Source organism: Zingiber officinale, chromosome 4A, assembly GCF_018446385.1.
Source record: "Zingiber officinale cultivar Zhangliang chromosome 4A, Zo_v1.1, whole genome shotgun sequence".
In the NCBI taxonomy this organism is placed as follows: domain Eukaryota; kingdom Viridiplantae; phylum Streptophyta; class Magnoliopsida; order Zingiberales; family Zingiberaceae; genus Zingiber; species Zingiber officinale.
In genome coordinates this window covers 140,251,405-140,382,557 of record NC_055992.1, presented here as the reverse complement: position 1 = coordinate 140,382,557, position 131,153 = coordinate 140,251,405, and the positions used below count along the sequence as shown (strand labels likewise).

The 131,153-nt window shown below is 38.3% G+C and overlaps 5 protein-coding genes across 10 annotated transcripts; 2 read left to right on the top strand and 3 right to left on the bottom strand.

Moving 5' to 3' along the window:
• The first annotated feature begins 20,193 nt into the window (after window positions 1–20,193).
• On the top strand, window positions 20,194–25,150 carry LOC121971491 (organelle RRM domain-containing protein 2, mitochondrial-like). 2 transcript variants are annotated; one of them, XM_042522789.1, is made up of 4 exons: window positions 20,194–20,523; window positions 24,295–24,348; window positions 24,444–24,550; window positions 24,632–25,150. In XM_042522789.1, the coding sequence occupies exons 1-4, from the start codon at window positions 20,283–20,285 to the stop codon at window positions 24,716–24,718; spliced, it is 489 nt and encodes a 162-aa protein (XP_042378723.1). In that variant the 5' UTR covers window positions 20,194–20,282; the 3' UTR covers window positions 24,719–25,150. The 2 variants fall into 2 exon arrangements, with proteins under 2 accessions (XP_042378723.1, XP_042378722.1); XM_042522788.1 differs by having other exon boundaries at window positions 20,196–20,523; window positions 24,295–24,363.
• An 842-nt stretch (window positions 25,151–25,992) lies between these two features.
• On the bottom strand, window positions 25,993–38,393 carry LOC121971489 (transcription factor LRL2-like). 3 transcript variants are annotated; one of them, XM_042522785.1, is made up of 7 exons: window positions 38,294–38,393; window positions 37,060–37,591; window positions 36,575–36,688; window positions 36,106–36,171; window positions 35,576–35,641; window positions 27,232–27,291; window positions 25,993–26,333 (listed from the first exon to the last, which is right to left on the bottom strand). In XM_042522785.1, the coding sequence occupies exons 2-7, from the start codon at window positions 37,579–37,581 to the stop codon at window positions 26,166–26,168; spliced, it is 996 nt and encodes a 331-aa protein (XP_042378719.1). In that variant the 5' UTR covers window positions 37,582–37,591; window positions 38,294–38,393; the 3' UTR covers window positions 25,993–26,165. The 3 variants fall into 3 exon arrangements, with proteins under 3 accessions (XP_042378719.1, XP_042378720.1, XP_042378721.1); XM_042522786.1 differs by having other exon boundaries at window positions 38,298–38,393; XM_042522787.1 differs by lacking the exon at window positions 35,576–35,641.
• Window positions 38,394–58,184: 19,791 nt separating this feature from the next.
• LOC121971488 (replication factor C subunit 2-like) lies at window positions 58,185–75,983 on the top strand. Its single transcript, XM_042522784.1, has 12 exons — window positions 58,185–58,344; window positions 58,442–58,520; window positions 58,617–58,696; window positions 59,666–59,788; window positions 70,860–70,926; window positions 71,027–71,100; window positions 71,180–71,300; window positions 71,388–71,450; window positions 71,677–71,736; window positions 73,632–73,757; window positions 73,827–73,910; window positions 75,650–75,983. Exons 1-12 carry the CDS (start codon window positions 58,301–58,303, stop codon window positions 75,749–75,751), a joined length of 1,023 nt encoding a protein of 340 aa, XP_042378718.1. The 5' UTR covers window positions 58,185–58,300; the 3' UTR covers window positions 75,752–75,983.
• Window positions 75,984–77,396: 1,413 nt separating this feature from the next.
• On the bottom strand, window positions 77,397–79,442 carry LOC121973729 (bidirectional sugar transporter SWEET12-like). Its single transcript, XM_042525105.1, has 5 exons — window positions 79,224–79,442; window positions 78,881–79,125; window positions 78,070–78,231; window positions 77,798–77,917; window positions 77,397–77,716 (listed from the first exon to the last, which is right to left on the bottom strand). The coding sequence occupies exons 1-5, from the start codon at window positions 79,426–79,428 to the stop codon at window positions 77,576–77,578; spliced, it is 873 nt and encodes a 290-aa protein (XP_042381039.1). The 5' UTR covers window positions 79,429–79,442; the 3' UTR covers window positions 77,397–77,575.
• A 23,872-nt stretch (window positions 79,443–103,314) lies between these two features.
• On the bottom strand, window positions 103,315–108,036 carry LOC121971487 (methylthioribose kinase-like). 3 transcript variants are annotated; one of them, XR_006109150.1, is made up of 7 exons: window positions 107,770–108,036; window positions 106,627–106,936; window positions 106,101–106,275; window positions 105,814–106,015; window positions 105,083–105,297; window positions 103,903–104,178; window positions 103,315–103,669 (listed from the first exon to the last, which is right to left on the bottom strand). XR_006109150.1 is itself a non-coding variant. In XM_042522783.1 (6 exons), the coding sequence occupies exons 1-6, from the start codon at window positions 107,959–107,961 to the stop codon at window positions 104,004–104,006; spliced, it is 1,269 nt and encodes a 422-aa protein (XP_042378717.1). In that variant the 5' UTR covers window positions 107,962–108,036; the 3' UTR covers window positions 103,796–104,003. The 3 variants fall into 3 exon arrangements, 1 of the variants encoding a protein (XP_042378717.1); XR_006109151.1 differs by having other exon boundaries at window positions 103,315–103,666; XM_042522783.1 differs by lacking the exon at window positions 103,315–103,669 and having other exon boundaries at window positions 103,796–104,178.
• Window positions 108,037–131,153: the final 23,117 nt, after the last annotated feature.

Genomic DNA, 131,153 nt, shown 5'->3' with positions numbered 1-131,153 from the left:
CAGTTGATCTTGTCCAAAAATCAGGAAGATGGTTAGCTGGGATGTGGTTGCTGCGTTGATTGGATGTAGACTTTGCTCCACTCTGCAACACAAGAAACGTCAGTGCCGAGCCAGGGAAGGGGTCCCCGGCATTGGCCATTCGATGCTCAAGTCAGTCACTGGAAAGAGAGAAGAAAACAGAGCAACAGCAAACACAAGCGTGAATAGTCAATAATACATACCTTTGCTGGTACATGGACCCCCTTTATATAGTACCCTAGTGGGTGACGTGCACGTTCCTCGAGACATGGACACGTTCCCCAATTTATCCTATGAAAGGACCTATCAGGAAAGTACCTCTAGCACCATATCTTAACAAGACATGCATATTCCTGACAAGACAGTAGAAGCTTCAACCGTATGATCCGCCTGTTGATCATACCTTGTGTTAGGGCACTATCTCCCAGAAGGATATTAAGAGATACATAAATGATCCCTCTGCTCAGCCAAACGGGATAGCCGCTTAGCTGGGAACTCCTCCGCTCGGACGGACTCGGTTACTCTTCCCCACAATGACTCGACTTGTTACCTTGTTTCCTCTTGATCGGACTAACGATTCGGTCATCCCAATGGTCCTTTGCTCTGTGATGAGCGTCTGATGATCTTGGCTACACGAGCGTTCTATTTAGACCAGTCTTCGCTGACAACTGCAACATAGCTCCGCTCGGCCAGTGCAGGAGAACTCCTCTTGAACACTGCAGGAGAGCTCCGCTCAGCCAATGCAGGAAAACTCCGCTCGACCACTATAGGAGAGCTCCGCTCGACCACTACAGGAGAACTCCGCTCGGCCTCCCCTTTGGCAAGCCTGTTGGTTCTCTGGCGCTGGCCTCCTTGACTTTGACCTCCACGTCGGCTGCTATCTCCGTCCTTTGACCCGCACTTAGTGGGCCCCCTTCATCACCTCATCACAATCCTTTCCCTCAAGTCTAGTCAAAAGAGGATGTAAATCCAACTGACTAGACAACTAGTGCTTCAGGTGACCTTCCGTCGCTCGGACACTCTCTGTGCTTTGGCTGTCGGTCGGGTCATATCTTCTAATTGTCGTTCGGCCATATTTTATTAGCTTGAGCCTAAGCGTCGTTCGACTATAATGAGCGTCGAAGTTTTTTTGCTAACTCGGAGATCTCATTCGCCAACCGGCCATTCCTTTCTCTGCGAAGCCAATCGGCACAGTTGACAACAACACTTAGTAAATTTTTCCATTTCTCTGCGCTTTCTCGGATGAGCGTCCTTTCATAGTGGTTGACGTCATCTAAATTTCTGGAAGACTGTGCAAATCTTTGATCATTATGGTCGAGCACGTGACCATGTCTTTTAATTAAGTCCCATTAATATCTTGCGATAGCTGACTGCCACATGTCCCCCTCACTGCCACCGCATGCTAGACATGACAGGCAGATATCGACTGATGATGTTACAGACATCTTTTCAAATTCTATGGCTAGATCTTATCCTAGTTTTGTGCAACCCTTGATTGGACGGCTCGAAGCAATTGGTCGTGAGGTTTATAAAACCTCATTTGCTCACTGTCTCCTTCACATTGCCTTGCGCTTTCATTTTCGTTTTCAAGCACGCTCTGTGATGCTTCTCCTCCTCATCTTCGTCGGCGACCTTTCTCAGTAAGGTTCTTCTTTCTTTCCTTCGTCGAATCTGTGCATCGTTTCTTCTCGATTTCTTTGTTTTCGATGGTCGATTCTCTGTAACCTCTTGTGTCCATCGCCAGGCTCTGGTATACTTCTACCGAGTTGAAATTCAACAGAGATGAGATAGATCAGATGAGGTCCACCTACCATTTCCCCTATGACTATCAGATAGTCATTCCCTCTGCCTATGTCCAGCCCCATGATCCTCTAGCTAGCTTCCTGCCCTTTTTTAAGGACCAGTTTTGTGCCGGTCTTCAATTTCCTATTCATCCTTTCTTTTCTGTCATCTGTAAATATTTCCACATCTCCCTACATCAATTAGTATCGAACTCCTTTATATTGTTGTGCGGGATGGTCATGGTGTTCCGTCTGCATGACATTCCCCTAACATCTCGGGTATTTTATTATTTTTATTATCTCAAATTGTCCAAGCCGAGGACCTTTCTATTTTAAGCCCGAGTTGGCTCCGTCTTTTTTTGATAAGATGTCTTCCTCCAATAAGCACTGGAGAGAGCACTATTTTTTCGTCCTCTTTTCTGTTCAGCCAAACTTCTTGACCAGCTGGCAGATGGAAGTGATGAAGCCTCTGTCGCTGAGCAGATACCGAAGTCGGTCGGACTATCTCTAGGCAGCCGCCAGTCTGGCCAATCAGAAGTATCACATCCACCAGTTACTATTGGAGAGTGTCCTTTACTTGTTCGGATTGAGCCCGATCCGAACGCGGTCGCCATCTAGCCTTGGTATGTTCTTTCTTCTCCTAATCTTTGAATCTGACTGATTTTTCTTCCTTCTTGCAGCCCAAATCATGCTGAGGGTGTGCCTAAGCAGTAAAAGCAGGCTTTCGGACGTCAAAATCAATACTGCGAGTGTGGCTGAGCTGAAAAGTCGTGGCTTATAGTGGATCACCCACTCCGACGATCCGCTCAACGAGGCTGGGGGGGCACACGCGCCGGCCAGCGAGGGTGGAGCAAGCCAGATGACAGGTAGCGATGTTGTGGCTGCTACAACAGACCTTCCTCCATAATGGCCTTCTATGTTGCCGATGGCGGTGCCCTAAGAGTCGGCCACATCAGGCGAGCCTCTAATATGATGCAAGAGGTATCACAGGGAAGCTTCCTCCTGATCAACCACTTTCGCCTTGCAGACCCCCGCACATACCGGCTCGCGCCTCTCCTCGAAGTCGGATGAAACTTTATCACCCGCCCTTCCCGAGCAGGCGAGCATCCCGATCCCTACATCCATATCATCCGACCAGACGCCTTCTTTAACCGAGCTACCGTCGGGGACTATTTGTGTGCCGCCCATCATGTTCATGGCACTACACTCCTCCCCCAGCCGCACAAGTATCCACCATTTGGCCATCTCCGGTGTCCAAGTCCACGGACAAAGCGACTTCTGAGCCCTCTGGTCCGAGCGGCCAAAGACACATAACAACTATCATCCACTTGCCTAGTGTTGAATCGCATCAATCGGATGACGCCGAGACTCTTTCCCCCGAGCACCAAATTCAAATCCAAGGGTCACTAGCACAGGTGTGGGTCAATGTTAGGGCCCACGCGGTGGTCATTTCCCTGGAGGAGCCTGCGGACAGCCACACCCGGATGACCACTAGGGTATGTATATTACTTCTAGATTTACTTGAAAGTTCCTGCTCAGTACTTACAATATTTCTGCCACCATAGTACTGGGTCGAGAGTCCGGCCATATGCCAAAGGCTAACTTTTTTGAAGCACGAAGTCCAGCAGATTCGCACCTCGAGCAGCGTCTCTGAGGCCTCCTGTGCTCAATTTGAATAACTTGTTAGGATCAAAATGTGCTAGAGGGGAGGGGGGTGAAGAGCTCGTCGTGCGCTCGTTGTCTTGCTTCTTGGTGATGATAGGTAGCGGAAAATACAAGAAATAAAAATACAACGCTTACGCAAAGGATTTACTTGGTATCCACCTCAAGAAGAGGTGACTAATTCAAGGATCCACACACGATACGCACTCTCCACTATGAAAACACTCCTTCTCGGTCGCAGCCGGAGGTGGAGAAACCTTGTACAAACTCACACAACAACAAGAAGAAAAGAAGAAGCAAAATACAAGTAAACCTTACAAGATTTTACACAGTAAACCCTAACTAGCTTCCCCTTCTTGTTTGGAACGCCTCTTAACCTTAGAAGTGCAAGAACACCTTGCTCCAAGAAGCTTCAAGATCTGGCAGTGAGCTCTATGGACAAATCATTGTGTATCTGAGAAGAATCGGGCGAAGGTCTCTGAAGAAAATGCTCGCAACGGCTTTATCCATCCCCAACGGTCGGATCCCAATCGATTGGGGAGACTTTGGATCGATCGGTCGATCGATCCAGAGCGCCTCTGTGCTCTCTGGAAATCGCCTGAATCGATTGCTCGATCGATTCAGGGTTCTCACGCGATTTCCTGCCTCTCAATTGATCACTCGATCAATTGGAGACTCCCAATCGATCGGGTGATCGATTGGGAGGTGTTCTGTGCAACGCTGATTCCTTCCCAATCGATTCACCGATCAATTAAGAGGAAGTAATTGTTGCGGGACTCACCCAATCGATCAACCGATCGATTGGCATGAGTCAATCGATCGGTTGATCAATTGGACTCACTCGTGACTTGCTAAATCACGTCCAAAGCCCCTAAAACCAACATCCGGTCAACCATGACCTGTTGGAACATTATGCCTAGCATCCGGTCATCCTCGACCTGCTAAGACTTCCTCATCAAGTGTCCGGTCAATCCCTTTGACCCACTTGGACTTTTCTCCTCGTGCAAGTATCCGATCAAACATTTGACCTACTTGGACTTCTCAATACCAGGTGTCCGATCAACCTTGACCCACCTGGATTTCCACGTGCCTGACTTCACTCACCAGGACTTCCCTTCTGCCTAGCTTCACTCACTAGGACTTCCCATCTGCCTAGCTTCACTCACCAGGACTTTCACCTAGCTTCACTCATTAGGATTTTCATACTGCCTAGCTTCACTCACTAGGTCTTTCACCTGGCTTCACTCACCAGGATTTTCCAGCTGTCTGGCTTCACTCACCAGAACTCCTCCTCTACCTAGCTTCACTCACTAGGTCTTTCACCTGGCTTCACTCACCAAGATTTTCCAACTGCATGGCTTCACTCACCAGGACTTCTCAGTCAAGTATCCAGTCAGTTTTGACCTACTTGACTCTTCTTCACATCTAACTGGTCAATCTTGACCAGAGGAGAATTGTACCAATAATCTTCCCAAATGAACGATTGCACCTACAATCTCCATGTATTGTCAAACATCGAACCCCAAACATCAAGACTCAAGCTTGAGCTTTCTCAAGCTTAGTCAACTAGGTCAACCTTGACCTAGGGAATATTGCACCAACACAACTGACCGCCAAGGCAACTCAGCTAAAGGTTGATCTGCAGAAGAGCTCTGAGCTGCTGCAAGCAGAGAGGAGCAAGAGTGTCGAGCATGCTTTGCAATTGGCGAAGCTCAACAAGCAGGCCAGCTCCTTTGAGTCAAAGATCAATTTCGTCAATGCCAGGAAACTCCCAACCATTAAGGACCTGGATATTAAGAACAAAGAAGCTCGGATCTTGACTTAGAATCTGAAGGAGGCTGAGGCAGCTCTGAGTGTCGAGCGGGAGAGCAGATTGGCTGAGTAAGCTGCGGTGTAGGTCCAGCTCGCTGCCAAGGATACAGAGCTGGCCTCGTTAAGGACTGAGTCAGAGGTATCCAGATCAGCCTTAAAGATTTATCAAGAGGGGGAGACCGGCCGGTTCGAGGTTTTCAAGCGTGATTATCTCTGCTCGAACCCCTTCAACGATTGGCTCATGAACCGAGTGCTCCTCTTCAATTTCGGCATTAATGGGACCCTCAACCAGCTAAAGGATGGCGGTTATCTCCCTACCATAGTGACCAACAAGATCATCAATCGGGAGAAACTGACCGAGTCGCTGCCAGACGACGTGCTGGATTATCTCGAGTGACCTTCCCTCTCTACTTCGCAGACCTCCTTTCGTACCCCCTCTAGATGTTGTGTAAAAATTTTCTAAGTATTAATGAATGATCGCCCGTCCGATGCATCTTTCTTCCATCAAATTTTGCAAGTATTAATGAATACATCGTCATTCCGCTCAAGTGGGGTTGTGTACCACTTAGCGTTTTACGAAAATTTTCTAAGTATAATTCCCCGTCATCCCGATCGTCGATGTAACTGGTCGCTGAGCTATTCGAGTGATCACCTCAACATGGTCGAACAACTATATTTTAGCAAAAGACTGCTACTTCTAGCCGCAGCTTAACTTCTTATTAGGTGTATTCTCGACTTGTATAGTTGTAGGCTCGGGTTTATAGCCGTTGCTCGACTGTTGATGTCGTAGACTCGAGTTTATAGCTACCACTCGATTGTTGTTGGCGTAGACTTGAGTTTATAGCCGCCACTCGACTGTTAACGTAAACAAGAGTTTATAGTCGTTGCTCGACTGTTGATGAAAACAAGGGTTTATAGTCGCCGCTTGACTATTGACGTAGACAAGGGTTTATAAATTATAATTGTCGTTCGACTATTGACGTAGACTAGGGTTTATAGTCACCGCTCGACTGTTGACGAAAATTAGGGTTTATAATCATCGCTCGACTTTTGACGTAAACTAGGGTTTATAGTCACCGCTAAACTGTTCACATAGACTAGGGTTTATAGTCGCCACTCGACTGTTGATATAAACTAGGGTTTATAGTCACCGCTTGACTTTTAACTTGCCTAATCGGTGCAAGAGTCTGGGACACTTGTGAATTTTATTCATTGTTCACTTGCATTTACAGGACATACATTAATATAATTTTTTCTAGATTTAATCATGCACCTCTCACCCAACCCTATAGGGTTGGAGATGGTTCACTCTCTAAGCCCGTTCAAGCCTTCTCCCGTCCTCGTCCTGCAGGTAGTAAGCTCCCGAGCATAGCTTTTGGATGACTTTATAAGGTCCTCCCCATGGGGCCTCTAGCTTGGTGACGTCGCCAACCAGCTTCACTCTTTTCCACACTAGGTCACCGACCTGGAATGACTTTGGGATCACCCTCCGGTTGTAGTTCTACTTCATACTCTGCCTGTACGCCATGAGCCAGACAACTTCTTTATCCCATGCTTCGTCTACCAGGTCGAGCTCCATGAATTTTCGCTCGACGTTTCCATCGTCGTAGAGCTGCACCCGATCCGATCAGACTCTACTCCGACTTCCACTAGAACCACTGCTTCACCTCCGTACACAAGACGGAACGATGTAACGTCGGTCGCCTCTCTTAATGTGGTGTGATGAGCCCACAAGACGCTAGGGAGTTCATCGACCCAGCTGCCTCTAGCGTAGTCGAGTCGAGCCTATAATTCTCTGAGGATTTTCTGGTTGGTGGCTTCCGCCTGGCTGTTGCTCTAAGGATAGGTCACTAAGGTGAAAGTCTGCGCAATGTCATAGCCTTCGCACCACTCTTTGAGTCTCCATTCGGCGAACTATCTTCCGTTATCCTAGACGATCTGGCGAGAGATGCTGAACCGACATAAGATATTCTGCCATATAAATTTGATGATCATGTGCTCGGTTATTTTGGCTAGCATTTCGACCTCCACCCACTTTGAAAAATAATCTACTTCAACGAGTAGAAATCTTCGTTGCCCGGTCACTATAGAAAACGGTCCAACGATGTCCATTCCCCATTGGTCAAACAGACAAGACACTGTGGATGTCTTCATCTCTTCGGTGGGTCGGTGCGGTATGCTATGATATTTTTGACATGATAAGCAGATGACTACTGTCTGAGTGGCGTCATCCTGCAATGTGAGCCAAAAATATCCCGTTAACAGGATCTTTCGGCCTAGTGATCTGTCACTCGAGTGACTTATGCAGGAGCCAAAATGCTCCTTTTTCCAACTGCACTTGCACATCCTAATAAGATATTTATTTATCTCATCAGAATTAAGTTGAGATACTGGGAGAAATCCATAACTATCTATTTATTCAATGGTTTCTTCACCTGAAGCATGGACTGTTGGAGGATATTTTCTGACTACAACATTCTTTAGAAAATTTTTCTTATTTCGCCTAAAAGGATTATCAACTGGTAAAAATTTACGGTGATTATCAAACCAAGATACCTTCCCGCTACAAGGTAATGAAAATGCATCGGACTCCGTCATGCAATGTGGGCATGCTAATTTACTAGTCGTACTTCATCCTAACAACATTGAGTATGCTGGAAAATCACTGATCGTCCATAATAAGGCAATATGCAATGTAAAATTAGTTTTACTTGCAACATCATAAGTCATCGACCCTACATTCCATAATTCATTCAGCTCGGCAATTAAAAGTTGCAAGAAAATATCTATCTTATCTTTGGGATTTGTTGGACCAGGAATAAACACGGTAAGGAACATAAATTTATCTTTCATGCACATCCATGGTGGTAAGTTGTACGGTGTTAATATAACTAGCCAAGATAAATATTGTTGTCCTGACTAACCAAATGGTTGAAATCCATCTGCAGAAAGTCTCAATCTCACATTACGTGGTTCCATTGCAAAGGAAGGAAATACAGTATCAAGATGTTTCCATGCAGGAGAATCACAAGGATGACACTTTATATCTCTTTCGTGCTCATGCTCATGCTCATGATGTCACATCATGAGACAAGTTGTAGCTGTAGATGAATACAAGCGTTGAAGTCTAGCAGTTAACAGAAAATAATACATCACTTTCTAAGCAATATTTTTCCTCTTCTTCCTTGGTATGCGAAGATGATGCTTAAAACGAGGGTGAGTACAGATTTTACATTCATTCAAATCGGTGCCTTCATTCCAAAATATCATACAGTTGTTTATATAACAATCAATCTTCTCTACAGGCAAACCTAAACCTCTGATCAATTTCTTTATTTCATAGAAGCTATCAGTCATTATGTTATCAGCAGGGAGCAACTCTGACATCAATTGACAGATGTCATCGTAACATCTTTCAGAAAAATGATGTTCTACTTTCATATTCAATAATCTTGCAGTAGCTGATAGTTGAGAATGACCGGAAGGAATGTCTTCCCACACTTCTCTTTCACTAGCCTTTAACATCTCATATAGTTATTGATATTCAGGTGTTGGTATTTCATCTATATTGGAATAATCAACTGCATTCATCGCATCATTAACCATTGATTGCATTATAATATCAATATTAGTTGATGCTTCATGAGCGGTAACAATTGTCCCAGATGACAAACCACCAAAAGGTCCAATTGGTTCATATAAATAAGATTCTTCGTAACAGTATCAATTGTAGAAATGTGGCACAAAACCATTTCTACATAGATGTATTTTTACGGTATCCTCATCACGAAAAGCTCTATTTCGACTTTTTTTTATGATTGCACGGACACCGTAATTCGACACCATTCATACATTCTGGATGACTTTTAGCAAATTCACAAACTGTTCAACTTCAGCAATAAAATCAGCTCTGAGAAATCTATTTTCTAATCGATTGTACATCCAAGCTTTGTTCATATACATTATTGCCTAATGAAAAATATAATTTGAAACATTATTAAACTTGTATCACTTGAAATAAGTTTAAATAAAGCATTTTGAGCTCAGTTTCATCTCATGATCTTCGTATCATATTACCAAAATTCTCCTCTACACTAAAGCAAATGAATGATAAACTTATAATATAAAGGTATTGCTTGCGGTATCATTACAAACTTAGAATATCATGTTTTTGCTTAAAGAATCATTATAAACTTAGACTTTTCTAATAAACATATATTGTTGCTTAAATGTTCATTAAATGAAATAACAATACATATAATAAACTAAGCAGGGGCCTGTGGACAGTCGCGAGTAGGGGCTTGCGGCCAGCCGCGAGCAGGGGCCTGCGACCAACCGCGAGCAGGGGTCTGCGGCCAACCGTGAGTAGGGGCCTGTGGCCAGCCGCGAGCAGTCGCCTGTAGCGGCTGGCTGCCGCGAGCATGCGCCTGGGGAGCAGGCGCCGGCGGAGCAGTCGCCTGGGGAGCAGGCACCGGCGGAGCAGTCGCCTAGGGAGCACGCCCTTGGGGAGCAGGCCCCTGCGGTGGTCGGCCGGCCGCTAGCAGGCCCCTGCAGTGGTCGGCCGACCGCTAGCAGGCCCCTTGCGGCGGTCGGCAGCCATCCGGGTGCAACATCCCTCAGGTCAAGGTTGACCTGGGTGACCAAGCTGAGTCTTGGTTTGAGTTTAGATGTTTGACAATAAGAAATTGATTGAAGAAGAGTCAAGTAGGTCAAGGTTGACCGGATACTTGACAGGGAAGTCCTGGTGAGTGAAGCCAGGCAGAAGGAAAACCCTAGTAAGTGAAGCTAGGTGAAAGTCCTAGTGAGTGAAGCTAGGTGAAAGTCCTGGTGAGTGAAACCAGGTGAAAATCCTAGTGAGTGAAGCTAGGTGAAGTCCTGGTGAGTGAAACCAGGTGAAAACCCTAGTGAGTGAAGCTAGGTGAAAGTCCTGGTGAGTGAAGCCAGGCAGAAGGAAAACCCTAGTGAGTGAAGCTAGGTGAAAGTCCTGGTGAGTAAAGCCAGGTGAAAGCCCTAGTGAGTGAAGCTAGGCAGATGGAAAACCCTAGTGAGTGAAGCTAGGTGAAAGTCCTGGTGAGTGAAGCCAGGCAAGGGAAAATCCAGATGGATCAAGGATGATCAGACATCTGGTGTTGGGAAGTCCAAGTAGGTCAAAGGATTGACTGGATACTTGGCACGAGGAAATACAGATAGGTCAAAGGGATTGACCAGACATCTGATGGAAGTCCAAGTAGGTCAAGGGAGTGACCAGATACTTGGCATGAATAGAAAAGTCTAAGTGGGTCAAAGGGATTAACCAGACACTTGGTGGGAAGTCCTAGCAGGTCAAAGGAGTGACCAGATGCTAGGCATGATGTACCAACAGGTCAAGGTTGACCGGATGTTGGTTTGAGAAGCTTGGAACTTGGTTTTGGGCAAAAACCAAGTGTTGGATCGATCAGTGGATCGATCCAGGAGCTGGATCGATCAGTGGATCGATCCAAGCTTCTCCTAAGCGAACAGAGAGCCTCTGGATCGATCCGTGGATCGATCCAGATGTTCCAATCGATTAGTGGATCGATTGGGACGCGGCTGCTTCGCGCGATAAGCGCTGGATCGATCCGTGGATCGATCCAGGCGTTTTTCCATAGCACAGAGGCGCTCTGGATCGATCCGTGGATCGATCCAAAGCCTCCCCGATCGATTGGGAATATTCGAATCGATCGGGATCCGACCGTTGCGTCGTATTTGAGCTGCAGGCGTGCGTTGGCTGCAGCATCTCTTCTCCGATTCACTCCAGATCTCTCGCCAGCTCCTCCACAGCACTAACAAAGCTCAGATCGCCAGTTCTTGAAGGATCTTGGAAGTTTTCCAAGTCAAGAGGCGGATCAAAGCCAAGAAGAGAAGCTAGGGTTAGGGTTTATACTCATTGTAAGCTTGTAAGCTTGTATTTCTTGTATCCTTTCCCTCTCTTCTTGTATTGAGTCTTGTAGGGCTTCTCCGCCCTTGGTAGTTACCATAAAGGAGAGTTTTATTTAGTGGAGGGTGTGTGTGTTGGTGTGGATCCTTGGATTAGTCACCTCTTGTGAGGTGGATACCAAGTAAACCAACCGTGTTAGCGTTGTGTGATTGTTTCTTTGTACTTCCGCTGCACATCTTTGAAGGAACAAGGAACGCCGAGCAACGAGCAAACGCGATGAGCTATTCCCCCCCCCCCCCCCCTCTAGCTACTTTTGGTCCTAACAAGTGGTATCGGAGCTAGGCTGCTCTTCACCGGAATCATCACCGGAAGGGTCAAGCGTAACAAGAAAAGCTAGAGGGTGAAGAAGTTGGAGCAAATTCTTCAAGTTCAAGACTTTATCAAGCTCAACTTCAAGATGCAATTCCAAGATGGACTTGGATTTGACACAAGGATGGCTCCACCATACACTTCTACGAGTTTCGATTCTTGGAAATCAAGAATCGAAAATTTTCTTATGATGGAGATAGAGCAATGGTTTGCTCTAATAGAAGGTTTCAAGACTCCAAGAAATTCAAAGGGTAAAGTTCTCAAGAGGAGCAAGTGGAACCAAGAGCAAGTCCAGAGGTGCGAGGCCAATGAAAAAGTGACCAAGCTTTTGGTCAATTTATTGCCAAGCACCATCCTTTGCAAAATTGGAGAATTTGAAGATGCAAAGGAATTATGGAGCAAATTGGCCAAGCTTCATGAAGAGATCCCCTCCACTGTACAAGAGCAAGAAGTATCCAGAGAGGGTGACTCTTTGGAGCAAGACCAAGAGGAGGGCTCCGAGGTTGAGAGATGCTCAACCTCCGAAGAAGAGGAAATCCAAGAAGCTTCATCCTCAAGGGAATGCAACGAAGGGAACAAGGAGGGAGCATACTCCTTGTTTCATATTCAAGATGATGAAGCCTTCACCTCTAGGATTGAGGGGGAGCAATCCTTGGTGACGCCGGATCAAGAAGAAGGAGAAGCTTCTATATCCGGGTCAAGAGATGAAGAGATTGAAGAAGCTTCTACCTCCACGAGTCAAGAAAAATCAAATGGAGGAGAATCAAGATCGGATCAAGAGGAAGCTTCTACCTCCGGATCCAAAGGAAAAGATGCCACCCCTACAAGCAAAGGTATAAATATTTCAATTAAAAATAAAAATCATATTATATGCTTTGAGTGTAGGGAACATGGGCACTACAAGAGCAAGTGCCCTAAATTGGCCAAGAAGAAGGGCCAAGTGGCACAAAAGGGCAAGGCGAAGCCCAAGGAGATCATCCCCAACACAAAGAAGAGCAAGGAGCATATTATATGCTTCTCTTGCAATCAAATGGGTCATTGTCGTTGTCAAGGCCTCAGGGTGAAGAAGATGGTCAAGGCTCAATGAGGCACTAGTCAGCCTCCAAGGTAAAGAAGAAGGTATCTTTTATTGAGCCTACCCCCTTACATTATGGTGAAAAGCATGATAGTTCTAACTTTTATCATTTTAATGCAATTTACCATAAGAATAGAAAGCATGAGGGCTTTAAGGAAAAACATGTGGCCCTACATGCCAAAACTACCCAACCTAAGGTTAGGAAGGTAGATAGACACTTGGGCGGGAACACTAAGGAAAATAGACACATGCCCAAGATCAAAAATGCTCATGGACCAAAACCTAAGGATTTAATGATAGAAAATCAAGTCTTGAGGTCAAGACTTGACAAACTAGAAAAGACCCTAAAAAGGATGGAGAATATCCTTAAAGGGCAAAATGAGCAATACCTAGGGCTAGGAGCACAAAGGTCATCCAATGGCTATAGAGGTTTGGGATACAAACCCAAAGCTAAAAAGGATGTGCCTAGTTATCATAGGGTTCCATATAGCTATGGAACAAACCCTAAGTCTAGAGGTCAAGTCAAAGATACAAGGGAAGTCATCCCTAAGAGTATTTTTGCAATAAATGTGACTAAGACTTCTAAGAAGTCTAAGAAAGTCACAAACAAGGTCACAAGGGAGGTTATCCCTAGAGTTGACCTAGAAAGTGTGACCATGGCTTCTAAGAAGCCCAACAAGGTCACTAGGAAGGTATCTAGGGAAGTTATCCCTAGTGAATACCTAGAGCATCCAAGGAGCACCAATAGGTGTTGGGTTCCTAGGAGCATTTTCTCTACCCCATAAATGGGTTAGAGAGTGTCAACTCTAAGTGAAAGGGTAGTTAACCCAATCATGAAGAAATTGACACTCAATGAGCATTTTCAAGGTTTTTGTTAACCTTTGAAAATGAAATTGAATTATTATTTACTCCTTGAAAGAGTAAAATGTGCCTAATGGTGAAAAATTAATTTTATCTTAAAATGGCATAAATTGGGAAAACCTAGAGCAATACCAAGTTGGGATTTTGGTATTCTCTTAGAAATTTAAGGCAATCTGGGCCTTGATCTATGTGATCACTCTTGAGGAAAAATGGAATATGCCAACATTTGAGGACATGTTTATTTTTAAGTGGCATAAACAAATCAAGAGAAATAAGAAATGTCAATTTAGGTTTTGGCATTTCTTTGAAGTAGTTAGGGCAATCTAGGTTTAATCGTTTTAAGTTAAAACAAATGGTATATTTTGAGTTTAGCTAAGTGATTAAGGATATTTAGATAGGTAATCTAGGTATATTTTATTTATGCTAAATCTTGCCATGATTGTTTGCCCATCATATGCCATGACATCATGTCTAGTTTTGCATTCATGTTTTATTATGAAAAATCTAAAAATATCATGTCATGACATTCATACATCATGTAGTTATAGAATATTTTTCTTTTGAAAATTATTTCATTTTGATGTATGTCATAGCATAATCATGCATTAAGTTTAATTCCTTGTAATTAAGGACGAATGACATTTAACAACAATTATTGACAAGTGACATCCTAGGTGGATGTCTAATATCTCTAGAATGCCTAGATAGATATGCATGATCCCTAGATTAGGGAAAAATCAAAATCCCACATCTCACAAGGACTATAAGGTGACTTGTCCGTGTTTTAGTGTACATTAGATACAAGTGAGATGTTAGGAAGATGAACAAAACTCAAGATGTTGATTTAGTGCATTCTTTTGAGTTTTAGGTTCATCAAAACACATAGTTATGTGTTTTCCCATCATTGGGAAAGCTAATGTACAAGTCATGTGCATTATGCCCAAGGAACATGATGGGATATTGGTTTTGAAAATGTTTTTAAAATGTTTTGGAAAACCTTGGTGAAGGCTATCTTTTGATAGTAATCACCATTGAATAGTTAGACACAAACTTGAAGAAAAACACTAAAGTTTTTGCAAGTTTTCAAGTTTGTGTCAATCTTTGAAAATATGATGTATTTTCATAGAAAGCTATTTTTCCATGATTAAGTATGCCCTAAATAATGTCTACACGAAATTTCATGATTTTGGATTTTGTAGAATTTTCTAGGGGTTTCGAAGTTGACTGAAATGGAATTTCAGCAACTATCGAGTTCCGATCGATCCATGGATCGATTGAAGTGCCTGAATCGATCCGTGGATCGATTCAGAAAACAAGTCCCGCGAGCAGAAGCTCGCTGGATCGATCAGCCGATCGATCCAGGTAGTCTGAATCGATCAGTGGATCGATTCAGAAAGGTTCAATCGATTGGAACCCAACTCCAATCGATCCAAGTTGCTGATTTTGGCTGGGAAGGCTTGATTTCAGCATCTTTGAACCTCTTTGAGTCTAGGTAACCATTCCAAACCCCTAAAATACATTTGTATACATACAAAGGGTGTTTTCATGTGAAAATAAGGATGGATTGGTTAAGGAAGGCTTCATTGAAGTTTAGGTTGAGGTTTGTTTCAAATTTTGAGTATTTTAACCTCAAAACTTCTAAATTTGGGTTTCCTAAAGGTTTAGGGATTCCAAGTCATTGTTGGTGCAATGACAGAAGTCACCACCATGTCTTTAGGGGGAAGGACTCTTTAAAGACATGAAAAATTACTTTTCATGAACCTAGGAAGGTGGTCAACCTTCCGTAAAGAAAATGCTCATGTATGAGCTTTTTGAACTTGAAATGGGGAGTGGATATCCTCATTATTTCAAGTGGAAACTCAAGTGGTTAGATAATGCTCAAGGTTGGGTATTTGTCTACATTGAGGGAGAAGTTAAGGATAAATGAAGGGTATGGGACCTTCATTATCGTGTTGATCACAACGAGTGATGTTGTGAACAATGATGAGTAACTCTTCAGGGGGAGAGTCGTCAACAAATGGATTTGTTGATGTGTACCCAAAATTGGGGCATGGGTTGATGTGTGCCCAAAGATGGGTTGATGTGTGCGAATAGGGGGAGAATGAAAGGACCTATGAATGGGTGTAAGTTAGGCTTTCATTACCTAGAGGGAGTGTGCCCTCGTAGGGGGAGAATGAAGAGCTTAATTTATATGTTCATTACCTAGTGGCATGAAGATTGAGGCTATAGGATTAGCCTAACTTACATGTGGTATTGTAAGTGCTATTGTGGTATTGTCAAACATCAAAAAAGGGGAGATTGTTGGTGCAACATCCCTCAGGTCAAGGTTGACCTGGGTGACCAAGCTGAGTCTTGGTTTGAGTTTAGATGTTTGACAATAAGAAATTGATTGAAGAAGAGTCAAGTAGGTCAAGGTTGACCGGATACTTGACAGGGAAAAGTCTGAGGCAGCAAGGAAAACCCTAGTGAGTGAAGCTGGGTGAAAGTCCCAGTGAGTGAAGCTAGGTGAAAGTCTGGTGAGTGAAACCAGGTGAAAATCCTAGTGAGTGAAGCTAGGTGAAAGTCCAGTGAGTGAAACCGGTGAAAACCCTAGTGAGTGAAGCTGGGTGAAAGTCCCGTGAGTGAAGCCGGTAAGGAAAACCCTAGTGAGTGAAGCTAGGTGAAAGTCCCGGTGAGTAAAGCCGGTGAAAGCCCTAGTGAGTGAAGCTAGGCGGATGGAAAACCCTAGTGAGTGAAGCTAGGTGAAAGTCCCGTGAGTGAAGCCGGGCAGGGAAAATCCAGATGGATCGAGGATGATCGGACATCCGGTGTTGGGAAGTCCAAGTAGGTCAAAGGATTGTTGGATACTTGGCACGAGGAAATCTGAGATAGGTCAAAGGATTGACCGGACATCGATGGAAGTCCAAGTAGGTCAAGGGAGTGACCAGATACTTGGCATGAATAGAAAAGTCTAAGTGGGTCAAAGGGATTGACCAGACACTTGGTGGGAAGTCCTAGCAGGTCAAAGGAGTGACCAGATGCTAGGCATGATGTACCAACAGGTCAAGGTTGACCGGATGTTGGTTTGAGAAGCTTGGAACTTGGTTTTGGGCAAAAACCAAGTGTTGGATCGATCAGTGGATCGATCCAGGAGCTGGATCGATCAGTGGATCGATCCAGGAGCTGGATCGATCAGTGGATCGATCCAGGCTTCTCCTAAGCGAACAGAGAGCCTCTGGATCAATCCGTGGATCGATCCAGATGTTCCAATCGATCAGTGGATCGATTGGGACGCGGCTGCTTCGCGCGATAAGCGCTGGATCGATCCGTGGATCGATCCAGGCATTTTTCCAGAGCACAGAGGCGCTCTGGATCGATCCGTGGATCGATCCAAAGCCTCCCCGATCGATTGGGAATATTCGAATCGATCGGGATCCGACCGTTGCGTCGTATTTGAGCTGCAGGCGTGCGTTGGCTGCAGCATCTCTTCTCCGATTCACTCCAGATCTCTCGCCAGCTCCTCCACAGCACTAACAAAGCTCAGATCGCCAGTTCTTGAAGGATCTTGGAAGTTTTCCAAGTCAAGAGGCGAATCAAAGCCAAGAAGAGAAGCTAGGGTTAGGGTTTATACTCATTGTAAGCTTGTAAGCTTGTATTTCTTGTATCCTTTCCCTCTCTTCTTGTATTGAGTCTTGTAGGGCTTCTCCGCCCTTGGTAATTACCATAAAGGAGAGTTTTATTTAGTGGAGGGTGTGCGTGTTGGTGTGGATCCTTGGATTAGTCACCTCTTGTGAGGTGGATACCAAGTAAACCAACCGTGTTAGCGTTGTGTGATTGTTTCTTTGTATTTCCGCTGCACATCTTTGAAGGAACAAGCAACGCCGAGCAACGAGCGAACGCGACGAGCTATTCACCCCCCCCCCCCCTCTAGCTACTTTTAGTCCTAACAGTATCACTTGAAATAAGTTTAAATAAAGCATTTTGAGCTCAGTTTCATCTCATGATCTTCGTATCATATTACCAAAATTCTCCTCTACACTAAAGCAAATGAATGATAAACTTATAATATAAAGGTATTGCTTGCGGTATCATTACAAACTTAGAATATCATGTTTTTGCTTAAAGAATCATTATAAACTTAGACTTTTCTAATAAACATATATTGTTGCTTAAATGTTCATTAAATGAAATAACAATACATATAATAAACTAAGCAGGGGCCTGTGGACAATCGCGAGTAGGGGCTTGCGGCCAGCCGCGAGCAGGGGCCTGCGACCAACCGCGAGCAGGGGTCTGCGGCCAACCGTGAGTAGGGGCCTGTGGCCAGCCGCGAGCAGTCGCCTGTAGCGGCTGGCTGCCGCGAGCATGCGCCTGGGGAGCAGGCGCCGCCGGAGCAGGCGTCGGCGGAGCAGTCGCCTGGGGAGCAGGCACCGGCGGAGCAGTCGCCTAGGGAGCACGCCCTTGGGGAGCAGGCCCCTGCGGTGGTCGGCCGGCCGCTAGCAGGCCCCTGCAGTGGTCGGCCGGCCGCTAGCAGGCCCCTTGCGGCGGTCGGCAGCCATCCGGCCGCCAGCAGGCCCTGCTGCGACCGGCGTGCGCATGAAACAAAAGAGAAGGAGGAGATGAGCATACTTGAGTCGTCGATTGTTGATCGCCGACAATGAGAGAGGAGGACACGAGGCTGCTAATCGCGGAGGACGCGGAGATCACCAGTTGCCGATCGCCGAGGATGCGGAGAGGATATCACGAGAAAGATTTGTTCGCAGGGAGAGGAAACTGAGATCGCTTGCCCTAATTTTAATCACATTTATCGACGGAATTTGAATTCTGTCGGTGAATTCCGTCGGTAAATATTGAATCAGCTCCTCCGTGAATCGTTATAAATGCTTCTTCGTGAACCCCACCCAGATTTGTAATGGAGTTTATAGTATAAAGTTTATGTTATAACCCTTATTATAAACCCATTCTCGTAATATAGACAAAATTTATAATTTTTTTTATAAATCATTCCTAAAATATTGAAACTAGTATATTTTTTTAAAAAAAAAATACAGAGAATTTATGCTATTTCTTGAGGTATGTGTGAGGACAGCAGACACAAAGGGCTCGATGCCTTATTTAATATTTTTAAATTTTTTATTTATATTTTTATTAAATATTTATTTATTTTTATCGAATTATTATTTTATATAATAAAATACTAATATAATTATAAATATTAAAATAAAATATTAATTAATATCATATAGAGTAAATGAACTTTTACATCAAGATAAGTGAAAAGTATAAATAAAAATAAGTAAATGGACAGCGAATTTATAAAAAAAAAATTGTCGGAAAAATTTATGATAATAGAAAGGAATTTTTAAAAGGAATTGGATTTTTAATTTTTGATATGATAAAAGATATAGTAGAACATACATATAATATATTACAAAATGTCAGAGTTTAATATTGTCCGTTATTTTTTATTTAATATGGACCGATATAAGTCACGCACGCAAGCACGCTGAGGTTAGATGTCTCCTCTAACTCCATTCCTTATTTTTCGCCCACTTAGTCATCGAAACCGACGTAGAGATTTCCAGATCTAATTTTATGTCTTCAAATAAAAATCCTAGATTTTCTCTTTCGGTCCATTTATCATCTCATTTTCCTTAAATCTGTGAGAGAAGTTGACCAGAGATGAATTTTACTTCCAGATCCAAAAACAAACAAGATGACATCTTTCTTCTAATCTATCTTTTGGTTCCTTATTTTCTTGTTCCTGGCTTTTCTTTGATCTGGCGATGGGTTTTATCTGGCTTTTCTTTGATCTGGCGATGGGTTTTATTTAGCTAGAAGCTATCCTCACAAGGATTTGTTCAAAGAGGTCCTGTCGATTTGTAAATGTCAACTCGGTTACCTCAACAGAGCTTCCTCTCAGCTATATATTACAGTCTTCCATTCTGCCTCTACGGCCCTCAAGATGGAATCAAGAACAATGGCGAGAATAATCTTTAGTAGGGTTGGGCTACCGCCAGGATAGCTAGCTCTGTCTATGACGACTTATGGAATCAAGATTCCAAAAGTGCTTGATTCCATAAGTTAGTAGTTGTCCGTGATTTATCTCCTTCGTATTAATCCTGGGATAGATTGACGGAGACGTCGGGAGCAAACGTATTCGTCTTTTACCACCAAGAATGATAACAAGAATAATCATAAGTAGGGATGGGCTACCGCCCAAGATAACCCTGTCTATGACGATATCATCATAAAATTTATAAGATGCAAGCATCAACAATACAAAATGTAAGGTCAAACCAATCTAAACACTTGTATAAAAAAAATAATTTAGAATTTTTATTTTATTTATTTTTTTTTTGTCACTTTGTTGGAATACAATTAAACTCTCTTGATGCTTCGAGTCTCCCATAACTTTATTCAATCTCACATAATATGATATTTGATTTGAATCATAACTCTATGTTATTTATTTGGATAAAAAAATTGATTTATATATTTCTATAATGATATAATATTATTCATTTTAAGTCTAATTCATCACGACTTTATTTTTATATTCTATTAAAAAATAAATCATCATGCCAATATTAAAACTCATAATATTTTTCATATTCTTTTAACCCGGGTTGATAGGATCTGCCCAATGATTACTAATCCGATTACTAATCTGGTGATCAATTTCTTAAGTCTAGCATGAGCTTCACCTTCATTTTTTTTTTTTTCACAAGTAAACGCCTGTAACTTCCAAAGTAAACAGCGTTCCTAATACATTTCTGGATTTTGTTAAATTTTGCATTTATTAACGACGACGGAGAAGAATTTCGCCATGTCTCTGCTCACACCATCCTCTTCCTCGCTTCTGCAATCGCGCATCTCTGGCAATCCTTCGCCGGCTCCCCAGCCAACGCGATTCCTGCGCCCTCGGCCGTTGCGCTCGCTGTCCACTTCGCTTCAGCCTCATGGAAACGGCCGCAATAAGCCCGCCCTACCAACTTGCGGATGCTCCGCCTCTGACTTAGCGATTTCCCAGGAAGCTCCATCGCCTTCGTCTAGGATCTTCATCAAAGGTCTGTTTCTCTCTGGATGTTGTCTCGAATATCACATGTTTCGTCGGCATAGCAACTGTGGATTCAAAAACAACCGCAAAGTCGCACTCATCATGTTCGACATATTGTCTCATAAGCAAAAAAAAAAAAAAAAAAAAAGGACAACAACTCAAACTATTTGGATTAGGAATTATGTATGCACACTCTGCAATTAGACGGGAACGCTATGATACACCAGGAATTACATAGAAAACCGTTCTACATGAAAGAATGAAAAATTAAGAGGCCAAAGAGAAGAGTCTATTATGTGAGAGAGAAATTATAACTTTCGACGAGGTTACTCATATTTGTAAACTAACCAAACTAAAATGATAGAGATAAAACAATGTCATGAATATTCTCTTCTAATGGAAATGCACCAAGGATATTAGATGGAGGAAAATAACACCATGCAAGAAAAATACTTCCTTTTTGTCCTCTCTTTTTCTTTCTTTCTTTTTTTTTTGTTTTCCTTTTTATCTCCTCTCCTCCCTCACTTCTTTTCTCTCCATATAATTATAGGGAAGGAGTTCCTTTCAATTTTTTAAGTTATGAATTTATGGTTTAATTAAATTTAATATATTCTTAGACCCATTTAAGTTGTGTTGGGCATAATAGTGTGGGATTACTAGAAAGGGTAAAAGAACATTACTATTTAGGATAAATTACCTTAAGGTACCAATAAATAATACAAGAGAAAAGATGTTTAAAAGAGATTCATGAATTTGATGAAGTGAATGAATTAGAGTTAAGAGTTTGAGAGGTAAAGGAAGACTAAAGAAATTTGTAATTAATGTGATCAAGTGATTTAGTTGATTTGAATATTATTAGTTATTTAGTTTTCTATAGAGTTCAATAAAGGAATAAAACTCATGTAATGAATGTTAAATAAGGTGGGGCTTATATAGTTGATGTCAATGCAATCAATCTCTAGGAAGTTTGACTTAAGGGGTGGGTACATACTTGAGTTGGGTTGATTTTGATCTGGTTGACAAAACCATATTAAGTTAGAAAAATTGATATTTTTTGTTAGACAAATTTGTTATTCTCATTTATGTCAAGTGTTCAGATGCAGGATTTTGATTGTAATTGCAGGTGCAGTTTTGACTAATTTGGCTGGTAAGAGATTTCGGAGAAGTGAACTTTTGACATATGGAAGTTCTGGAGAAGTGAGTTGATGAAAGTCCCATAGGAACTCTCAACAAATAAAAGTTCCAGAGATGTGAACTCGTGACAGGTGGAAGTCCAAAATGTTTAGGTTTTGGCAATGGAAGTTTTGGAGAAATGAACTTGTAGTAGATGAAGCCTTGGTGAAATGAACTCCTACAGATGGAAGTTCGAAATGTTTAGGTTTTGGCAATGGAAGTTTTGGAGAAATGAACTCCTAGTAGATGAAAGCCTTGGTGAAATGAACTCCTACAGATGGAAGTCTAAAATGTTTAGGTTTTAGCTATGGAAGTTTTGGAGAAAGGAACTCTTAGTAGATGAAAGCCTTGGTGAAAGGAACTCCTACAGATGGAAGTCCCATAGAAGTGAACTCTTGGTAGATGGAAGTCCTAGAGATATAAAGTGAAAGTTCAAGAGGTATTTGAAGTTTGAAGTCTTGTAGGTGTGAACTATTAATGGACCAAATTCTTGGAGGTGTGAACTCTTAGAAGATGGAATTGGCAAAGGAAATGGTAGTTCTAGTATCAAACATGACGAAGAAATTGCACTTGAATAGGTTTCTCTCAAGCAAATGGTAGTTTTGGTGGTGGTGCAATCAAGTGTTCATAGTATACAGGTGAAACACTAAAAGTGAAAGTCAAATAAATAGTAGTCATGACAATAGTGCAATGTCTAGCCTTGTGAGATTGACTAGGACAATCCCTACTGCCAAACACAAAACCATTCCACAATTCATTGTAATTTGTTTATATAATCACATGATGCAATTCTTATGGAGCCCTCATGGGAATATGTTGTCTGTAAAAAACTTAAAGTCATCTTGCACTGCAGAAATAAAAATTTGTTATTAAATTTATATAATATATGTAATAATAAAAGGATCATATACTTGAAACTTGCACAGATTAGGAAATGTAGTTGCCTTAAAACTTTTAAACAACCCTAAACTCCTATCAGTTCACTAGAGCCTCTAGAGTTGATAAATGACTTCTTTTTATAATTTAAAGTAGTTTAAGGCCATGTAAAGGACTTTTGTTCAAAAAACTGCTACATTGACCTAAACTAGTCTATATTCACAAACAAACAATCCTATGCATTAATTGGACCCTTTGAAGTCAATATATTTCATTTTAAAGTAGGTTAGGACCTTGTGGAAAAGTTTAACAATATTGCTATCTAGCTTGAAGCTATTCTAATTATAAACAAATACTCATATGTAGGAGTCAATATATGCCTTTATTTTTCATTTTAAAGCAGTTGAGGGTCATGTAACAATTTTGAAAAAACAAAACGATTATTGAGAAACACACTGTTATGTGTTCCTTGGACCATCTGAAGTAGATATCTGACTTTGTTTTTTTTCAATTTAGAGCAATTTAGCTACGTGTAGAAGATTTATTCAAAACTCTTACATAGTCCTAAACAGCTGTAAATTTACAAACAAGAGTTCGTATGTGTTTCTTGAACACTTTGGAGTCAATATATGCCATCCTTTTCCATTAACATTTTAGGTTCGTGTAGTAGCTATGCTTAAAATTGTTAAATGATCCTAAACTACTATAAATTCATCACTAGAGAAGTCTAGTGGCGACAGAGATGAAGCAATGCTTGCTGCTTTGTTGGAAATCAATGGGTTGCAATAATATTTGGGCATCTTTTCTTTGATTGGACAGGTCTTAAATCGGACGAGGATAGATTTAGGTTTATTTGAGCGAGTGGATGAGAATACACCGGTCTAAGAAGGTTGAAAGGGGTATTTTCGGTAGTTTACATAAATAGGGTGTCTTTTTATCATAAAATAAAAAAGAATGGTGATTCCTTTAAATGGGATGCCCTTTTGATGTTAAGCATAGACGAGTGAACTGCTATTATTTTAAGCTTGAACATTTTTTGGTAACGGTTGAACTTGATCATTTAAATGTGTTCTTTTATTCAAGTTGTTTGTGACAATTGGTGGTAGAATGAACCTAAATTCAGGCATTGTTAGGTGTTGGAATGGGCTACATGTGTGATGATGTAGCCACCATTAATATCACATTCTATCTATAAGGGATAATTTTGGATTATGTATTGGACCTTAAGTTTTAATAGAGATGTCAAACCTTAAGCCAGGCAAATTTTGACATTCCAATTTTATCTCACATGATAACTTGTTCATTAATAACACAACTCTATAAGCTTAAATGAGAAATTGCTACTATACTCAGGGGCTTACAGAGTTGATAGTATTTGCATGTGTTTTATACAAAATTATCAGTAGTTGTTACAACAACAGGTCGGCTTTATGGATCTCTGCACTATTGGGTTTGATCTCCTATTATATCTTCATCTATATTTAAATGAATTTTATTATATTTTATTTCTGTTAACCGAGTTTTCTTTGGTCTTCCTCTTCCTTAACTAATGTCGTATTTGTCAGTCTCATATCCGCCTAACTGGGGCATGAAAGTACTATGTTGATATTCTACCATAATATGGTTCCCTTGTAGGTTTCTTCCTCAATATTTTCCGGTCCTTCCTCTCACTCACATGACTGTTTACTTTGACAACTTGCCCATTATTTTGTCATTTTAAATGATAATGCAGGACTATCTCGTTCCACATCGGAGGGGTTTTTGGCAAAGACATTTTCATCCTTTGGTAAGATTAGCAAAGGTAAACCGGCATCAACTTTTGTTTGAAGTTTTAGAGGTACTAATTTGGAAAGCCATCTAACCATTACATTGCTTTTGCAGTAAAGATAATAACAAGCAAAACCTCAAAACAGTCTCTAGGACTTGCATATATTTGGTTTGCTCGCGAACAAGAGGCCCTAATGGCTGTGAACGAGATGGATGGGAAAGTAGTTATCTTTTTTAGAACTTGACTATGGTCTCTCAGAAATACTAATTTTTAAAACTAATTTTGAGCCCTTCTCCTCCAGTTTCTTGATGGCAGGTTCATTGCTGTTAAAATCGCAGATGTTGAATCGCCCTCTAAGCAAGTAAGACCTAGACCATACAGATTCTGATTTGTATTTGGAAATTGCTCCACATACACAAGAAGATTATCAGGAAAGATGTTATCTTTGAACTAAGACTACCCATTTCAGGTTGAGATTTTATATCGTTTTGGTTGAACTTACCTTAATGACATAGATCTCGCTTGCATACGATCTGTTCTTGTTAGCTACTGCCTCAATAGGCTCTTCAGTGTTTTTGTCATATGGATAAAATATGAAAGAAGTCTAAATTATAAGTTTTTTTTTTTTTTTGAGGATTTTGGTCTCTTGTAAACAAAAAGGATTATCGACTAGATTCATCCCTTTGAAGGGGAGTCCGGGCGTAATGGAAAATTGTCACCATGTGACATTGAGGTTATAGGTTCAAGTTGTAGAAATGATTTCTTGCAAACTGTAATGTAAGACTGCATACAATAGATCTAATGTGAACCAACTCTTCCTCAGGATCTTACATTGACAGGAGCTTCATATGTTTTTTTTGTGTTTACATAGTTTCATCTCTTTCCTAACAACTAAAATTTTGAACTTAGCATGTATCAAAGCTCAAGAAGTTGGGTCGGAATCTTATTTGTGTCAAAAGAGAGAGAGACAGAGATCAGGAGATCTCTATTTAGAATCTTTCATTTGCCAAAAGTATTAGCTTTAGTTCATATGTTAGATTTGGTCCATCAATTAAGTATATTAATCCTCAGATGAAGGAATATTAAGGATGCAATATATACAAATTGATCAGTTTTTTTTACAGCTCAATCCTTTGAGGTAGAGGATTAATCAAATTACTTAAAACAAAATCATGAGTTGGACTAAGTGTGCCGCTTGGAAGCTTACCTGGGTGGATGCCATGTGTGTCAGGTTTACTGATAAGTCTGCTGATGTGGAGATAAGCCATGTCGAATGAGCTCGATGAGTCGGAGGACATTACTAGGGGTATCAAAGCATTACATATAACAAATAAGAAGAAATGAAAAGTTATTATCTCCACCATTAGTATCCTACAATTGTTAACTTCTTCCAATATTTTCTACCAAAATTTAAGCATAACTTTAAAAAAGAGTTGTTTATGGATGAAACATTGTATTAATTTAATTTTTTTTAAATGCCTTAGATGAAAAAAGGCACCTTTCATTTTCATTTTTTTTTGTCAGTCGATCCTTCGCATCCATCTATTCAAATAGCCATCTTCCCACTTGCTTTAAGAAACAAGACCTAATGAAAAGCGTATATCGTCAAATGCTAGAAGAGATGTACCAACATTTCATGGTCACAGGCATAAAACATCGCTTAAACCTCTAAATTTAACACCCCTAATTATCAAACACTCCATGCATGTGTATAGTCTCCCTAACAATTTGGAAGTTACGCTTCCATTGTAGTTTAACTAGTACAAACTTTAGAGCCATCAAAATTTTGTATGCTCAAGAGTGTCATTGTAACTCGATGTTGTGTTCCCTGGCTTCTAATCCATCTGAGGAAGGGAGTTTGCCAGAACAGTGGGCAAGACAACTAGACCCTTGCTTCCGAGAAGATCTAGTGATGCCGGCATGTTCGACTCAATCAGATGCCCCATCATTTCTTCTAGTGGTTCACCAGATAAGTTCTCATGGAGCAAGTAGTGTCCGTAGCCCTGCAGAATAACCAAAAGCTTTTTCAGTTCTGGTATATTAAACCTTTCAGATGCAATACGAATGACAGTATGAACAAAGTTAAGATTCCACAACATCGTATTCCAGATATCGTGGATGCAATTCACAATGATGAAAGGGGAAAAGGATCTTCAAAGTAAACTATCATGTCATACAGTTATGAAAATATTAAGCATGTTAGAAAAATAAATGTTAATTTCTTTAACTGCAAGCAAATAGAAATAAGTTATTAGAAGTTATAAGTTATCCAAGAAAATAGCAAAGTAGATATGACAAACACTGATATGTTGCTATCAAAATAGACAGACAAAAGACCGCTGGTTGATTAGATGCATCTAGGCACTGTTTTCTCATTTAACCTTAATTTGTGATTTCTTTCCTGCCAACAATGTGTGAATAGAACAGTCCAAAAGAAGAAGAAAAATGTGCATAGTATAGATGCCAGAAGGCATCTTAGTAACTGCTAGACATGCATGCATAATTATGCATATGGATCGATGAATCAACATTAAACTAGCAGAGTAACAAGGGTTCATGGAACACTTTGAATAAGGCAAATAGCCCAATAAAACAGCAGCAAAACTCTATCCTTTTCAAAGATATTCTCATATTAGTTTTGCATCCCAAGAGATGATGTTAAAAAATTTCAAGTTAATTATAACTGAAGTTGTGTCATGGACAAAATGACTTTTGCACATGAATTTTTTTGATCTGTCAAGAAAAGCTTTGCAAATGAACCTATAATCTACCAGTACTTCCAAGAGGATAGAAGAAAACTTAGATTAATTGTGCTAAAAAATTTCTCAACTGTACAAGAGTGAAAAGGAGGATAAACAGTTGACATATTAATGGACTAACAACCCAGAAGTAATGTAGCACCTCAACATAAACAAAAGGGTACTTTTCAGCTTCCCCATTTAACTTGTTCTGGCTCAGCACCTGCCATATATCGACATAGAAAACATTCAAACTTGATGACCTCAGCGTTTACTTGAAAAGAATATAAACATTTCGATTCAGAATCCAAAAGAGCATGAACATGAACTCTAAAGCCTTGGTTTAGAAAAACAAAAAAATGCCTTTAGTATAAACAAGCATACATTTTATAAGAATCCGATTAATGTTTCATTAGTCCCTTAACTACCACTAAATGTACCCTCGACAATATTCATTTTAGGCCGTCATCGATTGACAGAGTTGGTACCGGGATGGGTGTTTGCTCCAATAGATCTTCAGGTCAATTTTCAACAGATATAAAATACCTCGTTGGATGGCTGACCTTCACCATGCAAAAGGCCGTTGCGTTAGGGAAAAATGCCCCCGTGATTTATTGCTTGCCGTGGGACCACTTGGGGTGAGCGATATCACCTTTACTCTAATACAATATTCATTTTAACCTTTTAGGTTTCACCAAGTAACTCAAAATATCGTAAAAAATCTGTCTAGGATGTTACTTGTTACGATGAGATTATAATGTCATTTAAATATATTTTAAAAAAACACCCATAACTTGCTCCTATCAAAATCATTATCGACTCTAGAAATCAAAAGCTGATTGTCTCCTCTCAATATCTCATGGTCATTCAATCAAGTGAACACTACGCCCCATCCTCTTCTTAAGATATAAAATCGATTGAGACCTCACAGCTTCGTCCATAACCTTTTCATCATTCAAAACAGCTATCCATATGTGTCAGATGCTGAAAAATTGGAGAGCAGCTCACAATTGTGCTCCAAATTCCACCGTCAGACAGAGTCAAGCCCTTTATCCTCTACGATCAAAGATTTCCTACTTCCTTTCTCTCTGGGCAAGACTACTGATGGAAACCGTAATCCTTAAACCAGAAGGTGGGATTCCAGATCTCTATCCTCTCCTTTCCTCTTAGGGTGTTGTAGATCTGATGCTTTGTTTGAAATTGGGCATCAATTGTAACTAGGGGATTAATGCCTACTAAGTGTACTGTTGCTGACATACTACATTGTATAAAAGCATCAAGCTCAAGAAAACTTTTCTTTCTCTATTTTTGGAATTCTACCCTACCTGTGAATACTGACTGAAATCCTGCATTTTATCAAGGTGCAAGATGATTTGTAGATTAGCTTGCAGTCAAATTGATAAGATTGAGCTTTTTTGGGTTTTTGATTTTATACAAATCAGCATGGGTTCATGACTTCACTTAGTGGGATAAAGGTTTTGGTTATTGTTATATTTTTGTTACAATTTCTTGTTTATCCTAGTGATTATTTGTATGATTCTTGGTTTTCTATTAGTATATTGTCTCCAAGTGGATCTTGATAAGTGGAAATTACACCCTAGAAGTGTGATAATTTAATCAATTGAAGATAATTGGAATACCTTTGTTTTATAAGATCTTGAAGTATTTTGGGCATTAGGCCTGCATAATATATTTTTTTCCCCTATGCTCAAAATGATCTAGTGTAGATCTTAGATAAACAAAATTGAATGAGTCAACTCAAGCTCTTGGTAATTTATTTTTCCATGGTCTTTCATTTACGTCCTTTATAAGACTGAGGGCAATTGAGAGTTGCAGAGGATTGCCCTATTACCTCTAGTAAATGGGTAATATTAGTTAACTTTCGGAGGTAATACATCAAACTCATCATAGGTCATAGAATAGTAGTGTTTTTGAACCACATTATATTCTTTTTTATTAGTGTTGTCATTTACCTATTATTATTTTCATTGCATATATATTTTGGCACAGTCAACTGATCACAAATGAGCACACTTGAACACACGGACACTTGAACACTAACGTTATTACTCTTTGATCAGATGCTTTAGCTAGAGGGGATGACAGATGTTTATCATTTCATTATTAGATCATGCTTGTCCACAAGATGTTAGTGCACAGAAATACAAATCATAACACGAACACAATCAAACAAGCATCAAACCAATTTATGTGGTTTGAAACTCCAATTCCTACTCTACAAACTTATGATATGTTGATGGATCATTCCTAGAATCACTGATATCCTTTCTCCTCTTAGAATACCTTACAGAAGAAACAGAGAAACCTCTTACAATATCATATTTTTATAATAATGCAAAGAAAGATACACGTACAAGAAATAATAAAATGATACAAGTACATAACCTTTTCATAAATGAAATCTTACCTTTGCTTGCCTTGGATTGTTCACAGTAGCCCTGGAATGCAACAGCATTCTCCCTACAATAAATCATAATTGTTGTGTAGAACACCTCCACAAAACCTCTTTTCTGAGGCTTCTGTTCATCCTAGAAGCCATTGATCAGACTAAATTGCTACCCATCAATCGATTAGAGCGTGAGATCCAGTCAAGTCTGAATATTGCAGCTTGACTTATCTTCGCAAAAACTCATTATTTGTTTCTTGTTTTGACATCAATCAACTACTTCATCAATTTCAGTTGGTTGATCAACAAAAAACATTCCTATTGCTCGCTTCTATTTGACTAGTGACCTCAACGGAGGCAATTCTTGTTGTTTGCTTCTGCTTTACCCTCAATCGGCTGACCAGTTGACTCCTCCACTCAATTGCTATCCAAATCAGTCGACTGCTCTAAACCACAAATCCTAAAGCATTTTTGTGGTTTTGGGTTCTTTAGTAGATCCCTTTAGTCGAATGCACCATTAGTTCACTATTGTAACCTTAAATCTGACCAAACCAAAACTTCATAACTTTGAGTTCATCAATCGATTGTTCCATTTCACCCATCAATTAACACTTGAATTCCAGCTGCACAAAGGCTAAATCCGTGTCCTGCCAAGAAACCTCATATCTCTAGAACTCCCTCGTCTACCTAGTACAAGTCACTTCATCCTTGCCTAATATTCAGTTGACCTTAACCTACTATGACTTATTTTGCCTAGAAACTCCCCGGTATCCAACCGACTTCGATCTATCAAAACTTCCACTTACCCAACCTCAAGTCACCCTTAACTCATCAGAACTTTCAATACCTAGAATTCACTCCTTGGGACTTCACCAGTCACCCTTGAGTTGTTAGAACATCACCACCACCAAGCATTCAATCCTCATCGACGTGAGTATACTTCACTCACTTACCTAACATTCAGTCCACCGCGACCATAACCTATTAGGACTTCCACAACTAAACATCCAATCACCTTTTGATCTACTCGGACTTCTCTATGCTAACTCATCGTTAGACTTCTCCAATGCCAAGTATTTAGTCTACCTGACCCACTTGGACTTTCTATCTACTAAATTTCTAACCAATCATAACCCATTTGACTTCTTATCAACCATGACTCATTTGGAGTTCTTCCAATGTCAAGTATCCGCAATCAATCTTGACCTACTTGGCACACCATCTCCAATCATCAAATGTCATTCAAACATATTGCTCGAACATTGAAACCCAACCCAAATGATTTATTCAACTATTTAGATCAACACTTCAAACAATGTATGGTATTTTCTTTTATCAATGTCAACCAAATGTGATTGGGAAATTTGGGATCTTGATCACTTTCTTTTTAAGGTATTTAATCTTGAATCTATATCAAATCAACACTATGTGCTTGAGTATTAAATCACACCAATATAACTAATGGGTAGAAATCTTAAATTTAAATCACACTAAGTCATAGTATCTAGATTTGTCAAATCTAGATTAAGGTTCAAATTATTGTGGGATTTACATTGAAGAATAAGAGCTTAATAAATTAAGGGTTTTTTCATTGTTTATGTTTCTTAATTTTCATGGTGCATAGGAGGGAAATTGACTCCTAATTGTGTAAGACGACAATACCACCAATAAGAATTTTACGCAATTTCTCTATTAAAATTAAGGAGAGGAGGAGCTCTTGTCGTCCAGGAACTATGAGTCACACTTTGGTAACATTATTCAAAAGAATATTTGAAACATCCTATGTGCCACCTAGTAGATGAGATTCAAATGCAATAATTAAAATTCTTCACACCAAGTAGCCAGGGCTCAACCTGCAATTGTTGTAGCATTAAGCAATTGACATGAAATCTCTAGTGTCCTCATAAGATTGTCATGATACTCCATTTTGTCTAAGAAAGTTAATGATAATTCCCAAGCACACTCACTTTCCATACATGATACATGTCATGTTTCAGATGTGCCAGAGCATTGCAATTTCATAAGAAATCTGAATGAATACATTATGAGGGTAAGATCATCATTGATAGGGCAATAATCATGTGGCTAAAGAATGATATCATATATAAATTCAAAAAAGAAAGGTTTATCGAGGCATGGAGGGGAACATACAATATGCTACATGAAGTCCATGATTACCCCTCGTACAAGGAACAAGATAAACACCAAGAAGATAAAAGCCCTTAAAATTTGTTACTGTGTTGAGGAAAAAATAATCAAATTTCCAAATAGCGACACCATATATTGTTAGTGCTCGAGTGGTTTGACCACCAGTTTGATGTTAGGTAATAGATTAAAATTCAACCTTGCGTGTTATCTAATGTATGTGTCTAAGCGTGCTTGGACTTAGGAATATACACAAGGTTACAAAATGACTCAGGGTTCATGGAAGCTCGGAAAAGGGTGGTATAGGTCACTTGAGAGACCGAAGGGCAAGAAATATCGAAGGCAAGTCCAACTAGAGCAGAAGACGCAAGCAAGCAAGAAGGATAGTACGAGAAGGGAGCTAATGAGTTCGGTGCATTCGAGAGACGAGATACTTAACAGAAGAGTATACTAGTAAAGCGAAAAGGAAGCACGAGTGAGCCAAAAGGCTAAAGCATCCGCAGGACGAAAAGTTGGATGGAAGATTACCTAGGTATATTATTGTGAGATGAGTTGAGTGAACCTATATTTGGGCGACAGGTAGAACTCAACTTAGGTGAACTCAATCTTAATAGGCTAGAGTCAAAGTTTTGGGCAACCTGAAGGATTATCCGATCGACTAGAACTTCAATCAACCTAGTCTATTTTTTGGTAACCATAATTGGAGTCGACCCAATCAACAACGTGATCTAGACCAGATCCAGATATCGATCGACCGAAATGGCATTCAGTCGACCAGAAGAATTATGTGGGACGTGATCTAGATGGGAACAAGTGATCAAAGATCTAGATTGACCGGATGATTAGTTGACTTGAAAGGGCATCCAGTCGACCAGATCGTGCCATGTCAATATGATCAGATAAGCGAGACTCCTTCATGGATGAAACTGACAGAAGAAGTCAGCCCCATGTGGTTAACTGGAAGGGCTTCTGATCAATCAAAACTTTAACATGTCAACAAGCTCGTGACAACAATGCACTTTGTGTAGGTCTATAAATGGGACCAGAAAGCTCAGGCGGAAACAACAAAACGAACAAAAAAGAAATCTCATTCTCATCGTACCTAAGCTCTAAATGTTTTTACTTATTGCCTTGTATTACTTGCTGTAACAATTGCTATTGTAAGAGGTTTCTCCACTTTCGACATTTTATTGAAGAGGGGAGAAAGATAGTGGACTTTGTGTGCATAAGACCATGGACGTTGCAAACCTGTCGGCTGTGAATGGCTGTGAACCACGTTAAATCATATCATGTGGTATGTGTTTAATGTTTATTTACATGTTTATTATGTGTGTTTGTCCTTACTAAAAGCACAACAAGAGAAAGAAAAGTTCTAACTTGTCAGTGCACTATTCACCCTTCCCCCTCTAATAATCCTATCTAAGGGTTGTCAACACCCTGTCATATATAAGCCTCCGACATAATAAAAAATAGTCAAATGAGAAATAAAAAATAATTATTTAAATAATTTGTTTTGCAAATCATAGTTTAATATCTTATGTTGCATCGGATAGGAAAGTTGAAAGATAATTGTAGTAAATTATTGAAGTATAATAGCATGTCGTACTCAGGGTTTCGGCACATATCAAAATGAATTTAGGTAACTTCTTTTTAACTTATTTCACCAAAATTCTAATTCAAATGATTATTTAATTGATATAGTCTTCTTTCTAAAAGTAAGTCATTTAATTGCTATGATCTTCTCTCTAAAAGTAAGCAAGTTATGTAGAAGAATATATGAGCATATTTTGGATAAATTCAACTTGACAGACATAATAAAAAAATAACAATGATCATTTTTAATTCAATTATCTAATTAATTTAGTCTTGAGTAAAAAATCTAAATGGAAAAGCTTTAAATCATTTAAATCCATATATATTCATTTTATCTGTATTAATATATGTCAAAGTGCATCAAGTGTTGAGAACAAAATTTTAATTCAAATGACCATTTCATTGCTAGTCTTATTTTTAAAAGTAAATAAACTTTCACTAAGTGAAAGGGTATCAAATGAGTAAAACTCATCTAAATTCATCTTGACATTTCAATGTGTATCAAAGTGTACCAAATGTTGGTAAAACACTATACCCCTTAAACTGGGGAAAAAACCTCCAGTACAGAATATTTGAGATTAGATTTGTTATGAAAGATCAGTTAATTTCACAAGCAAACTAAAGTTAATAAGAGTAACCTCATGTGGGCCTCAAATTTTTGTTATGGAAATAAATTAGGGTGAAGCAACATACCTAACTGTGTTTAAAGGAGATGTTAGTTATCTAAGCATATCTGAATTCTTACATATATCCTTTTCTTTACTTAAGATGAATAAAATAGTGTTTGAGAATGTCAAAGACTGTTTATGATGGTTGCAGTCTCGCACAAAGGTGAAACCTTTTGCTAACGTTTTAACCACATGAACGACAATAACATAAAGGTGGTTGTGGGGAGAAGATGAGTCTACTCTAAAGTTCTAACGACCTAGTGTAGGAATTAAGGAAAGTACAGTATAAGAGGATGAAAGTAGAAGGAAAGGATGATTAGAGATATGTGTATTATAGTTGTGAAAGGGAAAGACAATGCAACAATTGGTACACATGTGATATCATAAGAATAATGAACAAGAGCTCGCTAGGAACAATAGGGATTGTAGCTTGTGCAAGTGACAAAGAAAAGAGCAAGTGAGGGGAGACACTTGGAAATAGGAGGATTTTTTATGGCCTCTATATGATTGTGTTTACTAAGATAACAAGAGGAGTAATTTTTGTTAATTCAATGGAGGATGGTAAGGCGTGAAGCAGGTATCTTTTCTTTGAGAGAAGAACTGGAATGTTTTAATAAAAAAATTGACCACAAAGTTTGGATGGAATTAGTAGAATTGTAATGGTTTCTGTAAGCATGTACTTTGTCCTAGTAATTTTACATCAATATTATGGCATTGTTTTGACCTATGTTCCTCAGATTTGGGTATGAGCATCTAACACTAGTGCCAATCTGAGTGTCGTATGTGGAGATTTCTTAAAAATCTAGCAGAGTTCTGGTGTCTGACACCAGTGTGGTGAGGTAGTTGAAGAGTCCAAACATATAAAGGTATTTTAACTAGCAATTTTCTGAAATTTGCTGGTTTGGTGGAATTTCTGGACTGTTGTCTTTTCCCAGATTCTTCGTGATAGAAGGTGTTCATTTGAGAAACAGAATTCCTAAAACTATACTAATCACAATAAAAAGGTGTTCATTTGAAAATTTAAACTCTTGCAATTGATTTTGTTCATTCCTTTATTAGGATAAAAGGTGTTTATTCTAGCTAAGCTGGTCCAATTAAAATCCAGATCATTCTCCAGTTGGTGCTCGCTCTACCTTTTATTGACACTTCTTGTTCCAACTTCCAAGAACATGCCATGTGGCAGTCTCTCCTTCGACCAAATTTTGTTGAAGTTGTTGCATAAGTGTTGAGAATAAAGTCTTAGGCAGATTGAACTTTAAGCAATTATGGTTACATCATCATGCCTCAACCTATTTCAGTGGTTATCAGTAACTATGTTGAATTGCTAATGAGGAAAATTTCATAGTGTAGGTTTTAAGCACCAATTGAACTACCAGACTTCAAATATATTTTTCTGTGTTCAATTCTCATAAAATTCAAAGAGATGTATCCTACAACATCAAAAAGATGCAATATAAGTTTAAAGATAACAAAACTATAGGAATAAGCTCATCTCAAGAATGCATGAAATAAGTATATGCAAAAATACTACCTTGAAGTACATAATCATACAGCTGTTTATCAGAAACTTTAAAGATATGGCACATCATTAATGAACTAAAACAATGAAATCCACAAATCAGAAATTCTAAAATAGAAAAGCAAGTAATCCACTAACCAGAAATTTTAAACCAAAATAGAGAGAAAATACAAACCTTAAGCTGAAGCTTCAAAAACTTTATATAGTCAATCACGTCATCCAACACACTTTCATTCGTATCCTATATGAGGTAAAGGTAAGGCTTCCCTTGATTGTCGAAAGAAATGTATAAATCTATCTAAACTTCATAGTTCTTGAATGTCAATCTTTTTCTGTAAATTTCCATTAATTCTAAGTGTAAAAAGTATTTGTTGGACTGAGAAAAGTAAAATCCAAATAGGCAATCAGCAGGGAGCTGTAAAACTTTGTACATCAGAGAAACAAATACAAAATAAAGAGAAACAAAGTAAAATAAATATTTAAGCACCATGTAATATCAGACACACTGACGCACACAGGAAACAGAATATGTAAAAATATGAGATTACTAATACATCATAAAACACTTCCAAATGCTGGATATTAATCTTAAACAGTAAAGTCTGCTTGTACACATATGCACATCCAAGCATAAGGCTCCAACACAAATACATGCAAGCAGTATCAATGAAACACAAGTTGCACAATAATTCTAACTTATCTCACCTGGTCAGAGAAAGGCAGGCTATCTTGCAATGCTTTAATTCCTTCAGCAATCCTGGCTTTGCGGAGCTGTCAGTACCATATTTATAAGATTTTTCATCAAGAGAAGAGGTTAAGGGCTCATGAAGCCAAGTCAAGTTTCATAACATGTTGAAATCAATCCATCAATTCAAGCAATGAACCTACCAAGCAGGCAATCTGAATGGACAGCCAACCTGGAAACAATCGGATGATCTAATATCTTAGTTAAACTTAGCAAGATATTCCAGCATCATTTCATCAACTTCATTTTTGGAAAAAGGAAGTTCAGGAAGGTTGATGTATTTCAATTGCAAGTAAAAAGATGTTTGTGTGATTCAAATTTGCAGTTTCAGGTTGCCATGGTTCCATGACCTGTATTACTTAGCATAATTTGATGTACAAGTGCACGTCCAAAGGAATAAATTTCCTAATTTTGTGCAGAGAACAATACCCTGCTATTTGTAGCAGCTCTAGCTCTAGCTTCTGTTGAGTGAGCCTTTTCCTTAGAATGAGTCTCAATGGCATTCTCTCCTCCACCAGAGTCCTCTTCTGTTGAAGCCTTACTCTGTTGAAATCGCATATGTGATTACACAATTGTATAGACAGATAGTTGGTGTGCAATTTGTTTCACTCCTAAAACATGTTGACTCAACTAAAAGAAAATGAGACAACTATGTATGTTAGAGGGAAGCAATTACAATTTTATGTCTTATACACAGGCTTATGAGAGTAAGGATATCTTAGGCGAGGTGATAACAAACCCCAAATAGTTGAAATTCACTGTTTTGTGTTGCTTTTCTAACTTTGTTGCTGTGATAACATTTCTTCTATGGCAACTTGCATTAGATAGGAAAATTGGTACAAAGTGCTTCTTTGAACCCTTTTTATTTCAATACATCAAGCAAAACAAGGCTGTAAAGCAACAAAACATCTTACCAGAGGAACTATGGCACTCATGCTGGCCTCAGCATTTTGAACAAGAGACAATGTTTTATCAAAGTTACTTGCAGATTCACCATCCATATTGCTGATGATGGGAGAGGGCCAGTTGACTGCAGAAGAACTGATTCCACTGATGGATGAGTTTCCCAGTTGATTCAGAGGAGGATTTGTGGAGAATTTTGAATGACAAAGGGTGTTGCATGATCCAAAGCTATAGTATGTTTTAGCAGCATCCATTCTAGAAATGGGCAAAACATCACCTTTTGGAACATCCACAGGGGGAACCACATAAAGTGGTCTTGGGCTTGGAGCATAAAGTTGGTTAGCAAGATTTGAATATATCTGCATACAATGCACCTCTGAAGAGAGAAAAATCTGAGAAAAAGGACATGTTCCACTTCCTACAAATTGATCTGGTGCTGGTCTTGTTTGATTTGGCAAGTTGAACATGCTGCTGCTCCTGAAATCATTTAGTTTTGCTAATGACCAAAGTGCCTCATTGCTACCCTCCTCCATGATGCTATTTCTGCATAGTCGAGTAAAAGAAACAACATTATAATTCACTTAAACCTAAAATTTATATAATAAGAATGGGATTTCTTTTGGCTCTTCATTATATTAAAAGAACATTTGTAATCTTGACGTTGGGGAATAATTTGACAAAAAGTCGATTTCCATACTGGGTTAATAGGGAGTCAGCAGCAATGTTAAAATAAAATAAAATAAAAAAAGGGTTGTCCCATACAAGACCTTAACACATTGAGATTAAAATACAATATCCTGAATTTAACTATTATAAAGCAAGAACGCATAACAAGGGATACCAATTTCTAGTTAGATATGGAAAATAAAAAACTGTATTCACATTAATTATTTTGCTTAGCCTCCAACTTTTAAGCATGTTTTGATCGCCTGGAACAAAATACCATAAGAGACACTCCCCGTAACAAGTGCTGTACAAATGAATAAAAAAGTACACACAAAATCATGTTATCTAAATCGAGACCAGGGCATCAGAAAGGCACACAGAGAAACAACATCGATTAGAGAACTCCGCGGTTCGCCATCGGGCTTGCCTTCAATGACCGTAACAATGAGCGCAAACTCGATGAGTCAAACGATACTAAAACATTAGGATCAAAAAAAGGCAAACGTTGGAGGTAATAGTCGATCAAAAAGGAAGATAGATTTTCTATTAACATGGTAGGAAGAGAGATCGGAGGCGTACGAACGAGAGGGGGATGTTCGTTGCAGCGCCGATGGGAAGCTTTCTAGGGTTCTTGCTTGCTTCCTAGACACTCTTCTTTTGGACTAAGCTTGCAGCGTACGGAGCGTAGTGGCTAGCGCACCGTTTATATAGATAGCAGACGTAAATAGACGAGCATGGGAGGGAGGACTCGAGGACGTGGCTTATTTTTGACTTAATTACCCTCATTTTCTCTATTTTCTCTTAATTTATTTATGATAGCAGGGTTGTAATTATAAATTTTTTAATGAAAAAGGAAAAAAATCATGAGAGTAAAAAAGCGGTTTTGTTCAATTGACAGAAAACTCTATTGGACGAACGAAAATAAAAATTATGAAAAAAAAAAAAAGAAAAGAGTTCATGATGAATTTATTTTTATTTACGAATTCGTAAAAAAGATGAATTATTTTCCTTTTTTTATTTACTTAATGGATAAACTGATTTATGAATTCATCAGTTAATATGTTTTTTTTAATCATTTTTTAGTCTCCATCGGCAGAAAAGAATTTCCTCGTTCCCAACTCTATACATGTTTTATTTCCACGCGAGGCCACAATTATATTTTTTTCCATTTGTTATTTTTTATTTTGTTTTTACCTTTTTCTTATGGATTTTTTTCTATTCTTTTTCTTTCTCATTCCAGAAACAAAAGGTAAAAGATGCATTTAAGATGTTATAAATAAGTATTTTGTTGATTAATAAATATCTTAATTAGCTGGTGTAAAATTATGACAATACATATATTAATTTTACAAAAATAAATATAAATAAAGATATATAGTGCTAAATAATTTAAGAAAAGGTTTAGAGTCCGTAGGATAAAAATTTAATTGTTGTTATTATTATCATAATGAGATGAAAAAAATTAATTCAATTTATTTGTCACTCACGTTTACTATTTGTTGCTCGTCAACGTATTATTTAAGCATCATTATAATTACATGCCTAGACATCGTTGTTCAATTATTGACATCTATAGTTACACTTGTGATGTAAAAAGATGCAAATATTTATTTCAGACACTCCTTCGTTAAATAATAATAATAAAAAATTCTCAATTAGTCTTATTGACTATCCTTAAAATAATCAGTCCAATCCCACGAAAATTTTCATCGATCATCAAGATAAATCTAAAAGTACACGTGACTAGAAGTTCAGCATCCTTTGATTACGCCCCCCCCCCCCCCACCCCCCTCCCAATTTGAAAGAAAAATTCCAATTCGAATTTCGGGTATATGAGAGACAACCTGAATATCCTACTGTGATATTATGGCCCCAGGGATTTTCACTAACTGTCTTATGGTGACAAAAGGTGAATACGTTCACCCCCAGCTCCCTCGTCAACCCGTCCTGACGTCCCAGGACCAACACGGAGAAAGTACATCACGAGGACTTTCACTGACTGTCTTAAGATCTTATAGAAAAAAGATAAATTATGGGTATTGAATGGTATCCTATAACTTGTTCGTAGGGAAATAAATCCTTGAAAATTTGAACCTTACTCGATCCTGTGATATAAACCTACCATCTGAGTTAGGGATGTAAATGAATCAAACGGTTCGCGAGTTATTCGGAGCTCGATTCAATAAAAACCTCATTCGAGTTCGTTCATTTATCTTATCGAGCCGAGCTCGAACTCGACAGTTTTATCGAGTCGAGTTCGAGCTTAAGGATATTCGGCTCGTGAGCTTGCGAACATATTCGTTTGTAGGCTCACGAGCCAAAAAACGTTCCTTAAAACGAGTCTTAAAACAAGCCAAAAAATGAACTCTAAAACGAGTTAAAAAAACGAGTTCTAAAACGAACCTTAAAATGAGTCGAGCTCGAGCTCAAATATAACTTAAACCAGTTGAACTCGAGTCTAATACTATTCAACTCGATTCAACTCATTTACATCCTTAATCTGCGTGTTAACACAACTACACCTATGAGGGCACCTCGTTAACACCCGCTCGTAGCCTTATTGATGATAGTCATAAATGACCTTGCCTCGCTTGTTTGATGGATTACACATCACATGACTACTTGTAATGCTCATTGCATGCAAATTAGGGATCCCCTCTCTTTGCTGAGAGGAGCCAGCGACTCTCTTTCATCCCTATAATTTCGGATGGATGCGTTAGTTTAATCATGTCCTAAACATTAACTGATTGAGTTTAGTGCTAGAGGAGAGAGTGAAAAACACAATAAGAAAAAACAAAGGTTTTAAAGAAAGTTGAGCACAACAAATTAAGCAAATCAATTTGAAATGGAAAATGTAGATGTAATAATAAAAAGATGGCTCGGCTCTTATAACTGAGTTTCTAAATTTTTACCATGCGGTCTATCATCTGTAAGGAAGGTCAACCTTCAAAAGTCACAAACTTTCTCTTTTAACAAAACCTTTCCAAACGAAGAAACCTTTTTTAAAAAAAAACTTTTACAATATGATTAAAAAAAATGCATAGAAAAGTTTTGCAACAAAATATAGAGCTTAGAAGTATAGTTCTTAGCTCAAAATCAAATAATAAATAATTAATAAATACAAATTTACATCGGAGAAGTCCGATAATGAGAGTTTTATTATAGGATAATTGTCTCATACTACGGTGTAGTAGAAAAGTGTGGAATTTTTTAATTTCTAACTATGAAGTATTTGTAAGAATTTTTCTTCTAAATGGGATATGTAAATATGTGGACTTCTGAGTTATCCATCATGAGCACTTCTCGATTTATCTTTACGGCCAATAAAAATATTTTCATAGAATTAAATTGAACATTCTAGATTCGGTGTTATCTTATTCAATATTTTTTTTTTATTTCCATGCACCTCCTTTCATAGTTGTCCAAGTAATCATATATAAGCTTGAACCATAGTTTTGAATTGATTTCAATTAACTCCTTTAAGTTATCAGTCAACTAGAGATTAGATTATGTCATGGCTATGGTGTGCACAATAGTAAGGCATCTATATAATCTCTCAAGTACTCATGATTTAATTTCTAACTATGATATACTATAGGACATTTTTTTCCAGTGGAATTATCTATTTCTGAGCACTAGGAAACTCACTCGAACTCGAGATAATTTCTTGAGAACTTTGCATTAATTCTCGACCGACCAAACATCCTCATGAGTACTGTGACTTCATTCCCAAGCACTTGATGACCCATTTAGACTCAACTACTTTGATACTCGGCATTCAACAATCTAGCACTCAACGTCCCAACTCGATAACCCGCTCGGGCAGTTTAACATCTTGACTTAGCGCTTAATTCGCTCAGCCTCGGTAGTCGGGGTGACATCCTAACTCTAACATGGCTTCCCACTCGGACTCGGGAAGCAAATGTTGGGACCTTGACGTCCACTAGAGGGGGTGAATAGCGTCTCACCCAAATCGTCACTTCCTACAATTGTTAGTACGTAGCGGAAAACAAAATACAAACTAATAAGAAGAAAACTAAATCCTATAAATAATAAGGAAAGATAATAAACCAAAACAAACCGTAACACAAGGCGTTTACGTGGTTCGGAGATTAGGGCTCCTACTCTACGGCTGTCCGTAAGGTGGGTGATCCCAATCCGTCGGTGGATGACTCCCCGAAAACCTCCGGCTAGCTCAAACCTCCTTCTCGGTGGAGAAACCTCACCACAACCTTGATCCAAACACTCTTAGATCACAAGAAGAGCTTGAAGGCTTTAGAAGACTACTAATAGGAGTTAACCACCTCTATTTAGTCAATCATGCCCAAGCACCTCGAGCTCTATTAAATAGAGCTTGAGAGAAAAACACTTAGTTGTTTTCCCGCTACCAGTCGACTGGTGCATGCACCAATCGACTGGTCCTTTAAGTGAAGTCGACCGTTACCCAATGGTCGGCTACCAGTCGACTACTACAGTATACCAGTCGACTGCTACAGTGTCGCAACAGTACTGCTGCAGTGTCGCTGCAGTAATGCTACAGTGAATCCTAAACACATAGTATTTTTATCTAGGTACAATCACTCAGCACTCGTCCTCGCCTGACCAACCTAGACCTTGTTGGTTGCTACTCGGAATATCGTACCAGTTTCCCTGTACAAAAATGTTGTACAAGTCTTGAACATTTCCTAACAACCTATTGTGTTCTTTAGAATTAAATTTGGAATCGCAAATAGAACTTAACATTATTGATTCCAAATTCAATTTATCTGTTCTTAGAGGTTTAGACTTGGATCGCAAACGATGCTTAACATTATTAATCCAAATCCACCTATGTTACAAATTTGATTAAATATTTATTTCAGAGATTGGCTTCCAAGTTAAATATGGCGAGACATTAGGCCTTCTTGGGTATGAGATCATCCACCACTTCCTAGACAAAGTCTTTCAATGAAATTCAATATTTAATCTCCTTATAGTAACCCTAGGTCTAACCACTAAGAACAATCGAATCACAAGTTCAAAAAATAAAAGAAACACAAAATCAAAACATAAAATCGATTGCCTAGAATCTTTAGTCGCTTGTGTTTAGTATTTCAAAATTCATACAAAGAAAAACTAGTATGATGCGGAACAAGACAACTAGTTATACCTTTCTTTGTAAACAAAAAACCTCTTGATCTTCTATTATATTCCTCTCCTTCTCTTGGACGTCGTGTGAGCGACGATCTACCAAGAAGAAATCCACCTAAGCCGTCTTCTCTTTCTCCAAGCTTCGGCCACCAAAGGGATCTAGACAAGAGAGCCTCGTTTCTCTTCTTCTCCTCCTAGTAACCGGCCACCAAGACTCCTAGAAGAATAGATGTTGCTGGCCACAAAGTGGAAATCAAAGGAGAAGAGAGAAAGAGAGAGGGTCGGTCACCAAAAGAAAGAGAGAGGAATAATAGAATAGAGTTGTCTCATGAAGGCACCCTCCCCCTCTCTTTTGTAATCCTTGGTGAATCCAAAAAAGGAAAGTTTTATAACAAAAATAAAACTTCCTTTAATTACTCTATATTGGCCGGCCACCTCTTGTGAAACCAAATAAGGAAAGATTTTAAACAAAAATTAAAATCTCTCTTTTAAAATATCTCTTTTGTGGTTAGCTATAAGAGGAATGTTTTATAAATTAAAATCTCTCTCTTTTAAATCCTTTTATGGATATCTATAAAAGATAAGATTTAAAAATAAAACTCCTTTTATATCATAGTTACAAAAAAGGAAAATTTTGTCAAAAAATTAAAATCTTTCTTTCACATTATAGATAACTACAAATAAGGAAAGATATCTAATCTCTCTTTTAATCCTTTGTAGAAAATCTATAAAAGGAAAGATTTTAAAATTTAAAACTCTCTTTTAAAACCATGTGAATGAAAACATAAAAGGAAAGATTTTATCAAAATTTTATTTTTAATAAAATCCCTCTTCCCTTTCACACTTGGTCGGCCCCTTGCTTGGGCACCAAGCAAGGCTTGGCCGACCCCTTGCTTGGGCTCCAAGCAAAGATAGGGGTTGACCCCTAGCATGGGCTAAGAGACTAGGCTTTGGGTGGATATAAGGCTTCATATAATAGGCTATAATAGGGACCGAGAGGAGGAATTGGTTATGGTCTCTCGATGAACTTGACCTTCCCGTGTTCGCCCCGAACACTCAACTCAAGTTCATCAATAATAACTCATACCACTAAAGAGTTATCATTGAACTATCGCACCAATTCCAAATTACATTTTGGGTTCCTTCTTATCATGAGTATGTTAATCTCCCTGTGTTTAAGATATCGAATGTCCACTAATTAAATGAGTTACTAACAACTCACTTAATTAATATCTAGCTCCGAGAGTAGTACCACTCAATCTTATCGTCATGCCGGACTAAGTCCACCTGCAGGGTTTGCATAACAATCCTTATGAGCTCCTCAAGGGGACATCATCAACCTAAATTACTAGGACACAGTTTCATTCTATAATCAACAACACAACATATAAATAATATCATTTTCTAACTTTTCGGATCTATTGATTTATCGAACTAAATCACACCATTTGATAAATTAAAGAAATAAATATTAAGTATATGTGTTTGTTATTATATCATGATTAAGAGTACACACTTCCATAATAACAGATGTTTTATTCTTTTAAAGAGTCAGTATAAAAAAAACTACCTCAAATGGTCCTGCTCAATACACTCAGAGTGTACTAATGTAATTTTATAATTAAGATAAACTAATACCAAATTATACTATGACTATTCCAATGATTTATTCTTATTCATCTTAGTCGTGAGCTACTATTTATAATTTATAAGGAACTAATAACATGATCTTCTGTGTGTGACACCACACACCATGTTATCTACAATATAAATTAATTGAACAACTACACTTAGCATATAAATGTAGACATTTGACCAATATGATTCTTTATTTCAAAATAAATATTTACAAGAATCTAGACTTTTAGTATAAACTCTAACATACCTAGCCTTCTAGCCTTCTAGCCTCCTCCATCAGCCTCGCGTCCCTCAGATGTCTCCCCGTTCTTCAGGTCTTGCCTTCTGGAGCTTCCTTCGACCTTGTCCATATTGTCGGGTCTTCCTTTGCCAAGAGGCTCATCACCTCTGGGACTTCATCTATTGCCAAGTCACACTCGGACTTACGTTGCTAAGACTACATGCTTAGACTTACACCGCTAAGACTCATCCTTGGACTTTCCTCCCTTGCCAAGATCACACTTAGACTTTCCTTATTGTACATGTATACTGCGCACTCACAATGCATATCAAATACAATAATAAACCTAACTTAAACCTTTGTCCAAACATCAAAACCTAGGGCACCTAGATTACTCCAACAATCTCCCCCTTTTTAATTTTTGGTAACCTGTTTAAGTTAGGGAAACATAAATGCAATAACAATGCAAATAAATATGTAAATCAACTCATGCATAACTAATGGAACCTAATCTCTAGGCTCTCCCTTAACCTAAGCTCCCCCTTGAGCTAGGATTTCCTGCAAAGATAAATTTCTCCCCCTTTGCTAATAAATGAGCAATCCCCCCCCCCCCCCCTCTTCACCTAAGCTCCCCCTTGAGTTAGGATTTCTTACAAAGGTGTGTAGGTTTCCCACTTAAACCTCGACTTCTCCCCCTTTGCCATACATAAAAAAGAGCTCCAACAATCTCCTAATTATTGGACTCTTTGACCTCTAATGGTCATAAACATTATGTATTAATCCCTCATAAGATCACATACATGTTTATAATCCTTTTGGTCACTTTTTAATGTTAAAAAACATTTCTAGCCTGATATCAGTCGACTGCACTAGGTACCAGTCGACTGTCCCCTTCGATTTCAACTCACAGAGCCCTCTGTGTTCGAATTACACTGTTACTAGTTGGCTGCCCTCATTAAAATGAGCTTACAGAGACATTCTGTGCTCAAAAACACTGTTACCAGTCGATTGGTACCCTATTTTTAAAAAAATCAATCTTTTCTGGCCAACTTCAGAAATGCACCAGAAATTCCATAAACCTCTAAAAATTCTCAAATTTTGTGGAGAAGTATATTTTAACCTTGTCTATTTGGAAAAAATATATACAAAAATATATTTATCACAGATCTCAATAATGACATAAAATTCAAAACTATCTAAATGGTTCAAATGAATCTTTGACCTAAAGTCCTAGTTTTGGCTTCCTCTTGATGTATCTGCCCATACTAAACCACAATACTTCTCTAGCATGGGTTTATATGGTATCTATATATCAAAAACTAATTTTCATGTAATATGACCCCAATATCATATTTTCATGCATGAAAATTAACTTAATTGTGCCAACCAACTACAGTAGAGACTCAAATCCATCTCTAATCCCTTTGGCACATATTGGTTCACTTGAGATCATTTATCATATGCCCCAAATACTCTTTGAGCTCTTCCTTGAGCTCTTAATCTTATCCACCTCCCTAGGTGACTCATCCATTATGGCTGGCCACTTCGGTGCACCTCGGGTGACACTTGGCCTACAAAACTCACCTTCTTAACTTTAGACACCTTATCTTTGGTTAGTTTCTTCTTGTCCTTCACCTTGGGCACCTCATCCTTGTCATAATTATATTCCACCCTAACATATTCCTTTTTATTGGCCTTGGATGACTCTCCCTTGTCCTTGGTCACACCTTCCTTACCAATGTCATATGTTACCTTAACACTTGACCTCCTTTTGGTCTTGGAGAAACCTAATTTGACATTTTTGGGTCTTTGACCACTCAAATACATGTCAAGTCCTTTAGGTCCAATAATGAACCTCTCTAGGACTTTCTTCATTTCCTCAAGCTTTGCCTTCAAGACTTAATTTTCCAATTCTAGGGTTCTAACCTTAGAATCAACATGTCCATTAGGGATATTACTAGACCTACCCTTCCTAGACATGTGTCTCCCCTTCTTGGGATTAATGCCTAGGTTCTCAACCACCTTCTTCTCCTTAGGCATGATAAATTGTTTCCTTTTAGGTATATCATTTGAAAATGATTTTTTAGGATTATCACCTACATTAACCCTATTCCTATCATTATATCTAAAACCATAAATATGCATGGACAAATAATTCATATTATTTCTAACATGCATGGAGGAATTTGAATTTGAAATTGAATTCAAGTTAGGGTTTACCTCCCTTACCCTTGAAGCTCTCTTCTTCTCCCACTTCTTTAAGTGCGCCAATTTCTTGAGCTCTCCTCTTCTTGGGTACTTTGTGTGATAGTGCCCCCACTCACCACATGTGAAGTATCGAATATGCTTCTTCTCCTTGACTCCATCCCTACAACCCATATTAGTTCTTAAAGCAATTTTACTAGGTTTTGGGATTACCTCCTTTACCTTCTTGAGCGAAGGACACCTACTTTTGTAGTGTCTCATCTTACCACACTCAAAACATTTGATATGATTCTTCTCGCTCTTCTTGGTAGTTGAGGTGGAGGTTGAGCTTCCAAGATCTCCTTTTCCTTGGATTGCTCTTCTTCATCTTCACTTGAAGATGTGAACAGTTCCACTTCTTCCTCCCTTAATGATGTGGATGATACCTTCTCATCTTCCTTCTTCTCCTCGAATGTTGAACACGTGTCAACATCCGATTGGTCTTTCTCTTCTTAGACCAATGAGTCATTCTCCTTGGGCTCCTCCTTTTCTTGGATTTATGTAGGACTCTCATGAAGCGCAATTATCTTTTTCCAAAGGTCGCTTGCGTTCTCGTATTCACCTGCATTCAATATCGCATTAGGAGGTAATAAATTAATTAAAATTCTAGTTACCTCCTTGTCCGTCTTTGATTGCTCCCTTTGCTCTTCGGTCCAATATCGACGTCGAAGACGCTTTCCCTTCTTGTCCATTGAAGCTTTAAACGATTCCTCCAACGCAATCCATTGGTTCCAATTCATTTTGAACTACATCTCAATGCGCTTCCTTCAATAGTCGAAGTCCTCGCGCTCGTATGGAGGTGGAATTTGGATGTCCCATCCGAGAGGTCTCTCCGACTCTATCTTCTTCCTCTAGCCGCTCTCTTGGCGATTAGTCCAATAAGAGCTCACGTAGCTCTGATACCACTTGTTGGGACCTTGACGTTCGCTAGAGGGGGTGAATAGCGTCTTACCCAAATCATTACTTCTTGCACTTGTTAGTACGCAGTAGAAAACAAAATACAAACTAACAAGAAGAAAACTAAATCCTATAAATAATAAGGAAAGATAATAAACCAAAACAAACCGTAACACAAGGCGTTTACGTGGTTCGGAGATTAGGGCTCCTACTCTACGGCTGTCCGTAAGGTGGGTGATCCCAATCCGTCGGTGGATGACTCCCCGAAAACCTCCGGCTAGCTCAAACCTCCTTCTCGGTGGAGAAACCTCACCACAACCTTGATCCAAACACTCTTAGATCACAAGAAGAGCTTGAAGGCTTTAGAAGACTACTAATAGGAGTTAACCACCTCTATTTAGCAATCATGCCCAAGCACCTCGAGCTCTATTAAATAGAGCTTGAGAGAAAAACACTTAGTTGTTTTCCCGCTACCAGTCGACTGGTATATGCACCAGTCGACTGGTATATGCACCAGTCGACTGATCCTTTAAGTGAAGTCGACCGTTACCCAACGATCGGCTACCAGTCGACTGCTATAGTGTTCCAGTCGACTGTTATAGTTCTGCTACAGTGTCGCAACAGTACTGTTACATTGTCGCTACAGTACTGCTACAGTAAATTCTAAACACATAATATTTTTCTCTGGGCACAATCACTCAGTACTCATTCTCGCCCGACCAACCTAAACCTAGTCTTTTAGCCTCCTCCATCAACCTCGTGTCCCTCAGATGTCTTCCCATCCTTCACATCTTGCCTTCTGGAGCTTCCTTCGGCCTTGTCCATATTATCGGGTCTTCCTTTGCCAAGAGGCTCCTCACCTCCGGGATTTCGCCCATTGCCAAGTCACACTTGGACTTACGTTGCCAAGACTATATGTTTAGACTTACACCGCTAAGACTCATCCTTGGACTTTCCTCTTTTGCCAAGATCACACTTGGACTTTCCTTGTTGTACATGTATCCTGCACACTCACAATGCACATCAAATACAACAATAAATACTCGACCACTTGTCAGTTAGCTTCCCGCTCGGACTCGAGAAGCACTTGGTAGTTAGCATGTGAGGTCTCATTCATCTTAGGACAGATCATCCTTTTTGTCGGTAGCTTAAGATTATCAACTTAGGTTATCTAACAGATAAGTTTGGAGTTAAATTTATTGTAATTTTTAATTCAGAATATCTCATATATTGCTTGACAACAAGATTGTCTAACAAACCCCTTACTCATTTAAAAGGAAGAGCCTAAGAAAAAAGGCCCATTGGTTTAAGAGAGGAAATATTTGGAGCTTAAGAGATACTCATCACCCTGAAGTGAAAATCAAGGAACCAACACTTCTTTTAAGAGGGAGGAAGAAAAAAGGTCATTACATCAAACTTATAAGTCCCCCAGGTTGATTTTGCTGTGATTAACCAAGTTAACTTAGGTCCTGCATCTTTTGATGCCTTGTGTCTTAAGTGTGCAGGAACATAGAAATATAAGAAGTAGAGCAAAAAATGTGGCGAGAGAGAAGGATGACAAAGGAAATGAATTAACAAGCTCGGTGCATCTGAGAGATGAAAAGCTAGGGAAGAGTGCACCGGTAGACAAGAATAATGTATGCGGTGTTCGAGGGACGAGAAGCTGGGAGGAAACCTTCTTGAGGAAAAAATATGAAGTTGGGTTCAAGTGAGCTCAACTCCGGTCGATCGAAATATCACCCAAGTGAGCAGGAGAGTGAAAGAGGTGAACTCAAAGGTTGACTTGAAAACCTGAGGCGCCTCAGCTATTTAGAGGTGCCTTAGATGCTTATTTATTGAAGCTGCCGAGCAAAGGAGTCGAGGCACCTCGGGGCAACTAGAGGCGTCTCTAATCTGTGGAACGCGAGGGCGCCTTAGTTGATCTGAGACACCTCGGATGAATAGTAGCCGAGGCGCCTCCATTCAACCGAAGCACCTCCCGTCAAGCAGAGTCATTGGCAGATTATTATATTTAGGATAAAATTTTATCCACACTGGAGGAGCCTCTGAGCCAAGTCAGCCAATGGTAACGTTCTCCCGAGAGGCTATAAAAAGTCCCATAGAGTTAGGAATTAAACAACAACAATGGTATTAATTTCTGTAGCAATTCCTTAGCTTTCAAAGTGTGTAAGAGGCTATTCCGCCTTCAACGAAGGAGTCTTTTAGTGAGTTTTTTCAATCGTCTTAGATTAACAACCACCTAAATTATAACCAAGTATATTTTAAGTCTTCTTACTTTTTAAGTTATTGCTTTTATGTTAGTTGTTTATTTTAATTAATATTGTATCCTTGCTCTGTTTAAAAAGTAAGAGATTGATTTTAATTTTCTTTTCAGGGTTATTCACTCCCTCTAGCCAGCCTACCAGAACTCACAAAACCAACAAGAAGCATCGACATCTAAAGTCACTAAAGATGAGTTATCCACATTATCTTCCTATTCTAGCTATGGATAGGAAGAAAGTTCTACCCCTCCCAACATCAATGTTCCAACACATGAAGGTCAACAAATTTCAATTTATAAAAAATAAAAATAAAGTTATATGTTAGAACATTCATCCCTTTCTACATTTATACAATAATTATTTTAATGAGTTCAGCAAATAGTTTGATCCCGTTAGGAAGCGTTGGAGATTGGACCACCGGTGATGTGGCATGAAAGTTGACTTGCTAAAAGAACTTTGGGAATCACCTGGCTGAGGAACCCCGAGAATTTCCTATGGATAGCAACAAAGAAGAGGGAAGGAAATCATCTGTAAGCAGGACAAGAGGTCCCTGGTGCGGCTGCTCCAATGATCAAGTCAAAAGGCAGAGATGGCACAAAAATAGGAGAAAATGAGAACAAGTATATGGGTGTGCATCTATATACCTGCACCAGTAAAGAAGAACCCCTTTTATAATATCTCTCACATTCCCCACATTTAATGAGATATTATTCTATTGTCAGATAATATGTCCCATCACCATGATTATATTGTATTTAGTAGTCACATCATAGGTATGGGGCGGGTACACTATGTGATGCAGTGAATAAGGTGGGGCTAGGGCTGCAAACAAATCGAGCCGGCTCGCGAGCTTTTCGAGCCGGCTCAAAAGATATTTGATTCGTATTCGAATTTATCGAATTCGAGCCGAACTCGAACATGTTCGATAAGGTTTCGAGCCGAATTCAAATCTATAACATTTTGTTCGAATATTCGCAAGCCGCTCGCGAGCTTTTGTATAATTTTATTATTTTCTAATATGTTATTCAATAAATGTATTGTAATGGTTTTAAAACTTTGAATCTGATGAGTAACGATTTTGCAATCATGCTTAATGGGTTAACAAATTGTGGGTTAATGGATTATGGGTTAACGGATAATAGTTCATATTTATATTATAACCTAATCCTTTTACAAACCGACGAACCCTAATCTTTTCCACAAAACAAGTGCGAAGACTGTCGGCGGAAGGTAGCTAGGGTTCTTGTCCAACGATTGTGCTTCAAGTGCTTAGGATCTAGAGTTGGTGTTAGAGAAGGAGAAGGCGTTGGGGGACTACTTCTCCTGCGTTATCGACGTCGAGAGTCGAGACTCGAGAGATTCTGATGGCTCTACTGCCTCCCCTTCCCCTTTGCTAGAAGATCAAGCGCAACTTCTCTTACTCTCACTGCTCGTGCCTACTGCCTCTTCTACGTTACCGGTGTCGAGAACTCCTGGTGGCTCTGCTGCCTCCCCCTCTGTTGGAAGATCAAGCACAACCTTTTTTGCTCTCACTGCTCTTGCCAAAGTCCACACGGAAGCTCTCTTCACCCAGTGTACTTTTGCTTGGAAAAACCTAAGATGTATGTCTTTTTTTCCCTCAATCTCTATTTTTCTTTGAAGTACATAATGGATTCAACCCTTTTCATAGTTGTTTTTTTATCATTTTTTGGAAGGAATTATTTTTTTTTCTTAATCTTTCTGTTTGTTTTTTTTTCTTGAAGAAACAGTAGTTAAATATTGATTTTTAATGCAATGATTGTTGATTTTGATAACTTTAGAGTTACAATTTTGCACATTTAAATACAGTAATATTTCCATGCAAGTTATTTGTGTAATTTATGCTTTATTCTTGAAGATATGTTGATTAGGATTTAGGATACTTTGAATAATTTATTTCATTATTAATATTTTTTAGTTATACTTTCTCTTTTGATTTTCAAAGAAGATGGTTGATTCTGCTCCAGCAACAAATTCAGCTATTCAAGCTTCATTAAATTCAAATGAAATCCCAGAATAAATCATAGATAAAGGGGATAGTGTAACTAATAATTTGATTGAGGATGGTAATTTGCTTCACAAGTCAAAGAAACAAAAAAGGTCTCTAGTATGGTTAGACATGATTGAGGTTGAGGATCCAAAAGGTGATAAGTACAAGTGTAAACATTGTAATCTATTCCTTGCAAAAATAAAGTCAGGTACTACAACACACTTAAAATGACACTTGGATCACTGTACTAAACACTTGGAGTCTAAAAAGAAACTTGAAGATAAACTCAAACAACAACAACTATTGTTAGGCTTCGAAAGTGTTGAAACAACTATGTCACCTTTATTAGTTGATGGGAAATTTTGTATGGAACGAATGAAAGAAGCAGCTGCCACATGGATCCTAATGCATGCACATCCATTTACATTATTAGAAGAAGAAGGTTTTAATATGTTTTGTAGACGTGGAATGCCTGAGTGGACCCGTATATCACGAACAACATCAAAAAATAGTTGTTTTGCAATATATGAAGTTGAGAAAAAAAATTACATGGTTTGTTGAAAAATGTAACAAAGATCAACCTCACGACAGATTTATGGAAGTCAAAAAATCAAAAAATAGAGTATATGGTTATCACTGGTCATTGGATTGACTCTTCATGGAAATTGAATAAACGCGTTCTTAATTTTTTTCATATTCCTCCTCCTCGTGGTGGTCCTCAAATTTCAGATACCATGCTAAAGTGTGCAAGGGCATGGGAAATTGAAAATAAGATATATACTGTTTCCGTTGATAATGCAAGTGCTAATGATGCTGCAATTAAATATATGAAGCAAGATTTCTTGAAAATTAATACAAATCTGATTTGTGGGGGGAAATTATTCCATGTTCGGTGTTGTGCACATATTTTAAATCTTATAGCTCAGGATGACCTCAATGAAATTAAGGATATTATTCATGTAATTCGTCAGAGTGTAGATTTCATTAGAAGAATAGATGCTAGACTCATTCAATTTGCTGAAATTGTGAAACAATTGAAGTTACAAGAAAGAAAATTGGTTGATGATTGTAAGACAAGATGGAATTCAACTTATGAGATGTTGAGAACAACAATTGCTTTTAAAGAAGTTTTTTTCAAGATTTAAAGATCGGGAACCTAGCTATACTCATTGTCCAACAGAAGATGATTGGGAGAAATTGCATAAAGTATTTAAAATTTTGAAAGTATTCTATGAAGCAACCAAAATTATTTCTGGAAGTGAATATCCTACTGCCAATCTTTTTCTAAATGAAGTCTATCGAGTAAAAGTAATCTTGTGATGAAGAAGAGTTTATTAGAAAAATGGTGTAAAAAATGAAGGAAAAGTTTGATAAATATTGGGGTGAATGCAATTTATTAATGGCTGTTGGTTCAGTTTTGGATCCAAGATGCAAAATGCGAGTACTTGAATTCACTTTTCCTAAACTTTATAACTCATTTGAAGCAGAAAGTAATATTAAAGAGGTCCAAAGGCTTTTGTATGCAATTTATAAGGAATATTCAGATACTGCTATTGAAAAGCTTCAAGGATAAAAAAGCAACTCTGAATCTCAAGATAGCAACACTGTAATTCAAAGTAATAGAGAACATACTACGTTTTCTTCTGGATGGACTGAATTCTCTTCTTATTTAAAAGAAATTGAAATGGTACAACCTGAAAAATTTGAGCTGGATGTGTATCTAGAGGAAGGGTGTCATAGGCATAATCCAAATGATGCATTCGATGCTCTTGGTTGGTGGAAGCTCAATACATACAAATTTCTAGTGTTGTCAACTTTGGCTAGATATATATTAGCAATACCCATTTCTACAGTAGCTTCAGAGGCAACTTTTAGTGCAGGAGGTCGTGTTATTGACAAGTATCGTGCTTCTTTAGCTCCTACAACAGTATAAATGTTGATGTGCGATGGAGATTGGTGTCGAAAGCGACATGGAGTGACTAAAAAGTCTAAGGTATGATGTTAAAATATTTTGTTTATGTTTTTTTTTTGCTTCTAATCAGAAAATAAATTTAAAAATAAATGATACATTTTATCATTATTATTGTAGGTTGAAAAACAACATTTGATAATTGATTTACCTATAAATAAAGTTGATAATTAGAAGGTGAATGGTTATGTCACGGATTGAGATATAGATTTAATTTTTAGCATTTTATATTTTGAGTTTGCTAACTTATTTAATCATTTATATATTTTATTTTTGAATTATGCACAGATTGAAAAGATGGAAGCCTGGAATCGTGGAAGTATAAAGCTTTTTTATTTTCTAAAGTCTTTGTATTATTTTGTGTAACATGAAAATGCAATGGCAGGTGAACTTTGGATGCAGTAAGAGGAATGGAGAGCTTCTGGAATGAAAGAAGGATGAAGAGCTTTGGAATAGAAGCATGAATGTGTAGCTTTGGATTGTAGTGGAAATGGAGATCTTCTGGAGTCTGGATTTGAGAGTTTGGGATGCATCAAGAGGAGGCTTCGTAATTAGTTGTTTTTTGGCCATTAATCTCATTTTAACTCAACTTTGTATGTGTTGAGTTAAACTTCTATTTGTCTATGTTATGAGCTTCTGGAGTGAGACTTGAGAATTGGGATTTGATATGTGTATCATGATTATCTCATTTTGGCCATTATTCTACTTTAATGACTAATCTCATTCTTTTTTGTAATTTTATTGTGTATAAGTGTATATGTTATATGTTGTTTACTTATTTAGACTTTATTTTTATTTTGTATATGTTATGTGTTGTGTAGCTTTTATTCTGTTTTGTATTTGTATTTTGTTCATGTTATGAAACTGTTGTCAGTATAAGTGTATATGTTATATGTTGTTTACTTGTTTAGACTTTATTTTTATTTTGTATATGTTATGTGTTGTGTAACTTTTATTCTGTTTTGTATTTGTATTTTATTCATGTTATGAAACTGTTGTGTATTTGTTTTGTGGTTTTATTTTTATTGTATTGCACATAATTTTAGTTTGAATATCACAAAATTTATATTCGAATAATTCGAATCGAACTCGAACTTAAGACATTTCTAGTTAAAAGTTCGATTCTGCTCGAATTAATATTCAAATCGAATTCGAGCTCGAATCCTATTTCGAATCGAATTCGAGCTAAAGTTATTAGTATTTTCGAGCTTCGAATCGAATTCGAACATTATATATATATTTCGAGTTCGAATTCGAATATTAATATTTTTATATTATTCGGCTCGATTCGGCTCGTTTGCACCCCTAGGTGGGGCATCCCAAAGTCAAGAGAGTCGCATGAGGTGGTAGTCAAAGTTAAAGAGCGGTCAACACTCGGGATTAATATTGTCACATGTCTCGACCAGATAGTCTAGTTGATCGAACAGATGGTCTAGCTGATCGGACATATGGTCCGATAAGATCCCGAGCCCACATTCGGGGTTACATGGTCACATATATCGCCAGAGTGGTGTAGCCGATTAGACCATTGGCCTGGCAGGATCTCAAGTCCCTCAAGATGGATGGAAACCCAAACTATATTAATGTCCTTTAGAGCTGAGTCCTTTGGGTTTGATCGGATATGCTAGGCATATGACCAGATCAGACTCTTTGGCTGAGAGAACACCGAGTCCTCGAGAGGGTCCTCATTCCTTAACTGACCCAACCATGTTCACAAACGAGGTCTGATCAGGCGATAGAGATGACTCAGTCGACCTACCATCAAAATATATTAATGGCACATCAATCGACCTAACATTCTTTCTTGGCATTTTGTGTAACGGTTGTTAAAGAATCAAGGGAATATTTCGTGTTCAAGTTGTACGTTAGAAACTTCTATCTTGCCAGGCATAGAAATAGTGGATCCATTTTTGGAAAGGTATCGAAATGTAAGAATGATCGGTCCTTTTTTGAAAATGCATCAATGTTTGTGCACACAGGGAAACTAACACTATAAAAAGAGTCTCTTCCTAAAGGCACATGTATTCAAGATTACACATTCAGAGTCCACTATTTATTACTACTATTCATTGCATTCCTTTCCTCTCGACCACTTGTTTAACTTGAGCATTGGAGTGCCTGTGCCGGGGACCCCTTTCTAGCCCGGTCACTGAGATTTTTTTACCTCTACACTCTTTTTTAATAAACAAGATCATTCAACACCCTCTACTTCTAGTTAAAAATCTTCTCATGGTCAACATCGAAGCCATCTACCCAGCACACTATCTTATCTTATTTTAAACAAGATCACTACGTATCTATACACGGATACTATCCTCCGCTTTTCTGACAAGCTCATATGCTATATTAATGGTGAGGTGGGCTCATGGGTCAAGAGACCTATTGGGCTGTCTAATCAAAAGATGGGCCCTTCGCAGAGAGCCTACTCTTTTATGAGGCCTAAATGGGCTGCGATAATATTCCCTGAGAAGGGCATAAAGTCCCAAGAGAACCCAACAAGCTAGTGTGAGACCTTTTATGACCAATCTTATCGACAAAGAGCCGATTAGGAGGTAATGGAGAGTAGAGTCCCATGTGAGTCTGGCAGAGTCGGGAGTGGGGCCTTTAAAGGGTCTGTCTGATCAATGAAGCTGATTGGGATAAGATGGTCTGATAAAGCCAAGAGTGGGGCATTTAGAGGGTATGTCCTATCAGCAAGATCGATCGAGAGAAGGAGGTCCAATAGAGCCGAGAGTGGGCCCTTAGGGGGGCTTGTCCGATCGATCCTACCAATCAAGAGAAGAAGTCCGACAGAGTCAGGAGTGGAGCCTTAAAGGCTCTATTCGATCAGCAGGACTGATCGAGAGAAAGAGACACAATAGAGTCAGGGGTGGCACCCTTAAAAGGTCTATCCGATCAACAAGACCGATCAGGAGAAGGAGGTTCAGTAGAGCCAGAAGTGGGGCCCTTAGAAGGTCTATCCGATCAGTAGGACCGATCGAGAAGGAGTTCCAACAGAGCCGAGAGTGGGAGGAGGTCCAATAGAGCTAGGAGTGGGGCCCTTAGAGGATCTGTCCGATCGGTAGGACCGATCGAGAGAAGGAGTTCCAACGAAGTGGGGAGTGGGGCTGTTAGAGGGCCTGTTCGATCAACATGATCGATCAGAAGGAGTTTGGCAGAATCGGGAGTGAGGCCCTTAGGAGTCCTATCCGATTGGCAGGATTGATCGGGAGAAGGAGGTCCTACAAGGTCAGCTGCACAACCTTTCAACCCCTCTAGGAATTTAACCCACACTTATACCGATTTGTTGACCCCTACTTCCCCATTGGAGGGCCCTTCCCGGTTTACCACATCATAGTTTAAGTTAGATTTGTTGTTATAATTGATATGTGTGTGATGCTCGACATGTCTAAGGTGGTTGATGGTTCAATTGCTTGAGGTCCATAAAGATTGGAAAGGGATGACGAGAGCATCTAAAGAACAACCGAATGAGGAGCATTGAAGCAAGGCCGAGCCAAGGAGATGCACTATATAAACGAAGGTGTGAAGGATGACATGAGGGTATCGTTCAATCCATTTGAGAGACAATAAGTTTGATGAGAGAAAACCTTATAGTTTGGAAAGACTCTACAGATATGCGAGTAGAATGACCTATATAACAAGGGATATAGGTAGATGCTAACTTAAACAAACTCGACCTTAGATGTTGTCAAAGTCAAGGTACTAATTGACTAGTATCTAACCATTTAGGGTATGATTGTACCAGCTCAAATTAATGAATCAAAGGAGCCACAAGTTGAATTGGAAGCAAATGAAGATCATAACTTAATTGTGGATAGGATGGTTAATAATGAAAATGAAAAAAATAATGAATTTAGTTAGTTTTATTGACGAGCCCTGAAGGTGATCGATCCAGTTTTATAAAATTTTTCAACCGATTATTAAGTTAAATCGAAAAGTACTTTAATTGTACAGTCAATAATAAAAATGAGAATTATATAGTCAAAAATTGAAAATGAGAAAGATATTTTTCCCGAACAATTCTATTACATCATGACCAACCTCGCCTAGCCTAGGGCTGCATTATAACATCAGGGTGTTTAGGGAAAATTACTAGAACATGATTTATGGCTTTTTCATTGTTATAATTTCAGTGGTGACCATTTTGGGTCCGACCAAATCATGAAGGCGTAAAACCCCTGCCGTCGTCGCAAGCCCTTTAGCTCCTGGCGAAAGCGATATGGCACCACTTCTCCCGAGCTCGCAGCCATGGGTGGAGAAGTAGTACGACTCTCTCCTCTCTTCTCTTCTCCTATCTTGCCCCCTTCGCTCTTGTTATTGAACCCCTACTGGCCGTGTTGCTAACGCTCCGTTAACGCAGCCGGCCGAAGCAGGTGAAGGATGTCGCCCACCAGGATGAGGTCGTCCGAGTCCTCACCAACACCCTAGAGACTGCTAGCGTGAGAACTCTTCCCACGACCTTTTATTTTCTTTATACTGCGAGAGGAAAAAAACCATTTTTGATTTGATTCAGAGTGTTTTTTTTTTAAATACAGTGCCCTCACATGCTCTTCTACGGCCCACCCGGCACAGGGAAGACCACCACTGCACTCGCCATCGCCCACCAACTATTTGGGTAGTTACAATCTCCTCACATTTTCTTGCATGCTCCTTCACAGAGGTGCCTGGTTACTTGATCTACATCCCCCCCTTGATTGTTCTCTTATGGTTACTAGGATAGCCCTTTAACTACTTGTTTTAGCATCGTCTTGATTAATCAGAGATCACATCCTAACAGTAAATTTTGATACATTATGTTTAGTTTCGAAAGGTAGCTCCATGAACCCTTACACCAGAAAAGGAGGGGCAAAATTTGTGAATCTTCATATGACTAATGAAGTTGTTTTAAGGTTTAACTTAAACACTTGTTTTTTTTTAATGCAAGTGATGGACACTTTAGATATCAATCATATTCATATGCATACTACTCGTATATATGATCTATTCTATATTATCGATTGATATTGGTTGTTATATTCATTGGGCATTGTATGATTGGCATACACTTTTTCTATGTCAAGATATGAATTGAATGCATTGTGTAATATATTTTATTCATAGGTGTTAGTCATTATTATCAATATAAATATATAAATATTTTCAATATTGATTGAATATGCTTCCGCATATATCTTTGCAAATCTTTATACGCTTTGTAGTGAGTCAGTGCATACTGTGTTTGCCCACTCTTTAAAGTTTGTGTACTTATTTGAAATTAGGGTATAGTTCGTGTAGGATTTATGTACTTTTACCTCTCTGTAATCAATCTATCATGCTGGGAATACATCAATTATGTTGCTTTTATTATACTTGGTGAAGCGTATTCTCTTCCTTGAATTTTGATACATCAAGAGTGAATGCTATGTCAAGCTCTAGCCTCTAGGCGTGAGTCATAGAGAATTCTCAAGATAATCATTTCAACTCTAGTTCTTGAATCTACTTGTCAGAAGTCTCTAATGTTTATTTACGTTGATACCAGCATGATTTTTTTTACATTTGCATGAATTATCTAAAGCTACCCCTTTTTCTTCTATGCTGTCAATAGGCCAGAACTTTACAAATCAAGAGTTTTAGAACTCAATGCTAGCGATGATCGAGGAATTAATGTTGTGCGAACAAAGATCAAATCTTTTGCTGCTGTTGCTGTGGGTTCAGGATCTCATCAAGGGTACACAACATTTTTCTCATTAAGAAAACATGATAAATATAGTCCTCTGTCTTAATTTTTAGCTCTCAAATTTGATTATTCAATTTCTTTTTAAGAAATTAAAGAATGGGTAATTAGATTAGGTTAGTAACTTGGAATTTAGGCACACTTTTGGGTAAATGACTACAATTAACAGAAGCTGCAAGGGTAAAACTTAACATAATTTATTTGAAACAAAGTAGGTTGGAGAAATTGCAAGAAAATAGGTAATGCTAGTTGCAAAATTCTGTACATTGGAGACATTACAATAAAAATGGACTGGGTCTCGTGTTGGATAAGGATTACAAGGATAAGATAGCTAAGAGATTCAGTGATAGAATTATTTTGATAAAATTGATTTAAAAGAAACGAGATACTAAAAATTAGAAGTGCTTATGCCACTCAACTAGGATATAATATATAATAAAAAGGAAATTTTGTGATAATTTAGATAAAATTATTCATTATATGCCATTCTTATGTTTCCTCAACTAACACTTGTGCCTTAGAGATGGATGTGAGCAGGGTTAAACATGCAACCTAGGATGATGATCGTAGTGTTAGAGGTATTAAGAGTAAGTATCAACGTTGATATAAGTGTCATAGACAAAAGGAAGCTTGTGATTATTGTTGTATATCAAAGAGTTTAGTTGAGATTGATTTTAATCGAAGTTCATCGTTCTCTCAATACTCTCAACTTTTTATTATAGTTCTGATGCATCATACGGTGATCCATCATATCAGAGGTCCGAACATTTGTTTATCCTTGTGTATTAGTTCCAATTTCACTAGTACCCATCTAAGTGCAAGTACAATTCTTAGTGATGAATTGAGACATGCCGGTGGATGTGGAGAAATCAATATCAATTCCAAATGCCTTACGATAATTATTTGATTTAGGTGTTCCAAAACTATGGGGTTGATCTATGTTGGAAGAACTCAATTCTGTTTGATGTACAACACTCCTTTTAGTATTAGCAAGGTAATATGTTAAGCAGTTACTAAACTTATCCAATTTTTTTTTGTATAAATTTTAATTCAAGTTAGTGATATATCAATTTTTTTTCGAAAGACAAATATATTTATTTGCTTATATTTAACAATTTTAAATTATTCAATAGTTGAAAATTTATATAAACCATGTTTTAAAATCTTATGTCATGTCAAGTGATATGGATGAAACATATCATTATGATAAATTACTGAAATTTGATACCACTCAACATGGACAATGTCTCATTCCTCTACTTCCTCTCTTTTCTCCTTCAATTTCCAATTGGTCACTGACATGTTGCATCAAACTATTAGCACGATACCGAAATAGTATCGTTATAGTCGAAGGCGGAAACTCTAGTAAGGCTTAACATTTTGAACCTTGTATAAAATTAATATAAAATCAAGTACACCATAGATTTTTCTTTTTCAAAAACAAAAGAAACATATAAAGTAAGCACACATTTATATTCGTTTAGGAATTATACACACACATACACAATGTATCACACACACAATGTATGAATTATATATATGTTTATAACGTATATGATTCCGTCCGGAAGTTGAGAAGGGTGGACCGTTGATGGTGTGGTTGGAATGTTGATCGAACCGTCATGACTCGGAGGGAGAAAGGGGTGTGAGCTGTCATCTGCGTTGACCAAGTCGTCAGAAGACCTTCTATCAATGCTGTCTGCAAACAACGACCGGGTTGCCCCGCTTCCTGGCACTCTGATGCTCGAGGCAGGTCCAAAAAATATATAAGGAGTAATATAAATAGTAGAGTAATGAAATACATGAATAAGCATGGGGAATGTACCCTGGCCTAGAGGGATGACCTTTGGTTGATCGGTGAGCTAGTCGTAACGCTGATCGAGTCGTCATGACCCAAAAGAGTAGAAATTGGAATTGGGGAGCCGAGTACCAGAGCATAACAGTGGCTCGTAGGTCGGACCATAACAGTGATTCATAGGCCGGAATGTGGCGTTGGCACACAAGTTGGAACACAACACGCAGGCTGGAACATAGCAACGACACGACACACAGGCCGGAACACATAAACGACGCGAAGGCCGGATACAGGTCAGATCGGAGAATAATGGCAGTAGGGGCCCGAAGGCTCGATTAACATCAGAGGCAGACGACAGTGCGGAACTACGCCGGAGATGGTTGGATCTACGCCGGAGACAGCCTGCAGTGAGGCAGCAAGACAGGTGGTGGTCTGTGGTGTTGGCATGGAGAGGGAGAGGGTGACCGGAGGCGGCTGCTGGAGGTGGCAATGGTGTTGGCATGGAGAGGGAGAGGGTGTTTGGAGGCGGCCGTTGGAGGTGGCAGCGACTTGGCGCGAGCACTGAGAGAGAGAGGACAGAGCCCTACTCGGGCACTGACGGAGGTGTGGAAGACGGCGGCGACGCATGAGCCGTCGTGGAAGTGGCTAGTTGAAACGGTAGCGGAGACCGACAAGCAACAAGGGAGACGGTGAGTAGCCACTGGTGGCGGCTTGGGAGAGAGAGAGAGAGAGAGAGAGAGAGAGAGAGAGAGGGTGGGTGGCGCGTGTAGCAGGGGAGATTGTCTCCGGTCTACTGCGTCTTGCGCGTGTGAGGGAGCAAGGAGACGATGCGAGGCGACAGTGTGCCTAAGGCGGTGGTATGCATGAGAGGCGACGTGCATGGCGGCGGCAAGAGGCTGTCGGTGTTCTTACGAGGATGCGGCTGTTGTGCGGGGGCCATGCGGAGGCTGCGACGAGGCAGTCGACGAGGCGGCGTTGGACAAAGAGGTGGTGTGAGAGGGGGTGGCGCAGTGTGATGGCAGCTCCTCTGCATTAGAAAGAGGGAGGATCTGATGGCGTGCGTCAGGCCTCATGTGTGAGAGCGAGGGGCCGCCGACATTGGATGTGGTCGACGTCGGAGGTGGTGAAGGTGGTGTCAGCTTGCGTGGCGGTGGTGGCAGCTGAAACCACAAAGCCCTTCCCCTTTTTTCTTCCAAGCTTAAAGACCTAAAAAGAGGATGCATGGAATGACTAATATGTCCTCCCTCATTCTCCCTAATCCCCGTGGGGCCCTTCTGGTACATCTGTATCGCAAGCCTTTCTTCAAGTCTAGTCAAAGGAGGCGCGAGTCTGACTTACTAGACAACCTGTCGTAAAGGTTGAATCGCCCTGAATAGCTTGTCGTATAACATTGAGCGAGTGGTTATGGTGAGGCCGAGCGAGCGACGATAGCGGTGCCGAGCGAGCGATGAGTTTGAGCGATTGAGGATTTGAGATGAGTGTCGAGCATGTGGAGATTTGCAAGCAGTGTCGAGCGAATGGTGATTTGTGAGTAATACCGAACGAATGATAATGTATGAGGAATGTCGGGCAAGCGGCGATATGCGAATAGTGCTATGTGAGCGGTGATTTAGGCGAGTGTTGGACGAAGCGGCGAGTAAGACGAGTGCCGAGTAGAGCGACAGTAAGACAAGTGTTGAGCAAAGCGGTGGGCAAGGCACGTGCCCACGGAGCGACGCATGTGGCTAGCGTCCGAGCAGCGAGTGCCGACCTAGCAGCAAGGCGAGGTGCTGAGCGTATCACTGAGCCGATGTTGAGCGAGCAACTAAGAGAATGTCGAGTGGGTAGCCGAGCGATGAAAAGTGAATGTCAAGCGGACGGGCGGGTAGTACCGAGCGGGCGACCGAGAGAATGCCGATTGGGCAACAAAGAGAATGCTGAGGCGGTGGTCGAGCGATGCCGAGATGATGGTCGGGTAGCGCCGAGTGGATGCTAAGCGAATGGGCGGGCGGATGCAGAGAGAATGCCGAGCGGGTGTGGAGATCGTGAAATCAAAGGCGAATGGGAGTGAAACCCATGAGCCGAGCGGGAGCGGATCCTGTGAATTGAGCTAGTGCGGAGCCCATGAAATCGAAGGCGAACAGGAGCGAAACTCGTGAGCTGAGCGGGAGCGGATCTCTTGAACAGAGTGGGTGTGGAGCCCGTGAGTCGAGCGGGGGATGGAACTTGTGAGATCAAAGGCGAACGACAATGGAGCTCGTGAGTCGAGTGGGAGCGGATCTCGAGAGATTGAAGGGCACAGAGCCTGTGCTCCGAGTGGGCGCGGAGCCCATGAGATCGAAAGCGAACGAGAGCGAAACCCATGAGCTGGACGGGGTGGATCCCGTGAATTGAGCAGGCATGAAGCCCATGAGCCAAGCGGGCACGAAGCCCGCGAGCCAAGCCCGCGAGCCAAGCGAGTACAGAGCCCGCGAGATCAAAGGGCGTGGAGCCCGTGGGATACTCTGATCCGAGACAAGTGATGATACTTTGGTCCGAGACCAGTGGAGATACTCCGGTCAAAGACCGGTGGCGATACCCTAGTCCAAACCCAGTGGAGATAGCTCAACCTTGAACAGGGGAGGTTTAGCCCTAAAGAGGACATACCAATAGAGACATTCTGGTCCGAGACTAGTGGCGATACTCCGGTCCAAGACCGGTGGAGATACTCTAGTCTGAGATCAATGGAGATAGCTTGACCCCGAACGGGGGAGGTTGAGCCTTGAAGAGGACATACTGATAGAGATACTCTAGTATAAAACTAGTGGCAATACTTCGGTACGAGATCGGTGGAGATACTTTAGTTTGAGACCAATGGAGATAGCTCGACCTCGACGAAAAGGACATACCGATAGCGATACTCTAGTCCGAGATCAGTGGCGATACTTCAGTCCGAGACCAATGGAGATACTATGGTCCGAGACCATTGGAGATACTTCGGTCCGAGATCAGTGACGTTACTTCGATTCGAGACTAGTGGTGATACTCCGGTTCGAGACTGATGGCGATAGCTCAACCTCGAACGGGGGAGGTAGAGTCCTGATATTAGTGGATGCGGAGCCTGTAGCAATACGAGGGACCAGAACCCCTGGCACACCTGATCGGGGAGTTGAACCCCTAGTCCTTGATCGAAGAGTGAGGCCCCTAGCCCGTAATCAGAGAGCGAGGCCCATAAATCCTGATCGGGAAGCTGTACCGCTAGTCTCTGATCTAGGAGCTGTGCCCCTAGTGTCTGATTAGAGAGTTGTGTCTCTGGTGTCTGATCAAAGGGGGGTTGTGTCCCTAGTATCTGATCGGGGAGCTGTGCCTCTGGTGTCTGATCAAAGGGGAGCTGTGTCCCTAGTATCTGATCGGGGAGCTGTGCCCCTAGTGTTTGATCAAGGATCTAGGGTCCTAGTCTCTGATCATGGAACTATGCCTTTACTCTCTTATCAGGGAGCTATAGCAAATCCTGTGGCCATAAAGAGGGAGCAGAGCTCGTGCGTACCTGATCAAGCCGTACCGAGCGGTTGAGAATCCGCCTTGGTCCCTTGACTCTCGAATACCCGTGGAGTCGGGAGGAGAACATAATAGAAACACTAACCTATTGACCAATTGAGGATTCGATTCAATCTTTCGACTCCCGAATACCCGTGGAGTGAGGAGAATATAATGTAATCGTCGAAATCCTCTGAGACCATGATGATGGCAGAGCTTTCTAACGTCATCCATCTTTAAGATCCAAATCAGACGGAGAGGTTCCCACCGACGATGCCAAATTTGATCCTGTCTTGAAGCTAAGAAGGGTGGACCGCTGGTAGTGTGGCTGAAATGTTGACCGAATCGTCATGACCCGGAGGAAGAAAGGGGGTGAGCTGTCATTTGGGTTGACCAAGTCGTTAGAAGGCCTCTAGTCAACGCTACCTGCCAACAGCAATCGGGTTGCCTCGGTTCCTAGCACTCCGATGCTCGAGGCAGGTCCAAAAATATGTAAGGAGAAAGATAAATAGTAAGTAATCAAATGCGTGAAGAATAAGCATGAGGAATGTACCCTGACCCGGGGGGTGCCTTCTGGTAGATCGATGAGCTAGCCGTAACGCTGATTGAGTCGTCGTGACCCGGAGGAGTAAATGAATGTGAGCCGGATGAGGAGTTGGATCTAGGGAGCGGAGGGCCGGAGCATAACAGTGGCTCGTAGGTTGGACCATAACAGTGGCTCGCATGTTGGAACACGACATGCAGGCCGGAACATAACAACGACACGCAGGCCGGAACACATCAGCGACACAGGCTGGAACACAGGAACAATGCGAAGGCTTAAGACAAGTCAGATTGGAGAATAATGACAGCAGGGGCTCGGAGGCCAGAGATGGTCGGATCTATGTCGGAGATGGCCTGCGGTGAGGTAGCAAGAGAGGTGGTGGGCTGTGGCGTTGGCATGGAGAGGGAGAGGGTGCCTGGAGGCGGCCGTTGGAGGCGATGACCTCTAGAGGTGGCAGCGACCTAGCGCGAGCATTGAGAGAGAGAGGACGGAACCCTACTCAGATGCCAGCGGAGATGTGGAAGAGGGGGCGACTCATGAGCCCTCATGCAGCGGCCGGTTGAAGTGGTAGCAGAGATCAACTAGCGACGAGGGAGGCGGCGAGTACCCATCAGCGACGACCTGGTCGTAGGAGAGAGAGAGAGAGAGAGAGAGAGAGGGTGGTGTGTGCAGTAGGGGAGATCGTCTTTGGTCTATAGCATCTTGCGCGTGTGAGGGAGCAAGGAGATAGGGCGAGGTGGCAGTGTGCCTGAGGCGGCGGTGTGCATGAGAAGCAACTGTGGTGGCATCAAGAGGCTGTTGGCGTTCCTATGAGGACGCGATTGTTGTAGTAGGGCCACGCGGAGGCTGTGACGAGGTGGCACAAGAGGGGGCGGTGCAGCATGATGGTGGCTCCTCTGCATGAGAAAGAGGAAGGAGGATTCGGTGGCATGCGTCAGGCCTCATGCGTGAGAGCAAGTGGTTGCCGGCATTGGATGTGGTCGACGTCGAACACGTCGAAGGTTGCGTCGGTTTGCGTGGCGGTAGTGGCGGCTAAAACCACGAAGCCCCTCCCCTTTTTTTGTCCAAGCCCAAAGATCCGAAAAAAGGATGCACAATGGAATGACCAAAATTCTCTCCCTCAATCTCCCTAATCCCTATGGGGCCCCTCCGATACATCCGTATTAGTATACATTATATGAGCAAGTCAAAATCTTCATACTTTCATATGAAATCTAATGTTCTCTACATTTTTGAACCAGATTTAGATGACACATATTCTTGAAATATAAAAGATTATATGAATAATTTGAAGTTGTGATTATTTGGATTCACTAACATCTAGATAAAATAAGCAAAATCCATAGTCATAAAAACACAAAATTTGGGACAATTTGAAATTGAAGATCAATATTCATGGCCTCTATATGGAAGTCCTCAAACTCAATGTTTTACAATAAAAGTTCAATTGATTAAGACCATTTTATTATTTGCAATAATAATAAAAGTAATTTTTTAAAATTTATACCTTACTAATAACTTTTGTAAAAATTTAGTAGGCATCAAATATCGTAGGAGATAATATCAAAAACATAAAGTCAACTGTCAACACTTGAAATATGACATCAATAGTGAGCATCTATATTAATCAAATATTAATAAAATATTTTTAAAGTGATATACACAATTAAAAAAAAATATTAAAATCATATTAGCACGACACGATATGGTTCCAAAATTGTATCATTTTAGTTGAGAATTGAAGCTCCAACATGACTCGAAATTTTGAAACCTAGTTTAAGATGCAACTACATTTATTCTCCAATCTTGGATAGTCTAATGGAAGAAGTAAAACATATAAGGGATTGCTGGGGGTGTAAGAGGTAAAGAGACTATTAGTTAAAGAAGTTGATTTATAGATTGACAAATTATAAGACTAGAGATAACTTGACTTGTATAAATTAACTTAAACTATGACTAAAATGCCATAATTAAAGCATTCAATATGCTTTATGATAGTTTAGAACTGAGAGTACAGTGAAAGACATCTATAGAATAACACAAAAGTTAGGAAAAAAGGTAGAATCTTAGTCAATATTAAATGTATATAAGATGAAAAATCAATTATCGATAGAAGCTGTAGAAGCATTCTACAGATAATTTGGTTTTGAAGATTGAAATTATAGAATACTTAGAAATGATAGATTTTCATATTATTTTAAATCAAGTGAGGTTAAATAAGTTTTAAAGAAAAAATAAATGTAAGTAAAAGTGTATGTCTAGATGATATTCTCATTAACGTTTGGAAGGATTAGTAGATTAAGGAATGATTTGGTTAATTATGTTATTCAATAAATTTTAAGATTTAAGATGTTTGAAGAAATTTTGATTTTTTTTTATTATCTATCTATGAAAATAACTAATATAGAATGCAAGGTTTAAAATTTTGAGGTGTGTCAGGGTCTTTAATTGGAACGAATAATAGGTTTTGGTATAGTATTGTACCATGCCAATATGATTTAGTACTTATTTAATTGAATTTTTAATAATAACATAATTAATCTTACTTAATATATGTAAATTTTAATTAATTGTTAAGTTACTAATTGCTTATATTATTAACCCATATTTGTTATTTTGTCTATCAATTTGATTATCTCATTTTTTATAATTAAATATGTTTGTAATCTTTAATTTTAACTTGGGTTATATTTCTTTCACTTCATAATAGTTTGTATTTATAATTTTTTTTTTCAATTTTTAGAGGTAAATGATGGAACAAATGAGACTTCTCCCGTTCTCTCTAAGCATAACATTCTTTACTTTTAAATTTTTAGAGTATTTTCAAATTTGAAAGCTAAGCTCGAGAAGCATTCATTGTTGATGATGTAATTTTGTTTGAAATAAGTAATTATGTTTAAAATTTATTTATGAGCATTTAATCGAGTTAGATATCACCTTTTATATTTTTTTATAAAAACCTAAATAAAAATTTTGAATTAGTGAAATGATTTAAAATTCTTTTATTTAATTTAATTTAGTTTTTATTAACTATAATTATTAGGAAGACTAAAAATAAAATGATTCAAATTTTTAAAAATTGAAGGATGGAAAATAATATATTTAAATTTATTCTATTTAAATTTTGTATTATTATTTTTTTAAAATAAATAATTAAGTTAATGAAATTAATCTTTTAAGTATTATAGTTAAGTAGAATTAATTTTAGATTTTTATGGAGCTCATCAAGTAGATAGGTGATTAGGATCAGGTGAGTTCAAACCTCAATTTGTATTTGTTTTGCTATATTTAAAATTAAACCAAAATTTTTGTATATAATTATGTGAATTGTATTTTATTAGGTTTAGAAACTTTTATAATTATATATAAAGTTTATTTTTCTCCCCTTTGTGACTTTTCCCCTTCCTCTTGTGACTTCCGCACCATCTGCCTGTTGCCTCCCTCGTCTCATGACTTTTGCACCAGCCCACTTCCTCTTGTAGTGGCTACATGCCCACTGCTAGCAATAGTCACTGCGACCACCATTCATAGTGCCCACAACTTTAATTTCATTGTGCATATCTCTGCCGGTAAGGTTTTCCCTTTCACTTCTCCTTCATTCTCAATTTCTACTCTTCTAGTTCTTTGCTTATCTCATTCATACAATGTTTTTCTTCGGAAAGCTTTCTATGCCAGACTTCCCATGCCGATTGACAAATAGAACACTAACTTATGTTCATGTCAATTGACACGGTTGGACACTTGAAACCTTCATACAATGTTTTAATTATGGAGGTATCAAGTTCATGAGTCTTAATATTATGAAACTTCTAAAATATGTTGTTGAGAGGAGAATGAGATAGAGATCGAGTGGTCAAAATGGAAAGAAGCCTCTAAAGTCTTTTGCGATTGCCATGATTCCTTAGGTTAAAATGAAAATTCTCTAAGATTATAGCAAAAGAATATATGATTTGAAATCTCATGCCTTGTTGAGATCATGATCGAAATGTATCTATTCCAATAAAATACCAAAATATGTTATTGTTTGACAATCAACAAAGGTAATCTCTTCAATGTCACTGATGCCAATCTTATATGGTGTTGACACTTGACACACTTCTAGTAATTATATTCTTTTGTAGCTTGGTTTTCTAAAATTATAATTTGATTTAATTTTTTAAATTAAATGAGTTAAGTTGGAAAAATATGAGTAAAATTTATATAGATTTATTGGGATGCACATTAAAGTAAAAAATGAATTAAATTATTTTTAATTCAATTATCTAATTGATATAATTTTGGTAAAAGTAGAAAATCTAAATGAAAAAGGAAATCACATTTTAAATTGTTTCCACATATTTCAATGCATTACAAAGCGTATTAAGTATTATGGTATGGTAAAACTTAAATTTAATTGATTATCTAGTTACTATAGTCTTAATTTTAGGAACAAATAAGCTAAGTGAGACAAGTGAAAGAGAATTAAAGGTCATCTAAATTCATCTCGACACACTTAGAGATGTATTCTGAAGCGTGCTAAGTGTTGTGCCAACATGGTGCCAAAACGATACTTTTCTGGCCAAATATTGAAACTTCATTATGGAACACTTTTTAAATCTTGCTACAACCCACCATACTTTATGAATTGAAGTGATGCCATATTTTATGAACTGAAGTGTTGAGTTATTAGGAAACAACATATGCAAAAAAGGTAATGGAGTAAAGATAACACTACTAAGATGAATATGTAGAATTGCTAGAAAGGATAAAATATAAAAATACTTATATTTAAGAGTAATGAGATGTAACTCCAATAAATGATAGAATAAGAAAAATATATTGAGATAGTATGAACTTGCTCAAAGACAATCAATAGATTCAATAGCAAGAATAGTTGACTCTATTATAGTGGAAGGTTTAAGAGGTAGATCAAAGAAAATATTAGCTAATATGTTAAAAGTAATTTATTTAATTTTAATTATAACTAGTCATATTACCTTGCATAAATTCAATGGCGGGATAAGATTCATATATGCTGTTGAATAGTTGGGACAAACATATACTACATACTCAACGATGAAGATGAATTGCTCATAAGGTAACATGAGAATTTTGCAATTTTGCTCTCTATCTTCATTGGCCCTGTTGGATTGATTATTCAATCATTTGGTTTTATTTTTTAATCTCTATTTTCTGTGTAATGCAAAATCTGTTTGTTGGTTTCTTTTACTATTATTTTGTCATGTTAACAGATATCCATGTCCACCTTTCAAAATCATTATACTTGATGAAGCTGATTCAATGACAGAAGATGCACAGGTTGAATATTTCATTTATTCTTCTATGCTTGATTCTCTTGTAATACCAATATAAATGCTCAGTTTTGAGTTTTTGAATATGCTAAATATGTCTGATATAGAATGCCTTGAGACGTACCATGGAGACTTACTCAAAAGTTACTAGGTTCTTCTTTATATGCAATTATATCAGCAGGTTGGTTCTTAAATCTTGTTTTGTCTGCTAACTTGGGTTCTGTATAATAGTTGATTGATTTCTCTTTATCTGAATATAGGATTATAGAACCGCTAGCTTCTAGATGTGCAAAATTCAGGTTCAAGCCTCTTTCTGAGGATATTATGAGTAGTCGTATCTTGCACATTAGTAGTGAAGAAGGCTTGACTCTTGATTCTGAGGTCTGCAAACTTTTAGTTGAGTTTTCTTGTTACCTAATTGTTCTGCTGGAAGGTTTTGCTTGCTTATATGCTTAGCAAACTGACCAGGCTATTTCTGCATTGAGCTTAATCTCTCAAGGGGATCTTCGCCGTGCTATCACATACCTGCAGGTGTTCTCTCACTTCTCTGGGCCTTGCTTTTGATTTTATTTATTTATTTTTAATACAACTCGTATATTCTTCCATTCTTTTCTTTGTATTGTTTGTGATCATATTAAAGATGAGAAAGGGGGTTTGGTGGTGTTGATTACATTGGATCGCTGGCTAACATTTTATTAGTTTCTTTCTATGTTTATTTTTTCCCAGAATGCACTTATGTTTGTTTTGTTTCTTCCAGAGTGCAGCACGATTGTTTGGGTCGTCCATTTCTGCCAAAGACCTAATTAGTGTTTCAGGGGTATTATACTTTCATTTGTTAACTTTGGGCTGTGCAGAAGGTTGCCTTTTTTATTACTAACAAATTGTGGTTATTGCAATTCTTTTATTTAGAACGATTACAGCCAAACAGAAACTTCCAGTCTTCCACTATAACTTACTTTAAGATAATCAATATAAATGGGAAGCTGTTCTAGTATTTTTAGATGCTTAGTTTAAAAAATGTTTTGTACCAATCATCATGGATAAAACATCTTGTTCCACCTGTGAAAGAGGTTGCTACTAGTGAGGCTAGGCTATATGTGGCAAGAGTTGACAAGCACCACATCTTTCATTGAGGGACTACCATTCATCAACTAACACATTGCATTCCGTCATTTCAAATCTTTTGTTGAAACAGACACCAGGCTTGAAACAATCAGCATGCTTTGCTCCTTTAAGGATTGATATCTCAACATAAAACAATACCTCAAACCTTGCTAAGATATATTCTTAATCAAGTTTCTAGGTCTTGGTGTTATAAATCATTCTATTGTACCAATTTCCTTATCGATGCATGTCTCTGTTTTAGCTAGGATAATGTTTTGTGATTGATTTTTTAGGTTCTTCAAGTCATAGGTAACCTTTTTACGTATGTGTCAACTATATGTATATATAAAAATGTAACCTTATCTGGTCCCTAGTTTTCCTTAAGCAAGTTCTAACATATGTAAAACCTAGCTTGTTAATATATCAATTCAAGGATCTAATAAACATATGTAGAACAGATTATCATGGAAATTAATCCTTATAACTTTATCAACTTATAAATTGCAGAAGAGAAATATATATTTTACCAACTTAAGCTTTAGGTGATTGTTTTAATGCTCATAGACAGTTTAAATTTTGACCCAAGGCTATATTCACTTAGAGTAATAAATTCAAGACATTGCCCTTTATACTTTTTATAGCCGTCTATGACACTAAAAGGCATCTACAGCAATTTACTCACCTAAAGAACACTCAAAACAACCCATACGATATGGAAAGAATAGATTTGCCATGCTTCACCACAATAAAAAAATAGACTCGACATAACAATTTAAGAAAAAGTTAACAACCCAACTAAACTATACAAACAGATTTATAGGCAAACGTTCCTATCCTAACCAAAGAAAAGACATCCAAAGACAAGTTAAACTTCAATTCACATAACCAAACGTAAGAAAACACCAACACCAAGTTAGCATAGCATGATCTCAAATTCACGTACTATGATTCAATTCACTTAATAATCACCATAACACTAAACATAGTCACCAAGCAGATACTAAAAGACAAACACACTAGCATCTTAAGTCTATGATCACACATCCTTCTCTATCGGCAAGTGGTTCCCTTCTTTGGGTACCTTATGGTCTTGTGCTCCTTCCCACTTGTAAATCTAGAGACAACTACAACATGGGTATATGTTTGGTCATCATAATAGTTTCAAAGGTAAATAGGCTTTTAGCCAGTGACGATGAGCCATTAAAATCTTATTTGATAACAAAGGCACCATGCAAGCATGGATGACACAATAGTGATTTGCCTATGCACCGAGTGTTGTGTATTGCTCCTATCATAGAACGATAAGTCTCAACTGTGCCGATACTTGGATAATCTACTGCTGGATCATTGATGTCAGTAAACATTTCTATCTTGTCATTGGTTGGACGGATGGCTAGGGTGAATTTATAGATTTCTCTGTAGTGCTGTGTTGAGCACTATTTTTCATTGCATCATTGTTCATTCACACAGTAGTTTCATGTATCGTGTTTATATAGTTGACCTAAAGCAATGATGTTACACTTGAGAACAGAATATTTTCTTTGACCCATAGATGATTGATCTTGATATCTCTGTGATTAGCTTCCACTTTCTTCTGTCATGGCTTAGGTTATCCCTCATGAATCAGTTGAGGCACTGTTTAGAGCATGTAGATCTGGCAATTTTGATGTTGCTAACAAAGAGGTTAACAATATTATAGAAGAGGGATATCCAGTCTCCCAAATGCTTTATCAGGTAAATCATCATTTTCCTATTAGCAACACTATTCAATCATTCTTTCTTATGCATTTTTGGTTATAACAGTTGTTAGAGGTGATAGTTAATGGTGATGACATATCCGATGAACAGAAGGCAAGAATCTGCAAGAAATTTGGTGAAGCAGATAAGGTTAGACTTTCTGCTTCTATCTTATGAATCTTTACTATTGTTGTTATAAAAGCATGATTGACAGCAGAGTTTTTCACAGCATAAAGTACCTTAATATGCAAAGGCTGACCTAAGAGATTACTTAGAAGCAATCTATCACATCAAATCCCAAACGTGATGTAGATAAAGATATTAGTCCAGGCTGTTGGACAACAGAATACAAAATAATAACTTAAACACAAACACAAGCATAACAATACAAACACATGTGCTTTACATGGATGGATTGATAGTCTGCCCTTGGACTCTTACTCCTCAGCTATGATCCGTTGGTAAATTACTCCTGCTAGACCTCTATCTTTCTCCTTAGAACTCTTATAGAAGTAAATCTCTTCCAATACCATACTTGTTGTTACAACAATACAAGAGGAATATAAAGATGAGCTAAACAAACAAGAAACAAAATGAAAGATTAGAATAATTGCATTTTTCTCTTTGCTTGTTTGCTTTCTTTTTTTCTCCTGCATTCATTTAAGAATCGTCTACAAAAAGCTCCAAGAGCTAGGCTGAAAAACCCTAAGCTTCTTCCTGTTAGCCTACTATTGTTGCAAATCTTTTCGACAACGGCTCCTTTTTCCTATTGCATTAGTCGACTGGTCACCAGTCGACTAGTCATGCATCAATCTAATGCACAATCAATTGGTTACCAAATATAAATTCTATTCATTGGCATTCTAGTCTGAGTTGGTTATTTGATTGCTCTATCAGTCGACTGAATTCCACATTAGCCAACCACTCCAGACCACAAACATCCCAAACAGATGACTTTAGGTTTTGGGTTTTGAGTGTTCCATTCGTTGACTGCACTATCTGATTCTAACAAGTCTAAGTTGAAATATTATCGTGCCAAAAGATCCTATGCCTTTGGAACTCCCTTGTAAGTTGACGTCGTTTTCTCAAGACTTCATCCTTGACTTTAACCTACTACGACTTGCCGTGCCTAGAGATCAATCTCTAGGACTTACAATGCCTAGAGACCAATTTTTGTGACTTTCAATGCCTAGAGATCAATTCTCTAGCATTTTCAATGCCTAGAGACCAATTCTCCTAGACTTCATCCATTGCCTAGTGTCAATCAACCTTGACTCACTAGATTTTCCAATGCCTTAAGCTTTAAGCAGTTTGGTTTATTTCAACTCGGCTGAACTTTTCTCTTCTTAATACTCTAGCTAATTTTTCCCCAACCGAGGTCCAAGCTAGAGCCAGGGTCAAGAATGAATACCTCTATTTTGAAAGAAGTTGATGAGTAACATCATGGAAATTTTTGAGTGAAGAATAAGAGATGAAACACACATTTCTCAGAACTACCTTAGTCCATATGATTAATAATGCTGATGTTTATTTAATAAGCTATTGAAAAAAATTATTGGAGGAAGGTGAACTTGAATTTTTTTTATTGACATCCAAAAAATATTATCATATATTCCCTAAACAATCATTTTGGTGGGATTTAAGACGAAAAATAATATCTAATCAGTATACCTATGTGATAAATCATATGTTTGATAATATAGTTTTGAGTGATAGAACTAGGAGTATTGTCAATAAGCCTACCTTTAATGAGCATCTTTTTACATCATACCCTTTGCAAATATTCTTTTCATGCAATTTATTGCCGTCATTCATCGATAGACTAGTGCAGTAATTCATATCAACAATATATCTTTGTTGTGGAAGTAAAACGCTTGATAACTTCTCAGTGCTTAATTGATGGAGCGGATGAATACTTGCAACTTCTGGATGTCGCCAGTAACACAATGCGAGCTCTCTGCAACATGTCAGAGGAGCTGCGTTTTGATTAATCAGTTTGGTTTGTTTTTAACTAGTTTGTCAGATGCAAACTAAACTTTACTGAATGTTAGCTAGAGAAGGCTTATGGCATCTTAGTGTTCATTGAAAATGGGATCTGATGGTTTATGTCAATTTGCTTTTAACTGATCAAACAACTATAAAGCTCCACTGTAGGATTCATAAGCTGTTAATCCATTAAAAATGGGATTTTTGGTCAAAAAAACCCATTCATTCTCTATTAAACCTGACAATTTCAGATTCATTTATGAAAAACAAGTCGTCATATCTCATATCTACGAAGGACCTGTAGATGCCGTCGTGGGTGTGGTACAGTGGTAAAATACTTAGAGGAACATTAAAAGAGGACAAGGTTTCGAATCTAAATAGGATGAATATTAAAGGCTAGCTTTTGAGTGTGTTATAAGCCGTGTTTTGAATTTACCCTGTCTTTGACTAGGGAGAAAGTCATTTTTTTTTAGGATTAGTCTGGCTAAATTCGGAATAGAGGAGGTTTTAACTTTTTGTTCCTTGTGCTTCAATTTTAACTAACAAAAAAGATTGAACCAACCTCTTAGATATGATGGCCATCACCTGGATAATTGCATTGTTGGAATTTTATATTTGTTATCTTGGTCGAATTTTTTGGAATAGTTATGGATTGATAATGCATGTGGAAAGGTTGTTGTCAAGATATTGTATTCTGGAAATTTTAATTATAATTTTAATAAATTTATATCGAGATTAATTGAGATTTAATAAAATTAAATTTTAATATGCACCATGTCAATTAAATGAATAAGATTAAACAACGCAGTAATAAATTTTAATATTTGTGTTTAGTTTATTAATATTAATAAATAGAGATTGTGAAATATTCACAAAAAATGTTCATCAACAAATCTCTTATTGTAAATAAAAAAAAAAAATCTGAAAATGAGTAAATAAATTTATAATATCAAACTCATTAATCAATTAAATAAATTTAAAAATATAAAAGTTCAAAACAAGTGTTTATGAACATATGAACCAAAACAAGTGTAAGTCAAGTTTAAATTAAATTCAACTCGTGGAAAAAAAATCAAGCTAGCTGTGCTTGTGTAAATTAAAGAGTCTAAGCTTGAGCTCAAGTTTCTAAATTTGAGCTGGGATTCGAACTTTCAACCTGTAACAATCTTATGAAGCGCGCTAACTACAAACACCTCCTCAACTTATTACTTAATATTAAAGTAATAATTATTTTAAATATTTAAATATTAAATTAGCCGAGCTCGAATAGGCTCGACGAGCCTTCGAGTCAGTATTAAATGGGCTTGAGATCGGTTCGAATATTAAACAACTCCGAGCTCGAGTCGAGCTTTGACCGAGCCGCTCGCGAGCGACTCGACTCATTTACATTACACCCCTAAACCCAGTCAACAATCCTTCATAAGATGTAATGGTGATTTAAAAACAAACTTTTGATATTCCAACATAAAGAAGAAACAATGGGACAAAATGGAAGCTTTTCTATTTCTGAATATCATTCCATATTCTTCTTGGAGAATCACTCCACCCCACTTATTCTGCAGTACTGACATTTTATGTGAGTTTTGCAGTGCTAATCACTAATCAAACCCTAAACATCCAACCAGAAACTAATCACCTTTTTTTAAATAATAAGATTACTACTACTAATAATAATAAATCAAGAGTTACAACCACAACACCACAGTATGCTTTGTTGTTGCTACAATAAAGCACTTATTATTACATTCCACTAGAACACACAACTCTAAGTAAACTGAAGAATTTCTTATGCATGGCATTGGCTGAAGATCATCCCGCTCCTCTCGGTGCTACACTTGGTCTCCATTTTCGGTATCCTTCACAGGGAGCTCCAAGTCGGCAGGCGCCGCACCCTCCTTGTGATAGTTCATGTAGACCAAGTATATGATAATCTGAGTGACTCCCAAAGTGAATCCAAAAACATTTGGTACCTGGAGAAAAGAAAATCAGACGATGATGAAATTCAGATACTCTTCTACTAGAGTAGAGAGTAGATAAGTTTAATACTGCACCGCTACGAATAGGTCTCGGAGAAGAAGGCCATAGCTGAACCATGCGACCGCGGACAGCGTGAGGAAGAAGGATAGTGTAAATGGCATGAACTCCACGCTTTTAGTTTTTATCACCAGCCTCTGAAAGAAGAGATGGAATCACAATCAAATGATTAGCATGGTTTATTACAATGCTATAACAGTTATACGCTATAATAATTATATATATATATATATATATTGTTATGCTTCATTCACTCACTCAGTGATTAAGAATGGGAATGCTTGCTTACTATGATATTGAGAGGAGCTACAAAGACGGCGACGGCGAAAGAAGCACAGATCCCTCCTGTAATCTGAGCTCGTTTACTTGGCTTGATAAATAAGTTGCTGACGAGAACTAGACAACCGAATATTCCCAAGTTGATCGACAGTATCAACTTCGTCGTATATGCCTGAACCGAGAAAAGAAGACATTTAATAGCAAACCCAACCAAATGGAAGAGAAATCACGTCAGTAACCTCGTTCACAATTATTGCCTTAACCTCTAAACAACAAGATACAATTAAGAATTCAGTCAGTAGTTTAACGATCAAACTCCCTTAATTTTTAGATGATCCAAAGGAAAATAAGAAATAGGTAGAAAATCAAGCAATTTTTTTTATATATATCATTAAAAGAGAGACTATATTAGAGCAACACTCTATTTATAATTTAATACAGAATTGATATGCTGAGCGTCGCGTGCACACTTGAGGAGCTTTAGTTCAAACTGTTTCAACTTGGAGCAACTTTGTACAAAGCATTTTCAAGATAGCGTTGCTTTGTACAAACTAACACTACGTTGAAACTACTTTATACAAAAATATTTTAAAATAGAGCAGCTTTGATTAATCTAATTAAAGTCAAAATAGCACCATCCTTGCAATAGTTTTGACTAAATTAGTTGCGCATCCAAGAAGGTTTGACCTTGCTTTAATTAGTCAAACCGTTTTGTCTTGGAGCAACTTTGTAGGTGGAGCTATGATAAAATCACAGTCGGAAAATTTAACAATTATTATTGTTGTTGTTGTTGTTATTTATCGAGGAAAAGGATGAATTACCCGAGATTTTGGCGCAGCGTAAACAATGAAAATGGCGAGGTAAATAACTTCGACTACGCAGACGCCAATGTTGATGGTGAGCAGGAGAACGTCGGCGGTGAGGAGGCCGTAGTACACCCACATGGTTGCGCTGAACAGCCCCACCACGTACGGCACCGAGTCGAATGACTCGGTCGACTTCTTCTTGCAGATCCTGTAAAACGTCGGAACCGGAGCCAGCACCACCATGGCCGACAGAAGATTGCCTGCACACAGCAAAAATCGATGAAGCTCGATCGACGCCCTCGTAGGTAAGATGAAGAGGAAAAAGAAGAGAAGAAGGTGTGTGAATTAATTAGTTCACCTAAGAGGCCGACCAGCGTACGCAGAGGGTGTGCAATAGTAATAACCAGCATCTTCTCTAGCTCTCTCTCTCTGTCTGTTTGGAGGGAGGTTGGAAGAAAGGAGAAAGTAGCAGATGGTTGGAGCTTGCTCGGTGCATGGAGTCTCAAGTCTCGAGTGCTATTTATAGAGGGATTAGCAGAGGAGAGGTGAGGGATATTTGCCATTATATTGTATGACATAGTTGTTGTAGCAACTATGACATATAGGTAGTTTTTAAGTGATTTTTGTAGAGTTGAAATGATTTTAATTAAGTTTAAGAAAATTTGATGGAGTCGATATATAAAAAAGCATTTTGATATATATGATTATGTTGAGTTGGCTTACTTTAACAAATTCTACCATGTTTAGCAACAACGTTAGCATAAGAATATTTTTTAAACGAGAAATATATTGGGATATTATTATTATTATTATTAATTTTTATTTTCTAAAAAATAAAGTGCCTAATTGCCTTGTGAACTTTCTAGTGTACTATAAAATGTGAAAAAGGACAAAACTAGGTAAAGGCCCAACTCTATGTACGACGCTTAACCTTTGCACGGATGATAAAGCACTTACTCTCCTTGAACTTTATCATCTTTGGTGCGTTTATCCAATTTATTATTAACTTTTCTAGGGCATAGCAAGCTTATCATCTTTATTATATTTCGATTAACTTTTTTTGAACAAGTAAAATTATATTAGGAACCAAGTAAGAAAATACCATCTAGAAGTTCAAAGATTTAAACACATGCATGCGTTTGAATTATTATAAACATCTAGTCAAGATCGATTCAGCATATCTCTATCAAAATTACAACGGATCTTAAGTTGTCGAATGAAATATACATGGCATAGTCAAAATTCTCATCTTTACAATAATATATCCCGAGCCTCTAGTATCCCTTTTGAAGACTTGTATAAAATCCATCTAGCAATGTTCATCTCCTAGTCCACAAGACCTGACTGACTGAGCAACTGAAGAAGAGATGATCCTAGGTAGGTCTCATTTTCACGTTGACATTGATAGGGGGCAAGTCTTGCATGACACATAAAGTCTAGTATAGTCATAACAAAAAGTTATACTTGGGTATAATGCTCGGCCTCCAAACCATTGTAGTCTAAACTGAAAGAAGGTATATGCATATGTGGTGACTCGCCAAGATGAGGTATACTAAGGGGGTGCTTGGTTTGTGGAAGGGAATGGGATTAGGAATGGGATTCATTGAAGTAAGAATGGGAATGAGGAGTTTTGAATCCGTGGACCCCACCATTCTCATTCCCCCCATTTTACTTGGTAATGGCCAAACCCCATATTTGGGGGTTTGAATCCGTGGGCCCCACCATTCCCATTCCAAATATTAACATTCCAAACACTAACTTTCAATCCCTTTCCCATTCCTCATTTCCATTCCCTCCAACCAAGCACATCCTAAGTGTCCTAGCCGCCACTTAATAAGCGACGAGTCTAATGTGTTCACTTGTCATGTCCATTTATCTTATATATCTGCTTAGATACATGTAATGAATCCATTGTACTCATATATAGCATGTCCTTCTCTAGTATGTTTCATAAGGCTCTAGTCAAAGGCGAAAGAATACTGACTAGATTACGGCTTTATTGACTAACTAGTCAATGCTCCTAAGGTATAATTGAGTTGGTGACCACATAGTAGATTTGTAAAAATAGACAAGGGTCAATTCTCGATGAAGTCGACAGAAATATCCTCCCATGTGGTGACATGCTCTATTTCCTGATTTATCTTTTTACAGATGACTGTGTGGCTGATCATGTAAGACATTCAGGATACTTTTTACATAAACATATATAAGGCTTTAGTCAACAATGCTAAATTCTAGGCATGCAAATCTCGTAGTATATAATCTCTTTCCTTCTTTGAAAGACTAATAGTGACCCAAAAGATAGGAGGATACTTGAATGTCTACACAAAAGTTTTGTAGATAGAATATAACTTGTACGTCTATCACGCCATTGAGGATCGGCGGCAGTGGTGGATCCAGATAAAAAAGAAAGAGGGTGCTCAAAGAAGGGAGCTGGAACTTGTTTTTCTTCTCACTGTCCCTCGGACTACAACATACTGGTAGAATTTTCCGAGAACAAGGGGGTGCTCAAACACACCCCCCCTCCCCACTAGATCCGCCACTGATCAGCGGGATAGACAGCTAGAAGCACTCAATAGCCATAAGACTATCCTGACTAGCTCTAATTTTCCAACTTAAGAGAGAGCACCCCTCAGCTAGCTAGGAAGTAAGCCGAGCCGTTAGTGTATCAATTCAAGTGTCATGTTTAGTCGTGTGTAACCGTTATGTTGCCCGATCAGGAATACCTAGGCATTTGAAGGAGCTAATCCCTGATAGACTCGTGGAGGTTAACTTACTCTTAATTGTGGATGGTGTAACTATCCAAGTTAATAAAATTACCACATAATAAAAAGGCGTGCGCCACAATCTACTCAAAGTTGCTTCAATTGAAGTAATTAATTTTCACTAAAGTTACTATAACATTTGATAAGGATTTTTCAAAATACAAAATGCCCTTTTAATATATTTTTAAAGATGAGCACTGTTTTGATGATGATGATAATAATAATTATAATAATAATAAAAAAAGTCCTTTCAATTGTCTGCCAACTAAAACTTCATAATTGAGATGATAGCATAAATATTTGGTAAGACATCACTAATGATGAGTTCTTTAATACTTAATATCTCTCAGTGAAAGCTTAAAGCCAAAAGCTAAGCCACTCTAACTTAACTTGATTATCGTAAATGCATGAATTTCAAATCATATGTCTCATCAGTCAAACGTAACAGCTTGAATCATCAAACAAACAAACAAGTATATCTATTTATTTATCTATCTATCTATCTATTTATCTCGACCTCTTAATTACGAGTGCGTGCATGGTCAAAGATAATGTCACATTCATGATTTGTGAGGTAGGCATTTGCTAATGATCTATCTATCCCTGCATTATCGATCATTAGATTATCAGTCTGGACAAGCAGCACTAAGAATGTTATCTTAATTATACATGTTAATTATTGCCACAAGGACATTGCTCACTGGATGTCGTCTCCTTCTCCTCCTTCTCCTCTATTAAACAAGAAGCATCAGGCACTAGAGAGCAGCTAGCCCTAGGTGTCACTAGGAATATGCATGCAACACTGAAATGAAAAAGAAAAGAAAAGAAAAGAAAAGAAAAGAAAAGAGAATTTCAATCTGATAAAAAAGTGTGCACCACAATGCAACAGAGATATGTATGCCTGCATGCTCATCTGTTTTATCACTTTTGCCAAGAGGACAACAAACTTTGCGTATGTTTTATTATTTATAATTTATTTTTTATTTTTGACAAAAATCAAAAGGGCTGTTGCGCACATTATCGTTTTCGTCGAAAGGACATCCGTAGTTATCATTTTCGTCAAATTAATAAAAAAAATAAAATCAAAATAGTACTGTGACTCAAACTCAGGATCTTAATTATTGAATTAAAGTATATTTTTATCAACTTTGTGAAATTATTGAACATCAAAATCATTTTAACTTATTTAAAATCACTTCAAAATTATTATAACAGTTTGTCATATTTATTACATAATTTCAATGTGGCTTCGACGAACTTGTGATTTTAATTAAATTTAAAGAATTTAAATAAATTAATAAAGAGTATTTTTGATATGTATAATAGTTTTATTTAAGTTGAACTAATTAATTTATTTTAACACTTATTTTATATAGTTGTTTTTAACTGTGGTAAAATAAGAACATTTTTTGAGATGATCAAATTAGTTTGTTGATGCCTATTTTTGTCCAAAAAAAATGTCAAACTAGTTCCATATTTAATGTTTCAACTAAAAAATATGTTTATTTTAGTGTAATTATGGCATCTATTACAATATAGAGTAAAATTGGACTGATTTATCAAAAAATATATCAGGACTATATCATTTTCGTCAAAACAAACATGTATATCAAAGTAGTGTCCCTATTTGATTTTTCATCTAAAAATACTTGTATTTCAATACTAATGTAGTAGTTGTTGTAATACAAGGATAGTCTGGTATCAAAACTCTCATCAATACATAATCACGTGAAAGTGATTTTAATCAATTTAAAATAATTTTAATAAAATTTAATATATATATATATATATATATATATATGGGTGTCTTTCATTCTCACCTAGCATGCATGCGTCACGACAGAGGGGGGCCCACGTAGTATGTGTATATATAGATATATAAAGTTCTAATATACTATACTTGTGTGTGTCTATGGGTGACTGAGTGAGATTCCAAGTGTCTGGATCATTTCTGCATGCCCTGAGTCAATTTCGAACACTTGGGACATCAAAAGTGATCTGGACGTTCGGAATCCCACTTAGTCACCCACAGGCACGCACAAATAGAGTGTGCAACATATTAGAACTGATATGTTGTACACTAGTCGTGCGCAAAGTGCCTGTGCGATTGAGTAAGTTGGAGTATCCAGAAATGAGTCGGGGTGCGTGGGTTTGATATGATCTATATATATATAGAGTCTTGATATCCTACTTATCTTATTTTATTCACTTTGTGAACACCATATGTATTTTTTTTATATTTTTTAAATTTCTTTAGCTTTAATATTATAATCCAAACCTTAACACCCTGTTTGGAAACAACTTAAGTGAAGGAATTGAATTGAATTCCATTAGGAATTGAATTCTGGCAGGAATTGAATTCAATTCCTATGTTTGGAATGGATTAGTGAATAATAGAATTGAATTGAATTCCTTAATTTGGAATCTATTTGAATTGAATTCCATTCTTATACATTTACCATTTTATCCTCATAACTAATCATTTAATAATCAAGTTAAGTATTAGAGAATTGGAAGAAGGGATCGCACAGTTAAGACACAGTATGAAGAAGGTGACACACGGGAGAAACGGTGCAAGGAGAAGTTTTCTACACAAGGAGAAAAGGCGCACGGGAGAAAGGCAGGAGAAAATAAGAGAGTCGGCAGATGGGAAAAAGAGTTTTAAGTTAAAAGGGCAATTAAGAAATTTTAGTTGTTCATGGTAAATCCCTATCCAAATCTGACCATTTGAGGTCTGATTTACTATTCACATTTTGAATGGAATTGGAATTGAATTCCATATCAAATCAATCTCAAAAATTCATTCCAAACTATGGAATTGAATTTCAATTACCATAGGAATTCAATTCCATAGGATTCCAAACAGGGTGTAAACTTTGAAGACTAAATCCTAAATTTTAAACTCTAAGCTCTAATATATGTATAGAATAAATAGAGGATGAAACTTTCCTAGAAATTGAACTTACAGAAGTAGGCAAATATTGCAACAACAGGGAAAGAAACAACTACAATTAACTAACAATGATATAAATTACATGTTCCAACAAGAGACACAACAAAGGTTTTTTTATGATTTAAATAAATTCTTATACATGCCCATAGAAATGACAACTTATTTAACCTCAAAAGAAATAACTGAACTTGAGGAATTTGAGAAGAAACAGTAAATATTTGATAATGATTGGGAATTATACTTAGATGAAGAATGAAATATAATTACTAGAAAATAAACTATTTCAAGTTGAAACACAAATTCAGAAAACCATTAAAGTTGCCAAGGGGAGAGAAAGTATATAAACTTTAACAAAAGACTTAAACAAACTATCTATAGGAAATATTATCCTAAGTAGATAACCCAAAACTTATTCTTTCTTAACATACTACTCAACACCAGGAATCTACCATGAACACAAACTGAACTATTCACAGGTCCCTCACAGACAATAAGAAAACAAACGGAGTCAAATATGACTTCCTGGTTAGATAATATCATGACCAGATGATATAGTATTTCTACTTATGTACTTAAAGATCTGTAGTATTTCTACTTATGTACTTAAAGATATGATAAATGAGAGAAAGAAACTTAACTTTTTCAAATGAACAACTTAATTCCCTAAATCCTAAGAGATTATACAATTAAGGAATATTATCCTTTACTACATCACTCTATCATCATTATAGAACCTAACCACTTCATCTTCCAGATGGAAGAGAAGAAAGGCTGAATCTTATGATTGAAAAATCAACAAGAGCACTTTTACAATGAATTAAACCTCATGAACCCAGCAAAATCTACTATTATATCTATCACGTCCAGACCACCAATAATCCAATATGCAGAAAGTTCTATGAGAACTATGGATTATGGACATGTCCATCCACCAAGAACAGAAATAACTCCATATACAAATAATAATCCCTTACTTCTAACTATAGGGAAAAGAAGGCCACTAAAAATTGCTTATTTTGAAAAAAATTTAGTATTTTTAAATATAGATGAGTGTGACGACCCCCAGATGCATGATTCCTATTTAGAACAGTGGATTATCTCTGTTAGAAGAGATTACCAAGCCAGACATGAACTTGATATAGAAACGGGTGAAGCCATGATACGTATAAGAGAAAATTACTTAGGTGATATAACTAGAGTTGCATGGGAAGCCTACAAGGTCAAATTTCCATAAGAAATAGCTCGTATAGCAGCGCAGGGAAATAATATCTTAAACTTTTATCATAGACTTTTAACAAGGAATCCAAAATCTATCTGCATTATCTTCCAAAAGGATATCAGCGCAGGGAAGCCTTGTTGTCAGCTGCATTATCTCCCAAAAAGATATCAAAAGATATGATAGTGGTCCCATTGTTTGGCCGAGCAGGGTAGCTGCTCGGCCGGGGATCCCCGTTCGATAGACCTCTGTTGCTTCCTTGCAATGACTTGATTTGGTAGATTGTTTCTGCCTAACTGGAGGAGCGCTCTGATCATCTTAACATTCCTCCTCTCCATGATGAGCACCTGATGTTGTTATCGTAGTGCTCTTGGCTATATGGGCATTTTGCTTGGACCAGCCCTACGCTGATTGGGCACTTCATGCTCGATCGACAACTGCAGTAAACCTCAGCTCAACCCACCTTTGGTGAGTCCATTGGTTCTCTGGCGTTAATTGCCTTGACTTTGACCTCCACGTTGGCTGCTATCTTCGCCTTTGACCACACTTGGTGGGCCCCCTTTTATCACCGCATCACAAGCCTTCCCCTCAAGTCTAGTCGAAGGAGGCTGTAAGTCGGACTAACTGGACATATAGTGTCTTTGGTGACCTCTTGCTTGGGCACTCTCTTTTCTCGAGCTTCCAATCGGATTATATAATCTTCTTAGTTGTTTTTATGCTTCATCTTACTATCCTGAGTGTGTAGCTGCCACTCGTATCTAACTTCACAAGCCTGTGTTTTGAGTTGCCGCTTGGCTATCATATAGTTAGAAATCTGTGTCGATCGGGGTGGTTGGCAGTAACACTTAGCGATTTTTTCACATCTCGTCGCTTTCTTGGACGAGCACCTTGTAATAGTTGTTGATGTCATCTCAATTTCTAGGAGACTGTGCAAATCACTAGTCGTTATGGATGTGCGCGCCACCCATGTCTTTTAATTAAGCTCTATTAATGCTTCCCTATCGCCAACCACCACACGTCCCAACCCCTGCCGCCACACACTTAATGTGACAGGTGGATATCCGCGGTTGGTGTGACAGGCACCTTTTTGAATTCAACGATCGGATTTCGACCCTGTTTTCTACAACCCTCGATCGAACGGCTCGGAGCACTCGCCCGAGGGATTTATAAACCCTTATTTACTCGCCGTCATCTTCTCATTTCCTTGTGTTTCCTTCCTTGCACACACACTCCGCCGCTTTCCTTCTTCTTCTTCATTGTCGACGATCTTCCACAGTAAGCTTTCCTTTCCTTTCTACTCGCGTCGTTGGTCTTCCTCCATTTCTATTTTCTATGGCCTCTTCTCCTCAACTTCCTGCTTCCGTCCTCGGATTGTGGTATAACTCAACCGAGTCCAAGTTCAACAGTGATAAAATTGACCAGCTGAAGCTCACGTATTGTTTCCCCTTTGATTATCAAATTGCTATACCTTCAGCCTATGACTGGCCTCATTCACCTCCCGATGGTTTTTTACCCTTTTTCAAGGATCAATTTTGCACTGGTCTTCGGTTCCCCGTTTATCCTTTATTCTCAGCCATGTGTAAATACTTCCATATATCCCTGCACCAATTGGTGCCTAATTCCTTTAGGTTATTGTACGGGGTGGTCGTGTTATTCCATCTACACGACATCCCCTTAGTCCCCTGAGTATTCCACTACTTTTACTATCCCAAATTATTTGAGCCAGGGATCTTTTTGTTCCAAGCCCAAGTGGGCTCTGTCTTTTTTGAAAAAAAGTCGACCTCCAATAAGCACCAGAGAGAGCACTATTTTTTCGTTCACTTTCACGCTCGGTCAGACTTCCCGACCGGCTGGTAGATGGAAGGGACGCAACCTCCATCTCTAGGGAGATATCAAAGCCGATCAGACTATCTCCAGGCAGCCTCCAGTTTAGCTGGTCAGAAGTATCACATCCATTGGATATTGTTGGAGAGTGTCCTTTACATGTTCGGGCTGAGCCAGATCCGCACTCGACTACCCATGACCCTAGGTATGCTCTATCTTATCCTCATCTTTGAATCTAACTGATTTTTTCTTCTTTTTTTTTGCAGCTCAAATTATGCTGAGGGAATGTCTGTGCAGCAAGAGCAAGCCCGCGGACGTGGAGATTAACGTCGCGGGCATTGCTGCGCTATAGAGTAGTGGCCTACAGTCGGTCGAGCAATCTGATGATTTGACCAGCAAAGTGGGAGGGAGCCATGTGATGGCCAGCAAGGCTAGAGCAAGTCAGACAGCGGCTGGCGATGCCGCGACTGCCACAACTGACCTTCCTTTTGATCAACCTTCAATGATACCGATTGTGGTGCCCTCAGGGTCAACCACATTTGGCAAACCTCTAATACGATGCAAGAGGCACCGCGGGGAAGCTTCTTACCGCTTAGCCACTTCTTCCTTGCAAACCCCCGCCCGTACCGGTTCACGCCCTTCCTCCGAGCGGTGTGAGACTTCATCACTTGCCTTTCCCGAGAAGGTGGCCGTCTCGATTCCTACTTCTGTGTCATCTGACCGGATACCTTCTCCGTCCGGGTTATCTTCTAGGACTATATGTGTGCCGCCTGCTGTGTATATGCCTCCTCACTCCTCCTTGCCAACCACATAGGTATCTACTATCCGGCCATTCCTGATTCCCAAGTCCACACGCCAAGCGACTTCCGAGCCTTCTATTCCAAGATGAGTGGCGCCACCCAGACGATGCCGATCCCAGTTCCCCGGAACACCATATCAGGGTTCAAGGACCGCTGGCACAAGTCTTGGCTGATTCTAGGGCCCGTGCCAACTATTTCCCTAGGGGACCTCATGGATAGTTATACTCAGAAGACCACTAGAGTACATATATCTCTCTTGTATTTTTTTTTTCTTATTTCTCTCTCGGCACTTACTAACTTATCGCTATTGCAGTTCTGGGTCAAGAGCTTGGCCATGTGCCAAAGGTTAGTTTTTTTGGAGCATGAATTCCAACAGTTGGACGTTCCGAGCGACCCATCAAATGCTTCCCCGGTGCGTTTGGAGTAGCTGACTAGCGAGGTGGCTCAATTGAAGGTCAATCTGGAGATGAGCTTTGAATAGCTTCAAGTTGAGCGAACCCAGAGTGTCGAGCAAGTCTCATGAATTGAGTGGCTCAACAAAATTTGAAGGAGGCTAAGGTTGCTTTGGTCACCGAGCGAGAGAGTTGATAGGAAGATCAAGTGGCTACTAAGCTTCAGCTCGACGCCAAGGATGTCGAGTTGACTTCACTGAAGGCCGAGCTGGAGGTGTTTTGAGCGGCCTTCAAAATTGACCAAGATGTAAAGCCCGACCGGTTTGAAGTTTTCAAGCGTGATTATCTCCGTTCGGACCCCTTCAACGACCGGCTCACTAATCGGGCGCTTGACCTCTTCAATTTTGGCACCAATGGAACCCTCCAACAGTTGATAAATAGAGAAAAGCTGATCGAGTCATTGCCGGATGACGTGCTCGACTATCTCGAGTATCCCTCCTCTCTGTTTCGCAGGCCACCTTTTGTGCTCTCTCCAGATGTTCTGTAAAAATTTTTTCTAAGTGTTAATGAATGAACACCTGTTCGACGCTTCCTCCTTTTGTTAAATTTTGCAAGTGTTCTTCCATACATCGTCGTTCGGCCTAGTGGGGTTGTCTAGCCTCTTGGCCACCTTATAGCGTTTTATAAAAATTTTCTAAGTATGCATTCTTGTACCTCCGCTTGTCAATGTAACTAGTTGACGAGCCATCCGATCGCCTATTTCAGTGTATGTTGAACGACCTCTTTACTTTTGTGAGCGAGAATATTTTCTACCAATTGGCCATATAACCAATGTTTATAGTCGTTGCTCGACTCTCAATTAATTTTGTTCTCGAATTTATACCTGCCGCTCGGCTTTAGTAGACCATTTCGTATCTAAGGTTTATAGTTTTCGCTCGACTTTAGTTGACGTAGACTATAGGGTTTATAACTACCACTCGGTTGTTGATGTTCTCTGACTTAAGAGTTTGTAGTTACTAGTCGACTTTTGAATTAGTAGATAAGGGTTTATAGTTATCACTCGACTGTTGATTTCATAGACATGGGTTTATAGTCACTGCTCAACTATTGATTTTGTAGACAAGGGTTTATAGTCGCCGCCTGATTGCTAATTTTGTATACAAGAGTTTATAGTCATCGCTCAACTGTTGATTTATTGACAGGAGTTTATAGTTGTCGCGCAACTATTGATTCGTCAACAGGATGTATGTTTATACAAGTGTATATAAATTTAACCATACACCTCTCACCTAATCCTATAGGGCTGGAGGTGGTTTGCGCTCCAGGACCGCTCGAGCTTTCTTCTATCTTCATCTTACAAATAGTAATCTCCTGAGCGGAGCTTTTGGATGACTTTATAGGGTCCTCCCCACGGGGCATCTAACTTAGTGACATCGTCGATCAGCTTCACTCTTTTCCATACCAAGTCGTTGACCTAGAATGACCTTGGAATTACCCTCCGGTTGTAGCTCTGCTTCATGCGTTGCTTGTACGCTATGAGCCGAACAACGACCTTATCCTAGACTTTATCTACCAAGTTGAGTTTCATGAGTCTCTGTTCGGCGTTTCCATCGTCGTAGAGCTGCACCCGGTCGGACTCTACTCCGACTTCCACTGGAACTACTGCTTCACCTCAATATACTAGATGGAATGGGGTTATGCTGGTTGCCTCTCTTGGTGTGGTGTGGTGTGATGGGCCCACAATACACTGGGGAGTTCATCGACCCAGCTACTTCCAGTGTGATCGAGCCAAGCCAGTAATCCTCTGAGGATTTCCCTGTTGGTGACTTCCACCTGGTCGTTACTCTGAGGGTAGCCACTAAGGTGAAAGTCTATGTAATGTCATAGCCTTCGCACTACTACTTGAGCCTCCATCCTATGAACTGTCTTCCGTTGTCCGAGACGAGTCGACGAGGGATGTCGAACCGACACGAGATATTTTTCTGTAAATTTGATGACCATATGCTCGGTTATCTTGGTCAGTGGCTCCGCCTCCACCAATTTTAAAAAATAATCTACTGCCACAAGAAAAAATCTTCGTTGCCTGGTGAGAAACAGTCCAACGATGTTCATGCCCCACTGTCCCTCATCTCCTCGGTGGGTCGGTGTAGGACGTTATGATACTTTTGACACGACAAGTAAATGGCCACTGTCCGAGTGGTGTGATCTTGCAATGTGGGCCAAAAGTATCCCGTCAACAGGATCTTTTGAGACAGTGATCTTCCACCCAGGTGACTTCCGCAGGAGCCTTGATGAACCTCTTGCAAGATGTATTCAACGTCCTCCAATTCGAACACTTGAGCAGCGGCCTTGAGAAAGCTTTTTCATATAGTTGATCCCCAATAGTGGTGAACCACCCGACCCTCTTTTTCAATAAGCGAGTTTCCTTCTGATTGGCTGGTGTGATGCCCGATCGGAGGAACTCTATCAGTAGTGTCCTTCAATCGCTCGAGAAGGTTATTCCGTCTATCTTATCGATGTGTGCCACCAGTCAGACTTGTTCGATCGACTGATCTATCACGATCAGTGATAATGAACTGGCTAACTTAGCCAGCTTGTTAGTGGTCTGATTGTCCGATTGGGGGATCTTCTGGATAATCACTTCTTAAAAACCGGCCTTCAACTTTTTGAAAGCTTCGGCGTATAACTTGAGTTAGACGTTACTTATCTCAAAGGTGCCTAGTAGCTACTGCGCCGCCAGTTGAGAATCCGAGTAGATGAGGACTCTTGTGACTCCTACATGCCGAGTTGCCTGCAAGTCGACTATCATGGCCTCATATTCAGTTTCGTATTCATAGCTCGATAATCCTCCATACGAACAATTGGTGGGTGGATAAACCATCTACATAGATCTTCCAAGTCGCTTTCGGCTCGGTGTTTTGGACCTCGATAAGAAAATCAGTTAAGACCTATGCTTTGATCGTCATCCGCGGTTGATATTGTATGTCAAACTCGCTCAGCTCGGTAATCCATTTGATCAGCCGTTCAGATGCTTCTAGGTTAAGGAGGAATCTTCCCGCTATTGGTCATCACCATGATCGAATTTGATAGAAAATATGGTCGGAGTCTCTAAGCAGCGAGTACTAGTGTGTATGTCAATTTTTCGAGATTGGTGTAGCAGGATTCTGCATCTTTTAATATGACTTATAAAATATGCAGGTTGTTGCTCAGGGTTGTTTTACTACACCAACGTCGAGCCAACCGCATGCTCTGTGGAAGACAAATAAATCAAGAGCGATTCGCTGACATTTGATTTTACCAATACAGGTAAGGAGGTAAGGTACTCCTTGAGCTCCTCCAGCGCCTTGTCGCACTCCACGTCCCACTGCAACTTCGTCGCTCGACGTAGTATTTTGAAGAACGGGTGACTCCAGTTGGACAATTTGGAGATGAATCTTGATAATGTAGTGATCTGTCCGGTCAGCCATTGAGCATCCTTCAAGTTGTGGGGTGTGGCATGTCCTGCAGTGCCTTCACCTTGCTGGGATTCGCCTCGATCCCCTATTTAGTGACAATATATCCCAAGAAGCGGCCACTCCTTACTCCGAACATGCACTTGTTTGGATTTAACTTGATTCCATATGCCCTCAAAGTTTAGCAGATTTCTTCGATATCTGTGGAAAGGTCAGCGGTTCGGAGAGATTTTATCAAGATATCATCGACATATACCTCCATGTTATGGTCGATCTACCATCGCAATACCTTGTTCATCAATCTTTGAAAAGTAGCGTCGACATTCTTTAATCTGAACGACATGACATTGTAGCAGTAAGTTCCATCGGCCATGATAAAGCTGACCTTCTCTTGATCTTCCCGGGTGAGAGACACTTGGTGGTAACCTTGGTACGCGTTAAGCATACAGATCAGCTCGCAACCCGCCATGGAGTCCACCATTTGGTCTATCTAGGGTAGGGGATAGAAGTTTTTTGGGCAAGCCTTGTTTAGATCACAGAAGTCGATGCAAACTCACCACTTGTTGTCTGGCTTGGAGACCAGCATGACGTTGGCCAACCAACTCAGAAATTGTATCTCGCGGATGTGGTCAGCTTCCATCAACTTTTCTATCTCTGCTCGGATAATCTAATTCTGTTCCAAGCTGAAGTCCCTCTTCCTTTGTTTCGCCGGTCGAGCGTCCGTTGGGCATGAAGCTCGTGCTGAGCTACGCTTGGAGAGATGCCTGGGAGCTAGTATGTCGACCAGGCAAACACATCATGATTTCGCCAAGGCATGCGTCCAGCTCTACCTTCCTCTCATATGTCAAGTCGGAAACAGCAAATGTAGTGGCTTCCGACCGACAAGGATGGATCTAGACCTCCTCCTTTTTCTCATAGATTAGCGCGAGAGGCTCCTCCATGATGGTGCTAACTTCCAAGCGCGGGATCTTCCACGCGACCCTTGCTTCAGATTTGACCATCTCGACATAGCACCGCCGAGCGGCCAACTGGTCACTTTTAACTTCACCCACCTCATTGTCTACAGGAAACTTGATCTTCTAGCAGAAGGTGGATACGACAGCTCGGAACTCATTAAGGGTCAGTCGGCCCAATATGACATTATAGGCAGACGACGCATCCACCACAATAAAATTTATAGTCCTGGTCCTCTTGAGAGGTTCCTCTCGGAGCGATATAGCCAGTCAAGCCTGGCCAATTGATAATTCTTCATTGCCTGTAAACCCATAGAGTGGGGTCATCATGAGCTGCAGTTCGCTCTGGTCGATTTGCAGATGATCGAATGTCTTCTTAAAGATTATACTCATCAAGCTACCTGTATCAACAAAAGTTCGGTGAATACTATAGTTAGCTATTACTGCCCATATGATCAAGGCATCATCATGAGGGATCTCCACTCTCTCTAAATCTTGAAAGCCAAAGCTGATCTTAGGTCCCTCGACCTTCTCCTTGCTACATCCAACAACATGTATCTCTAGTCGCCGAGTGTGTAACTTCCTTGCTCGGTTGGAATCACCGTCGGTCGGCCCACCGCCAATTATTCCAATTTCGTCTTGAGCGACGTTGCTTCGGTTCTCCTCTTCCCTAGCTAAGGATCTAGTCCACTTAGCAGAAGCTTGGACGGGACTTGTGTTATTTCTTCTTTGAGGCTGACGATGACACTGTTCATCGGTTAGTCTGTCTTCTTCTCTTTGCCCATCCGATCAACATCGATGTCATCACTTGGGAGTCGATGAGAGACAACGATATCTTGGAGGAGCCGGTCGATTGGAAATCGGCCTTAAGTCATACAGTCTCGGGTGTTATGCGTGGTCAATTGATAGAACGAGCAAAACAATGGCATCCAAGTCTTGCCTTTTGTAGCTTTGAGTCGACCTGTCACCACATGCTACACGGTATGTGTTCTTAGCTCCTGGTGTGGCTGTGCTACTCCTGATTGGAGGCCTTTCGGTGGTTGATGATTAGTGGTCGACCGTAATTTTGAGGGAGCAATATGCTCGACAGGTGCTTCCTTCCTTCGTGCCACCTAGGCTACCTCCACATTTATGTATTCGGTGGCCCGCCTAAGTAGGTGGTCGAAATCTTTTGGAAGCCTCCAGATGAGGGAGCGAAAGAATTCCCCTTCGGTAAGCCCCTGACAAAGACATTTACCAATATCTCCGAGGAGACCGATGGAATATCCATGACCACCTGGTTGAACAGCTTGATGTAGGCCCTCAGTGCCTCCTTGGTGTTAGAACCTCGTGGTAGTTTTGATGTGATCAACCAGGTTAAGTTAGGTCTTGTTGAGTTTGATCCTTGTGTCTAAGTATGCAGGAGCTTAAAAACATAAGAAGTTGAGCGGAAGATGCAGCTAGAGAGAAGGATGACATGGGAAGGGAATCGATGGCTCGGTGCATCCGAGGGATGAGGTGCTGCGGAAGAGTACACCGGTGGACGAGAAGGGCATGCACGATGTTCCAAGGGACGAGAAGCCGGAACGGAAGCCTACTTGAGGAGAATGCCAGAAAATAGGTTCGGGTGAGCCCTATCCCAGATAAGAGTGATCATCCAGGCGATCGGAGCAGCAGAAGAACAAAAAGAAGGCTGGAAATACTGCTGGAGGCGTCTTCAAAGGGAGTTGAAGGCGCCTCCGAGGTGCCTCCATGCATCTCCGCACCTTCATTGTGGAAGGCGCCTTCCATGGCTAGAAGACGCCTTCAATGAACAGTATGAAGACGTCTTCCAGCCCTATAGAAGGCACCTTCAACCAGACTGATTTTACCGTTGCCAAAGAATAAAACTTTATCCTTTGGTGCCTCACTGGAGGCGCCTTCTAGCTTGTTGGAGGTGCCTTCAACCTCCGGATAAAATTTTCCAGGAGCTATAAAAATACTCCTAGAGCTAGGAAATGTAGAACAACTCTAGTAATCTTTTCTTAGCAACTATCTGAGCATTCAACGATTGTAACAGACTTCTCTGCCTACACGAAGGAGATCTCTTAGTGCTTTCATTATCCTTGGATTAACAACCACTTAGGTTGTAACTAAGTAAATCTGTTGACTTCTTTTATTTTAGTAGTTGCTCATTTCTATTTATTATAATTGTGAAATTGCTGTTAATTGAAGTCCAAAGAACGGGAAAGGCTTTTATTTTTTTTCAAGCAATTCACCCCCTCTTGCCGGCCCCGCTGCACCAACACTTGGGCCCCTGCTTCACTGTGAATAGATTAATACTTGTCTTCTGGTAGTGGCGACTTCTAGTGAAGTGGTGCAAGAATGCCGCTCAGAAATCTTTGAAGCTATGAATTGATCCAATCGACAATCATCTAAACTAGCCTTGCATTGATTCGAAAAGTTTGGTGAGGAAGACTCGACACTTCACTCCATTGGTGTACTGATGAATTGTGGCACGTTATCGAACTTGGCTAAGTGGTCGTCCGGATCGGTCGTTCCATTGAATTCCCAGATTGTCAGTGGGGTGTAATGTCGAGGCAAGGGGACATCCAGAATCCCCTGAGAGAACTGTCATTTGATCCGCTCGAATGAATCATCGTTTCTTGGTGCTTTCCTTTTGTGTGCATCCCAAATGGGTGCGTCATTCGATAAGGATCCTGGTTTCTTGTCCATTCGGTACTGCTCCTCTGATGGATTCTGGAACAACACGTGATGAAAGGGGATTGGCACATTGGGCGCGTCTCTATAAGTGTCGGTCGACTTCTTATTCTTCCCCCGAACGAATATATGTTCCGCTCGATCTCTATATCCAGCCTGTGACCCCGCTGTTGATGTCGCGGGCTCATGTACCTGGCGCTCAGCCAGTGCCTGCTGCCATTGTTGCTCCACCATTTTTGCTGCTCGGGCTTGTATCAACATATCTAATTCCTCCTTTGTCAATGTCACCGTCGTAAGTCGCCCAACGTCCTCCATCTCTATGTATCAGATGTAGGCTACGTTTTCACAGACAGTGCCAATATGATTCTGTCCAAAAATCGTGAAGAAGGTTGGCTGGGGATGTGGCTTTTGGGTTGATCGTGTGTAGACCTCACTCCGCTTTACAATACAAGAAATGTCAATACCGAGCCAGGGAAGGGGTCCCTGGCATTGGTCCTTCGACGCTCAAGTCGGTCACAAAAAAATGGAAGGAAGAAAAACAACAATAAACATAGGCATGAATAATGAATAATGTGTGCCTCCGCCAGTACATGGACCCCCTTTATATAGCACTACAGTGAGTGATGTGCACGCTCCTTAAGGCGTGGGTACGTTTCCCAAATTGTCCTATGAAAGGACATGTCAGGAAAATAGCTCTAACACCATACCTTAACAGGACATGCAAATCCCTGACAAGACAGTAGAAACTTTTGTCGTACGATTTGCTTGTTGACCATGCCTCATTGTTAGCGGTATTATCTCCCAAAGGGATATCAAGAGATATGAGAGGGGTCCCACTGTTTGGCCGAGCGGGGTAGCAGCTCGGCTAGGGATCCCCGCTCGATAGACCTCTGTTGCTTCCCTGCAATGACTTGGTTCGATAGATTGTTTCTGCCTGACCAGACGAGCACTCTGGTCATCTTAACATTCCTCCGCTCCGTGATGAGCACCTGATGTTCTTGCCATAGTGCTCTTGGCTCTACGGGCTTTCTACTTGGACCAGCCCTTCTCTGATCGGACACTTCATGCCCGATCGAAAATTGTAGTAGACCTCCGCTTGACCCACGTTTGGTGAGCCCGTTGGTTCTCTGGCGTTTATTGCCCTGACTTTGACCTCCACGTTAGCTACTATCTCTGTCTTTGACCCGTACTATATATATATAGTAAATTGCTTCCCCCCGGTCTAACACCGCACCCCTCTCCCCTCCCCCCTCTCTCTCTCTCTCCCCGTCAAATGACAATTTTATCCTTTTTTTCTTTATTTTTTTAAATTTTATTTAATTTTATTTAGTTTTATTTTTTTAATTAATTTTATTTATTATTTTTTCATCAATACTTATATATTTTTTATTTTTATTTAATTTTATTTTTTAATTAATTTAGTTTATTATTTTTTTCATCAATACTTATATATTTTTAAATTTTATTTAATTTTTCTTTAGTTTTATTTTTTAATTAATTTTGATTATTATTTTTAAAATTTAATTTAATTTAATTTTTTAATCAATTTTGTTTATTATTTTTTTATTTTTTTCAAAACACTCTCTCCCTTTAAATTGAGCATCTTTAACTCTTAATATATATCAGAACCTCCATTTCCTTTAAATTACCCCCCTTCTACCCTTGACATATGTCAAAATCTCTCATCCCTTTAAATTACCCCTTCCAACCCTTGATACATATCAAAATCTTTCATCCCTTTAAATTACCCCACTTCCAACTCTTGATACATGTCAGAACTTATCACTCTCTTTAAATTACCCATGTCAATTACCCATGTCAAAATTTCTCATTCCTTTAAATTACCCCCTTCCAACTCTTGACACATGTCAAAATCTTTCATCCCTTTAAATTATCCCACTTGCAACTCTTGATACATGTCAAAACTTATCACTCTCTTTAAATTACTCACCCTTCAATCCTTGACATATGTCAAAACACCCATATTCCTTTAAATTACCTCCTCCAACGCTTGATACATGTCAGAACCTTCCCTCCCCTTAAATTACCTACCCTTCAACTCTTGACACATGTCAGAATCTCTCCCTTTAAATTATTCTCTCACACTTCATTTTTAGTCACTCTTCAATCACACCTCCCTCCACTGCTATCTCCCTCTCAGTCTCCCCTTCTTTCTTTTTGAAACATAGTTATCTTTTTAATCATTACAAATAATAACTCTTAAAATCTATAACTAAAAATAAATAAAGATTATAATATATAATAAAAAATTATTAAAAATAAAATTGATAAAAAAAAATTAAAAAACTGATTAAAACAAATAATAATAAACAAAACTTTAAAAAAATAGAAAAGGAATATGGGACAAAACTAAAAAAAATAAAGGAAAAAAGATAGAAATAGAAGAAAATTAAAATAGGAGTAGGATCGGACGTAGGGGAGGGGTGCAAAAAGGCGTCCTATATATATATATATATATATATATATATATATATATATATATATATAAAAGTTGAATTGACGTAGACCTTGTGTCATAAGTTTCTAGAACTATTTTATTGTATTTTAGAAAAAATAGACATTTTTTAACAAAAATAATAATAGATTTTTTTAATCCTCGTTATTATAATCTTAATCATGTGTAGGCCAACGAGAACCACACTAGACTAAACTATGATTGCCATGCACAGAAAGGTTGATCAGTCAAAATGAATAAATAAAGATAGCGTCGCGTTGTGTAGATTTATGATTCCTAAGAGAAGGAACACTATAAAATATGAATTATGGATCAGCAATTAAAATAAGGCTAAATAACTTTCAACCCCCATGTATTTTCCATCCAAAAGCAGTTTACCCCCCTATATTTAAAAAATGACACTCAGCCCTCCTATATTTTAAAGAAAAAAGAAAAAAAATAACAAATGATCAAAATAACCCTTACTTTTATTTAAGTGTTAAAATTATGGCTAAATAATTTTAAGCCCCTTTTATTTTCCATCCAAGATTTTTTATTTTTATATTTCTTTTATTTCTAGAAATATGAGGTTACCCTTATTTTTGTATTGGTGTAATTTTGTCACACCAATACTTCATTGCTGTTTTATTGTATGTCACATTTGATAATGAGAAAGAGATTTTTAATTATGAACTTTATTCCATCTTTATTTATTTTTGGTTCATTAATTTAAAATTTTGATTTTTTTTATTTGGTAAGGGCGGTGGAATGAGTTTTTGAATAGTTATTTCTTTTAGAGTTGTTGCTTATCTATTGTTTATACTGGTGTATGTATAAATTTTGTGAGAGTTTTTTTAGGAACAAGTGAAATTTTTGACCTATATATCAATCAGGTTTGGTTAGATTAAACTTTCAACGATTATGTGAGATTTTTTATTTTTACTTTTCTTTTTGTCTAAAAATCTAAGGCTACCTTGAATAAGGATGTTTCAGTTAGAATAATTTTAACATTTAGAATAGTAAAAGAGTTATTTTGATCATTTACTATTTTTTTTCTTTTTTTCTTTAAAACATAGGGGGCCAAGTGTCATTTTTTAAATACATGGGGAAACTACTTTTGGATGAAAAATAAAAAGGGTTTAAAGTTATTTAGCCATTGTTTAACAATTAAATAGCAGGGTTATTTTGGTCATTTATTATTTTTTTCCTTTTTTATTTAAAACATAGGGGGGCTAAGTGTCATTTTTTAAATATAGGGGGGCAAACTGCTTTTGGGAGGAAAACATAGGGGGTTTAAAGTTATTTAGCCTTAAAATAATAAGAAAGGATTTAAATTAAAATTAAAAAAGAGTATAATTAAATTTAAATAATTTTAATAAATTAATAAAGAGTATTTTTTTTATATGTATAATAATTTTAATAAAAATTATCAAAAACGTGCTTGATTTGATTTTTTATCTCAAAATATTTTTATTTCGAAACACTTTTATATTATATATATATATATATGACGTATAGCATCTGTCATAGTTGCTAGAACTATTTTAATATTTTTTTAATAAAAGAAAGATACGTTTTTTTTAATGAAAATGATAATAAAAAATGAGATATTTATTTCTTTTTTAATCCTTTGTTATTATAGTCTTAATAGTTCGTAGGCCTACTAGAACGACACTAGACAAAACCATGATTGCCATGCACAAAAAGGTCAGTCAAAAAATAAAATAAAAACCCAAAAAAGATAGCACGTTTGTGATTCCTAGGAGAGTAGGAATACTAAAAAACTTGAATTATGGATCAATAATTAAGGAAACAATGAAGGGTATAATCAACGCACTATCGTTAATATTAATTATCTCCATTCATAAATTAATGAACTCACTATATCTTTTGATACATGCACGCACAATGTGCATGGCTTGTGCTATTTATTTAAACTCGTAGGAAGCATCTTAATGCAATGAATACCAGCATCTTTACTCGTATAATATATATATATATATAATCGCATTATAAGCATATGATTTAAAAACTCTCTACCAGTGGACGAAATTTATCATTTTGTTCACCGACCAAGATAGCACCGATATTGACACAACCCCACAATGCTCTGCACATCGAGCGGTGCGGGTCAAATTTATCATTTCGATCGGTATGACATTGACATTGACACCGGCACGACCCCATAAGACTCTGCACGAGGCCCTATTAGCCGCCAAAGGCTCTGTGGCCACATTGAGACTTCACATGAGACCTTATGGTCCAGCGAGACCGAAGCGACCATGTGACACCACAGTGACCACATAAGACTACTCCTGAGTTTTTTATTAAAAAATTTTATTTATTTATTTTTTAACAGTTAATTTCTTTAATTATTATCTCCTCATATTTTTTTTCATCCATGGTATATACGGGGAAAAATTCCCTCTTTAGATTAAAATAAATTAAATTCAATTTAATTTAAATATACTTAATCCTAATGATTATGTCTAAATTTTAGTTAATCTTAAATTGATTTCTACTCTATTATAATTTTTTTAAAATGGTTTAATCTACTAATAATAGTATTAAATATTATAATAATATTTTTAATTAATATATTTTATATTTTAAAAAGATATCGAAATCATATTGGTAGGACATAATATTAAAATCATATCATTCCCGTCACAAACTAATTAAAACTTTGATACTTGATCAAAATTTTAAACTATGATTACAAGTGTAAACTAATCAAACCGAGTTGAATAAGCGTCTTACAAATTTTATCAAGCTCAAATTCAACTTAGTTTTTTATTTAGATCAACTAATAGAGTTGTCGCCCTTTTAAATACATTAAGTTAAATATTATCTAATATATAAAATTTAATTATTATTTATTTTTAATACATCATAAATAATTTAAATTTTATGAATTAATATAATTTTCATGTATTTAAATAAAAAATTAAGAACTAAACATCAACTTTGTTTGTTCATGTATGCGGGTTCATTTACAAAGCTACTTGTATCAAGAGAAAGGAAGATTGCCCCTACGTATGTGGTACAGTAATAAAGGACTTAAAATAATAGTAAGAGGATCATAATTTAAATTACTATAGGTCAATTTTTGAATGTGCATAAATTATGTTCTAGATTTATCTGATAGACCAATTAGAGGGAAGGTCTACACACGGTTTCTCATTATACTAAAATCATTTTGAACAATGGCTTACTAAATGAGCTTAATTTGTTTTCATGCAAACAATTAGTGAATGTTCCGTTGTTGCATCCCCCAAAAGTGCAAATTTATTCTAGCTAATAATGTAAGGAAATTGCTAGTCCCTTTCCATGGATGTCAATATGGAAGTGATAACGCAGAGCTCTGTCAACGGGGTAGATGTTGAGGTGGAAACGAAGTCTTGCTTGCACGGCGTGGTCGGATATGCGCGCCATTAAAGAAAACGTCAAATGGCACTGAAGTTATCCAACAAAATCCCTTGATTTCTATTTTATCCAGGTGTCCAGACCTTATACATCCAACTAGTTCTGAAAGTAGGCGGCCCACCTCTGCCATCCATCATCGTAGGATCGTGCGGACACGAGATTTTTTCTTCAAATTAAGTCTCCATGCATGTCCCAATTGAGAATTCATCCTTAGGAATCCATCTTGATCGTCTTGCTGCTGCACCCTGCTCACGGAGGCAACAACAAAGGCCTTTGATGTTCAAGTGACTAATGGTCTAGTGAAAACACGAGCACAATATAAAGATTGTATCTCGGCATTTATAGGTATTAAAATTTGAAGATACTTGTATAAGTCTCCATGGCTATAGTTGAATTGATACTTAGATGATAGAATTATAATACAGAAGTCAGATTTGAATCTCCTAGGATTCATTTCCTTAGAACATCCAAACCCACTTTTATTATAATATTCATCATCTCATCCAAAAATATAAGATTCACTATCATATTCTCATTATAATAACATATCTCTTTCATCCACATTCTTTTTAACACTTATTTCTGATTCCACAGTCCACTCAATTATCATAAATTATATTATATTAAACAAATATATTTTAAAATATTTAAAATATTATTATTATTTTTAATAATAATCTTACTTTTTAGAAAATAATTTTACTATTTTTAAAAAATAATATTTAAAATTTTACTATTTCAATCGTCTCACTACTTTTAAAATTTATAATTTTTTAATAAATAAAATTTAAAAAAAAATACACACGAATGGGCGAGCCAAGGGTTGGCCCACACTACATTTGCTTGAACATGTTCAAGACCTTGAACGCGTTCAAGAGTCACAATGATCACTCAGTTCCATAATTTACTATCCTTCCACATTTCTTTGGAGGGGCCGTGGAGGGGCACCTGGGGTGCAATCTCTAGGGAATCTTTTAACAATTTCAAAGTGCAATCTCTAGGGAATCTTTTAACAATTTCAATTAGTAATCCCAACTTAATGACCATTAACTTTAACCGCCTCCGTTACTACCAACCATTTGATCGTTACTATCCATTAAGTCCTTAAAGTGGAAGGACCATGTAGGAATTGAGTCATATCCACTTGTGGTCAATGATGGCTGTCTTCAGAGAACCTGTAGCCTAATGAGCTCAAAAGGGAGAGCTTAAAGAGTTCGGAATAGGGAGTTCGGAGTAGAGAGCTTGGGGAGATCAAAGGAGAGCTCAGGAAATTGAGGAGAGCTCAGGGAACTGAGCCCATCCTTAACCTAGACGATGGCATCTACTCGAAGAATTTCAAAAGGTGCCAACATAGCGATCTAGTTCAAAAAATCAACCCTTAGAGATGCCAACGTGTCAAGCTGGTGCGACAGGTCGCCCCTTTAATCCTAAAGTTTGTGCACAGGTAAGTTGTATGTTGACCTGAAGTAGGATCACGCATGTATGACCTGCTGACCTAAAGTGAGGTCGTTATCGTGGAGTATCAACCCAGTAATGAGTAATAACAAGACCTATGATTAGTTTCTCCTCCAACAAATAACACTCAACATTGCTTTATGTTGTTTTTCGCCATTCTAACTAATATATGTATATCATATTATCAATCTAATTACCTTAAGAATTTTCATCCTTGGGCATTCTACTAAGAGAGTACTCTGTATACTACTCTTTCTTCACTCTTTGATGTGAGATTGAACCATACACCTATTTCATGTGTGCTCGACTCCCTCATGTGCAAATTATGAAGTATGAACTAGTCCAGCATCGAACCAGTTATTCGGTAGGATGCATAAGAAAGCTTCAGCATCAATGCCTCACTTCAATTTTCGACGAGTACCAGCCATTTGCTGCTGCAAAAACCAGAGTTATCGATATAAGGTTCATAGAGCAATTTGACACAGCAAACCTGAGGTATCAAGTCAGTTTCATTCTCAAGTTAGAAAGACTAGCTTTCCCCACAATAGTGTGCAGGATCATGTCGAAGAATAATCGAGTAAAATACTTAAAAGATAAGTTCAAAATGCATACGAGATTTAAAGCAGCTAAAAATACAGAGAGATTAGCGCACAGTTTAAACACTTACTGACTCATTCTGAAAGCATAATTTAGTTTAACAGTTCATGGAGAGATGCACTTCTGATGCAATTTCATGGCGGTTACTAGTTCCTCTATTTTTCCGACTGCCTAGCGAGCTGAAATCTCCTCAATGACTGAAATGACTTGGCTGATGCTTTCAAATTTGCGCCTTTCCTTCAGAAGTTTCTTGGCACAATCTAAGGCACGGCGCTCGCAGAGAGCCCTCTGGCTCCCATCGGCAATGGATTCAAAATCTTCAACATGAGCTACTCCAACAATTCTCCTGCAACCCCAATGAACGGTTAAAGGTCAGCACAAAAGCATAAATTGAGTTCCAAAACTGAAGCCATTTCTCTGCTGAAGTTAAAGAAGAATCAGATAGGCAACTAAGCATATTCAGTTTTCCAGTGTGATTTAATTTTCATATCAATCATAATTTCGAGAATGTGTGATATTAGTAGAGTGGATGGATGCTTCATAAACGCATCCTGCCTTAATCACACATCACCCCGCTTGCCCCACCTGACTTCTTATATGGTATAGGGGGGAAGTGAAGAAAATATCGCACCCCGCCTATTGTCATCCTTAATTTAGCAAATTCATAATACTATCAATATAGTTGATTGAATATCAATCATTTCTTCTTTTTTTTCCTACAAGAATATGAGAAGTATCATTTGATTGGTCCAAAATAAATTCAAATATATAGTTAAACTAATATTTACACCTAATACAGCAATGCATGTCTCCAACTATTTATTCTTAATCTTCATTTAAACAATTCTGAAGTAATACCCACATTTAGGGGGTGTTTGGTTGATGAGTTTGGGAATGAGGGAATGGAATGATAATAAAAGATAGTGTTTGGATTGTGGGTTTGGGAATAACAATTTGGGAATGATTTCTACATTTATGGGAATCAACCAAACCCACATAACTAGGTAGGTTTCATTTCCATTCTCATTCCCATTTCATCTTACTATCAAACTCATACCTATAGTCATTCCAGTCATTTAACCAAACGCCACCTTAGTTTGATTAGCTATAATTCTCATTTCACTAATCCAGATAAATTTTTAATAAATTGGTAAACCAATATTTTGAGTTTATCGCACAATTGAAGGGATTGTCGACTCAAAATTCCAAAATAGGCATACAATCGCTTAGAGTTTCAGATGAAAAAGTACCTTATCATCTTAGCAGCACCAAATCCGATAGAATCATGAAATAAATCAGTCATGTACTTCTTCTGTGCAAGGAGTTGCAATTCAGGTTTGTTAAAAATATCTGCAAGATATGCCTCGCCATGCCCATCAAAGTTCTCATTCCAGAGAGCAACAAATTTCTGGTGAAAAAGATTCCAAGTTTCTTCTAGCATCTTCAAAATCCACCTCTTATATGCCTGCGAGAATGATATTATGAATTGAAAAAAAAAAACTGAACTTATTGAATGATATTCCAACAATATAGTTACACTCTTGTCTCGATAGCACAATAAGCAGCCTACAAGGCTACAAGAAAATTGTAGTATCAGTTGAATCAGAAAAATATGTGATGTTATTTAGAGGGATGAAATGGAAAGAGTCAATCTCTTTAAGGCACATTGTAGTGGTTTCACATTGTTTCAGAATAACGAACACATTGGTCGGTACAGCGACTTTGGTACTTCTCTGGATCAGACATACATAAGGTGTATTCTAACAAAGGATGAGAATGAGAATGAACAATTGAGGTGCATATCTGTTTGCTAAAGAAAGTCTGAGAAAGTTCTCTTCATGCTAAAACTCCAACAGGAAGAGCCAAAAAAATTTCAGAACAACTAATTAACTAAAAAAAATTCCCAAATGCTAGAATCTAGACTCAAAAGCTTGCTCAGTTCCCCCGTGCAAAAATGCAATATCGTTAACTCAGTCATTACCTCACGGTCATTGTCTTTATTAGCATGACCATCTTGAGAAAAGAAAGCCAAAATCAAGTTTCCCAAGAAAGCTCCTATATCGAATCCCATAGGCCCATAAAAAGCAAATTCAGGATCAATGACTTGTGTAGAATCATTAGTCACCATGACAGAACCAGTATGAAGATCTCCATGAATCAGAGCTTGTGCCCTCTCGCAGAACCTACAAATGTAATTAATACTAAGTAGAATAATTTTTTTATTAAAAAACAGAGCTGATAAAGATGAATGCTGAGATATCACAGTACATGGACTTCAGTCCAGCTACTTCAATTTTTAAGATGTCATCATCACGAATTGCCTCAGCGTCATGGTCAAGGTGAGGTGAAGTCCAATGATTATACTGAGCCACCTTATATGGGTCTGAAAAAACAACTTGCTCTGTGAGCCTGCATAGTTCCACATTCCCACAAAATTCTGCAACTGCAAGAAAACATTGAAGAGATTGTCAACAAAGAAAAATGAAAAATTGAGAAATTTAAAAGGATGTTGAAGTAAAATGTGTTGTAATGTTATATTACGCTAGATGTAATGGATGTTGAGGAAAATTGCATTTTTCATTGGATGTTGGAACAAATAAGAGCACAATTGGGCAAATTTAAACGCAAAGGTAATCACATTATCAACAGGAACATCTTCAAAAATATGAATATTTGAGAGTACTAATGTTTTCAGATGTATAATCACAAAATTCTTGTGCATTTGAAAAAATGGAGAATATGATTGAAATAATAGAATAATTCTATAAATCTGTATTCATCAAATTGAATGTACCTGCTTTTCTGTGCTCTAGTGTAGAATGGTAAAGAAGTGATGTGAAAAAAAGTGTTCTTGCCATAAAGTCCGACATGTGTTGAGCAAGCAATGGATATTCTATCCCAGCAATTAGCCCTTTCCGCAAAATAATATGTGGAGGCTTCAAGTAGCGCATAGCAATTAAGGACATTGGCCTGTCAAAATGGTAAACTTCGGGTACATGATTTGGGCATAGGCGACCATGTTCTTTTAAGGCTAACATCTCAAAATAGGCACGCTCCTTTGTCATAGGCCACGAAGTACCGATGCAGCGAATATAAGGAAGAGCCTGAGTCGCCAAGCAAATTAGATGAGATTTTGAAGTTATCTTAATTCAGCATCAAGAGCATTCAATAGATGACTCGTCCATTATAAGATTGAATACGGCACGAGAGAAACAGAAGGAAATTTAAGATGGCATATCAAGATTGCCACCAAAGACGTGAGTGCCTTGTGAAGTTGAGTGAATTCTACCATACCATCAGTTTAATGCACGTCTGTACTACAAAACAATAAGTTGATTGTTCTATGATTAATCCAGTGTACTGCACCTAATGCAATGTCAAATTCACAATATAAAAAGGCATAACAAATCATTTGAAGTCACCACATAGGTTCTTTCATAATCCTTTCATCACCTAAAAAACAAAAGAATAAATAGATTATCATCCATGATTAAGCATCAATTTAGACTAGTGTAGTTTAAGAACTTAAAGGTCAAACAAAGTCTGTTCATGGAGTGTACTGTTAAAACAAAATTATCCTTATGATGAAAACCATCATGCATAAACCCTAGAGCGTTCGTGTACAACCCTCACAAATGAACTTTCCCTCGCCATAGCTGAATAGCAGCCGAGAACCTTTTTTCCCTTTAGTATTTACTAGCAGAGAAAACGATTAAGCAGATATTCTGAACAATTAAGCACAGGATTACCTTCCAAGGAAAGCTGCAATCATTTAATTGTGATCAAGGTATCGTCCCACATGAAAGGGGAAAAAAGGGGCAAAGGAAGACAAGCTTCAAAGAAAAGACCCATAGTTTGTGCCGTGACAGTAGCCAAAGTTGGATTTGCTGAACACTAGAGAGGAAACCATCCCTAAATCGATTCAATCGGAAAATACCTGCTTGATGACGAAGGATCCGCCTGGGCTGGTGACGATGTACACGAAGTTGAGATTGCCGTCGCCGACTTCCTTGATGGCGAGGCCCTCCAACTGTTCTCCCAACTGGACGAGGAGAGCGGGAGTGGATTTGATGTAGTCCACCAGGGACTCCTCTTCGAGAGGCCGGAACCCTTCCTCCGCCGCAGCCATAGCTTCCACGGGGAAGAGACCGAACGGAAGAGGAGGAAGCCTTAAAAACCGGAAGTCGACGGCGGACGAGAAGTGATTCTCTTTTTGGCAGCGACGCTAGGTCCCACCAGAAAGACCAATTATGCACGGGGTACAGTAACCGAGAGTGTATTATATTATAGTCTTGACTGAGGGGAAATAGTAGTGTTGAAAATTTTCCATTTTATTTATTATTTTTTTTATAAAAATGATAGTTATCTATTTGAATATAAAAAAGAATCAGTCAATTAAATAATTTTGACTACATGACAGATAAAATTTAAGATTTTTTTAAAAAATAATATAGTTTAATTTTTAAATATATTAATATTAAATAACAAATTTCTTCAATAATTTGATAAATTAATTTTATAGAATAAATTTATTAAAAATGTTAGTTTAAAGATTTTAAATCGATAAAATAATAAACTTAAAATCATTTGTAGGTATTGATCAACTTACTTAATATTTCGATAATGACGTATTAAGATATACCATATTTAATAAAAAATATTTAAAATGAATTGATTATTTATTTACATTCAAAATTAAACTTCCAAACAATTATCAATTTATATTGAGAAAACATTTCAATATATAAAAATTTAAAAGTGTTTTTTTAAGATATACCATATTTAATCAAAAAAATATTTAAAATGAATTGATTATTTATTTACATTCAAAATTAAACTCCAAACAATTATCAATTTATATTGAGAAAACATTTCAATATATAAAAATTTAAAAGTGTTTTTTTTTTTAAAAAAAAAGTGAAAGCCCAATAAAAAAAGATAACGTACAAAGAAAATAAATATCTCAAAAAAATAAAAATAAATTTTAAATATATAATATGCACGATAAAAAAGATAAAAATTCAAAAATATTCAAAATTGTCCATAAAAGAAAATAAATGTTTAATAAATATTCATGATGCATTTTCAATATATAATATATTTGATTTTTTAATTATTTTTTTATACTTTTGATAATAAATAAAGAATAATTATAATTAATTTTTATTTAAAATATTTATTTACATATTTATTGTGGAGTCTTAATTTAATTATCTTTAAATTAATAAAATTTTAATTTGATTTTTGTGAGATATATTTTTTTAAGTGACATGATTTTCTTTTTGGTTTTATTGCTTTTTTAGTTAGCGTTAGGTATATAACTTATGAATTAATTTTAGATAATCGATTTGATTTCATAAAAATTTATTATCGACTATTAAAATAAATTAAGAAGTACTCACAGTATCTATTAATTTAGTTTTTTAAAATTAACTGTCCATTAAAAAAATTTATCTATTAATTCACTGTAATTATTATATACTTAAGAAAAATTATGAAGATGCTATGTACCTTTTCCCCGGCATAAAAGAAATCAAATTTTCATTCTAAATTGTTGAGTGGTTCAATTAGTTCGATTTTGATGTCCCAACAGAATCAAAACTTAATAATTTATTCTTTGGTTCTTCCTTATCTTAAACATTATTGGCATCTATGGTGGCTCTGCATAATTAAGTTCTTTTACTGTTATCATAGAATAAAAAGAGTGGAGAATAAAAAAAAGCACTGAAAAAAGAGGGGAGAATAAAAATGTGAGAAAACAGAAAGAAAAGAAAGAAAGAAATGAGGGGAAAAGAGAGAAATGAGTAGGAAAAAAGGTTTTAATTTTTTTTTAAAAAAAATAGATCTAAACTCTTTAGCTGTTTTTCTGCCGTGGCAAAGAGTCGATGGCGCTTTAATGCACAAGAAGATTGTAGAGAGTTTTTTTACTCCATAAATAAGAAGATTTATTAATCTTACTCTTTTAAGATTATTATAGGAGATAAATAAAAATTTATTGAATTTAAAATTTAGGTTTATCTGATCCGTCAAAATGGACTTGGACTATGAGTCAAGAAGACAGGATCGGGAAGCTCCAAAAGATGAAATTGTTCGCTCATCCAATTCAAGGTCATCACGAGGGAGATAAATTATGATAACCGAGATCACAAGTAGTAGCCTAGTAGGTGGAGTGAGATATATAGGGTCTGGAGATTTACGTCTCGACATTCCTATGGTTCGACCCCGCTTTCTCAACTGTAAACATAACCATCACTTACCATCTCGGACAAGATCGGGAGGCCAAACTATCAAACTAGGTAGGCCGAGCTGACTAGAGAGATCGAACTACCAGGAAACTAAGGCCAAGTGGACTAAGCGATCAAGCTGCTAAAAAAGCCTAATGGTTGAGCATTGGGAGAGCCGAGTGATCGAACTGTCGAGTGAGCCATGTAGGGAGGTGGAGCTATCCAAGGAGGTAGGGGTGCTTGGGTGTACATTAGGATTCAATTAAAATCTCACATTAAAAAAATATAAAAATTATCATGAATTAAAAGGATGTATAATTTCTGTATTAGCATAAATTCTTTTGGATAAGCCCAAGAGTAAAGTAATAAGAGCTAGATGTCATGTGGGTTGATTTTGAATGAAGTTGCAAGGAGGTTCGGAGTCAGTCAAAGTGATCGGATACTCGCGGAGAGTCTTGGAGTAGGTTATGGTGACTGGATGCTCGCGGAATGGTTCGGAATAGATTAAGGTGATCGAATGTGGATGTTTGCGGGGAAGGCCCGGAAGAGGTTAAAGTGACTGGATACTAGCGAGGAGGTCCGAAGCATATCAAGGTAGTGATCAGATGCTTACGAAGAAGCCCAAAGCAGGTGAAGAGTGATTGGCCGCGGATGCTTGTGGGGAGGTCTGGAGTAGGTGAGTGTGATTGAATGTTCACGGGGAGGTCCGAAACAAATCAAGAATGACCAAATGCTCGGGGGATCCAGATTATGAGAATAATGATGGTTCTTCATTTGAGAAAAGAATTGCTGGGATTTAATCAAAGTCCTATATTTGAAAGATGTAGAAAAAAAATCATAGATTTAAAATGATATATAATATTTTCATTGACACGAGCCCAAGAGTAAAATCATGTCATTATAGAGATATTCCCTATCGTCATAATGACCCAAAGTAGATCCGCCACTGAAAGTCGATGCCTCTCAGCCTCTGTAGCCTGACGCCATATACACCACCCGGAAGATTCAATACGATTATAACCTAATCTTCAAGTTGAGAGAGGAGAAGCAAACTGAGAGATATCGTAGTGTTATGAGTTGGAAAAACCTAGAGCTGTGAGGAGGGATAACGAAATTTGTTTGCCTTCTCTCCGGCGAAACGCGGACGCTTTGCCGGCGTTCAACAAGGTCCAAGTTCTCGAGAGTTCGGGAAGGAAAGACTGAAATTGCAGGCGACGAAGAAACCACGAGATTAAGCAAAATGATATATTAAGAATTTGGAAACTTTTTAATTCACCCTTTAAATTTTCGTCTTTCCCTTAGGATTTAAGGTCTGCCAATTTTTTTCTTATATAGAAATGGAAGTATGGAAATGAAGTAAAGAAAATGCATTTGATATTAAAAATACCATGAAAATGAAAATAATAAAACAAAGACGGTCAGAGTAAAAAAATATTTTGAATGAAAAGTACTTTTAAAAAAAAAGAGGAGAATTGTTCCCTAAAATTTTAACTGAAAAATTATTAGAAATTTATTTTTTTTAAAAAAATATCATATTAAAAAAAATGATAATTCTAATTAATCTTATTGACTATCTGTGAGATAACATAGAGCTGCCGAGCAAAAGGTCAAGCAGAGAGCTCTCAAACTACTGAGCTGAGTGTGGCTAGACAAGAAGAAAGGGGGGCCGAGCAAAGCTGTCAAATCGGGAAGCCGGGCAAGAAGGTGCCAAGCAAGAAGGCAAAGTTGTTGAGTAGATTGGGCTACTAGGTATGAAGCAAGGCCGAGATGTTAGGTAGCAAGTAGAACTATCTAGCGGAGAGGTGTGTTGAGCAGTTGTTGAGTCTTGTATTAGACATTATTTTTCAAAAACAAATTCATTCCCTCTCCGACCGTGCTTAGAGGTTCGCGTTAACATTTATTTCCCATGATATAATGGATCAATCACGTTTGCAACCAAGTACAAGCTATTTTGTGAACCATATGTTCCCAAATGATATCATCAAAAAAAATAAAAGCAGAGTTGTCAAGTAGGGTTATTTGATTAGGAGGTAAAGAACGTGAGGGCCGAAGTTCACTATCCTGTCTAAGATAGGATTCTCCTTATATACAATAATAAATGATGCACATAGATTTTTAAATTTACCAAAAATTATGTTACTTTGATATTTATCAAAAGATACCTCCTTTGATAAATATCAAAATAACATGTACTGTGTCATAAATTTAAAAATTTACATATGCCCCGGGTAAATAGCCGCCTTATATAAGTTTGGCATCCTGACAACTTTAATAAATCTACTAATTAAAAGTCAACTTTCAATCTACTAATTAATAGTCAAGTAATGAACATTCAATGATTCTACCCATACAAAAGGGTTGATCGTCTATAACAAGTGGACCAGGGAGGACCACTTATATGTATTATAGTGGGAGTCATGACCTCATCTATTTTATAGGTGGGGATCATGACTCCACACTAATATATATAAGTGGCTCTTCTATGGTCCGCAAAAAACGGACCAAAAGAATTGGGTTGACTCGCACAATGGACAATCATTACCATTCAAGTGATTTCAAGTCGGTCATTAATGTGTTAATTACACACTTACGTCATGTAGGAAAAACAATCCAGGTGGTAAAACATTAGTTGGTATACTTAGGTAATTTTTATCACGATTAGTCCAATTAGATCGGGTTCACATACAAGTCAACTGAGTACAAATTAAATCTTGAATTTGTGAGAAACAATCTCTCATCCATACAGATTCAGAATATCTAAAGTTATGATTCAATATAAATCAACCTTTGTACCATAAAACTCTCCATGGATGAATAAATTCTCATTCAATAACAATATTAAAGGATATTTTTAGGATACAAAATATGTCGGAGCGCTGTTTTAATATTTTTCCAAAAAAAAAGAATCGCCTTCTCATGAAAATAGAAATAAAGGGCATTCTATAAGGGGCACTTTTTAAATTTGTATCCAAACCATAAAATCTAGATCTCTTAATAATAAAGGAAAAAAACATTACCTTGATTAGTTAAAGGCACGCATATGAGCTCTACTTGTTAATACAACAACATTTTATCGAACGTAAGCAAATTTTAATATTACATAAATTCCGTATCCAATTTTTATAATAATCAAATCACTTACCATATTTTCAAAATACCTCTAATTTTGTTTAATGATAGATATAGAAAACTCTGAATCAATTCAAATAAAAGTCAATATAGTTCTATAAATCTTCTTAATACATTTATATCTTTGAATATAAATTTGATAGTATAAATTTAGAATAATAAAATTTTAAACTTGCAAAGGCTCTATAAAATTTATCACAAGCTCATTATCAAATATAAGATAATAATACTCACTAATCAATATCACCAATGGGTCCCTAAAAGTCCCCTAATTCAAATAATATCAAACTTAATTGAATTTTTTAATAATATACCCCTAGAAATCTTCTTAATATATTTATGTCATTGGATTTGACTTCGACAATATAAATTGAGAGCAATTAATTTTTGAATTCTTAGAGTAAAAATTTAAAGATGTACTCTCAATTTAATTTGCTAATCTTAATTTAGGTTATCAAATTTAGATTTAAGGGCATAAATATATTAAGGAGGTTTCCATAAGTATATTAATTTTGATTTAAAGTGATTCAGAATTCTCTAGGTCCATCAACTAGTTCTGAACTAAATTAGTTGATGTCTGGACCTATAGAGAAAGTGGTGTATTTCGGAAATATGATACATAATTTGAGTATTATGAAAGTTGGGTACGTGATTTAATTAATATTGAAATTTGCTTACTCCATTCAATAAAATGTCATTGATACATTAACATACGGACAATATATTTTTTTAATGGTTCCATTATCATGTAAAAACTATCCTCACGGGATGCCAAGTTGACTAGAGGCTAGCAGAGTTGCTACAATAGGATAAGAGATCAATTCTCAGTGGACGCATGTCCTTGGAAAAAAAAATTCCTCCCACCCTCTAGCCAACTTAGCGGTCGAATCCCTTGATTTACCTCCTTTCACCAAATCAATTTTCCAACAATCCCCCACATGAATGGAAATTATGGAAAAGATTTAAATCTCAAACAAGAGTTTCATCGGAAGGTTATTGCATCAGGAAAGGTAGCTTGTGGCTTTGAACCTTTCACACAATAGCCCCCTAGGCTTTTACTAGTTCTCTATTGTATCCGTTTTGGCCATGGACAAAGCTTGAGATTCATAAGTGTTTCATTGAAACAGTCTGTCTTCACACTTATATAGGTTATCTCCTATTAAGAGTATCCTGCAATACCTTATTATACCCTTTATGGTATAATATAGGAATCATTAAGAACTTATGTTCATCATTTACTCATTTCACTGGTTGCACCTTTTGTCTCCAGGAATGAGTTGGAGTAATTACTCCTAGGTGCCTCGAATCATGTAGCTTAGTTGTCCCTTTTGAACCATGATCTTGGGATCTCCAGTTAACATGGTTGGGTTACCACTACTAGATTTAAATGTTGAGTTTTAGACTCATTCCCCTAGACATCACTACAACAAAAATGTTAAAAGACAACACCTCTACAACAACGGTTTTAAGAGAAAGCGTTGCGTATTTGCTCAAAGACAACGGTTTTTGCCAAAACTGTTGTCTTTGAACTCCCCATTAAATATAAAAGACAACGGTTTTGAGAAAACTGTTGTCATTGAGCTATTTCTTTTTGAAATCAATAACACTTTTTAAAACGATTTTCTAAATCCGTTGTATTTAAGCGCTTTTTTAGCGGCTACGACAATAGTTTTGAAAAAAATCGTTGTAATCAACTTTGGTCATTTTCCCTCTCGTTGTTTTTGCTTTCCCTCGTTGTTTTCTTTTCGGCGTCGTGTTTTCCCCTTCGCATTTCCGAACTTAAGTCATTTTTCTTTCCCTCTCCTCACACAATCTCTTCACGCCTCCACTGGATTTTCCTCCACGACGGTGTACTCCTCTCGTTTCCTGGTGAGCGGGTTTCTGAGTTCGACGAGGCCCTTTGACCTTCCACTGCTGCTTCTTTTGCTCGTGGAATCTTTTGATCGGACGAGGTGTATTTCTTCGCCAAAGGTGGCATTCCTACTCCGTCGATTCATAACCTAGGTCTTGTCTTCTTTGGATTTGTGCTAGAGCCATAGTCAAGGTAGATTCATAACCTAGTTCTTGTCTTCTTTGGATTTGTGCTAGAGCCATAGTCAAGGTAGATTCATAACCTAGGTCTTGTCTTCGTTCATAAGTTTTTTTCCCCTCCCGCTGAAATGAGATTTATCTTCTCGATTTTCTGTTGTCGTTGCTTCTTTTGGGGAAAAAAATGGGCGTTATTTTGAGTTTTCCCTTAGATGTAAATAAAGCCTTATATCTTATTTTTGTTTGATTTGTTTGTCCTCTAACCCAAAGGAAGGACCTTTTTCGTTAATGAGGTTGATTTGGAACTTAATCATCATTTCTCGTATAGCAGGAACCGTTTTGGCCTTTGTTTTCCTCGTGATTTTCAACAGTCAGGGTTTTGTTTGTTAAACCATCCAGAAACTAGACTTTTTCTCATAGCTTTGTAGGAAAGGATCAAATGACCGTCTTAGAAATTTGTTTGCAAAGACCTTTCATCTTTTCTTTCGTCGTGGTAATAGAATACTCTTTTAAAGGCCATCGGTTGGCGCTTCTGTCATTCTAGCAACAGTTTGGTCGTTGTCAACGAGTGTCTCTCATGTACAATGACTGTTAGGACCAAAAGTAGCTAGAGGGGGGGGGGGGGGGTGAATAGCTCGTCGCGTGCTCGGTGTTGCTTGTTTCTTCTTGGATGTGCAGCGGAAAATACAGAAACAAACACAAAACGCTAACACTAGGATTTTACTTGGTATCCACCTCACAAGAGGTGACTAATCCAAGGATCCACACCAACGCACACACCCTCCACTATGAATAACACTCCTTTATGGTAACTACCAAAGGCGGAGAAGCCCTACAACACTCTCAATACAAGAAGAAGAAAGGGAAATACAAGTTAAGCAAAAGCTTACAAGATGTGCAGTAAAAACCCTAACCCTAACTTCTTCCTCTTGCAATAGATCCGCCTCTTGACTTGGAAAGCCTCCAAGAACCTTCAAGAACTGGCGATCACGTGCTTGTAGAGAGCTGTGGAGGAGCTGGAATGAATCTGAGAAGAGCTCGTAAAGAGATGCCGAAGACCACGCTCGCATGCGGCTTTAAACCGACGCAGCGGTCGGATCCCGATCGATTCGAATGTTCCGAATCGATCGGGAGGCTTGAATCGATCCACGGATCGATTGAGCGCCCGTGATAAGCGCTGGATCGATCCACGGATCGATCCGGCGCTATCACGCGAAGCAGCATCGTCCCGTCGATGCGATCGGAACCTCTGATCGATCCACGGATCGATCCGAGCTGCTCGATTGGAAGAATCGGATCGATCCACCGATCGATCCACGATCGGATCGATCCACGGATCGATCCAAGACTTGGTTTTGCCCAAAACCAAGTCCCAAACCTCCTAACCAACATCCGGTCAACCTTGACCTGTTGGTACATCATGCCTCGCATCTGGTCACTCCCTTGACCTGCCAGGACTCCCCACCAAGTGTCCGGTCAATCCCTTTGACCCACTTGGACTTTTACTCGTCGTGCCAAGTATCCGGTCACTCCATTGACCTACTTGGACTTCCCAACACCAGATGTCCGATCATCCTTGATCCATCTGGATTTCCTTCCTTGCCAAGTATCCAGTCAATCCTTTGACCTACTTGGACTTCCCAACACCAGATGTCCGATCATCCTTGATCCATCTGGATTTCCTTCCTTGCCAAGCTTCACTCACCAGGACTTTCACCTAGCTTCACTCACTAGGGTTTTCCATCTGCCTAGCTTCACTCACTAGGACTTTCCATCTGCCTAGCTTCACTCACTAGGACTTTCACCTGGCTTCACTCACCAGGATTTCCATCTGCCTAGCTTCACTCACTAGGACTTCCTTCTGCCTGGCTTCACTCACCAGGACTTTTCTTCTGCCTGACTTCACTCACCAGGACTTTTCTTCTGCCTGGCTTCACTTACCAGGACTTTCATTTTGCCTAACATCCCAGTTAGGACTTCCCAGTCAAGTATCCAGTCAACCTTGACCTACTTGACTTTTCTTCAATCAATATCTTATTGTCAAACATCTAAACCCAAACCAAGACTCAGCTTGGTTACCCAGGTCAACCTTGACCTGAGGGATATTGCACCAACAATGACCTGGTTCAGTTTCTCTTCCTCTTTTGTTTCCGGTTGAAGTCGAATGATTTAATGCATTGATATGATAAAGAACAATTTGTCAATAAAGATAAGTTGATAAAGAACACCGATAAAACTTTATGTCACTTCTCTCTCTCAATAGCAGTGTTACAAAGCTGAGACGTGAAAGGATTGGCTGGATATTTCCTTTAAGCTATTTCAGGTCAATAGTCAATACAAACAAATATGTTCCACTGTAGTTTTTTTACACTTCAAATAAAAAAAAGTGGAGAAAAATGAAAAATGCTCGGAGGTGGGAGATTCATAGGTCATTCATGTAATTGTTGTTTTCCATCTTTGCATTAAGATTCGTCGTATTCTGAATATTAATTGAATTTATGTCTACTTTATGCAAAAGACGTTGTAATATGAGGTATTGTTTTTCTGTTTTTTTTTTTTTTTTTTTTTTTTTATATCACACCATTTCTTCACTTAGAAGTAGCTAACTTTTGTTTTTTGTTCATAATGGAACTCATGCAGATCCTTATTTAAACACTGATGCTGGAACTATGTCTCCATTTGAGCACAGGGAAGTATTTGTCTTAGACGATGGTGGCGAGGTAAAGTATTCTTCAAGCTCATATGCCTCCTACGTCAGTTTAATTTCAAAGATTTAATGACACATTGACTTTCACGGATACCAATGGTAGCAAAATATCATTAATATTTTTCTTTTTTATGTGGTGGAAATCTAAATTATTGCACTTCATTTATTGTTTTGTTTGTAGGTGGATTTGGATCTTGGAAATTATGAAAGGTTTCTTGATATCAAGTTAACTCGTGATAATAATATCACTACCGGGAAAATCTATCAGGCATGCAGATAATAAAGCTTATCTATCTAAGTGATGTTAATTTATGATATGCAAGTTTGCACGATCAACATTGGTTCTCTTATTTTTCATGTCATTTTCACATTACATTTATTCCTAACCTAATTATAATTACATTTTAATCGTCATTGTTGGTGGTAGTCTGTCATTGACAAGGAAAGGAGGGGTGACTATCTTGGAAAAACAGTTCAGGTACGTGTCTTTTTGGAACCAAAGCTTTGATCCTAAGATGCCTATTGTTTTCTTAGATTCTCAGAGTCTTCATTTCCTTTTTAGGTTGTCCCACACATTACTGGCGAGATACAGGAGTGGATTGAACGCGTAGCAATGAGGTTGTGGAAAATTCAGCAAGGTTGCCATTTCCCATTCATTTCCCTTTCCCATTCCAAATGAATGTGACACCATTGGTGACGCTATAGGGACCCATGTTGCTTGGCCTGCACGTCGGGTAGTGATGAAAAATAAGGTAAATTTCCTACTCATTCGTGTTGGGTTTTTCGGGCCGCGAAAATCGCGTTTTCGCGTCGCAGAAACCCCGAAAGCCCCAAAGCCAACGGATCCGTGCAAAGAAAAATTTCGAAAAACTATGAATACGAGTTTCAAACTAGATCTACTCCTAGATCTACATGAAAAAGATTTTACCTTCGATGCGTGCCCTTCACAATCCCGCGAGTCCAAGGTACGCCGGATCTCGAAGTTGTCAACGTAGACAACTCTCTAGTGATATCCACACGAACAAGATGTGTTCTCTAACACTCAAGGATGGAGAAGAAAACACCCCAAGTGTGCTAGCACTTTCTAGGGCTCTCGGGTAGGATTTGAAAGGAAAAAAAAGAGAGGATGCAAGAAGAATCTCATACACTCAAGAAGTAGTATCCTCCTTTGTGACCTTCACTCTTCCTTATTCTCTTGGAACTCACTCAACCACCTTCTCCTTCCCTGAAAACTCACGACAACAGCAAGCAAAGAGGAGGAAGAAGCTAGGAAGAAGGAGAAGCAATTACCACACATGAATACATATCAATACACAAAAACAAAACCTCCTCACCACATTAGTGTGACCGGCCACATGTTGTAACCTCCCTCATTAATGTGGCCGACCACATTAAATGGCATGGGATGTGTAACCTCCATGAGGTGGCACACCATGAAGATGTGGAGATGATGTGGCAAGGTTAGTCATGCCATGTAGGATGAGTCAACCTTCATGATGTGGCAATACATCAAGTCAAACTTGATGTTTCAACTTCTATTTGGTCAAGTCAAAATTAACCAATTCTCTTCCTTGTTGAGTTAAATCCAACCTTTGATTCAAGTCAATTTCAATTTAATGAATCTCAATTCATTAATATAAATTGACTCAATGAATCAAATTTAAATTAGACTCATTCAACAATTGAATCTAATTGAGTCTAACTCAATAAGTCTAATTTGAATTAATCCGAATCCAATCCTTGGTGCATCATATGAACCTAATCTCCATCCACTTGTTCTTTGTGTGTGACCCAATAGGTTCTTGTAACGTTGGCAATGTTTCTAAACTCCTTTAGAAACATAAGCAATGAGCGGCATCTAGCAATACATCATTGCTACCCTAGTTACAAGAATGTTGAGATCCAACATCATCTTGTGACTACTAATTGTGACTCCTCACAATATATGACAAGTGTCCTTCTATCCTAGACATCTAGATTGATCAATATGAGGCATAGACCGTGTCATCCTCTAATCAATCTAAATCTTGAACTCCAAGTAGACACACTAAATCAAATGAGCTCAATATCCTATATTGACTCATTTGGACATGGTCATGCACTTCGTGGTCTCACTCTATCAAGAATACCGATGTCACTCCCGTCATATAGGAGGGATAGATCCCATCTATATCACTCACATCCCTCCGCATAATTTATTACATACCTAGTAATCGCCTTTATAGTCTGCCCAGTTACGGGTGACGTTTGACGAAACTAAAGTACATAACTCCTTATGTAGGGAACCATGGTGACTTCAGGTCTAAGGACTAATAGTCATACTAATAGCCACATGAGAAAGTATATGACACTCATATAACGATCCATGATACTTTCTCATGGCGGGTCATTCAGTATACATTCTCCAATGCATACCCATGTGTCAACTTGATATCTCTATATCCATGACTTGTGAGATCAAGTCATCGAGTTGACCTACATGCTAGTCTTATTGCATTAACATTGTCCCTGAATGTTAATACTCGACTAGGAATGATTTAGAGTAGTGTTCCATATATCATCTCACTATCGATTCAACCAATCGATTGATATAGGTAAGAACCTTCTACTCAAGGACGTTATTATACTTAGTTTATTTGGCACCAATACAAGTAAGTATAATAACCAAAAACCAAATGTCTTTATTTATATAGAATATGATACAACAAGTCCATAATACAATCATCAAATGATTGGCTCTAGGGCTCTAACTAACAATTCGGGCACCACACTGTGAGTACATATTTAATTCTTCATTGGGATTATTTGAGGACTCGTTTAAGCAACCACAAATTTCCAGCTTCTGATTTGGTCAGTGTATGTTTTTCTGGGTTTTTTTTTCTCATTTGCTTGGCATAGTTGTTTAGCTGGATTTTTCCAACCAAACCTTCTTAGATTTTGATTAAAGGTTGTACGTATTTGTTGGATAAAATTTAGTAATACAAGATATATAAGAGCTAGCACACACATGTAATCTGTACATTGAGGTTACATGCATGAACAAGAACATTGATGGTAATTGAAACCAATTAAAGGGTTGTTCAGAAAGATGTTGAATTTAAGAGATATAACTTTCCACTACATGTTTATATTTGCAATTTGTAGAAGCCTCAAAGGAAGAAAAGTGTTGCAAAAAGAAGTAATCCTGTCTTGCAATCAAATGTGCCACGATCATTACATTTATTGTACTGTTACTCTATGCATGTTTTGGACAACCCCGAAAAAAGTATATCAATTGTTTTTTATCATGATTTTTTGACAATGAGTACGAACTGTTAGTGAGCATTGAAGACATCATACCTTTTTATGAGTTGGAGCCAATATCTGCTAATTGTCTGGTTGCTTACATGTGGTAAGTTTTCGCATCACTCATTTTTTCCCTTTTATTTGTATTAACATAGTAACATTATTTTGCTTGAATAGAAGGTTTCTCTTCAAAAAGATGAAAAAAGAAAACAAGGTCGATAAGTTCAGATTTGTGGATCCACAAACCCTTCCAGTAATGTCATATGTATCCAAACTTGACAAAAATGAAAATACTGAATACTTGAATAGCTGGGCAAGTGTTTTGGCTGATAGGCTGAGTGGTGCAATAAAAAATCAGCTAATTTTGGCACCTCACAATGTTGGGTAAATAAATATTACAATTTCATTTTTAATAGATTTATTTCAATAATTATGTTGAATTTATGCATTGACTATCTGTTTTGTGCATAGTTGTCATTGGATTTTGATTGTCATCGACCCTTATGTGGAGATGGTTTATTTGTTTGATTCACTTAATCATCGCAATTGTTATGAGGACTGGAAATATATAGTGGATATGTGAGTACATATTTATTTTTTAATTAAGCATTTAATTTAATTTACTACTCATATGTCAACTCTTGTTGTACAAAGGAGCTTGAAATTGTTCAACTCGAACAAGCAAAGGAAAGGGAAAAAGAAGCCTATGTGAGAATTCGTAAATGTTTGTATATTATATATACACACATATATTTACTTGTGATTAATTTAAAAATATTTAACTGTGCATTATTCGTTGATAATTTTTTGTTAACATAGGGTCCTCGACAACTTGATGCTAAATAATGTGAGTTTTATATGATGAAATTTATGAGAGAAATTATTGAGGAAATGCTACCGGCGAGAAGGATTCACTTAGCTCAATGGTAATATTTGACATATTCTCAATTTTCTCAAATAATTTCTTTTATTTGACTTTGCTTCTTCATTGCTGATTATTTTTACTAATATAATCTGGGTTTGTTAACAGTTCATGAAAACAATTTACTCCAACGAAGAAATTAACAAAGTGCGATCCGGATGGGTGGATTGCGTACTAGACTATATTCATTACTAGGTATAAATTACTAGACTTAAAAAGATGGTTGAACACTTTGTTTGTGACTCCATGACTTATTGATTTTGATTCCTTAGTGCCAATAATTTGTTTGTTCATAGCTAGCTATCTCCTTTGCTCAATACTTCATTCTTGCATTTCTACCATGAGCAGAATTAGCTGACATTTCCCTTATTTATTGTCTCTCTTTGTTCTCATCTTTTGCTTTGATATGTCAATATCTAATATACATTCATGTGTTATCTTGCTGATTAAACATTTTGTGAATTTAATTATAGGTAAAGTCGTGGTGTCCTTATAATTTTTTTTGGCAACCATGTGTTATCTATGGTCAGGACTTCTACTTCCTTTTCCTAAAAAATGGTTGCCAAACATGCGTCGAACATTGTTTCTTGGTATGTTTCTTTGTGGTCCAAAATTAATAATGGTTGGATTGTGTGAGTAGCTTATTTAGTTGTTTCCGAATTATGCAAGGATTGACAATGTGGAAGTTATCTCTTTGTGAATTGTTAGATGATGACCTTTTGTATCTTATGAGTTGCTCTACAAATTTCTTGTTTGTTCTCTCCTTATGGTTTTCATCTATATGACATGACTCAATCTTGTTTTTCCTCCTATCTCAGTCTCCATGTATACATTTTTAACGTTTTACCTAGCATTTTTCTATCGTCCAAGGAATATCTAATATCTGTTGGGATGCCCTAAATTCTGTACATGTATTTATTTCATTTGCTAGTTTAATTTCCTTGTCTAATCCTATAATTTATTATTTTTTTACAATTGCATTTAAATTTTTACTATGTTGAACTACATACTTTGTTGATGCCCCTTGTGCATAATACTACTGTGGCAGAAGTACATTGGAAATTCATTGTTGATGATAAATTTTTATTTCCTACTTCCATCTTGTTGGACCTTGGTATTTGATTATTCAAATTGTTTATTTATTTATTTTGTAAAACAAATCTAATACTTGATAAATTTATATAGATAATAATAATTTAAAATATTAGGGTGGGTTATAGCCTAAGATGGGCATAATGTGGCTCCATCTCTGGGTGGTGTAGCACTTTGTTTTTTTTTTTATGTCTTCAGGTATGGTATAGTACCATATCAGAATAAATGTCTAGGGATATGTATACATGTGTTTGGATTTTCTGGAATGCAAGCTCAACATCAAAGCTCTCCCTCTCAAAAACCAAGTGGTTTCTAGCTTGCCAAACATGATGAATCAAAGCAGCCATGGCTAAGTGATGAGCCTGCGTCAGCTTGCTAGTCCTCGGTAGTGATGTGCAAACACCCACAACATCCTCTAATAAGTGGTCATCTCGTGTGTCATATGTAATCAGTGTCTGATACAATCCCAAAGCCCGCACACATGTAGACATCCAAAAAAAAAATATGCTCGTGTCTCTTCGAACCTTCTTGCTAGTGTGTAGATGCGGGCAATGTTTCATCCATCGGGGTTCATCCTCCCGCCAAGAGAGAAGAGGAAGCATTGATGAAGGTAGGTAACGGCAAGCAGCACTGTGATCAGGGTGGATAATCTGTGCTACACAACGACCTGCACCACCCACTGCACCACCAAGTTCCTCGCTGACTCGAGTTATGAACCACTACTATCAAGGAAGATCTCTAGTACAAAGTCCCCTTCTTTGGCCAAGAGAGAGCAAAGCAACTCTGCACACTCTTTATGCTTCTGGTCCATCCGTGAGAAAGAGCGGTGCTCAGACCCATCCACCGCTGCCGATTGTTCCACGTACTCTTCTTCAAGTTCCAAGTTCTCTTCTTGACTGTAAAAATGATCCAAAAGTTCGAAAAGAGCCATATTTCTTTTACCAAATGGGAGAAAAAGATGGAACACTCGTTATCTCGATCGATCACACAACAAATTTATAGAAAAGAGTAAAACATGATGGATCAAGCAACTATAAAATAACAAATGGAAATAGTGAATTTAAATAGAGACTTATCTGGTCTGCTTGGATAGCAAAGTTCCTAAGAACATGTGCTCTATACTGAGATACTCAAAAAGTCTATTCGAGTGGGTAACGAGCTGAGTCGAGGTGCTCGGGAGATAGAATCGAGTCAGGGTGCTCGGACACTAGGCCGAGTCCAGTAGTTCGGAAAACTTGGCCAAATTGAAGCATTCAACAGCTAGGCTGAAGATTGACTTGGGAGCCCGAGCTATTGGATGCCTTAGGAGACCAAAGGGTGAATCAGGAGACAAACCAGTCAGAAAGCTCAGGAGACAACCAAGTTAGGATACTTGGCTGTCGGCAAAAGAGTGACTCAGGAGTCCAAATCAAGTGATCGAGAAATCAAACTTCGAGAGGTCGAGCTAAGAGCTCAACAGGCTGAACTATTGACCGACTCAAGAGGCCGAGTCAGGAAGTTAGGAGGTCGAGTCAAGAGGCTAAATTGAAACTTTGTTGAGCACAACTGAGGCAATTCATTCCTTCTCCAACAATATTTTTATTTATTGGGGAAAAAGGGCCTTTGATCTCTTGTAAAGGGTCTTCTAACACAATATAAATCCCTCTGCTTCAGTCTACAGAAAAGAGAATACATTCAAGGACCCAACTGAAGAAGAGAGTTTGAAGTTATACTTAAACATATACATTCAAGAACCCTAGGATTCTCTAAACTAGTAAATCTGATCGCAAATGGTTTCTTCAGCTATGGGTTGCCAAGAGATACCTGTTATATGATATTGTTTCGTGATATTTCAGATCCTAGACTGGCAAACTTCGCTCAATTTCACGCTTTATTCGAAGTGCTGCTCTAACTACGTTCCCCCGTGTAATGATCCCAACCTTTGATTTGGAAGATTATTATTATTATTATAACAAGTAAAAATTAAATTTACAAATCTAAAACAATTTGTGCATACCAGTTTAGCATCATCGTCAACAACTGGAAGTCTACGGTATTTTGTTTGAAGCAGTAGTCTGCAACCAGAATGATGAGCTCTGATTAGCATTTCATTCATTTAGTTATTCAGAGATTTGGAGTTATGGTTCGAAACCTTGCAGCGTCTTCAAGGTTGGTTGTTTCATGAACGACGAGAGGAGCTGGAGTCATTACGTCTCCGATAATTATACCATTAGTTTTGCTCAGTAGCTTCTGGATTTCATTGAATGCCTGGAACATGAATATGCTGTCAGCATTTTAGACTAAACTAGTTTACTTTATACATATAGAAATGAACTGTAGGCGAATTAAATGATGTATATGATAAACCAAAAAATCATCAATATGAGAAATAAAAAGGGGAAGAGATCCTCGACTAAAAATGATGATGCTGACAAAAAGGGCTCCTATTTTGAATCAATTTTTTGTGCAAGATCTTATTACAAAATTTGAGAATAAGGATCAAGGTAATTATCTATATTGATAAAAAGAGCGCGCCCCTCTTTTAAAAATTATCAAATCAGCGTCCTACCCATAATCGATACCCGAATCACTCCTCTGTGCTCTACCTTGCAGCAGCTTTGACCAAAGCTGCTCAAAAGTCGAGACGCATTATTCAAAGCTGCTACAAGGTGGAGCATAGAGTATTTCAGGTATCCAATTATGAATGGGATGCTATTTTGATAATTTTTTAAAGAGGAGTACCCTTTTGACGATATAAATAATTAGGAATGTCCTCTTGATTTTCTGCCGAGGATAAATTGAATAATTATTATGATTCTTACAAAAAGGATTTTTAGAACTTATTTTTCTCAAAACCAATCTTGTCTGCCTGCCAGGTTAAGTGGCTTGCTATCCAAACAATGAAATAAATTGCCATAGTTGAGTTGTTCAAAAACCTAAATATTGTTTGCATTTTGTTGTCAAATGGTGGTAGCAAGTTACACTTTTTAGGTCTCGCATTAAATTCTTAACAATTACTAAATTAAATTTTAATGGATACAATTTTAAATTAGTACACTGATGAAATATTTTTTCTTCCTTGCATACTGACTGTATATGCATTCACATGTGCAGCGTAAGTAAACAAACTTCGAGTGAAGTAACATATTAATGTGAATAATCAAGACTAGTTATGAGAAACATACTTTCCATGTGCTATCGACCTCCGGAAACATCATAGTGCCAGTCCGTCCATTACCTGAGTAGCAAAGAAAATTCATGTTCAGGGCAGAAATCAGTGTTCTTAAATCTTAACGCACTCCACAAGAATGAAAAATACAGACAGAGGCCTAATATAGAAGTCAATTTTCTAACAAATTATAACACAAATCAGTGACTTGATACAAAAACAAAATTTCTACTTATACCTTAAACCAAATCTGAACAGAAGTTAGATGGTATAACTGAGGTTTGCAATCTCAAACCATGTGCCAGTGTTTGGGTCTTTGATGGAGACGTTCTGATGTATGGTACCATCAGTAAATTGGAAGTGGGAGGAAAGAGATGGAGAAGGAAAAGAAAAAGAAAAGACAACAATATAATTAACTCCAAAGTTTTCTTTCTATTTGGAGATGCTATGATTTTGAGATTATCATGTATGGAGACAAACTAAATATACACCCATTATCACAATTTTAGCATGTCAAGGGGTGTCGAGTATTGACATGAAATGATACTAGTCGACACGATTGATATAATGGCATAGAAGGCATTGTCTCAGTGCCAAGTAGTATCGAGTTTTGGCAATTTATCATAATGATGTGTTTCAACTGCTTCGTCCGATATGGTATGAGATTTCAAATCATGAGTCTAACAAAGTAGCAAAAATATGAGTATTTACGGTTTTAGATGACATTACAATTATATAAGATGACAACTTTTATGCTATTCAAGATCAAAAGATATGCTCCTATTGATGAAACCACTTTTTTCCCCAGAAAAATAAAAAATTATGAAACCACTTTTGCTGAAGTGAGGTCATCGTGTTGTACATGAATAATAAGCTTAAAAAAAAGGAAACAATAATGCCCCCTTAAAATATTAGAATATCAATGTAACGACCCGACTCCTGGGTACTAATCTGTGAGCCGGATCGCTACATTAACTACTGTAGCTACTGTGCTGTACTGAGCGGAAACTGGGTAAAATAAAACATTACCAAACTATGGTAGTTGCCTCTATTAACACTGTGAGAGGGATTTTATACTTAACTACCTTCTAGATATTCATAGCTATGCTGGGGGGTGAACTGGAACTTTGGATTGGTCCGTGGAACGATCCACTAACACGCACAGGAATGCTGGCTGGATCGGTCCGTCGACCGATCCAGCTGCTCACTGATCGGTCGGCGGACCGATCAGTGGCTCACTGATCGTGCACAGGAACGCTGGCTGGATCGGTCTGCCGACCGATCCAGCTGCTCACTGATCGGTCGGCTGACCGATCAGTGACCACTGATTTCGTCCCGAACTCTCTGTTCGCGGATGGAACGGTCGGCTGACCGATCCTGGGAGATACAGTAGGCTACTGTATCCATCTGGATCGGTCGGCTGACCGATCCAGGAGAATAAATGGCACTGGATCGGTCTGCTGACCGATCCAGGCTCTGATAGTCTGAAACGAAATCAGAATTTCTGATTTCCAGCACTGATTCGTGCCCATAATCACATACATAAGCTCTAGATACATGAAAAACACTCTAGCATGTAAGTACTAACATTCTAAACATGATAAACTAAACTAGACATAGTTTACTAAGCTATAACAACTAGTAACAAGACTAAGTCATAAAACTAGACATGTTAAGTACTAAAACTGAGATAAAAGCGTATAGATCCCAAGGATCTTTATTCCAGACCCCTTGCACACACACATCATCGTAGCATCGCCCTCCAGCCTCCGCTAGTCCACTTTTCTTTTACCGGTATCTGCAGTATAAGAAAAGTAGCATCTGTAAGCTAATAAGCTTAGTAAGAAACCATCTACCTCACAAAAACATGCAACGATGCGATTATGTTTTTAAAACATGCTGTTTGAAAACTGAACTGAGCATGGCAACATGGCATGGCATACAAACATGTACTGAACTGATCATGGCATACAAACAAGTTGAGCATAGCATACTGTATCTGAAACTAAGCATGAATACTGATCTGGTAATGCATAAACATTTGACTGGTCATGAACTCAAATCATGAAATTTAACTGAGATAAATAACTGAAACTGAAACTAAGTTAGTGTTTCCATCACTGATTACATCTTTGGAAAACTATATATAATAATAGATGAAAATACTAAACATGTTGTTTGGGCCCCTGCAACTTCTTATCAGGCGTCCCTACGAGACCCGGATTGCAAGTTCGAATCCATAGGTTACTAGGTTATCTCGAACCTAGGGACGATCGTGGGAGTCCAAACCCATGGATATCTGATCCAAGTACAGTGCCAACTGAATAAAAGTAAAATACTGAATACTGTTTTATTTTACTTTGCTGTTCTAGGTTATCTAAACCTAGAGCTAGGTTATCTGAACCTAGAGGCTACTGTGGGAGCCCACCCAATGGATATCTGATCCATATAGCTGTAATAACTGGTAATAAGCTGAATAAAATGTTTCTAATACATTTTACATGCGGTTAGGACGCCTACTGGTGCATCCTTCTGAACTGGGCATTCTACCGAATGCTTGGTGTGCACTAAAAGCACACCCTAAAACTGAAAACTGTAGAACTACTGAACTAACGCCAAAACTAACAAGCGAGAGCAATTATACTGCAGGTGAGGGGTTTCTTACCTCCTGTTCATAATTTCTTACGATTCTATTCGCTAGGATTCCGGTGGAGATGATCTTCTCGACGATCCGCTCGCGTCTTCGCGTTCCTCTCGCGGAGAAGAACCTTTTTCGTGTTGGAGTCGTCGCCGGAAGATGTTCCCTTGACCCTTGGCTTGGTGTGCCGTGCGTGAGGAAGAGGAGAAGAAGAGAGGTGCGGCGGTTTTAGGTTTCGGGTGAGGAAAAACTACGGTGAGAAATAATCTAAAACTTCTCACTTAAATCCTTATTTATATTTACTAATTAATTCATCCAAAAATCAATTATAAATATAATTGATTCCCTCTTCTTTCAGCACGGCCCTGCTGGGTTCAACTGGTTACTAGCATTATCCCTTACACCATAGGTCTCGGGTTCGATTCCCGCCTAAGCTATTTTGCGGTTCTAATTATTTTTGCTACTTCCGCTACTCGGAAAAATTCCGGAAAAATATCTAAAAATTCCAGAAAAATCATAGAATAATTCTAATGCAAGTTTGAGAATTTTCTGGCGTTACAATCTCCCAACTTAAAAACAATTCTGGGTACTTCTGTCTCATGCTGACCTCTGTCTCCCAAGTCGCCTCTGCTGCTGTGTGATTTTGCCAGCTGACTTTGACTAATGGTACTTCCTTGTTCCGTAATTTCTTTACTGCTCGGTCTATTATCTGAATAGGCCGACTGTCATAGCTGAGATCATCACGGACCTGTACCAACTGGGGCTCAATCACCTGGGTGGCGTCTGGAATATGCTTCTTCAGCATGGAGACATGAAACACGTTGTGGACAGCTGACATCTCCTGAGGTAGCTCTAGCTCATATGCTACCTTGCCCACTCTCTTCGTAATAAGGTATGGTCCCACATATCTGGGAGCTAGCTTGCCCTTCTTCCCAAAACGCATGACTCCCTTCATGGGAGCTACTCTGAGGAAAACTGTATCCCCAACTGAAAACTCTAGGGGTCTGCGTCGTGTATCAGCATAGCTCTTCTGACGGCTCTGTGCTGTCTCTATCCTCTGGCGAATTTGCTGTATGACTGCTGTGGTATCTGCTACTAGATCTGTCTGAAGCTCTAGTTCCTTTTGTTCACCACTCTCATACCAACAGATTGGTGATCTGCACCTCCGCCCATAGAGTGCCTCATAAGGTGTCATGCCGATAGTGGCCTGATAACTGTTGTTGTATGCAAATTCTGCTAGACTCAGATATTTGCACCAACTTCCCTTGAAATCTAGGGCACAAGCCCGGAGCATATCTTCGAGTACCTGATTTACTCGCTCCGTTTGACCATCTGTCTGAGGATGGAAGGCTGTGCTGAATTTTAACTGGGTGCCCATAGCTGACTGTACACACTTCCAGAAGTGTGATGTAAATCTGCTGTCTCTGTCTGATATAATGGTTCGTGGGACTCCATGCAGCCTGACAATCTCCTTGAGATACAACTGAGCTAGCTGCTCCATGGAATAGGATATTCTGATAGCTAAGAAGTGGGCTGATTTAGTCAACCTGTCGACTATTACCCAGATAGCATCAAAACCATTCGTGGTCCTGGGTAATCCCACTATGAAGTCCATAGAGATATCCTCCCACTTCCATTCTGGAATCTGGATCGGCTGCAGAACTCCTCCTGTCGCTGATGTTCTGCCTTAACTCTCTGACAGGTTAGACAAATGCTGACGTATCTGGCGATATCTCGCTTCATCCCAGGCCACCAAAATCGTTTCTTTAGATCCTGATACATTTTGGTGGAACCAGGATGCATCGCATAGGGAGTCCTGTGAGCCTCATCTAGAATCTGTTTTCGTAGTTCCTCCTGATCTGGAACACAAAGTCTGTCACCACAATACACTACCCCACTGGCGGACACTCTGAACTCTCCACTTTCTGATTCTGCTAACCCTTGCTTGATTTTCTGGATTTCAGGATCCTGCTCCTGAGCTGTCTGGATATCATCAAGCAAGGTAGATGCTAAGGACATAGTGGAAAGCTGCCCGACTATAAGCTCGAGACTAAAAGTTGTAATCTCCTTCCTTAGGGGTGGTGACATAGCTGCTAAAGATAATAAGGTAGCACTGGACTTCCTGCTGAGTGCGTCTGCTACCTTATT

Bases quoted from the DNA above. Each gene is read 5' to 3' on its own strand.
- LOC121971491 (XM_042522788.1), top strand. From the start codon at position 20,283: ATGTCTCTGCTCACACCATCCTCTTCCTCGCTTCTGCAATCGCGCATC. The intron at 20,524-24,294 runs GTCTGTTTCTCT...ATGATAATGCAG, and splicing joins GTCTAGGATCTTCATCAAAG to GACTATCTCGTTCCACATCG. The intron at 24,364-24,443 runs GTAAACCGGCAT...TTGCTTTTGCAG, and splicing joins CTTTGGTAAGATTAGCAAAG to TAAAGATAATAACAAGCAAA.
- LOC121971489 (XM_042522785.1), bottom strand. From the start codon at position 37,581: ATGGAGGAGGGTAGCAATGAGGCACTTTGGTCATTAGCAAAACTAAAT. The intron at 36,689-37,059 runs GTAAGATGTTTT...CGATTTCAACAG, and splicing joins TGAGTGCCATAGTTCCTCTG to AGTAAGGCTTCAACAGAAGA. The intron at 27,292-35,575 runs GTTTGTATTTTC...GATATATGGCAG, and splicing joins TTTTGAAGCTTCAGCTTAAG to GTGCTGAGCCAGAACAAGTT.
- LOC121971488 (XM_042522784.1), top strand. From the start codon at position 58,301: ATGGCACCACTTCTCCCGAGCTCGCAGCCATGGGTGGAGAAGTA. The intron at 71,451-71,676 runs GTGTTCTCTCAC...TGTTTCTTCCAG, and splicing joins GTGCTATCACATACCTGCAG to AGTGCAGCACGATTGTTTGG. The intron at 73,911-75,649 runs GTTAGACTTTCT...ATAACTTCTCAG, and splicing joins AATTTGGTGAAGCAGATAAG to TGCTTAATTGATGGAGCGGA.
- LOC121973729 (XM_042525105.1), bottom strand. From the start codon at position 79,428: ATGGCAAATATCCCTCACCTCTCCTCTGCTAATCCCTCTATAAATAGC. The intron at 79,126-79,223 runs GTGAACTAATTA...TGCTGTGTGCAG, and splicing joins TACGCTGGTCGGCCTCTTAG to GCAATCTTCTGTCGGCCATG. The intron at 77,918-78,069 runs GTAAGCAAGCAT...CTCTTCTTTCAG, and splicing joins TAGCTCCTCTCAATATCATA to AGGCTGGTGATAAAAACTAA.
- LOC121971487 (XM_042522783.1), bottom strand. From the start codon at position 107,961: ATGGCTGCGGCGGAGGAAGGGTTCCGGCCTCTCGAAGAGGAGTCCCTG. The intron at 106,276-106,626 runs GTACATTCAATT...GTTTTCTTGCAG, and splicing joins ACTAGAGCACAGAAAAGCAG to TTGCAGAATTTTGTGGGAAT. The intron at 104,179-105,082 runs GTACTTTTTCAT...TTGGGGTTGCAG, and splicing joins GGTGCTGCTAAGATGATAAG to GAGAATTGTTGGAGTAGCTC.